Below are 118,896 nucleotides of genomic sequence, written 5' to 3'. Positions count from 1 at the left end.
TTACTAGCTTTGTGTTCAAGGCTGAACGTGTGAAAAGAAAGTACACTCAGACGCCAGGCTATGTAAAACCAGACAGGTGAAGGCAAGCAAGCAATGCATGGAATTTACCCCCAGGCTGCCCTTGGTGCGAGTGTTTTTGTTATTCCCACGCTACCTGAAAAAGCTTAGACAGAAAGTAGGGCTGTAATGGATCGAGCTCACTCCTTTCAAAGGGATCAGGAATCAATATGAGAAGGCATCGCTGATTTCACATAGTATTTAAGTCTAATAGGGGAATAACAAGCACTACAAACTGAGTAGAAGTGGGAGAAAATTTAAAGAGCTGCTCTATGAAGCAATATTTTCATTATAGAGTTTTGTTTTATACCTGCTTATAACAGAGAGAAGGTTTCATTTTAATTTTGAAAAGCAGCTCAGTGGTTCAAGCTCAAAGATAGCCAGAAAACCAGATAAAGTAGTACATCAGTTTCCCCGCTCTCAGGGTTTGCGTATTTGGTAACATCAGATGAGCTTAGGCTGAAGGTTGTGCTGCTCTTTGTGCTCTTACTGTTTTGCCTGCCAGAACAAAGTATGCTTTGTGAAGATTTTGAAATTGCACTTGTGAACACGAGGAGCACGACTAAGACACCAATGGAGCTACAAAGCGACATTTACATCCCCCATCCTCAAAATATTCAGCCTAGATAAAACTCTTGATTTAATGTGTCCATGATGTTAATTTGTGCCTATAGTAAAACAGAGGTGTGAAAAAAAACCCCAAGGAACCCCATCCGCTGTGCTTGCAGTGCCATCTAAGTGTAGTATACCCACAGTAGCCTTATACAGAGCAGTCTTAGTGACTCTGGTCAGCTTCATGAATGACTTATTTGTTCAGAATGGTTTCAGTGACTTTTTTCTTCCTTTTTTAAACAAAATACATAGTGTCTTCAAAGTGCAAACATTTTGCAAAGAAGTATTGGTTTCTGTGCAGTTTTGTTCGGATTAAGGGGGAACGGGAGCGGAGCAGACAGACCAGCTTTCCACTCGCAGAATCTTGCGGCTGGGTCGAAGGCGCTGGCTGCCCCTCAGTGACAGAAGCATGCTCCGAAGTCCCTCCTCTCCTTGCCCTCTCCGTCTTAGCCTCCAGCCTCACCTCTGCGCACTGACACTTCGGTGTCGTCTACCATCTCCTTTTAGCTGACACGGATAGCAAACACCCCATTATCTGGGGGTCATGCCTTCCACAGCACACGTGTTGTAATACAGAGATGCATGCACTTGAAAACTGACAAAGACAAGAAAACATATTTGAAAGCCATTCCTCTCTAAGGAAAACTTCCAGTGTTGATCACCCATTACTTCAGGATAAGAAAAATGTATGTTTCTCATTTAAATTCTTAAATACTATGGTGGTAGAGAAAACTGTTCAAAATTTTATTAGTCATCTTCTGTCTTTCCTCACCCCAGAATAACTATATTGTATCTCTTGCAACAATTTTGACTATCACACCCTTACGCAGCTGAGAATACACATACCCAGTTCACGTATTCACTAGGGTTGTGCTAGATGGATTTTTATCTGTTCCCAGGAGAACTCGTTTTGGAGCAGAGTAAAAATGGCAGCACGTTACCAGAGCAGTTTGTAATGATGCCATTTTCCTCGCGTATTTCCTTTAACCATAAAAAGTGCATTTAGTAGCAACGAAGGTGGACAATTCCTTTGCAACACGGCACAGTACTGAAATGCCAACATTTGGGGCTGCACGTTCAGCCATTTGCAGAGCCATATTTACATGCACAATTAGCTGCATTTTTTCCAAGCACGTACTTGTCAACTGATGCTTTTGAACAGTATTTATTGTATCCAACACTCCCGTCCCAGTGCACACGTCAGACTTCGCGTGTTTGTTTCACTTGTGGCGAACAAATAAGTTCTTCTTTTAAAGCCAGAAAAAAAGGAGATTATTTGACATTCAAGATGTCCAAAGGAAAGGGATATCCTGTATCTGTGACCTTCTTTTTGTGTGTTGCAAGTATCAATATTCAGATTCTGGTATTTTAGACAAACCAGCTGAACATCTGTTGTTTTATTTATAAATCTGAGTAGCCTTAAGGAAAGAGAATGTTTTCAAGTATTTCTCATACTTGCATATCCTGTATATTCATTGTTTACTTTTGTACTTGTAGCTTGGTATGTAATAACATTGCTAAAATATGGGCAATGTTCAGGTCACCTTAAGTATATGATGTATTATCATATTTGTGGATTAAAAATGTGTGGTTACTGCCCTTTTTGTTTCCTTTTGATTTCTCTTTTCTGCCATCCAATGTAAACTCAAGTTAAGCAATAAGATTACACAAATTGCCTCTTCTAAGTTTTTTCACCTGCAACTTTTGCAACCCTAATGCTCTTGGATGACCAGATTTTGTGAAGGCAGGAGGTAGGGAGATGGACAGCTTAAGGGTTTAAGACAAAACCGGGAATCCACATTTCTGTTGCATCGCGCGCGCACACACACACACACACACGACAAACGTGCATCGGCAGCAAACAAAATTTCTGTTTTTCCACAAAGTGCTCAAGCACCTGAGCCAACAAACGATGCTGGCTCGATGTGTTTAGCAGCGTGGTTCAGTCCGCAGGCTCAGAAACCCCCTCACAAGCCGTGCGGAGGGAACGGCACAAGCTGCTTGCCGTCAGGTACCAGCCTCTGCCCGGGCCCAGCCTCAGCAGTGCCTAGAATACACACAGGCAGCCGCTGCCGGGGCCGGAGCAGATGGAACATGCCAAGAGCTAGCTCGCTACCAAGCACCCTCTTGCAAGTTTTCCATGATTTATTTAGCTCAGTTTAGCTAGATGTGATTTATGTTAGACAGAAGACACACCCCTGACAGATTTCAAATCCCTGCCCTAAACATGGAGATGCTAGAACCCACCAGAATGTTTTAACAACAGCAAGCATATATTCTCCTATCCTTATTCCCAGAAAAGACAAACTGTTTGGGCTGAAAGAGCTCAGGATTTGCAAACAACTCACGTGGCAATTATACTGGAAGCAATTAAAGATTGGCACAAAGAGAAAACCACCAACTACCTTAAAATAAAAGTTTAAAGCAATCTTCTTAAGTGGTGTTTTGAGCCACACAGCTGATAAAACATTGCTGTCAGGTTAATTTTATGAATCATATCATGGCAGGACACAATATTCTTTGTTTCATCACTGCCAACTTTATTACATAAAGAGAAAAATGTTAATGCTCAAGAAACTCCCAAGGGAGTGACCACTTCTGGCGTCCTAATGAAACTGGCCGCGTACCACAGGACAGTACATCGCGCCCAACGTGTCGTCTTAAATATTTGTGTTAGAGAAACGTTCTCACAGAAAGGCATATAAATAGCTGACCCTGAAGAGAACCAAGAGGTAAAGCACCATTAACCCTTACCACAGCAACAGAAATGCAAAAGCAAGTCTCAACTGGATGACTTAAGCAGGTCTACTTCCATTTTTACATGCTATGATATATACCTCCATGCCAGAAAAAGACAACACACAGTCTTATCCACGCAGAAAAGATAATACAGCTTTTTATGCTGAAAAACTGCTGGTGGGACTCCATAGGAGATAACCACCTTTCCAATATTTAGAAACCATAAGGCAATGTCATGAGCTACTTGCAAGTACAGGAAAACCTCAAGATTATCCATCACACAAGTTTATTCTCTTGGGTCCTTACAGGATGAGAAGGGTTGGGAATACCTAGCAGAAAGTAATATAACACAATGGGAGATTTGATCTACGTTTAGGAAAACATACTGCAGCATACTGCCATGTTGCACTTCCACCAATTTTCCTACCGACTTATTTGTTTCATTAAAAATATCTGAAAATACTTGGGGTAAGGTGGGAGAACCTCACAAACCACTTGAAATATGGATCCAATACAGTCACTTACCTGTTGACTCCAAAATGTCCAGAACTCCAAGTTGCCCACGGCACAGAGCAGTAAAACGGTGGCACCTCCCGGTACCCAGGGTTTTGGTCCATAACGCTGTTAACCTGCCAGTTCCGAACGGTCGGTATATACTCTGACTGGCCTCTGGTTGCCTCTTGAAAGTAAACTTCTTCATGCTAAACTGAATTCTGCGCTCTCTTCCGTCTAGCCTACTTCTACGCACCTTATTTCCCTTTCCCTGAAAACAGGTTAATCCTTCAAGATCTAATAAGTCACAAAAAAAAGCAAGTGGGAACACCACAGGAGATGAAGACACTTGCTGAAGGACTTTCAATACAGACCTAGATGAAAGAACATTCCTTTAAGTACTTATGCACCTGTATTTCATTTGAGACACAACTGGGTGATGGATCAAGATCAGAGGGACTCCCAGCACCGACCTGCTGAGGTTCTCAAGGGCCTAAGCTCCCTCCCTGGGCCGTAACTGCCGTGTAGCGTGCACGCGGTTACGCACCGCAGCCGCACCGCACACAACAGCCTCACGATTTACAGCAGGGCTGCAGCCACCTTCAATTCAGCAGTTACATCAAACTTCCCAAACTCCCAACTCCTTCTCAAGACTATAGCAAATGGTTAAGTTAAGTTAGCATTGGACTTAAAAAAAATGCTATTGCTGCCAACTGTGAACAACAAGAGGCCCCGAAGTCTCCTGTGATGCCTAAAAACAAATCCCACGGTCTGGCAGTATTCTGAAGAGAGTATCGGATTATGTGAGCTGGCACGCAGAATGCCATTCAAGAGATGCAAAGGGTACTCTTTCACTCTTTTTATACCTCCAGCTGAGACACCGGACATTTAAATCACCAGTGGATACAAGACTTGTGCAATGTTACATTTTTCATCACTGTTCAGATGCAAAGAGAAACAATTAAAACAGAACCTAGTTCTTAATATGCAGAAACACTACTACATGTGGTAGCAAAGAATATTTAATGAGGATCAAGCTAATTTTTTTTAAATGAAACTGAATTTTATTAAACTACAAGAAATGCAAAGATGGTGATAGATTAAGAAAAATATCTGCTGGACAATCTAAAAATAAAGACTGACACAGGTACAACTCCCTGCAACCTCCTTGATGTGATGTTACCATAAAGCTCTTCTCATCTGCATATCGACAGCTTAACATACACTATTCATACGGTGAAAAAGGTTATAAAGAACATTACATGAACAACAGAAGGCATTATTGTCTTTTGCTGTTCTTTTTAAACTCTAGGACATTGAACATCTCATTGCCGAAATGGTTTAAATGCAGAGGCCAGAGACACGTACTTCTATTACAGTTCATGATTACAAAAGTCCAATTGCATAACACAAGTCTGATTTACCAGCAAGGAAATAGTTTGCTGGAAATTATTCCACTATAAATCAGTTGTCATTTATATAAACTATCTTGAAGTGCCAAGTAAACATTAAAGTATGCAGCACATTAAGTATATTTACAGGTTCAGTGCACTTTAAATTCCTCAGTAAGAGGGTACTGAAACAGCAATAAAAAAGGAGCTTTGCTTAAATGATTGTACTTGTGATAACACAAATGGCTTCACTTAAAAAAAAAAAACAACAACAAACAGAAAAAAGAAACTATCAGCACATTAACATTCTTACGATGGTTTCATGAACATTTACCAAAACATTAGCAAAGTAACGGAATATTTTGTTTTCCTTTACAACCAGTGCTTATCAGGTGAGAATCAGTAACACTGAAATATAACAAAGAATTTCCTTGTTCATATTAACACACAAAGGAGAGAATTCCGCTGTAGAATCCATTTATACCACATCTGAACCATGTGTACAATCTTTGATGTTTTTAAATAAAAACATGACCAGTTATAAATAATATTAAACAGTATTAAAGTTTTCATTTAGCATCTGAATAAATTAAGATTGCTGTATATTCAAGACTGTGAAGTTATTTCAGGAAGAAAAGGAGACAATCTAGACAGACACTTTTATCACATATGCTGCTCCGATTTAGATCTCTTACGCCTTTCTGCAGTTCCTAGCCCTGCACACACAATACAGCCACATCCGTGCAAGTCAAAGGTTTGCCGAGTCATACTGAGGCTATAAATAATTAGAAGTAAAAATAAACGAAAATTTCCTCCATATAAATTTTCACAGAGATATTGGCCTGATTAAATTTATAGGAGAGCAATGAACATGTCCACTAGCCAACTACCAACTAGTCAACAAGCCCACAGCCAACTACCCCCAGCTCGGTCACCTCAGGCTCGATCCCCATGAAACTTACCTTTAGACATGCACAAATACTCAGGGACTGTCACAGGCCCCGAAGGAAGGGGAACGCGACTGAAACGTGAGGCAGGAAGAACTGCAGACAGGCACTAACCTGAAGGGCCTTAGGTCATCCCCCATGAGGTGCTTCCATACAATTTCACATGCCTGCCTCCTATCAAAAACCTATTTAGACGTTACCATTTAAATGGTAACTACCAAAGATCATGGGAAGTGTGTTGCTCACTAAAATCTTTTAACTATTTTCAAAACATGCATTTGTTGCTACATAAGTTACTTTATCCAACCACCAATACGGGTCTTGTTGCCAGCAGTGCTTAAAAATAGCTTTAGAAAAATTATCAAAATAAAATTAGATGATCCTGACAACTGATCAAGTCTGACCTCATAATAGAGATATGCTTTCTTTAAAATCATATTTATGCAGTTGCTATGAGGAATAATTGTTGGCATATATAAAAGCTGCATAATAAAAATAAATACTTTCAGTCATTTACAACAAAATTAAGAAATATACATTTCACTTAAGCAGGTAACAATACTTTAATGGATTACTTGTTAGTCACTGTACAGTCCTGAGCGTGTGTTTGCAGGCGTAATTTAGATTATTCTTCCCCCACAAGTCCACATGACATATGCCAGCTGGAAGAAAACTTTTAATACTTCTGAGAAGCAGTACCTTAATTTAGCTTTGGTAGTTATCTGTGCAACTGTACAAATCTTTGATTTGCTTTTCACACACCAAATAGATTAAGGCAGGCACTGTTGTTATTAGGATTCCTCCATCACCTTTTGACACTGGTAAAGCAAACCATCTGGAAGAGCAGAAGAAGGTGATCTGAACCACAAAGCCAGCATCCCTGAGTGAGTACGACAGTGCAGCAGACAGGGCACAGATGGAAGTAGCTGGCATGCCAGTATTCCCTCATTACCTTAAAACAACAGAGGCCACAGAAAAAAAATGAAGTAACAATTAACAAGCAACAATAGCTATAGTATAGTTCACAAAAAATGTATCTTTCTCTCAAACTGTTCTCTTCTCCTCTTGCCCCTACTCCTCTAACATGTCACCAAAAATCATGCTTCCTGCATGTAATCCCACCATCGTATTTGTCATATAGCTCCATTCCCATTGTTTGTCCTGTCCAAAAGTCTTCACAGTGCAATAGTTTGCTCCCTTGTAAAATTCGCTGTTTGCTGTACACGTGTACCTTTACGTCAGTCTTCACATAGACCCCCGAGTAAGGCAAATAAAGTCCACAGGACAAAGCTCCTGTGCTTACTATGCTCCCAAACGTTCCCTGCCTTAAACTGTAAGATACCTGCTTCCGTGCACTTATTTTCCTGGGACAAATTATAGGTTGTAAGCAACCTTACAGTATACTTTCACTCACCTATAATATCAACTATATGGAGTTTCAGCTTCTGTTGCAGTGTATTGAGAGCTGCTGAAAGGGAATCTTGAGAAGACGACATTTTTATATTCTGTTTCACATCATTGGAAAGGGACAACCACAGCTTGCCGAAGTCTTCTGTAGTCATTTCCATTGGCCTAAAAATAAGTTCACCACAGGTCTCAGCAAAATAAGAAACTTTATTCAGAATATATTTGGTCTCCCAAAAAATCATATCCGGAGGCAAATGGACAATAGAGCAAGCAATAAGCAAATACACATCAGTTTAAACAAACCCCTCCTCTTCCCAGCTTAACATTTTGAAAAAGTTTCTATTCTTTGCTTTAGATTTCTAAATCAAAAAAAAAACAAAACAAAACAAAACAAAAAACATTATTCTATGTAAATGGAAGACCAAAGTGAATGGCCTTAAGATATTTACCCATTGAAAGAGGCGAAACAAGTTCAATGAGAGGTAGACTTTATTATAGAAAACAAGGTGGATTTCACTAAAAAACAGAAAAGTCTACTGGAAAAAGAACACTTGCTTTTTCTACTCCTAAAATAAATGCAGCGTTCAAAAATGAATAGAATGAGCTTTCTTCTTCCCCTGTAAAAGTTGTCAGCCTTTTCATATAATGTATGGGTCTCTGTACTCAAATCACTTACTTGTTTGACATGTTTATATTATGCCGTATTTTAAAACGGCATGCCCTTCTGTTCACTCGGTTCTGTTAGCTTCCTCAAAAACACATTCCGGAGTTCAAGACTATTCTAACCTGCAGCTACTGTCAATATTCTCACTGAATTTGTACTTCTTCCTGGAACTTTGGCCCTTTTTTCTAAGTGCATAAATAACCATTTACTATCTTTAAAAGTCATCTCAATTAGATTAAAATTAGCTGCTCAAGATGAAGCCTTATATTTTCATAATCAATACCCAAAATCATCCTGCTCTTGTCTAATACTTACTTGAGTACACGTGTTTTTATAAACTGCAGCTTATTTTACTTACCTGATGAAGTCCAACAATGATAAAGTTACTGAAAATTCAAGGCGAGATTCCATCTCTGACTGGTAATTAACAGAGCCAGAAAGAATTCCATGTGTACAGATTTTGTCCATCCACACACATTTCTGGCAATGTTCCACACTTTGAGCTTCAATTACAGGAAACTGGTAGGTGGCACTCTCCAAAATCTATATAATTTTTTAAAAGGAATACAGAATATAAGTCTTGCTGTCAAGTTGTGTAAGTGGCTAAGATACAGCTATAAAATTGCATAAGTGCCTTTTATTTCAATTGATTTTTCTTGGACTATTTGGCAAGTGAACAGAGCTACCATTTCTCCGCTCTCATCGAGGATAAATCAATCATTAACATCTACAAAAGCTCTATGAGAATTAAAACACTGGAGAAATTGATCTCTTTCTGCCAGTTGGCTTCCCCCACCCCAAAATGATCGCTCATCCAAGACCAAGAACTGATGACCAAGAACCTGAATTCTGTAGTTCAGTCCCAAAATAAACTAATATACAAGAGCAAGCAACATTGCAACATACTCCAAACTATATGCTAAAAGCAAGAAGTTGAGAAATCATCCCTAATAACAAGGATAATTTCAAGATTACTCAGCAGTCCCTGGCCTCTCCAAACAAACCAGTAACACAGATTCTATCTATGGTGGTGGTCTGTGTGGAAACTTAAGTGAATTACAAAGGAAAACTAGACATGAGATGCCCACTTTCTGTCAATGCCATGACAGGTTTGATTCAAGCCAGAACTGGGAAGGAAGGAGACTTCATATCCCACTAGCAGTTCCTGGATTAAGTAAATTCTAAAAGAAACATTCTGCTTAATTCTCTTTATCCAGTTATCACTTGCTGAGCGTCTCCAAGGTTTCATAATTCTGCGCTTCTTTCAGCAAAATCCATGGATAGTCATGCTAATAGGCAATTTCCAAATAGCCTTCCAATTATTTAAGTGAAGTTCCAATCAGACTATCACATGCTTTTACCAACCACAGTTAAATCCCAGATGTAGCCGATGTCAAAAAATAAACGGACCGACTCCTCTCCAACATCAACTGAATGCATGAGAACAAGAATGAAATATGAGTGATGTCTTGGGGGGGACGGGGGGGGGACGGGGACCAAACTTGAAGCAAGCTTACACAAATTTTACGTGAAGGTAGAAACTGCATCATGTCTCCCTATCAGATAAATACAAATGAACGCACAAGCCCGATAGTCACACCCAGACAAAAAAAGTTACACGGCAATTTCTTTGGCAACTCAAGTCACACCATTCTGCGTATGACTGGTTAGGTTTGCATTCGGTCTTAAAGACCAGGAAGAAGCCGAATTCAGAACTGAAAAGTCATACATATTTGTTATATGGAGGCAAGCAGTAGGAAACGAAATCAAGGTGAATTACAGTGAGATGCTAACTTCTATACCAAATGACACTAAGTTTAGTATTGAGATTTCTTTCATTATTCTTTAGGATATGTGTAATAGCCATACCACAGGTTTTAAGGAAATGCTTTGGGAAAAAGGTATGGCTATTAAACCAAATATTGCACACACAAATGCAAGCAAAAAGCAAGAAGTTCCAAGTGAATTTGAAATATAATGGAAACAGAGTTTCTTACCTGAAAATGTTCTGCTTCTTCAAACACTAAGTTCACAGCATTAAGTGCAGAAGTGGTTTTATTTGAAACAAAAACAGTGAGCAACAGAGAGTCATCTGTCCACACTTTACATAAATACAGAGCTAAGGCATCACTCTGACAAAGTTCCAGTACTTCAGAGTGAGTGAGCCCTTCTAGCTCTTCTGGTAAGGAAGGGACCAACGGTGTTTTACTGGCACTTTCAGACTGAGCACTTGGAGAAGGCTGAAAAATTTCAATATTACTATCAGCAAACAAAGATGACTGTGACAGCCTACTATCTGAAAGTCTGTCATCCAGCCCAGATTTTTTTAGGGACTGAGGTGTTTCAAACACTAAACTATCTTCTACAATATCTGAAGAACACAGAGAGGCTTTCCTTAACCTTGTGTGTTTATTTCCCTCACAGTCTTCCATGTTAATAGGTACTGTATCAAGTAAGGGACCAAAACCTGAGGCAGCACTGTTTTTTAAGTCTGACATCTCCTCACTCTTTTGAGTTTCATTTATCTTTGATTTTCTTTTGAACTTCTGAGTAGCTGTGTCCGCTTTCCCCATCTGAAAAGGAAAAAGGGGAAAAAAAAAGGGTGGGGAAGTTTCTAGCAACCAGCTGTGTTACTGTTAACAACATGACACAGAATGAGCAAGGACAAATAATGACCAAGGAATCAATTCAGATGACAAATACAAATAGATTCCAAACATTTTAATGGATCCAGTAATGGGTTTTTGTTGTATTTCTTACAGGGTATTGGATTAGCCTATAATGCAAGAATGACTAGGTTCTCTAAAACATAAACTAAAAGCTCCTATTAAAAAGCAAGCACAGGTAAACATTTTCAGGTTAAACCAATGATAAATGCTATGATTTGGGCTGGCTAATATGATAACGCCAGTCTTAAAAAGATTACCTAATGGTCAATTCTTTAATGTTCCGCATATTACCATACACAAATAAAAAACGGTCTTGACATAGGGCATCAAACTCTAGCCTTACTGCCAAACGAATGCCAACAGCTCTGCAAAGTTGGGTCAAGGAACAGTTGTTAAGAAAAACCGAGACTAAAACTTGAAGCGCAACATGTAAACAAGGAAGTTCTAGTTACTGAATCAGATCTGCTCCAGAGGTCGCTTCATCCAGTAATATCCAACCTGTTTCAGGTTCTTAACAAATCATCAGATTACAAAAGTAATTTTCAATAGTTTTCCAATGACCTGGGTTTTTTTGCCTGGTTTTACCGCAACGTTAATTTTATCTCTATTCGCCTGTAAGTATCTGTAATTGTAAATAAGGCAATATATAAACTTTAAACTGGTAAGTCTCAAAAGAACCACTTACCAGATTGACACCAGCATTTGATCCTAGCCCAATAAACAAAGTTGATGCTAACTGCTGCTTCTCTTTGTCTTCCTCAGAGAGGCTGGCAACTTGATCAGACCGGGATGCTGGAGGATCACCCACCTGTCCTGCTAATAAGCTGCCACAAGAAACAGTTTGTGGCTCGTTTTCTTGCCCTGCTTTGTTTTCTTTCTTTGGAAGATAGCCCTCTTTTCCCCATAGCTTGCGTACTCCCTCAGTTTTCAGAGTATTTGTCCTAAAAAGAAAAACAAAACAAAGCAGGATCAACCATATGAACACCACGTTCACAAAACCATGCCAACGCTCTGCTTAAACACCATTCACAACTTTGGTACTTTGATATACACAGTGAGTAGTGGAATATAAATGAACACTTTCACATCTGCATGAAGTTCTATGTCAGTAATGTCATTCATTACTTTTAAAACACCATGCAAATGCAAACTTGGACTAGGCTATAGAATCCTAAGTATAGACCTATGCTAAGTCAGCATTAGACACCTGCAGCTAGTAGTAGACTGTGTTTGCTAAATCCATCCAGAGTTTCAGATTACATTTATAAGGTATTTGAATAATTAAAAGTGAATACAAGCAACATGGTATCTATCTTTCTCCCCAGGAGAAAGATTCTGGGAATCTCTAAGTATATTTAAATAGCTCTATTGCTGATTCCTTAAAAAAATAATTTAAGTTAATGCAAGAGACTGAAAATTAGAAGAGACCTAGAAAGTATTTTTATTTCTTACAAAAAGTGTTCATGTTCTCAGACACCCTGAACTCTAGCAGAAATGAATTCAACAGACACAGGCTAAATGCTGCAAGTCCTACACCTAAAAGCCTTGCTCAAATTTTCTTACACAAACTGGTTAAAAAACATCTGAAAAAGCTTCCAAGGTTTCCAGCATACCAATTTACCAGAGTACAAATGAAGTTATTAATTTGTATGAAACTATGGATATGGAATTTATTTGTAGTGCTCTAAAACTTAAGGAGCATCTTACACTGCGAATCTTAGCCTCCCTTTTATCTAAAATAGTTTCCTTAAAAGGCGCGTTATTGTATACCCATAAAAACTAAGTGTAGCCTGTACGAAAAAGAAGGAAGCCAGAGAAAAAATACTTAATCATGTAATCATCAGGTAATCCTGTCCCAATTTTACTGTATTAACTATCACTTAATTTGTACCTTGTGAAGCAAGCAGAAAAACAGTCTAATTGCATTAGCTTTTTTTCTAGTTATTTCAAAGAAGATGCCATCCTGAGTTTCTTCTTACATGATAGAGGTTTCCAAGTTCAACTGTATTCTTTTTAGTTCCATGTAATGAAGAAGCAAAGACACATGATACTGCCAAGAACAGAAGCTTAAATGTACTTCATTTCAAACACAAATTAACTTACTCTTTATGCCCTGTCTCAGCACTATTACCAGATGTATCAGAACCAAAAGATAAACCAGTGGGAGACTGTCTGCCAGTGACACCAGATGAGGACACACTTGAAGCAAATGACAATCCATAAGGTTCAAAATTCAGAGCTGCAAGACAGACAGAATCTTAAAGTTACAATGAGGCAGAAAAAGGTGAGAAAGAAATCTATTTTCTGAAAATAGATAGGCTGTACTGCTACAGTTTTCAGCCTTCCCATTCAAGATCCTATCCTCATTAAAAATGGATGTTTCTGTTCTCAAATGAGTTTTTTAGACACACAGAAGATTTATCTAAAACATGTATTAATTTGGCATTTGTTTTAAATACTGAAATCAAACAGAAATAGTGACTTCACAGCATATCACTAAAATATCTGCCAATGCTTAGTATTTGTAGACAGCAGTACTGTATTGGATCTAAATAAGTAAGCTTTTCCATTTGTTCATGAGCCTAAATAACATTTTGAGTCCACAGCATTATGTCCATGTATCACTGTCTGCTTTGCAAACATACTTGACCTTGGGTGATCAATTATTTTCACTAAGACTTGCAAATCAGGATTCAGAACCAGCCACCTTAGCTATGCTTTACGCATCAAAATGTAGTTTGAATAGCTTCTAAAACTGTTTTGGACTATAACATAAAGAGTCACTGTTACATACAAAACAGACCGCAGACTCTCCTTTGCAGCCCTGGAACTACCAAGGGATACAGTCCCTTTCCCTCATCTGCACCCCAGCCTTACACTTTCTTCTTCCCAGCAAAGCGAAGCAGCAGGGCAAATCTGCTGTGCATCTGGGATAAGAGAAATCTCCTGATAAAGAAGGAGGCAGTGCTAAGGAAGTGTCCTTTCCCATAAAGCAGCAAGCAGGAACAAGATCCAAGGGGCTTTGTGATAAACATCATCCACAAAGATGTTCAAGCTCTATCAACCCATAAATTTAGTTATCTATAAACAAAGAATTTCAATACACTCAGTGGACTCCCCTTCTAGAATACTTCTGAATATCCTACCTCACCTATATCTTACCTCCTAGAATATCTATGAACCAGTGGAAGATGCTAGTCAGTACGTGTGACTACTGAGAAAAAGCAGCAGTTCATAATCCAGGTCCTACAATGGCTTCCTTGCAAAACTGTAAGAACACTGCAAACACCAGAGTGCTAAATGGATGTTCTTCAGCAGTAAAGACCATTAATTTTGTTCTCAACACCTCAGTACGAAGCACTGTTATGAGCTCAATCTGACATACAGTAGATTGTATCCCTCGTTGGGCTTTACATGCATGAAAAAAACAGTATAGAATATTCAGTTTCAATGTATTTGACCTCGTTCAACACTCCTCCAGCAAAATGTTGAATTTTCTAGGCTTAAAATGGAGGTTGTAGATTTAATACTCTCAATTTATAAACGTCTCCGAAAACTTCAATTCTGCCAAGCTACACATGCAAGCAAATGGACAATATTATTTATTGACGCATTAACCTGCACAGTCAAAATCATCTTTTAAAAATAATAATTTAATCATAGATAATGCAGTGTACAAGACTAATTTTTCTAATTCCTCAACAGTAAAGCAAAGCCAAGGAATGTTTTAGAAAAGCTTTCCAACCTCAAACCAAATCATTAAGAAGTGTCTAAAAGAAATCCTTATGTGACTGGCTATAATAAAGTCAATGAGTATTTCCATGGCAAAAAAGTAAAAATAAAAAAATACACTATAGGTAAAGTTTTGGGGTATTTTTAAATAAATAAAAGCACATACTGCTGTCTTATCTGTACCTACACTAGGTAAGAAATGTAAGTTTTGTGTTATAAAATAAGTTCACAATGGTTATTATTGCAAACTATAATTCCACAGTCAAGACTAAGTGCTCAGTATAGTAAAGTTAGGAATTCTTTGCTTTCACTTTAATAATCCCCATAAATTTCAAATCCCATAGACCAGCAGAGAAATGTTCTCACCTGCAGAACAGCAACCTATGATAAATGAACAGTTACATATACCAGCTAGACAGATGTGGAACTAAAATCTAAGTTGAACTTAGCTAAGTCTACAGACGAGATGTATTAAGATAATATTATTTCTTAAAGTAATGTTAACTGTACACTTAGATTGTTTGTTAATACTTATCAGGTAATTTACCAGCTATTTAATAAATGCAGTAAACTAACAGTCACCTTTTTCCTGAGAAAGTTTCTCCTCTTGTCTCTGGTGATGAGGCTTATATGGTGCTGCACCACGACCAAGTCCCTCAGCCACAAACCCATCCAGAAAAGATAAAGAGGCATCTACCTACACAGAATTTAGAAAAGTGAGAAAGCAATGAAAATACTTTCTATACACGAGCCTGATGTTACCAGAACAATATTGTGTCTTATCAGCAAATCGGGATCTTCTGTCTTACATCTCCCGTATCTACCAGTAAAGCTGCTGTATTAACAGAGATTGTTAAGCAAGTATGTTGAAACAGACTTTGAGCTAGAGATTTGTAACTTAACTCCTCTGCTATTGATATTTTGCTGTCTAAACAAGAAAAAAAAAAAAAGCAGAGTGGATTTTTCCCAAAATGGTTGATCCTACTGTTATATGAAAATACTGAATTCAGGAAAAAAAAAACCAACTCAAAAACCTCAGCAATATCAATACTATTTTCCATCATTTATTATGGACATTTCAGTGTCAAGATCAGTAGTTTATAAATAGGAGGCAAACTGTTTGAACTAAAAAGCAGTACCATATCACTAAAGCAGGCCTAACTTGTCTTTCAAAAAAAAAAAAAAGACAACAAAAAATAAATCAGCATATGAAATCGTAATTTTGTTAAAAGCTACTCCAGCTTACTATCTAAACACCATGGTTCTTTATCTTTCAGTATAGAACATTATGATTCATCACACATGCCTGAAAGAGTATGTTTCTGAAGACTCACTTTAAGCAGACTAAAGACTGGCACTAGTCAGAACTGTCATTTATAATTCATTTTGAAAACGTTTTTTACCAAAATATTCAACCCCCCCTAACTACAAAGAGGCTCATGAAGAGCACACATTGCAGCTGTCTTACCACCATGTCATTGCAACTAGCATCAAATGGAAGCAAGTTTTTCATCAGTGCTTTGTCTTCACACAGATGCTTCAATTCAAAGGCATATTGTCTCATGTAGGTGTCTAGAGAGTTGCTGAATTCTTGGATTAGTTTGTCAACTGTTTTCGAACAGGAGGTACGTGATGCTATCTTGGTGACCGCAGCCATTATCCACGCTTTAGTTTCAGAAGTAACAAAAGTCTTCTTCAGCAGGCTGTGTAGCTTTGTCAAAATAATTTCTGGATCAATATCTGTAACAAGGCTGGAATATTCCCCCAACACCTATTCACACAGAACAGACAAAATATGCATTTAGTCACACAGAGCAGTGCTTTCAGTTTTGAAATTAGAATGTAGCACTAAATAACAACACAATAAAATCCACCTCACATTCAAGAAACTATTACTTAAACATGTTCTAAATTATTTCTTTACCATTTTGTGTTTTAAACGTCAAAGGCTTGAAATGATCTTGTGTTTACCTCAGCAGACTTCAACTTTTAGCTTCTTAAAAATCAAACAGCTGTCTTGAAAAGAAAGCTAAACATAACAATTAGGCCCTTACAAAACATGATTTGCTCATACTGCAGCCTCTTCCTTGGGTGGAAGCTGAAGCTCACCCAAGTGCCAGACAACACTAGCATAGAACTTGTCCAGTCACCTGCAAAGCTAAAAATGCATTTCACAACCACATCTGACCTAATCCTGATGATGACAGAAAGGCTCTCAGCATGCAGTCTGATTCATGTGGCTGCTAAGCCATTCCAATAGTCACCTGCCTTAAAGGGAGCAAGTCAGCTTTTCCACAAACTATGACAAGCTAGATAGTCCTCAGCCACCAAAAGATGTCACTAAAATAGATTTCAGCGTATTATTTTGACTTCAAGTAACACCAGAATATTCATGACTAAAAATAAAAGTTAAAAATATTTATTAAAAACATCACCACCTTTGACAGTTTACTCATATCTGTGTATTCAATTTTGACCCTGTGTCTCCCTTACCCAACTCATAACTTGAAGGAATTTCTGCGGATACAATGCATCTTCCTCTGCAAGTAATGCTAAATAAGACTGTACTGCATACATCCGTAGCTGATGATCTTCTTTTCCATCATCAAATCCTAGATAGAAAACAATACATACTTGGCCTGAAATGCAAATAACACCCCCCATCAAATATTTCGAAGTGCATTTTAAGAAAAAAAGCCAGACGATTAAGGAACCCGTCTAATTCTTCAGAGCATTCAGGGAGTTATTCACCTTCAGCCAACAGCCTCAGAAAGTTGTTTGGGATATCAGGATGCACAACGTCACCTCCAACTGAAAACACGGCATTCATTGTTTGGATGAACCACTCATTGTCAGGGGCATATGTGTCCAGATGTTAAGGAACAAAGTGCTAAGGTGTAACTTTTTCTTTCTTTTTTAGTGCGTTTCCTAAGGAAACAAATTTTCCACAAATAAGCTACCCATCTTGCTCTCCCCAGTCAAGCTGGGGGCCTGAGAGGCAATCTAACCGAAGAGGAAATATTCCTGTATCTTTTATAAAGTGTTTCCTGTAAACTTCATGAAAACTGGCAGTCACGTAGAGAAGTCTTAAATTACTGCCCTGTTGAAAAAGCCTGCTCATAAACTTAACAGCTATCCATTATGTGCAATTTGCTGACTTGCCAATCAAGACATCTTAAGTTGCGCATGAGTAAAAGTTAGAGTAAAAAACAAGAGTTTAAGTAGACTTCACACAGTAGGAACAGTTACATGCTCAAACAAGGACTTAGCTCTGGAGACCTGTTCTGCTGTATTTTAAGTTCGCACTTGGTCCATGTTAGCTTTCCAGCATAATCTTCTCAGTTTTTTTTTTACCCAATGTCACTTACTCAATGATAGACTAGCTGTTCTTTTCAGCAGTGTTTTGCTGTTGATTTAGTGAAAAACAATAAACACTTTAAAGTACTCCACAGAAAGCAACATTGCTTTTTTTATATGTATTTAAAATTTGATCAGCCTTTGCTGACTTTGGAAGTTAGCTTCTGCCTTCCCTCAAATAAATCCTGAAAATGCACGCTTACTGAATAGAAGTTTTCAACAGTACAGAAACATTAATATTATTATCTTATTTTTGCATACTGCATGACAACACAGCTTTTTTTTGTACACTACTCTGTGTCAAGCAGTGTACAAACAGGATGGTAAGGGAGCTCTCTGTTAGAAAGTGCTTACAACTCAAATTATTAGAATACATACAGAAAATCTGGCAATGGCAAGTCTAACAGCAATGTCCACCATATGCCAAACACCTAATCATCACTTTTAATGTTTTTGGCATAGTTCAATAACATTTCCTTTACTTCTATGAAAATGTGTTATTCTTAAGATCCATACACCAATGAACAGTTCTCTCATAGGAAGATCATTCCCATAATTACAGAACAGCACCCAATGTAGCACTGAGACATCTCTCTCCGTGCAGTGGTGTAAGACTTTGAAGTTTTAATTTAAAAAGACAAGGTTTTAATGCCAAACTCCAAAGCCAAAATAAAGTACTTCAAGTGCCATTACTTTCTCTCAGTGAAATACAAGAAACACTGTGGTCATTTTTGTATGCATTTTCTTTTGCATATTTTTTTGGCATTTGAAAGGGTGGAAAGCACAGCTGTAACACTTCCTAATTCAAAAGATCATGAAAGATGCTTTGAAAGGAACAAATGCTACATTTGCCTGAGCTCTGACTCCAAAGCTTCAGAAAAATAAAAGGATATTTCTCAGCTAGTTCAGAAAAATGAAAGGATATTTCTCAGCTAGTTCTGCTATTTTGCCAACTAAGTTGATGATAGCATATTCTTCCTTGCTTTCTTTTAAGTAGTCAAGCATCTTCTGAACTATGACAATTACATTCTGTCCATTTGTAATTCTATAGAGAAGCTCTAAAGTCTGAAAGACAAAGCAAAAAATATATTTAATTGGCTCTGATGACTCAGAAAAGGAAATAAGCAAACAGAAATACTTTAGTATGATGCCAAATTGAGCAACTGTCTTTATTTGGCAAGTCTTAAATGAAATACACTGCTTATCTACACAGCTTGTCGCATTAATATTATTCATAACTGCTCTCTCACAATAAATGAGACATAATATGCCTTTTACACTACTCATTTTACAAAACTTATCACCCATCTTAAAAATTAACTTAATTTTTAATGTTTAAAAAATTCACTGACCTCCCTTTTAATAATGGGATCTGGATGGTCCAGACATTCAATTATTGTCATCTGGTGCTGAAGTGCCAGATTAGGATCCTGCTGGATAACATAGGTCAGAGCCTTTAAACCTAGAATATAAGTGATTGGAAATGATATAAGAGAATGTATGCCACTATGATCAAATTAAAAACATCTTAATGATATCATGTATCCTTACCTAAGTATTTCAAATTAATTTTGGGTGACAAAACAAATTTTCCAATGCACTTGGCAGCCTTTTCAAGTAGTTCAGATTTCGGATGAATTGTATAAATTGTTTGGACACATTCAAACAAGATGGCTGGGGGGGGAAGACACATAATTAATGTGCATTAAATACTTCTATAATGCAAAAATTTTTAACAAGCATCAAGCTCATTGACTGTATCAAGGAATTGCAGTGTTGTCCCACTCCCACTGAATCCAACTGCAGAGTACCTACCGACATAAGTGAAAACAGGATGAAAGACTATCTCCTTTAGTATATACGTATTTTTTTATTAGCCTTTACCATTGTGCATACAACTTTCTGTCCTTAAAGTTCTTCCAACCTTGAAGTCTCCTATAGTTGTTCAAGGGACTGGACTAGGATGGTTTTTAGGAAGCCAATGGGCAACAATAAAGCATTTGAGACAAAACATTTTTCAATAATTCATATCATTTCTTAGCTACTACTGACAGCCAAAGTCATCCCAAGAACATCCTTATTAAAAAATCTTTGCATAGTTGTTTGAGAAAAAGCTAGAAGTAAACTGAACAACACACAGAAAGTAAATAACCCTTTGTGGCAGCAATTTGGGCAAAGATTCAGACCAAGTTACTCTCCCCAAGTTAACCGGCATTTAAAATTATGATGTAGTTTTCAGTTGTTCTTGTAATTCAGTCTCTAACTGAACTGTCCAATAGACAACCACTTACTCTTCTTAAGCACTACAAAACTAAATCTGAAAACGAATAGCATATTAACAACTCAGTTGCCTACAAGAAACATGCAATAACCAAGAACTTTGTATAAGAAAGAGTAATCACTCAATTACATTTTTCTTTTGTCTGGGACCATCAACTAAAGTTTTTATAAAAAGCTTGAATGTGAACAAAAACTACATACCTACGTTCTATGTCCTTGTATAAATCATGCCCACTTTGGCCCCTTAAGTGCTTAAAATAAATTTACTGTTTAACTCTTAACAATTGCAAGTGCAAATTGTCTGTATTATACGGCAACACACCTCCCAATATCTTGTATGTTCTTGCCTAAAAGAATAGAAGCAATAAACTGAATACACTAAACGTCTGACAGATTCTTCCTCATGTATTATTTACTAAGAGAATACTTCCCCAAAGCTTCCCTTTTTAGTGGAAGTAAAGCTTACACAATGCTTTACAAAATATGTATCAAGTAGGCATTAGACATCTATAATTTTTGGCCATGTTCCTTCCCCCCCCCCCCGTGCTCTTTTTAAAAAAAGTCTCAATTTTCTTTCCATTCCATTAGCACACGTACTTTGGCAACATCTACAGGGCTTTACTTTAACAATAAAGTAATGGGGGATGAGTTTTTTTTAATAGTGAAACAGCTCTTAATGCAGGGTTCTAGAAGACAAGATCAGGGTGTTTGGGGAGGTATTAAGACCTGGGGAGGGGAAGGAGATAAAAAATCCAAATAAATTGCTCAGCTTTTTGTTAGAAAAACTTAAAAAGTGCAATTATTCCTTTTGCTTTGTTCCAGCAACAAATACCGCTTTCTCTGCTGAAAAGATAATGAAATCAACATAGTCTTCTACCATGTTCTAGAAGCTTTAAATTGAGATGCGTGCCAAAAACATCTTTTCACAGGCACCACTATCCCTGAACTCTCAAGGTGTAATTTTTAGCAACTGTGGCTAGAGGAAAAGCCCTACACAGTTGTAAAGAACTGACACTGTCACTCTTGCACACTTTTTATTGCCCTTCTCAGAGCAGTGAAAAGAAGATCTAAGCATTTCTAATAAACAGGGCTGTATTACTAGGATTCTTCTTTTATCATTTATTTCAACTTAAGCAATGTTCAATAAGAGCTTTCATGAAGAAGCTGACTTTCTGTATTTAAGGCCAAGGACAATGCAAACATAGGATAGAGGCTTTTCAGTCAAGATGAATTCCCAGTAAATAAAAATGTTTTACTTCAGTGATAAAAACCTGCACTTTACAGCAATGTATCACTTGTTTTACAATTTACTAGTCGGACGTTTAAGAATACAATTGTAGATTAAGAATATAATCAGATTTTTCAAAAGTACAGCATACGTATTTTTAGCATCATCAACTACTCACATTTTCAATCTTTCCAAATATTGATAATTACATAAAATAACCTCACCCACCATATGTAATATTATGATTTATCTCTGCTCTTCTTAAAGATTCATCTAGAACATCATACATCAATTCGCTTGTCCTGTTTAACAAGAAAAAAAAAATTAAAGTTATTTGCAGCTCTAAAAAGCATGTAGTCTTATTTTGCCAAACAGCTCAAACACTAACACGAAAATCTGTAATACAAATTATTCATATCCACAGATTCGCTTTAACAGGGAAGAGCTCTATAACATGTTTCTAAATGGCATCTAACAAGATGTTTGCAGCTTTCAAAAGAACCATTTACCATATCACAAGAATAAAAACACTTCACTCACTGCTTTTATCAAAGATAAAACAGGAAACAGATCACAGACAACTAGGTCCTCACAAAATGACACCACTTTTTAAAGTATCTTTACACTGCATTTTCACACAGTTGTTTGGTAACCTAGTAACAGAAGCCCAGCAAAAATACATTGCAAGCATATTCCACAATAATCAATTGTTTAGCGAATCCAGAAGCTAAGAAACTAATTTTGCAGTTTAAAACTTATCTGCTCACTGTATTGGTTAATAACAAATGTATAAGAAGTTCAACACTGAAATCCTCTTACTAAAAAAAAAAAAAACCAAAAAAAAAAAAAACCCACCAAAAACAAAACAAAACAGAAAGCTGTCTATGAGGTACAGGTCCTGACTGTATTCTTTGTACCTTCAAAATACTAATTACAGAGAAAGATCTGGTTACCTTGGATCATCTTTTCCTAACAGCCCCAATATTCTTAAAAGCTGAATTTGTAACCATGGTGCTGGCACACTGTGGTAGTTGAAGTCAATAGGGAGCTTTCCTCCCACTACCTGCTTTAGGATGGTTACAAAACTCCCAGTCAAGTCCTTGTATCCAGATGAGTTTTCCTACATAATGAAAAAGAAATACAATTCAATTATTTTGATACAGCACCTCAAAAGTAAAAATAATCCACAAATTGAGCAAGATCAAAATACCTACACTGATGGTTTAATTTCTTTAAATCAAACTTCTACTCTCATCCCCCAACACTTGTAAGCTTTTCACTTTAAACCTATGCTATTTTCTTACGCATTTGCAAAGGGAATGAATGTAACTTAAAGGCAATAGTAAAAAAAAAAATTTACAAGCAAATTTCAGCAAACCCTTTAACACACTGTAGAAGTTAGATCCTCTAGCTAAGGATGCCAATGATGCTGAGCATTTGAATCATGCAAGAAGTGCATCTGTCAAGCTAAATGGAGAGCTAGCACAAACAAACATAACACAGATATCCATGACCATATAAATTAACTTTTCTGACAATTACAAGTAAGTTTTTTTCTGCAAAACTTCTGTACAGTACACTGTGTATTTAAAATTTAAAAAAAATATATATAAATAGCTCCTAAGTTCAGTTGTGCTTCTAATTCTTTGCCTACCTTAATCATTTGAAGATAAATAGGCAAAGAAGCAGCCATGACTCCAGCATCTCTGTCACATAAGGCTTTCCGGAACTTATCATGAATATGCTGAACTTGGTTAGGAGCAATGAGATAGAATTTATATAAAGCTTGAACGGCTTTTCTTCGGATAATTTCCCTGAAGAGAAATGAGATTTATACAAAACAAAATGAAGCTCTTGTGTATTTTAAATACTTGACTTACCAAAACTACTTGCACTTGTTATTTCCACAGTAATGTAAAATTATGTGGCCATCCATCAGAATATCTTGATTTGGAGACAGAGGAGAACCCATGTTTTACATACTTGATAACAAATGACTTTGCAAATATCATTTACGTGAGGAAGTGACAAAGCAAACTTAAAAGCATAGTAGGGCTTGATGTCAGATTGACGATTCAAAAACATGGCCACCAAATAAACAATGAAATTGGCCACTGCTAATCTGTTGTGGTCACATATGCAGCTCCAAAAACCACCTGTCTAGAAGTTACTGAGTCGGTTCATTCTGCAGTTCCCTTTCTAATCAACACAACACTTATCTTATCCTCTGCGTATGGGATATTATAAATTAAGAATCAAACAATTCAAGGTTATTGATACCTACAGATACGCTTTTACCATCAAAGGTTATAGAAAGAGCTTTATAAAAAATAAAAATTATCAGTGAAGTACTTCAAGGATACTAATCTGTTTCTCCACTTACTCTACAAACGCTTCATCCACATATTTGTTAAAATGATTCCAGCTGATAACTTCAATTACATTTACCTATGAAAACTGGTTATGAAAAAAAACTAATAGCTATCCAATACTGAGTCAGGACTGCAAATAAACGACAAGAACCCAAGAGAAAAACTAGGACAGGAACAATTTCTGAAGGTAATGATTAGAAAGACCAACTCGGAGAAAAAAAGACTGGTTTACTAAAACCACCTACAAAATTAAGTCATTCAACCTTACAAGGCCACTTGAAATTCTGTAAATGAATACGTACTTGGAATGCTGAAGCTTGTCTTCTATTAGGGGAAGAACGGCTGGAATCATCTCCCGTGGAAAGATCTGGCTGACAACGGTTAATGCCATGCACACCTCTACTAGATTAGTGCTCTGTAAGTCCTTGAAATAAGACAGTCATTTTCCATTTAGACTTTTAAATTCTGCACAGACATACCCCAAATCTTCCACAAGCAGGCTGGATCTAGCCCACCTACGCAGCCCACCTACAGCAAGCATCCTGCTGCCAGCCATCCCGTTGTCTGCTCAGGTTTGAGAAGCATCAGATCTCACTGAGCTAATTGAGTTCTTTTCTTCTCTTATACAAGAAGAAGGAACATGTAGCTCCTCATATTCATGTTATAGAACTACATTCATATTTTAAACATATGCAAGAACACACAGAGCTACAATCAATGTTTATTTACTGAAATGGCCTGATGATTGCAAAACTATGCTGTGTCTCCAGTTGGATCAGTGGGATGAGTCACTTCTCACAGAATTCAACAGTATTCTCTCTAGTGCCTTTGATCTAGCCCAAAGAATTAAAAAAGAAAAGAAGAAGCAAGCTCAATAATACTGCCAATTACATATCTGTACAGTGAAATAAGACATTACCTACTCCCTAAGAAGAGAATGCAAATTACACGTAACATTCTACAAAAGAAAGAATAAAAATTCACAACCTGTCCTAAATACAATTAAAAATAGTAGATATAGCTCACTGTAACCTTAAACCAAAAAAGGACGGACGAATTAATGAAATACAAGACTAGAATTATTTTTCAAAACAAATAAAATGGGTAAGATTTCCAGCTCACATCATTATTTGTTTTGGCCATTTGTCCTAAATAGGTTTTAGTGCTCATTTTGGTTTAGTTCTTTGTGGACTCTCATTTTTACACTTCTTTCCATATCCTTACTAGTTTCAAGTCAGACTTTTAAAGATTATAAAACAGTTTTCAATCACAACAGCAAAATGAGCATCACTTTCAGTCTATAATTTATGTGACTTCGGCCTACTGTAATAGAAAAGTAATCATTACGCAGAAACAGTTGTTTTAAGTCACAATTACTCCATGTAAGAGGCAGTAATACAGAAGATCACACCTATGAAATATTGTTAAGTGATAAATTCTCAGTGTCAGTCCAAAGCATATTTCCATTTTCTATCAAAATCATCAAAAGAACTCAAGGAAGCCAACAGATACTTGCTGTCAGCTAAAAGCAAAAGTTTACACTGAAACACACATGCATGGCTCCTCCTGGAGTATAGAATTGCTACATTTTATTAAGGAAATTTTATGGTATGTCTCCTTTGAAAAAATTTAAAATTATAGCTTCAACAGCAGGAATGCCAAGATTAAATTAAAAAGCCAGGGAAAGCCATTTCAAATTTTCATTGCTAACCAAAGAAACAGCAACTTTAAAGAGAGCAAGACAAAATTAATGAATACATAGCTTAGATGTTGTGTGACACAAAACGGGAAGAATTGGTCCAAGTTTAGTTTACCTCCAGACCTCCAAAAACACTGTACCTTCACAACTGTGTTCACAAGTAGAAGTAGCAGTTCATGATTTTCATGGAGAAATAAAGAAACTGCCAAGTAACCTATAAAAGAAAGCAGCCTCCATTACTATTTTCAAGCAATAAGCAACTTCAGGATATAAAACTTAAGACTGTCTGTAATACAAGAAGAGTTAATTCAAACAATTAAAAAAACCAACAAAACACAAAAGCCACTGTTGGATGACAGTTGCTTGTGTGTTAAATATCAAGACTTTCTTTTATTTCCAGGCAAACCAGTTATATTTAAGTTGCAGTAAAGCTCAACAAGTAACAGCTAAGAATTCATAAGCTGTGAGAAATAAGAGATGTTACAATACTGTTATAGCTGAAGAGCAGCCAAGAACACCATGAGAAATCACCTCCTGGAAAACTAGTATCTTCTCTGCACTGACAAAAGTATATTCCTTCTAGACTGCACAACAAATGCACTTCTTTGTATTTGTTCCTCTTTCTTTCAAAAAAATAAAGTTCCATTTCAAATAAATTTTACATTCAGTTTACAATACAGCAGTCAGTTCACCATCCTATGCCAAAAACTCCTTTGTTATTTCTTAACAAGGACGAAACAATTCCAGAACCCAGAAAAGAAACCTGCCAGAAACCTTTTTCTTCAAGACCCCTCTTCATTTTAAACTAAGGTACTTGGGGGGGGGGAGGATGTGCCACAACTCATGACAATATTTGTATTACAGAGGTAGATCTTAAAAAAAGGTCTTGGTTCATTCATGGCTTAGGGATCAAAACGAACAACTTTAGATACAAATAACTGTCTTGTCTGGGCTATCAGATCAATCTATCTGGTTGTGAAACTGGACTTGATCAGCTTAGCACACCTGCAAGAATGTAGTTCACTCTCATCCACTGAGGCTCACATTGCGTAAAAGAGTAACCCATCTTGACTGGATCAACTGAAAACACTTCCTTAATACAGACTTTGATACACTGCACCAAGAACAGACAAGGTTGTCCTCATATACCATATATAACTGCAGAACAACAACGAAAAAACCCTAAAACCTACACACATGCTCTTGATAACATCCTTTTACCAGATCAAAGCTTAAGGGCGCTTTGTGTCCAGAGAATTTCAAGCACCTACATTTAAAAAAAAAAAAAATAATAATGCTGCTTCATGAAAGCCTCCTCAAAAAGAGTTCTGGTACGGAAAAGTCTCAAACTGATTAATAACAAGACACATTGGTTCTTGACACTTACAGAGGTCATAAAGTTTTCTTCAAAACAGGTTATCGCCTGCCCTCTCAGGTCTGGTGAAGACAGAATTTCTTAATCCCTACCAGAGCATCTGTGCACTGGCTTTCATTACTCAGAGATAAAGCAACTTTAAATCATCACTTGTAACGCATTCTCTCACAAACTCCAATACTTGAGTGGATGATCCAGATGAAATTCAAACAAAGGATATCAAACAAGCATATCCCGCAAGACATTGCCTTCCTTCTGTGTATGCAGACATAGTATTGCTTGGAGTTAAACCATTTTCTCTGCAAACAAGAAGAAATGTCTTCACTAGGCAGCTGAATCAGCAACTGCAAGGACATTCTCCAGACGAGACAGGCTGACAGCTATTTCAAACTAAATCTACTGGAAACAAGTTAATAGCCACACTGGCAGCAAGGAAATCACAACGGCATGAAATTTTAAAGAAATCTGAACCAGCCTTTCAGACTCCCTTAGGAATTTCTGCACCTATGCTATAAGCACCTCTCTATTTGCCTTGTTTCCTACAACTGTTTCTAAACTAAAAAAATTCTACAAGCACCAAAACAGAAAATATTTTAGGGCCACTTTGCTAACAGCAAGAAGCCCTTTATAAAAATTCTAAACACCTATCTCTAAGTTAAATACTGCGAAACCAACACTATGCTTGCGGAAATTGTCCGACACTAACATCTTTGTCTAATCTTGTACTTGAAAAAGAAATCAAATCCTGTAAGAAACTCTTTCTCAGCTTGATGTGTTTTTTAACAAAATTTCTCATGAATTACTTGTTTGTTGGTGCCACAATTCAAAACAATGAAAGAAAACCTGATGATTTAAAATAAATGAATTCCCCTGCCTGCTGTTCTAAAAGCAGATACAGAGCGGCTCACAAATTAGGAATTTCGTTATTTTCAAAGAGGAGTGAGAGACTATGAAAGAAGACCAAGAAACAGAAGAACATTTTAAGTAAGTTGTATTTTTACATGAATTATAAATGCTAAGAAAGTTTAAAAATACAGTTTATTTATTTATGTATTTATGTATTTAAAAATACAGAATATTATTAAGGCTACAGCTCCATGCACATACCAACTCTTTTCTCCAAAAGATTTCCTTGCTGTGCAAGCTTGATTGCATGGATATATCCAAAGGAAGACTCGTACCCCAGCATTTCACAATAAATGAGTCTCACCATACATTCTTTCATCAGTCTCTGAAATACCAAAAATAAATTATTGAGAATTTTGTGTCAGACATGTTTTATGCTCTTCTTCACTGCTCTAATGAAGTAGAGAAATTTATCTGATAGAAACATATGCACATCTGTTTTCTAAAATCAGGGTACTCATAATTTTTCCTTTGCTATGAACCTCTTCTGCGAATCAATACTAACTTTTGACCGTAAGAGCAGAACTCCCCATATATGACCCTTAAAGATGCTATCTTATTTTGATTAGCATGCATGTGATCAACACTAGATTAATTATGACTAACATAAAAAATACGAATTATCTGAAGCATTGGATGATCACACTGCTAATGCAAATTATTTTTTACGAATCACTACATTGACCTAGAATGGGTTTTCACTATGTGCGAGGTAAAACTTTATTTTTCCCTTCAAAAAGTCCCATTCATGGGACTGAAATACGCATTAACTAACTCAAACCAGAGTATATCAACTCCTGCAACTCAGACACGAGCAACAGCGCATACAACAAAGCACTGCTTCTTATATAGCACAAATTAACTGCAAGAACATCAGCCTGCAAAGAACACTATTTGATGGATGCAGTTGATCACCTAGCTTTTTTGCCTGATTTCAGAAACTACAGAATGACAGACTCTGGGTGCCATACTGTTACAGTTTATTTACATTAAACAGAATCACTGCGTCCTCACTATTTTAACCATGCTGCAAAACCACAGGCATTAGTACCTTTTAATGCTGATGATTAAATATCTAGAATGCAGATAACCTGTACACTCCACCTGGCAAAACAAGTGTGAATACTGTTTTTCTTCACCTTTAGTCTGCTGTTCCCACAGCCTGTAACCATTAACAGAACTTACAAGTGTTGTGGTGGGGGCAGAAACTGTTGCTTTCAAACTGGTTAATTCCTGCTGGATTAATTTTTCTTCTTCCTAGAAGAGATTAAACTTCTTATTTTAACCTCACATAGATTTTGGAGGCAAAATACGAAACAAAAGCCGAAGAAGACATGCTCATTTAACAGCATTCCACTGTCTTCTCAAAACCAGCGTAAACCTCATTTACGGTAGTGACACCCGACTGCTTGCTTCAAGCGCAGAAGGCAACACCGTGCGGCCGTGTTCTCCCACGCCACGGCCCCCGCACAACAGCAAAACGGACACGCACTGCAACGGGGCTTAGCGCCGGGCCCCGGAGCCCCGCAAGGCGCAGCCCCGGGGCTGAGGGGAGACGCCGGCGCCCCGCCACCGCGCACGGGCCCGCTCCGCAGCGCAGCTCTGCGCCGCTCAGCCTTGCCCGCCGCCCCACGGGACCGCGCCGGCCCCTCAGGGGGGCCGAGGGGCGGGAAGGGAGAGGAGCAAGGCCCGGCCCCCGCCCGCTTCGACGCGGCGGGAGGAGCGGGAGGCCCGGCCCGGCCCGCCCCGGGGCGCCGCCCGCAGCCCGTACATGCTTGGAGGTGAGCGCCGTGATGCTCCGGATGAGGCTCCCGAGCCGGGAGGTGGCCGAAGCCCTGCCAGGGCCGCCGGCGCCCCCCGGCCCGGCGCCCGGTTCGTGCTGCCCCAGCAGCCCGGGCAGGACGCTCAGCGTCCGCTCCACCACGTCGCTCATGGCGGCCGCGGCCCACGGCCCGCTCCCCGCCGCCGCCGCCCGGAAGGGAAGGGCCCGGCCGCCCCGCCGCCCCCACCGGCCTCGCCGCGCACTTCCGGGACCGCCCCGGCTGCGGGGCGCGCCCGCCGGGCGGCAGGGGGCGCTGCGCCGCCCGCTGGGGGCGGGGCGGGGCGGGGCGGGGCGGGCTCGCCCCCGTGAGGAGCCTGCCGCAGGGCGGGCGCGCAGGGAGCCGGGCCGGGGGCGCGGTGGGGGCGGGCGGCCGCGGCAGGGCGGGAGGCGCTCCCTCAGTCCCCAGCCTCGCCCGCCCGCCGCTGCCCGCCTCCCAAAGTGGGCAACGCGCCCTGCCGCGGCGGAGATGGCACCGGCTGCGCCGCCCGCTCACCGCTGGCGGCCGAGCCGGAAGGTGGAGCTGGAACACGGCGTTTAGAGCGGGTCAGCCCGGCGCGGGGTGACGGCAGCCCCTGCCCGGCCGCCGGCGGCTGCTGCCCGCCGTCTGGCCGTCGCAGATCGCATGGAGATACGAGTAGGTGCCCCCCTGAGGGGGCAGTGCCCGGGCGAGGGCTGCGGAGCAGGCGCGGCCTAGCCGCCCTCCCGCCCGCCGGAGCTTTTTTTGTGAGCATCACAAAGCAAAGACATTTAAAGGTGGGTCTCAAAAGACAGCAGTGGGATAATTTGCATAGGCTTATGGGAAATACTGTTCTTGGCCGAGAGGCTCCCAGAGGAGCTGTTTCTGAGGCGATTCCCGCTCCCCTGGCAGCAGGGGTTTGGGGTCTTGGGAAGGTCTTCACCACGTAGCTCCTGGGAACTACCTCTGCATTCACTGCTCTTGCAAATGAAACAAAGGATTCCTTACCCGTTAAAAGTAAGGTGAGAATTTTTAAGGTTAAAGATCACAGTGTTTTCTGACTCTTTGGGTACCATTTTTGTCATTTTGTAATACTGCCTGATCTGAATCTGAATTCTCTCAGTGCCAGGAGGCACACAAGGCGCGAACATCGTTCTTCCACTTCGATCGGTCTGCGGCTGCGTGCTCTGGAGTCCCAACGGCCACAGCGCAGTCTTCTGTTGGTTTTTTCCTCAAGACATGACCGATCCAGTTCCATCTCCTCCTCCTCACTTCATTACTGATTTTCTCCATCTCCGAGTTGATGCTCGCCATTTCTGCAACTTTTTTTTTTTTTTTTTTTTTCCCGGGAGGAGGTAGTTGGCCTCCTGCCCAACCCCCATGACTTGGAGGGCCAGTGGTTTTCTGTCAGGGTGGCCTTCCCTCAGGCTGCGTTGGTTCGCGGCACCTTCTTCAATTTTATCCGGTGCACCCTCCAGAGAGGGATCCCCTATCCACCACCCAGGGGACGCACCTTCCAGCCGTGCAGCCCCAGCTGAAGGTTTGTAATACTGTGCCTTTCAAATTATGGTTAGTTTTATGTCGCCATAGCTGAACAGGAGGAGTAGCAGATGGTAAATGAACTGAAGCCGTGTTAGTTTTGGTGATTTGGTACCCAGAGAAGTGATTTCAATTAATAGAAAAAGCTCCTCCTTTGTTTGTCAGACACAGGCCATATCCCAGCTGTGCTCAGAAACACCGCGACATGCCTTCTGGTCCACACGTGGCTGCTGCAGGACTGTGTGGCTGGGATGGAACTGGCCATTCACTGGGAAAGGAATGAAATAAACACATGAAAGAAGGGTGCCAGATAACTTCCATAGGTATTTCACAATACAAGGGGAAAAGTGCATCTAACCCAGTCATGTTTACCTGGTCTGTTAGGCTATGCCTTTCCAAACTTGTGTAATGAAATCTTCAGCCAATTGCAACAAGATATATTCAGATAGTCTTTACTGTACTTTTTAACAGAATTGGTTTTTTTCTCACTATTTTTCCTGTAAACAAGGAACAAACATTTTGCCACTTAAATGTGTGAGTCAATTGTCTCACTAAAGACAGCAGACAAATAATTCTGTATCTATGTAGCTTTGGATGTTTAATTCCATTTTAGAAACCCACGTATGCCTTTTTCAGTTACACATTTTTCTGAAACAATATTACTTGACATTTTCTGGTTTGTATTTCAATTCAAAGGTGATTTTTTTTTACTAGAAAGGGTGGGGAAGAAACTAAGTAATCATTTCTGAGCGATGTGTTTCCAAGGAAAAGGTATCCCTCCATCTCCCAACATACATCTGGTCAGAAAATCATGCTGAAGTTCAAAGCTATAAATTGATTTATTATCAGGAAAAAAGCCAAATAGGAACAAACTGAGGTCAGTAGTTTTAAAAGTATTTAAAAGTTGGCATTTCCTTGAGGCTAAGTTGGAAGATTTGTACTGGTATTTTTTAAAGTTCATTTTATGAAATGAATTGGTTAAGAACATCTCAGTTAAGAATTCCTCATGTAAAGGCATCATATTGTGTTGTAGAAGCTAGAAAAGCTTGTAAGCTGTGCAGACCAAAAATGTAAGTTGAATAAGCATAGGAAAAGCTGCTGGTAAAGCTGATGGAAATTTCATAAATGCTAAAATCTCAATAGCCTGACTTTTTAATTTATTTTTATTGTTTCTAGGGTCTTAAGTCTTTTTCTTCACCTTAGGTGGTGTACAAGTAAATGCTGAATGTAAAATGACTTGTAGAGTACAAACCCTCAGGCTTGTGCGTGATTAATTTCTCATACATTTGATGTTTGCACTGAAATCGAGAGGACTATTCATAGTGCACATGTGCAAAATACATGACTTATTGTCAGATGATTATGGATATATCTAATGCCTTGCATAAAGATCTCCAGGAATTCTTTCCCAAAATTTTTTTTCTTTTAAGCACTGGAATATTTAGTATATCATTTGGCGTAATATGAGATAAAGTAGGAAAAGCAAATCCACAAAAGTAAGGAATGTTTAGCATCTAGGCATAAACTTGGCAAAGTGGGTTGTTGGGTTGTTTGATTTTTTCCTGCTTTCATCTGCCTTCTGTTTTCATCAGCTAGATAAAAACCTTGAAGTGTGGTTATAAAACAACTGTAAAAATAGCCCTGAAAGACTGCATTTCAGTTATTTCTCTCGGCTCCATATCAACTGCACTCACCACAATGAAAAACATTCTAACTGCCATTCCTGTAAGTTCTCCTTGGCATCTGACAGGCAAGTGGTATTCTTTCTGGCTCATGAATCATCACTGGAAATAAATAGTTCTAGAATAGAAAATGGGTTGATTGTGGGTGAGCCAAAATAGAATCCAAAATAGAAGAGCTTATGCTCCTCACTGTATTGTCCCTCCGCTGGGAAGGGGAGTGTGTAGTAGTAGATGATGTAAATGATGCCAAATGAAAACAGAGATGTAGTGAGAAACAAAGGCAGCACTTTTATCCAGTCGTTTTCCTATGATGATTAAACACGTTTTGTGATAATTAGCAGAGATTATGTATTATCCATCACGTGTCACACAAGCTTCTCAGTGCACTAGCAAGGAGTACTGGCCCCAATGTGCCAAACCAGAGCATGGCACTGCAGGTGTGCTCTGCGCTTGCCAGTTACAGCAAGTGTCTGCGAGTGCGTGGCCTCTGCGTGAAGCCTTCATGAATGGGGAGATGGTTCGTGTCTGAAGTTTCAGGCTTGGTTTTCCTGGAGTGTTTTTTTGCTTACAATTTCAAGAACTACAGTGGCTACTGCAGTCATACTCTCTTTTGATGACAGCAGGTTCTGAATTCTTTTCTGTCCCCACCCTCAGTCTCAGCCCCGACAGAGTCCTTCTGCATCATTTCTTGTTAGAGAGGCTTGGCGAAGCAGGAGGTGATTTAGCACTAAGGAAATAACAAACCGTATAGAATTGGGAAATAGTATAGAAAAGATTTCACATAAATAGAAACACTCACAGAAACGGAGGCATATCGTGTAAAATAAACACATTTGAACACAATTAGACGTTATATACAAAAAGCCATATGTAGACATAGCACATAAATAGGTGTATTTTTAACCAGCAACTTCTTTGCACTATCGTCACCAATTAGAGTTCCTTTTCTGATCTCATTGCTTTACAGCTATCTTGATTTCAGCATGTTTAAACTACATCTGCTGCTTTTATATTGTATCGTGGCTTTTGTCTGAATGACTCAATGTGTAGGGTCCTATAAATGGATGCCTGTTTACAGTGCATTGCAGGAAATGTTCAAGTGGTATAGAAGTAAATATCGGGAAGGGTAAATGGCGAGAAAGTACACATTTTTTGAACACTGAGAACATTAGATAGGCAATGAACTGTTGAATTAATACAAAACTGGGATAGAACATCAAGCCACATTGAAGTAAGAGTTGGTCTTTTCATTTTTCTGTATCAGCAATATTCTGTAGTTATGAGATTCCTGCTTGTGTGTATATATACGCTAAAGATGGCAGGGGAAGAGGTTGCTTTACACTTTCTTGTGGAAGCTGCTTGTCTTCTGTGCTTCTAAAGTGAGGGAAGGTTCTGTTTAGTATGATAATTTTCCTTGTAGGTTACCAGGCAATGTGTAAATAAGGCTATTTTGTTCTTACATACAACTATGCTCAAAATATCCTGTAATTCCTAACTCTGGTACAGCTCCAAGAATAGGAGCCCGACTATAGGTAAGGATTCTGGGGTTATCAGTGTATTTCTGAAAGTTATTTTCATTCCTCTGGATCTGTGGATCGCAGGCAGATTAATTTATAGAATGGAGTCTGATGCAAACTCGAGCATCAGATTTTATCACTATTTCATCCAAATTATATGGAAAGGCTTGAATTTTAAACACAGTGGTTGCTAACAGGGAAAAAAAAGCAATTGCAATTTTTTTAGTGCTTGTGGTCCAATTAATTATCATTCTCCTACTTTTTGTGTTCTTCACAGCTTATACTATAATAATATTATACATTGATAAGAGATTGAACAGTTCCACTGTGTTCCTGGTTTTCAGTTGTAAAAGCACTGATCCTCTTCAAATAGAGTTTTTAGCCATTTTTTTTAGCAGTTAGCAAGTAGTGAGATTTCTAACGTTGAAGTGTTTTCAGCTGACCCCTGCGTGTATGCATTTATGACTACAAAATGATGAGGTGCTTTTTGAAGAAAAAACACTGTGATTTGCCTCCCATTTTGGAAGCAGATCCTATAGTTCTGAAAAGAGCTACTGCTGCAATCCTTTGTTCTGCTGTAAAACGGTGAAAATGTCTTCCCTGGGTCCCGGGGGATTTGTTGCTGCTCTGTGTCTGCCAGGGCTAAGTTTTAATTTATGAAAACGTTCAGAATTAGCTTACGTGCGTATTGTCATTTGTGCTACTGCTTTTTTTATTTTTAAAGAGCAAGATGTGCTATAATTAGACTTTTGATGTCCTCTCTTTGTAGTAAGAAGAGTCATTGATGACTATGCTGTTACTGTGTAATTCAGGCCCGTGGAAAGGGCTTAGCTAGATGTAAACGATCCGTAGGCCTCCTCTCCAGGGCCGAATTTCACTTCTGTAGCTCGAAAAGCGTGCGCGACCCAGCCCTTGGAGCTGACCCCAAACCACAGCCTGCCCCGCGGGCCTGCCGCCGCGGCGGCCGGGCCGGCCGGGTTCTCCCGTGCCCCCGTCTTCCCAGGGCGCGCCTCGCAGGGCAGCCGCGGGGTCGCCCCGTGGGCGGGGGGCAGGCCGCCCCACGCCGGCCCACGGCCCCCCCGGCCCCGCTCTCGCAGGCGGCGGGCCGGCAGCGCCGCGGAGGCGGCGGCCCCTCTCCCCCGGGCGCGGGAGGGAAGGGGCTGCGGCTGCCGGGGCCGCGGGAGCGGAGCGGGGCGCGCATGCTCCGCCGGCCGCGGCCCTCCCCCGTCTCCTCCCCCTGCCCGGGGCTGGCGGCGGGGACGGTCTCGACCATTTCTGCCGGCGCGGGGACGAGGGGCCGAGCCCGAGCGGCGGCGGCTTTCCCCAGCGCGGCGGCCGGCTCCGCTCGGCGGCTTCAGCACCGCGGCGCTGGACAGCGCCCGCCGGGCAGCGGCTCCGCGGCGCTGAGCGCCCGCCGCGGCCGGGGGCGCGCAGGGGCGGCGCAGGGCGGGAGCCCCGGCGGCGGCGGCCCCGGCCCCGGCCCTGGGCCAGGCTCGCCCTCCGGGGGGGCTGGGCAGCAGCAGGATGTTCCTCAAGCTGGCGGTCGTGGTGCAGGTGCTGTCGCTGCTGGCGAGCCGGGGGCATGGCTTCCCGAAACCCGGGGGCAAAGGTAGGCGCCTTCCTTAACACATTGTCTCCATTTTCTCCGGGATGGGGAAAGTTTTGCAGCGGATGGAAAGAGGAAAGTAAAAACTTTCCTTCCACTTGGCTAAAAGCAATTAGATCCTAAAGAAACAATATTCCCGGCGCAAGACGCCGGATCACTGAAGTTGCAATCTAATGCTAAAGTGAAGAGAGAGGTGCTGGTAGAGGGAAAGGCTCTGAATTTCTTCAGCCTTTTCCAAGCAATGTTTTCATCCGTTCTGCAGCAGCTTCTGCACAAGTCTCTCACCCCCTGTCTCCCCTGCTATTCTGGATGTAAGAGATTTTTAATCTCTTGCTTGTGCCAATCCGATTATTGCTATTTCGGTCAATCTCTTACAGCATTTTTTCCCCAATTTGTTTATGAGTTTTCTCAGCAGAAAGAGGTTACTGAGTCTACATCTGTATTTCTATTACATCTTTTGCCAAACCTCTCCCTCTGCCCCAAACAATCATGCTTTGTTTAAGTGTTTGATTTTCTTGCTGCATTTTCATTCTTCTAGGAACACTGAATTTTTTTAAAAGAACTAGCAGTTGGCATCATATTTAAGACACAATGTTTTATGGGAGAAAACTATAAATTAAGAAAAATTGTGCTGTCTCTTTGTGGTCGCGTGCATCATATAACTGAGTACATATGTGTGTATTTGTTTATTCTAGATAAAGCTATACACAACAGACAATTAAGTGTAGAAAGACCTTTGGAGGAACAGGTAAGTGAAATAAAAGATATTTACAGTGTCTTTTGGTTTTGGTATTCTCATAATATTTTAAGCCTTCAGGCACCAGATCCATGACTATCCTAATGGCTTAACAAATTAGTTACAAATAGATTTGTCAGTAAAGTAAATATTGACGGTGTTGGGTACAAAATAGAGTTTCAATAATTTTTAAGAATTGGCATATAGAGTTTTACTGTCCAGCATTCCAAAAGCAGGTCGTTAGCTCCAACAGCTCACAGGTGTGTAACCCCTTTGTATTGACATCCTACAGGAATGTAGCAGGAGCTTGGATTCAAGAAGGAAAATGTAACTGGCATTTATCTTAAAATGGAAAGTCTATTGCAGCTTCTCATAATGTCTGATTCTGATCAGAGGATACAGGGGTAGTGACAAAAAGTGCCAAGCGCTTAATCATGTTTTACTTATTAAGGCAAACTTCTTACTAAGAGTGAAGATCAGGCATTAAGGCTTCTGCTGATATTGATAAGTGAAGAGGTCCCACATTTTAGTGTATTTTTTCCTTCTGCCTGTTTGTTGTTTGTCCGTTTGTTTTATTTTTGCATATCAGATTGCTGAAGCTGAGGCAGACAAGAATAGGAAAATAGCTCCCACAGGTAAAACATCTTTCCTGGTTTTATAGCAATATTCGTAATGCTATTCAAAGAGGTCTAAGATTTTATGTCACGTGTGCATTGATATATTTTCCAGAAAATAAGCCAGAGTTCAGGAATTATTCCTTTGTTGATGACCTGAACCTGCTAAAATCGGTAGCAGAAAGAGAGAGGAATGAAAAGGAGAGGGAGTCAATTAGAAGCTCTTTGTATGAACAGCAACGGGCCATTGATGATGCAGACTCCACCAAGAACCGCAGGCTTGTGGATGACTATGACTCCACTAAAAGTGGACTGGATTATAAATTCCAAGGTATTCTATAATCATCTTTCAGTGACTTTTAGGTTAGACTTCTCTTGCAAACTGATTGTACTCATGAATGTTGTACTCACCACTAAACATGAGCTCTACTTGTCACTGGAGTGCAATTTCAATTATTTCCAGTTGTAGAAGCTTGTCGTATTACAATTAGATTTTGAAACACAATACAAAAGAATTGCTATTGATTTTTACAATCTTCTTCTGTAGAGGAAAATCCAACTGTGTAATTTGCATTGTGTTTTTTAGCAATTTAGATTTGATGAAAGGAAAATGGGACATATTTTTAAATGAAAATATATTTATTCTGGTTTGAAAGGAAGAAGCACTTTTATATAGAGCTAAATCATATATATTTGTTCCAAATGTAATGTGCAATGTTAGATAATTCTAAAGCTAAAAGAAGTTACCGAAGGCCAAAGAATACTTCCCTTTACTACAGGAGTAGTTAATTGACTTGTAGTTCAAGTGAGTCCTCTGAGAGTTGTGAGCAGCATTTAGCTCAGGATATTTTTAATTATATCAAAGTATGCTGATCACAGACCAAAGCTTACTCATCATATTCACTTTCCCATTGGTCATGATGATATTATTTGCCATAAGTAATGATTAGATAATTAAAACTTCATTTGCTGAAATCCAAACAAGAAGATAGTATGCTGTTTGTCATGATCTGTTTTGATCTAAGCGGCCATACCATGAAAGTAGATACCAGGAAGATGCATATAAGCAGATATGGGAGCAGTGTTCTCTCATTCTCACAAATTCTTCTACAAATAGGAGAGTATGCTCCTGACATTCATCTCTGCTCTTCCAAAAGAGCCAGTCAGAAAGACATATTTCAGATGTGGAAAATAGACACGAAGAACTTTTCATTGGGACTGATATAATGGATTGCAAAGTGTGTATCAAAGTATATCCCTAATGTGTCTAAAAAGTGCAGCTGTGTTCTGAAGAGAAAAAGACGTAGGCAGATTTTTTTTACAAGATGTCTAATCCAAATGAGTTAGGACAGTCAGCACACAGTTAAACTGTAATCCTTTTAGATGATCCAGATGGCCTCCATCAATTAGATGGCACTCCTTTGACTGCTGAAGACATTGTTCAAAAAATTGCTGCAAGAATTTATGAGGAAAATGACAGAGGAGTGTTTGACAAGATCGTTTCGAAACTTCTAAATCTGGGGCTAGTAAGTATCTTGTTAATACTTCATTCAGCTGTTTTGTGGATTGGTTTAATGCTTTTTTAAAAAACAATTTGGATAAACACTGTGTCCAGCTAATGCTGACTTGGGTGAAAATGAATGTAATTCAGGCTCTGGGCAAGCTTCTTGACTCATTTGGGCACATTGGTTTAGTTCTGCAATAACGTTGTTCCTGTGATGGCTTTGCAACAAACTAGGCTAAACTGCAGAATGTTTCTGATGTGGAAAAAACATTCACTGATTCCTTCCATGTCTGCTGCTGTTTTTCCTTTAATTTCTCTTCTGATTCTCATTGAGTTCTTTTGTATTATCAGTTTCTTTTGGATGTTTATGGAGAAAGGCCTGAGCTATCTACCTACTAACTATTGTCATCAGCGGACATATAATGATGCTGGCTAGTTGAGGATACATTTCTCATTGTTACTGATTTTTAGCAAGACTGGGTTTGTCTCTGACCTCTGGATGTCTCAATGGTTTTAGTCATTGAAATATGGGGTCCTTATATTTTAAAATACTAACCTTACCTTTTCTGCACTAGATTTTGCAATTAGCTTTTGAATGCTGAATCCCACTGATTACCAAGGGGGCTGTGGGACAGCTGCATGGTAGAGTTCTCGTTCAAGTGACAGCTGTTACGAAGCAAAGAGAAAATATTTTGATGATGGTGTAGAAAGCTATTTGCTTTTTCCCTTTCTGTGTTACTGTATTCTGTTGTAGTTATTCACTTGTGCATAGGTATGTTGCAGAACATATGTGTATATATATGTATATACACACACATGTATATATGTATAGGCATATACATATGTATTTATATAGGTATATACACACATATATACATATGTGTATATATATGTATATACACACACATGTATATATGTATAGGTATATACATATGTATTTATATATGTATATACACACATATATATGTATAGGTATATACATATGTATTTATATATGTATATACACACATATATATGTATAGGTATACCACACTTGCAGCTCCATCTTTCAAGCTGGACTCCATTGTGTTAAGCTCTATGTGGGTTTGTTTTCCTATTGGAGGATATATGTGTGGGTGGTGGGTTTTTTACTATATGTGTACATATGTACACACACACACACATCAGTGAAGGTATTACACCTAATTTGGCTGTGCTTAGCTTTGAAGCAAACATATTTGAAGCAACCTATTTGCAAAGCTCAGGTTTCATGTTGCCATTTAATCTAGGAAAAACACAATATTCTGTAAGTACTCTGCACAAATATTTTAACAGATCACAGAGAGTCAGGCCTACACCCTGGAAGATGAAGTGGCGGAGGTTTTACAACAGCTAATTGCAAATGAAGCAAAGGATCGTGAGAAGGAGTCTCAAGATTTTGATTACCCTCCAAGCAGAGCAGACAGTGATACAAAAGAAAAGCAACAGGAAAGAATGGTAATTTCTTAGCTAATCATTTTCACCCACTTGCCAAATGGTACAAGTAGACTAATACACTGCTTTGCTTTAGGGAATAATTAGTTCAATCTGGAAACTAAAGGTGTTCTTAAAGAAATTCCATCAGATGATAGAAAAACGAATCATCACTTACTTACTTTGAGGTTTAAGCCAGATGCCAAATTGAAATAACTTTAAGAAAATAGTGTAGTCTTCACCTCGTAATTAGAAAAGTGTTTGCCTAAGATTATGATGCTATTTATTGCTCTATTAACTCTATCCCCAAAAGCAATGTGCTTATAGATATTTTTTTTTTATGTCTTTTGTGGAGACACCAAGCAAAGCCAATCAGGATAGTTTCATGAATGGAGAAACTGATGATACACTGGATAACACATGGTCATCATCTAATATCTTGGAAAGAAGAAATGAGCTGCCTTCTGAAGATAATTTCGAAGACCTCCAATATTTTCCAAACTTTTATGCACTATTAAAAAGTCTTAGCTCAGGTGAGCTCATCACATGTTTACAGGAATATTTAGGAAAAAAATTAGAAAATTAAGATTCTCTCTCTTTTCTCCTACTCCTCTCCCTTCCCTTCCCTTCCCTTCCCTTCCCTTCCCTTCCCTTCCCTTCCCTTCCCTTCCCTTCCCCACAGCTCCCCTAGTTGCAAGAGACCATGTACTTTAAAAATGTTCTTTAAGATGCATAGCAGAGACTGATTTGATTAGTGAGTATGGCAAAACATTGAGAGGAAGAGCACTCAGAACTGCAAACTGTGTGACCTTCGTAGCCCTTTTGTATGATTCAGGAGTCCTGAATTCTTTTCATTCCCGTAAGGGCATGATGAAAAACTGGCAAGTTGTTTTCTCCAGAGATCTTTCCAGTAACATCTGTGTCTTCTAAGCCAACAGAGATACGAGTAAGCCACAGTAGAATCCTCACAGTGATGGTACCAGTAAATGAGTCTGAGCCTCCCAGCCTTTTCACAAACCACAGGTTTGCTGTTTATTGCAATGAAAGCTCTGCACGTCTCTTCCTATTCCGGTGCTAGACATCATTGCCTTCCAGTTATTGCAGGCAAGATTGTGGCATCTCGCCACAGCCCCTTTGTCAGCACGCTCTACCACACACCCACTCTCACTCTCTGCAGCCAGCATATCTTCTGCTCTCTCCAGCACAGTCAGCAACAATTTATTCTGTAGATTTCTTGTCCTGCTTGTCTTAATCATGCTTCAAACTGTCCCCATAAACACCTGAGTGGAGAGAGAATGAAAAACCTGAGGGCATATTTTGCTCAAGTCCAAAACTTCATATTCTTCTTCCTATTCTTTCCATTTTCCCATGGTAGTTTTACATGCTAGTTCTTTGCCTTTTTCTACTCACAAAGCAGAAAGGCATGTTGGGTTTAACAGATTATCAAGCAAATAGAACCAGGTCCCACTGGCTGCACATGTTTGCCTTGTCTCCTGCTTTATGCTGTTCACCTGCCAGCTTGTATCAAGCTGGGGAGAGGGGATTCAATTGCATCCTACAGATGTGTGTTAAATTGCAGGCAGCAATAAAAAACCTGTTCAGCAGCTCTCCAAAGGGGCTGGCCCTCTGCCGAGGCTGGGAGTATGTTTCTGACTGTCCCTGTCTGACAGTGCCCCTGGCTCTGTTGGGTCCTTCAGTGACAACCTGGGGTGCGGGAGGAGCTTGTGTAACTGTGTGATGGGGAAGCTGCATGCTGCTAATGCAGAAATAGCAGTAATATTGTTCAGCAGATAAACACAGTAGAAAAAGAAAGCTAAGAAGCAGTGATTGTGAAGATGGTCAGAGATACATATGGGCAAGAAAGACAGATTTTTATAATTGTTCGTATCCTATTCTGGAGGCATGATCCTCCCAACCATGTATTATTATGTTTTCCCAGTACCCGAGTCATGTTTGAGACGCTTTATATTTGAGACAGTCATTTGAGACACTTCATATTTTTGTCATTGAACCCATAGATCTTGTAGGAGAAAGGATGTCTGAGCTATCTTCCTCATACAGAGCCAGACTGGTCTACTAAGTAGTGCACAGACAAATAAAAGAAAAAGACAGAGGCTGTGGAAAACTCTGCCTATCTCTGCCCTCTGACCGGCAATTTGAACTCTGTCAAGTCACTTCATCAGTGTTCTTATCTGTAAAATGGAATTAATACCATTTGCCTTCCATAACATAGACCTACAAGACAAAAAGCTATAAAGGAGAACCAGACCCTGAAGATTTAAAGTATATTCAGCTGTACTTTGCAGGAGCAGTTTAAAGGGAAACATATATAGGAGTTCTCTTTGCTAATCCAGCACAGCATTTTCTTTTTAGTGAGTAGGTCATTTTTTATGCATTAAGTTTGTGCAGAATTTGCAGAACTGAGTTTTTCCGAGTTGCCTGAAGTCTTTGACTAGTTTTGCTTTATCCCTTCACACAGAGACGGAGGCAAAAGAGAAAGAGACTTTGATAACTATCATGAAAACCCTGATTGATTTTGTGAAGATGATGGTTAAATATGGAACAATCACACCAGAAGAAGGAGTTTCTTATCTGGGTGAGAGTACATACTTCATGCAACAGTGTTATTAATGCTATGTTCTTACTCTACCAACAGTGATAATTATATTCTCATCTTCCTTGCTCTTACAAGTCCTGTTTCAGACTTGTTCATTCAAAATGTTAAAGCTGTACTTCTAAATGACTGATCATTCATTATAGCAATGTTGAATTCCATACCACTGTCATATTTCCATCTAATGAAGGAAAGGTTATTTGTCAGATATGTATTCAGAGGATTATTGCACTTTCACCCCTGTGAAGCACTCTTGATTGCGATGGCTTTATATAAGTCAGGGGAAAATTAGTGTTTTGCTCAGTTATATTGAGGTGAATCAGGTACCTGCATTTTCCAAAAAGAATCCAGCACTTCAGCACCTTTAATCTCTCATCTCTAAGTAGCTAGAGTAGACAGGACCCAATGCTGTGGTCTTCTACCAAGTAAAACTCCTTTCGTTTATGGAAGGTGTTACATCTTGGCACACGAGTGGTTTTTGAAGCACTCTTTCCTGGATCCATTTTAGAGTCTATGGCTATGCAGATTTTGTAAAATTGTTATAATTTCCTGAAGAGGGATTTTGGAAGAGCTGGTTTGGTGTTTTGTTTTGTTTTGTTTTGTTTTGTTTTGTTTTGTTTTGTTTTCTCACACACCTCTCCTGGCTTTTACAAACTCTTTTATATTAACTCTTGATTGCCTTTCTAGTTAAACAAGCAGAGCTACAGCAGAAGGGCTTATCTGCATAAGCTCTGCACAACTCTCTCATTTTTCTGAAGTATTCCTCGTCTGGGTTAGCCTGAAAAGTTTTTGTTTACATCAGTGCAATTTCTCAGCTTAATAAACCAGCCTGTCACAGAGATAGGACTGGCAATGATCTCTCATTACTTCTGCTGGCTTGTTTGATATGGGCTGTTGCAGGTACACGATTGATTGATGCAACTGTAACTGTATGGATTGATTATCAATTACTTGGCTACAAAAAATCCAGTGGATCATGATTCATATTCAGTGCATGATTGCACCTCCTCTCTAAAGAATTCATTATATCTCTGACCAAGATTATCCTTTTATTTTATGTGAGAAGTCCTTGAATTTTGGAATATTTGGACAACTTATGCTACAGTTCAGCTCTTTATTTCTCTGGCTGCCTGTGCATTTAAAGAAAGATGCATGTAAAGAAGTGGTTGCACAGTGGTTTCAGTGTCATTCTACAAGTGAAGATAATATGGCTTGAGCAGATATTGCCCTCACTGATAGTGTTGTGCCAAAACTTAATAGGCTAAATTCATCCCTGACGCAAGACCACTCAGATAATGGAATTACACTAGGGATGCATTTTTCCTGCTAAAATTCAGGGCAGTTGTTCACATTGGCTTTACTTTGAGTAAATAAATACTGTAACCCTGGAAACAAATAGCCACGATGACATAGTACAGAGGGCAGGGATTAGGTTAAGAGTTTCAGAGGTCTGATTTAGTCTGGATTTAAAGTAAGACTATCAACTGATGTACCCAGACTCTGCCTTGCAAATGAGTGATTTATGCAGAGATGGATTTTGTAGTCCATCAAAGCAACTTGCTGTAGTGGAAAAAGCTTCCTCATAGGTCTCAAGTTGCTTCTGTGGTATTCTTTTTTTAGACTTGCTGTTGAGAAATGACTTTAAAGCTGACCTTCGTTTATTGAGCTAATATTCTCAAATATTCAAGAACAGCAAGCACAGGAGAATCTTAGCTTCTTGCAGTATCCATAAGCAAGGCAGCAGTTTTATTGCCACCCTTCTTCAACTAAAAGTTACAACATAATATACTCAGTAATACTTGTATAGGTACTGTTTCTTGGTGCAGTTTGGGTTAGGGGATTGATGCCCAGCTGTATTTATTTATAGCAGATAAAGGAATTATTATGAATGTGTCAGAAAGAAGAAACAATTTAAAAAATTTGCAGCTTTTAGTTGTTCCCTCAGTCCAAAATCATGAGCAGATCCCATGCTAGTTGGTGGAAAATACCTGCTGGGTCTGTGCAGATGGATTATATCCTTTCTCTGTTTTATTACAGTAGGAAACTGCCTAAATTGCTTTTCCCCACTCTGTGGCTGAAGCCATGCGTAAGCTATGTCCCTGAATTATACATTCAAAATAATAAATCATTTACTGAATCAAGTCACAAGCTTTTGTGCCTCTCACATGGATGCAGAGACAGTGAATTTGAATGCATATACCAGTAACAGCTGGTTTGGGATTTGGAAACCACAGCATTATGTCATCATCATTGTATCCTACTCTAGGGGAAAGTATCTTGCTGCTGCAGTGAATGATGTTATTAGGTTTAGCTTTTAAGTTAGAAAGGATCTAGCTGCAGTGTAGTGCAAGAAAAACACACATGCACACACATACAAATGCAAGAGGAAGTTCGTGTTTTAATACACGTATTCAATATTATGTAATACATATTTAAAAGCTTTCCATATGCTAAATATAATCTGTAACACAGAACCCAGAAAGCCAAAACCAACATATTCATATATATGAAAGAGGAGAAAGAGTACTGCCTACCTTTTACAGTATGTATTCAGAAAGTATAGCTCTGGAAGCATTAAAGAGAGGCTGTAACAAACGGATATAAAATTCAGCTGAAAGGCATCATATTTGGTAATTGCTCTGCAGGTGGCAAAATGCCACTATCTTCTTTCACTCTATACTTTCTGAACTGTGAGTGCTGTATTATGATGTATTGGGACCAAATTCTTCTGTGGAGTGGAAGCCTCATGATATGTCTCTAGCCTGTTCAAAGGCTTTCAGAAACCTTTCTAGAAAGCCTGTCTGCCCTCTGAAGATTGAAAGCTGCTTTAAAATCATTTTTGCAATTAAAAGAATGGACAAACGTTGTTGGTACAAAAAGCATAAGGTAATTAATCCTATGACACAGGATCGCAGTTATGCAGGTGGCTTGTGAATCAGATCCAACTGTGGTATCAATTTATTCACCTGTGGGTTGGTTGTCAGCATCCAGCAAATGCTGTCCAAGCAGCTGAGCTCTCCTTGCTTGCCCCAAACTGCTAGAGGCACAGGCCTCTAGTTTGGGAGGGACTTAGGACAGTTCTTGAAACAATGATTGCTGTTGGCAAGGGTGCAGTGACAGAGTGGAATGAAAGAGTTGGAATCTCTCCACATAATGACCAGCGGAAAGCAGCAAGAAGCTTTCAGAGAAGTTAGGACTGATTCAGCATAAAATATTTCATTATTCATGGCTTTCATACTGTTTCTGTGGCATAAATAGCTGATACTGAATTTTCCATGCAGAACTGAAAGGACTATATCCTTCATGGTGCTGGGTGCTTCAAGGAAAACAGTGCTGTTCGAGCCAATAGCAAAACTCACTTTGATTTCAGCAGAGCAGTATAAGGAATGCATTGCATAGATACTTGTACCGTTTGAATATTAGTTTGTGAATAATATCATACTTTCCTTCATTTTCCTTCTGTCTGTTGAGTACTGTCATGGTGATTTACTCTGATAGCTTTGCTATCGGAGCCATCTATCACAGACCAGATAAATATTAAGGAAAAGCTTCATCTACACCACACAAAGAAGAGGAATTTTTTGTGTGCTGACTTTTCCTGCTTATGCCAGGCTATCTAGCTAATTTTAAAATGAAAGCAGTCAGTCCACTCCATCCTGGTAAAAGCTCTATTTATAATAATTATGTGAAGTAAACTATAGGTTTGTAATACATTTATTTTAATAATATTGTTGTCAGCTTAGAAGTAGGACCAAATGGTTTCTGCCAGTTTGTTCGGATACATTTGTAAATCATCTCCCACTAATGAGACCAAAATAATGAGTGAACCATTCTAGGAAATATTTGTAATTAGAGCCTAGTGGACCATAACAAAAATAGAGCTTTCACAGATGATAGACAAATTCTTAAGAGGCATCAGTGTGTATGTATGAATTCTTTTTACACAGTACATTGATAATATTCTCCTGCTGTACACTGCTTACAAGAGTAAATTTGTAGCAAATTTATTCATTGCCACCCCAAGCAAATGAAAGTCGTGTTATCTAATGAACTATTACCCTAGAAATGTAAATTAGTTATGTGCACATCGTATTCTTGTGGGGAGTTCTCATTTGTTGACTCGTACATGTAGGACAAACTTCTGGCATCAGTACTTCTCTATCTCACAGATATATAGAAGCTTCACCATGATACTGCATTTGATGTGCATTTTATCACATCTTATGATTGAGGTTGGTCATTTTGTTTTCAGTTTCTAAATCGGGGCTTCTGTATCTTCCACAACTGAACAACATTGGAGAAGAGAAAGAGACAAAGGAGTGGGAAGAAAATTAAGTTTAAACACTCTGTAGCTTTGCTCTTTCTGAGGGACATCCCACTTTTCACCCCCTTGTAGTAGAGCATTTAGCTTACTGGAGCCACAGTGTACAACACACAGCCCACAGCAGACTGGTTGGGGAGCAGACCCCCCTTTAATTAGGAGGGAAATAGAGAAATTGCTCCAGCTCATCAGTATGCAGTGTTTGAGTCACAGCTGCCTCCTTCCATAGACCAAACCAAAGCCACCTCTCACACCGCCTCCCTTTGGCTCTGACTCACTGTCAGAATCCACGCTCTCCCCCGTGACTGTGTAGGAGACTGTGTTGGTTAGAAATGGGCATGAACAGATGTCTCTGTTTACCTCTTCTACCCCTTCATCGTTTGTTCTCCATGGACAATTGGAAAGAAGACCAAACTGCAAGACACACTAGCAATAGGGAGATGGACGGTTCATTGGTAAGCTATTGCCGAGGTATACGTATGCTCGTTAGCTTGGTGCTTTCTAAAGTTACCGTTGGGATATTGTTTTACTATTATATTCTTTTTCAGCCAGACTGAAGATGCATGCAAAAAATCCAGGGGAAACAGAAGAGGTAGAAAGTCCCCTATGCTGATTTTTAGCATGCCCCTGCCTCTCCACACTAAGGAATACGGAATAGCTGTTCTGCCTCTCGCGTTCATGCTTGGTACTCTCAAGGTGTACCAAGCAAGGCAGAGCTGTGCAATTTACCCAGCGTAGGCCAGTGCATAGTAGACACAATCTGTCCTTTTCTTGGGAGAGGGGGACTTGTTTGAATACTGTGACTAATCCCTGAAGCTCTCATCAGCACAGATGCTGCAGGCCAAAGGTCTGATCCTGATATTTGTTTAGTTAGGCAGGAACAGGCACAGAGCCAAGAGAGTGAGGCAAAGAGCAGATCACAGCACAGACTGGCATCATCTTTCCCCTACTCACTGTCTCCAGAAGCAGATGCTCCCTGATGCAGACTGTGTGATTTGAAAGGGGTGAGGGAAGGTGTGGCTAAACCAGTGCCAGAGCCTGCAAGTGATAAATGGACAGTGTCGTGTGGACCTTTTGTTCTTTCCTTCATTTGACCTAGGAGATGAAGGGCACTGACAGTATTTCATTCAAGGAACTGTTCATGTATACTACCTTCTTTTTCTTTTTTAACGTCCTTTTTTCCAAAGGGCTCTTTGTTGCTACTGTAGGTTTTCTTCATAGGCATTATAATCTTTAATTGATTTTCCCTATCTGAATTTCCCTTTGGTCATTTTCCTCGCCAAGTATTACTTTATTATATGACTGATGCATACAGCTGCCAGTGGGAGTTATTTAATTTCAGGCAGCTCTCTTTTCTCTGCTATTTATTTTGTACCTGATGAACTAAGGTGACACAGGTGCCAGTATACTGTACTGTTCTTAGGAAGATCAAGGACTCTCACATTTCTGAAAAGCAGAAATCAAGGGCACCTCAGATGGGGGCAGTGGGCTGAATACTGAGGAGCCACAGTGATGGTGTGAAGTATATGTTAAACCCAAGATGAATTTGCTTGGAGGTAAGATAAAAGGATGTGGGGACAGAGAGCGTGCAAAGGTCCCAGGCAAGACTGGAATCTGGGAAGTATGTTGATTGCAGAGCCCACTGCAACTTTATAGCTTTTCTTTGTGTAGCCTCATCCCATGCCTCATCCACATCTGTCCCATGCTACTTCTGCATTTGCACAAACACATGAATGGTTTTTTGCCCCCACTGCATAGATCTTATCTCCTATTTTCCCCCATTCAGACTCTCACTGCATAGAAAAAACATGGGCAGCTATGCTGTGAAAAGGCTATGACAGCTAATCTCACAGTTCTTAAAAAACAGAACCACTACACACTACAGTAAAATGGGCATCACCTGAGGGTGACAATATGTGTGAGGGCATAGTGTTTCCAGTATCTGTAGGATCTAAATTTTCTCAGATATCTTTTTGGGAGAGATCCAGTGGGTTTAGTATTACTAATTCTTTTTCCCACCACATTACATGACTATCAAATCATGTGTACAAGAACCAGAACAGATACATTACAGTTCATTCCTTTGCTTATCACTATCTACCCTTTAAATTTGCAGCTATTTCTTCAAATATATTGCCTCTTCTTCCATTTCCCTTCACTGCCTCCTCTATGCTTTCCCAGCTGGATACTTTGTAAGAAATCTCCATCTTCTCGTAGTGTCTCTTTTGACAAGTATATTGCTTAGTTCCTGAAAATCTAGGTTTTGCATCCTACCAAGTGGTTTTTGTTTCTAAAGAAAGGAGGGCAATGCATTTATTTTTTTTCTCACTGTATTTAATAGCTGTATAAAAAACGCTTGCTTTCTGAATTCAGTGTCTCTCTGTTGACAGCTGAGCACTGAGACCATAAGTTATGATTTGAGGTGGTTATGTGGGTGCATGGTAAAGAGGGTGTCACTGAACTTTCAAAACTAAGCTCCATCCCACTCCTGCAGTAGAGGCGGCTGTGTGCTGCTTCAGTCCCAAACTGTCGTGCTTATAAAGTGCGTGCTCTCAAAATACTTAAAATGTGTGCACAGGCCACGTAGCAGCCTCAGGATGGGAAAGGATTAGGAAAGGACTGCACCACACAGCTCTGGGAGACTTGGAGTAATGCAGAGGAAATGCCTGTGGAATATTGAAAGGATAAATCTGAGAAATAGTCCATGAGGTAGTGAACTTAATAAGGACAATAAAGGACACTCGGTCAGAGCTTTGTTCACCTCAAAACACATCTATTTAATTGTGTTTTACTTTTTGAGTTGCTTTTAATCTGATTGCCAAGCGATACTGCTGCTGTTTTATTTCACATCACTCTGAGCATCTTGCCTGTAATCCATTTACAAGTGATGCTGCTACCTGGGGTTTGTCACCTGAGATGTCATTCCTCATGGCAGCATTAGGCTTCAGACACACCATCATGACAAATCTGTCAAACAGGACGTTTCAAAAAGAAAATGCACATCTTGACGTGTAAGGCAGGGAGCTGGAAAGGAACAGGATGTTTGCAAGGCTGAGACCCATCTGTAATTCCACAATGGAGGGAGTTCTCTTGTTCATCACAGTTTAAGCAGTTTATGATGTGGCATATGCATGATACATATACGAGCTGACTAAAGGTCAAACTCTGCTTTTGGCTACATTGGTGAAAATCCAGTGGATATTGACAGTTCTTGGATATGCACTCATGTACGCTACAAGGAGGATTTGGCCAAAGAATTAATCAGGTACGCTATTCCCCACAGAATAGTCACAAGCAAATGCTGAGATGTCCTGAGTTTTGTCACAGATGGAAAAAGGCCTTGAAAGCTCTTAAGGCTCATCTGCTGCAGGAGACAGAAGAGCCTTGGGAGAACTGTGCTTTTTTAATACCTGAAATATGTGCATCTCAAAAAAGCAGTCATCAGCACAAAGCTTTCTGGCTGAAGCTGCTGTAGTGTATGAACTCATTAAGTAAACTCATTTTTTAGCTATCGTTAAGATTGATTTCAGGTACCATGATCATCCCTTTTTCTCCTTTAATAAACACAGCCTTTCTATGCTGTGTGAAAACAGAACAGCAAAGCAGGTCTTTCTGCGGAAGTTTAATGACATGAAATCTCAGCTTCAGTCAACTTGATGAGGATAGGATGTGAAACTGCCTCCTGGGTGCAAGAAATTATGCAGATGAAATAACCCTTTGCAGGAGAATTTGCAACACTGAATCTGTCTATCTGTAGAGAAGGTTCCATTTCAGGCTTCCATTACCAATTCCGTTAAATACTAGGAGGGGTATGTTAGTTTCTGCCTCTCTAATAAGAACAAAGTAATTTAATTTGTAAAATTTTTTCACATAGTATCTTTTTGCATGGATGTAAAGGGTGTTACCACAGTACATTCTCCCAGAGTAAAGATAAGCATTCTGTGATTTTATGCGATTCAGATTTTTGAATGCCCAACTCGAAGGACTTCAGAGTTTCAAAAGTGCTGGGAATTTGCATTTTCAGATGCAATTAATAGGATCTGTCGATGTATAGTGCCTGTAGAAACTGGGCCTAGGACATCTCAGAATGCCTACTCAAAATAGGAGCCCTCCTGCAGCATGAATGCTTTCGTGAGTCATCCCAGATCAAAGAGCAAGTTAGAAAGCGAGGCAAGGCAGAAACCAGATCTTCTGACTGCTGGCGTCTGGTTCGAGTGATGAGATTATACTGCTCCGCGGAAAGCCGTCCGCCAGAGGAGTGACCTATTTTACCGACGTAGGTCACTTCCATTAGCTCAGTAGTTATTGTTCTGTTGTTTTAATTAGTGCCATTTCAAATAAGTGGCTGGCTCTGTGGAAAGGTCAGTACCTTTCTGAACTCTTCCTCTGTAAAAATTACGTTGCTAGGGAAACGATACTGGAAAAGTAATTCTTGTTAGACCTCCGACTACGACATGCAGTTGCTTAGCTGCTGGCCAGGCACATCTCGGTTGAGAAGATGACTCACTCCATCAGTGTAACTCAGAGCAAACATTGTTCAGCCCTGGCCTAGCCGCGTATGACAAGTACAAACATGTTTTGAAACAACACCAGCTGTTAAAGACATTAATTCTGCAGAGGAAAAAAGGGCAATAAATCCTGTTCAAGAATTGGTATTCTTTCATAACATTCTCTTTATGATATATACGTAGGTACACCAGATAATCCCCATAAACATGAACAGGCTTACGTAGTTAACTCCTCTCTGTCACGCAGAAAATACAGCTGCTTATGAAATCTTGAGATTCATGTTGATGTCCCATCCAGCTAGCAAGACAGCTTCAATATTTCTCCTGTAAAATGTAGTCCCTATTAAAAGGCCTGCCGTATAAACTCGTCCATATCTTTACTGACAAAATAAAGCTTTGAAAATGGAATATAGTTGTTATCATATTCAGTCTGGCTTTAGCGGCAAAGCTTGGATCATTAGTGGTCAACATTGCCATATTATACTTCATATACAGATGTAGCTGTTCAATATACGGCTGGAGGACGATGTTACTGCACTTGACAAAGTAGCAATAAATATTGTTTATTACTGATATATTGAACTCAAATGAAATTGTTAGCCAAATCAAAAGACTCAGAGAAACTGTAGAATTCCTAATGGGATTTATAGAAGTAACTGAATAATGGAGGAGCATAAATCCTATTGCTTTCAGTAGCACATGCTGTTTGTGGATATGTGTACAACTTTTAAAATCTACAGTCTATCAACATAACAAAAACATTTGGAAATAGTATCAGTATGCAGACATTTAAATCTAAAGATGTCTAAGTAAGTGGGTTATTTTTGTTTTCTGCTAATACAAGCTTACTGCAGCAGTGCCTAAATGCAGACACTTTTAAGGCAGAACATGAAAGGCACTTATGAATCAATGCACTTATATATGTGTGGCATTTTAAACATTTAAATACTCCTGTTTATCTTAAAATACTATGTTTACACTTAAAATTAAGCCTAATTTAATAGATTTTGCTGGATCAAGGTCTAAAATCAGTGACATTTTTGCATTTGCATGAATTATTGAAGGAGAATAATTCATTCACTTGAATTTACAGTGTTTTTAAGTTCTTAGCTGTAAAATCTTATTCTAAAAACTGTGCCTCTTGTAACAGAGAAATCCTTATATTCCTGCTAGAATACTAGTATGGTACTGATTCAGGATAAAAAATAGTATCTTAAGCTCAGCTGAAACGAATGTTTACAGTCCTTTCAATAAGCTTTGGATCAAGTGATTAGTGAGGCATCAATACCACCACTATAATTCTAGCTTGCTTTTTTCTTCATCAGTATGTCTGATCCAGCTTGTAACCCAGCCCAGACCTGTTGAGTGTAGGGCATATGGCAAGGTCAGAAATCACATTAAAAGGATATGTACCAAATGAAAATAGTTTTCACAAAGAAAACCTAATGTGATGTAGAATTGACAGGGTGCAATCAGGCAGGGTGCCAACAAAAACTGCTTACATTTTAATTTTATGTAAATAACAAAAAATAGAGGACTCAGGCAGACAGGATTATGTGATTTCTCATCAGAAGGCAGGCAGAATGCTTATGGTGATCCTCCATGAAGAGAAATGTGCTTGCTAAAAACCTAATCTTTAGATTTCAGTGCTGAGTATCCTTCTGATGGAAAAAGATGCTCCCGGCTGATGGATAAAACATTGGCCTTACACAGAAGATATGATCTAAAATATTTGCTATCCCTATAATATCTATTCTGCCACAATTACCACATCTCATACTGAATATTTCAGCTGTTTACATAAAGGGAATATTGACAATTCAAAACGAAATCTCTCAAAAATACGCCACCAACTAGCTGACATCTATCAAATTTTGGGTCCGTGTTTAACTGAACCTTTAAAAAAAGCTGATAAAGGGAAAGAAAATTCTACACCATGTCCATGATATGACTGAGGAAATATGGTAGATTGTATGATGATCTGTTATTTGTGAATATCTATTAAATGTTGGGTTTTTTCCCACATAAGCTTACAATGTTTATATCTGAAAAGTCCATCTTGATGAAGAGGTGCTTTTACTTTCAAATTAGATGAGTTCAGCCCTGAAATTTGCATAGAAAAACATTTTCTAGACTTCTAGGGCTGTATACATGGCCACGGCTGTCTACTGGGTTTTCAGACAAATGCTTGACCTCAGCAACTTTAAAAAGTATTTGTTTTAATCAGTTCAATTTACATATTTATTTCATCTAAACATAATTTAAAACTTTTTATTAGACTTCTTTTCCAATGAAACCATATAAAATCCAGACAAATAAGCAGTTTGGGATAATATTTTCCCACCAGGATGAAGCACATATTTCATAGTCCTGTACACTTTGTGAAGTTAATTAAACCCTTTCATTGCTTTCATCAGAATAAATTGCTAGAGATAGTTGTCTGTATTTTGTGACTTACGTGACTTAATTAGAAAATATATGCACACCTTTACTGTCTTTATGAATATTGGCTCTATTATTTGGTACACCTATTGTCATGATATAGTTGTTCTTTTCTTTTTTATAATGTTGATCAAAGTTCCGTATAGCTATTTGTTTATTCTTTTAGTGTTGGCTTTGCATTAATTCTTCAGAGGCAAGGATGAAGACTATTCTTTTAGATTTCTACTTACCGTTCCAACTGGTGTTGCAGAGAATATAGTATAGATTCTGCATCGTATCTGTTGAAGAATAACTGGGGTTTGGTTTTGTTTTGCCTTGATTTCTAGAAAACTTAGATACAATGATAGCTGAGCAGACAAAGAAGAAGCTTGAGAACCCTTCCACTAAAACCAGAACAAAGCTACCAGCAGGTACTTATTCTACAATTTTCTTTCCTGGAATAACACATCTTTTAACCTATTCAGTTACAGGAATGCTAATTGCTTTAGAAGCCACACTGCTAGTTAAAGATACAGTCCGTCAAGGATCTGTAGCCACAGCTTGGATGTCTAAATGCACAACAAGAGAGGAATTTTTATTTAATTGTGTGATCTTTGAGAAGTATATTCACTGTTCTTTTCTTAAGTGGAGTCCAGACATTACACATGTATAAAAGCAAGCTGTATCATCAATGCTTTTTAAGACTTTTAAATAATAAGAAAACCATTCTTTGTCAACTTTGGATCTAGTGAATGCAAATTTCCTATAATTTTTCTCTGCACAAAGGAATGTGCCTTTATGAATTACATATTATTGCATTTTAGTCACCTGTGTTCAGCTACTGTTTCTAAGAGCAGAAACAGGCGTTCCTGTTTCCGGAGGTCTGAGGTAGAGAGGACCTTTAGAAACCACTTTGAGCCAACTCTGGTGAGGTTCTTCCTCAATCATCAGTCAAAATGTTTTATTTCCCAAAGATCATATTGATGTGATTTAGAAGTGCTTTTGGTACATTTGATACAAAATTGCTTGTATTGTTATTTCTTTAGACAAGAGTAGTGAAGAAGCGGACAGTACGAAGGAAGAAGCAGCTAAAATGGAAAAGGAATACGAAATCTCAAAGGATTCTACAAAAAATGAAGAACAAAATGCAGCAGGGAACAGTGAAGAGCCCAGAGGTACAAAAAAGCCATTGTTTTTGCTACATATGTACACTCCTTTCCTACCTTTGGTATTGTTTTTCCAGTGTGTTAGCATAAATATCTTCAGTTTATAGTTACTGGGAGTCAGCACATAACAGCTTGATTTGGAAGTGTACTTATTTGCTTACTTTTAAATATAAGAAACTATATCCCTCGCTGAGTAAGGCCATAATCTTTCACAGAATTCATAGCCCCTTTTGAGAGCAATATGAAATGCATTTTGACACAGTAGGGCAGAGAGATTTTGCTTCTTTGCGTCTGTGTCTTTTCAGTGAAATAAGATCATCAGGATATTCAATATTCTGAGTGAGCCCATTGATTTCTCTAGTTTGTGTTAGAACAAGCTGGTACTGAAAGGTACTGAAAAGTTCTGCAAAGTGAAACAATTTGCATGACTCACTGCCAGAGGTTAAGGGTCATCAGCAATTAACCTGTTTTACATAACTTTGAAAACCTATTACAGTAAGTTAGTGTCTCAATAAGCAAACCTAGCACAGTAGTACTTCCTAGTTGCCTCAGCATGACACATAATGCCACATGCCATGTTACATTAGACTGCACCAGCTGAAGTCACTCTGTCCGTGGGGTGCAAATCAGCTGCTATATCTCAAAACAAATCTGCAGAGGACAGTGTGCCTCCTTACACTATACTTCAGAGCCTGTGTCCCAAAGTCCAAAGACAAGCACTGCTATACTTTTAGCTAGTCTTGTATAACCAAGCATTTCTGTGGTGTTCAGCAAAGCTCTCAAATATTTAAATACAACTTTTTGTCTCTCTCAGCTTGTACTAGAAGTAAATCTTAGAAGTGGTTGGTGTGTAAACTTGTAAGACAAGAGTGGGTTCCTTCTAGGTCTGTATGTGGATGAAGAACTTACTGAGGGGAAGGCAAGTTGGAGAAACTAGTTTGGCAAGTGATGGTTACAGTATAGTGCTTCAGGCTCAGCCATGTCTTTTGATAGAGTGAGTTCTCTAGTCTAGCTGCATCTGCAGAGTAAGTTCTCCCTCCTGCACACAAAAAACTCCTTCTTCATCAGCAATTTATTGACTAGACTTGATGGACTTTCTTAGGAAGAGATGTATAGACAGGAGATTTGTCAGGTAATGAATGCTGAACTTTTGAAGGAGGGTGTTGGGGCAGAAACCTCTCAGTGAGTTCTCACTGCTAAGGATTCAGCATAAGCATCTATGTTTTGTAGTCAGTTGGTTTAAAAAAATGGCTTATAATCTAATTTGCACTGATGCTGCTTTATGCTTGTACTTTTTTGGATGCATGTGTTTTCACTGCAAAATGCTTGGTAACGAATTACAGTAGTCAAGGCTACAGTAGATTGTAGTTCATTGGTCACCTGGTTCAGTCCTGTGGGCAGTGGAGGCATAGAAACTATTAGCCACTCACAGACAGAAGGTGGCATTTTTTCCAGCAGTGGTTATTTGAGCATAGAAGAGAAAAATAGCTCAAGATGGCTGTCTAACTTCACAGTAAAGAAAAATCATCTCAGTACTCGTGAGAAGTGATAAATAACATATTTTGTTTGTCTGTTGAAGATTTGTCTGTTCAGTTTGGCTCAGGTTATTTTCCTTTACCTTCAGAAAAACGTTCAGCTTTTTAGAAATTTAAATTGGATCAGTATTTAGTTCTTTGTCTCATCATGCAATGCCCTTTGCTCTTTCACAGAGTAACTTGCTATAAAGCTAACTCTGCACTCCCAGCTCAAAAATTACAGTATATCTAATACTGTATCCACTTACTAATGGGACCTGACATGCATAGTTGGCAGTAGTAGCCTTCTACATGCTAATCACACTAGAGGTTTTTTTTCCTGACAAATGTAAGAACATTACATCAATAAAGCTCCAGCCAAGTTAAGAATTCAAAATCCATTAGCTGGAATATTTCCTTAGGGGCCTTATTAGGTAATCCTTGAACTAATTCTGTCCTGTGTGCTTTCTGGTCCAAAAATAGCCATCAGTTTAAAATTTCAGCTATAACAAGGAGTTATCATGGTAATTTTAATACATCCTTTTTCTCAGTGAAGGTAAATAGCTGTATTTCAGCTTGTCCTTCCAAAATATCACAATCTTAGATTTGCTATATGTTGTTAGTACCACTGAGTGGAGGAGTTTTCTGACACTTTGTATATGAGATACTCAAAGCTCTCAGTCTTACTTAAGTCATTCCTTGCTGTCTTAACAGCTTCATCTTTGCTGAACAATTATTATCATCAAAAAGCTACAGGTTGCCTTTAATCCACATAGGCAGTAACTGTGTATACCACTAAAAGTTATGTATACAGATCAAAAAAGCCATGATCCTAAGTTTGTGGATGACTAATCTTGCACAGACAAAACCTGCTAGCCATCTCTGGGAATTTTGCCTGACTAAAGTTGACAGGACTCAGCTTTCAAACAGAAACTAAGAATAGTTTTAATCTGCCTTCGCTGTGACCAACTTCACTCAGTTAAGCAAGCTGCATCAATCATTGATGTAAATGCCTGATTTCTCTCTCATCCTTTCCTCTAGGGAAAGCTGAGGCATATTTGGAAGCAATCAGGAAGAACATAGAATGGCTAAAAAAACACAACAAACAAGGTAACAAAGAAGGTATGAAGTAAAAAGCCTTGACATTGGGGTGGGCACCATATATATTACAAAGCATGTAATTTAAATTGTGTTGTATAACTCAGCATTATGTTGTAAGTTAAATAATAGTAATGTGAAACTGTGCTTGTCTAGATTATAGTGATAATTAGTGATGTTAGAGTTAAATAATACAGGTCATGTAAAAGTTAAATCAATGAATGAAAATAGTAAACTAAGGCAAATTCGTGTAAATGGGCTCAAACAGCCGTTGGCCACAAAATACACAGTGACTAACCAGCTAGAAGCTAGTCATGTGCTGTCCAGATAGTCACGGTGGTCTGCGTGTCACCAGGTAACAGTATGTCAGTTTTCTCTAGTGCTTCCTTTCTTAGTTCAACGTATCTTTTAATTATGATTTTATACATGAGGTAAATGTCTTTTAAATGTCTGCATGTGTCTAGAAAAGCTCAGTGCATCTGGCTAGCACTGTGCATGCCATCACAAATAGCAATGAGTTTTGTTTCATAACCATAAATAGTTAAGATACGAACTTATGTGACTAGCATTGTAATATATTGGATTACAGCCCAAATCAACTCTAATGACTTGTAGCTCTCACACACAAAGCTGTGCAGAAGGGGAGCAGTGACTGAAGCAGCTGCACAGGGTATGCTCACCGGCTGCCCCGACTCTTCCTCAGAGGCAGGGCTGTATGAGAGCTGGAGGGAGAGAGCTAACAGCAGCAGGATTTCTAGCTTATTTTTCACAGATCTTTTTTTATACACATCATGTTTGCCCTCAAGATCTTACATAAAACCAGCCTCCTGTCCCTTCTCTGCGCCATTGCTGGGTCTTCTGCCGTCACCCGCTCTGTACATGAAGGTTCCTAGCCGAGGGGTCCGCCCCTGGGGTATGACTGCTGCCTGGCAAGAAGGAACCTTCTTGCACCAGCCAAGCAGAGGGGAATCTGAGATGAGATTAGCCCTGGGTAATCTAGCCACTCTCTCTGTGAGCTGAAGTGTGTATGAATTACATTTCAGAGATGAGTGCATGCCTATAGCCCAACACGTTCATTTTCCTATATAGAGACTCCGTAATAGGAAGAACTTTTTTTTTACATTTTTTCCCTCTTAAAATTGTTTCCACACAATGGCAGCGATGGCAGTTAGCAACAGACATACATATTTGCTCAAGAGTTTCCCTGCCAATTCTAATAAATGTTTCTGTTTATCGATGTCCTCATTATAGTAATTAGATCTCGATCATGTGTGGTTATTTCTCTGTATCACACATACTGAGTTGGCAGCCCCTCACTCCCCTTCATAGTAACCTTTCCTCTGCACTACTGCAGTCTGAAAATGGCTGTGACTGCAGATCAATAGCATTTTATCTGCCTGGGAATGTATTAAGATGTACACTTTCTGCGTAGATGGATTTTCATTTGCACTGAAATATCTTTAATGTCCTCTGGCAATGGAAATGAGCCTCAAAGTGAGTGTAAGTTAGGACAAAATTAGTGTTCTTAGTCTTCTGATACATTATCTTTATTGTGCCTTTCCATACTTTTTATTTTTGTAAAATGCTAATTCAGTTCTCCTGGGATGATGTTAAAGGAAGTGCAGTCAGGGTAAGCTTATCTAACCGTGAATGCATTGCGCTGTGTTTCTTCAGTACAAGATTAGGTGTTATTGATGTGCTCATCAATCATTTCTCCACTTCCAGCTAGCACCTGGAGCTAGCGGAAAAGTGATTCACAAAGTAATTTGTGTATTAAAATGGCCGGTCTTTTCCACCCTTATTCATGGACTTTTTTACTCACTCAATATACTTGAAGAGGTTTAAGTTTTCTTCAGGCAAATGTTTGTAGATCCTTAACTTTGTACGAATTTCAGTAGAAATTATTATTCATTCAATGACTAATGACCCTGGAAATGTTAATTTGCATTTTCCCAGTTTAAAAATATCAATTGCCTATTAAGGAGGCAAGTAAACTTGAGTGGTCTGGATGGTTTAAAGAGAAACATGTCAAAAGCCTAGATTTTGGGCTGATGATTGGCTTTTGTGTCCAAAGTTTGTTTTGCATATATACAATATATAGGTTCTGTGGGCCTATCTTTAGTATCTCCCAGACCTGGTTTGATCTTTGAAACCGATGCTCTCTAAGACCAGCTCCTCTCCTGTGCAAATTACCGATGCTCCCACCAGTAGATGTCGGCTGCTGGTTATTCTGTTGCGTTGAGTCTCCAGAGAACATAACCGTGAGTCGTTTAACTAATACATGCAAATAGCATGTTCGGATTTTTCACAAAATACTTAGGTAGTTTATAGTTTCATAATGCTAACAGTAGCCATTTAGGAATGAAAGTAAATTCTATAATTAATTGCAATGGCAAGTGGCTTGATTTGAATATGCAAATGAGACCTCACTTCATTTACTGTAGCAGTTTCACAGCTCAATGTAATACTGCAGCTGTTGTGGTGAATATAAACCAAAGCTGATTTTTCTAATTACTTGCCCAAATTAATAGGTTGTAAATAAGTACTAGAAATTAACGGTTATCAATTTCTAGGAAAAAATCAAATTAAATTGCCATGAGATATACAAATTAGCCAGAATTGGATAGTATCTTAATGGTTGTAATCTCATACAGAATGTTTAGTAAGTAAACCTTCACATCTCCACATAATGATCTTAGAGTTGTAAATACTATTCTACAAGAAAAATAAGCTTGGAAATTTTAATGTGAATAATGTGGATATTGTATTAATTTAGTATTTGTAGTTCCATTCATTTCCATTCCATATTTTTCACTGGAGACTCTCATTCTGTCAGCATGAATGAAATCTCACAATCTTATCATTAAATTGCTAGGTACTGTTTGTCCCTGTTACTCAGACAGGAGGGAGAGACAAACAGGTTACATTCTCTTAAGTAATGCTGGTAACAGAGCAGACGTGAAATCCTGGCCTCAGTACAGCAAACAGAAAAATTCCTATTAACTCAGATATGGAGAGGACACCTCTGCAGGAGTGGGGAGTTTTGAATATCAATTTTCTGTATTACTCACTTGAAATTGCCTTGTACTGTTACAAAAATGATCGCAAGCATTAATTTGCTTCTTAATGTCTTTCTATTTCTGTCCAATTTTGGTCACTCAACCATAAAAAGACAGAAAGTCATTATTGTCTGTTTTGTTAAGAACGTACAGTTTGAAAGAAGGTCCTTCCACCTACTCCTGCATGGTGATCTACAATGGACTACATTACAAAATCAGTGTTAATATATTCTGAAGGTTCTGTCTGTGGAATAAGTAATTTATACTGAAAAATTCAGGATGTATCTGTTTTTGTGAAAGATATTAATCCGTTTAACTTAGTATGAACCCTTAAGACATTGATGTTTTCCAGACTACTAACTTGTGATTCTAACAAATGAAGCTTTACATTTTATGCAGTAAATTACGTAACTGAAACTTGTATTGTGTTTATGTGTGAATACACTGGATCTGTTGCCAGAGTTACAACTACACAATAGGTTACCGTCTTATGTTATTTGAAAGTAGAATTCTTTTCATGGAAAATAGTGATGTTTTCCAGCATAGGAAAAGTCTGTTTAATGTATACGGTGTGAGTCATGCTGCATAGGTGGAACCGTCTATCAGAAAAGGAGAAATGGTCTTTCAGTACTGTATTGCAGCTTGACATACAAAGATCGTCAAAGACTGCTTTGACATTAACACTGTCCTAAAGAATACTCACTGCAATATTTTTCATGTCAGAATATTATGTATGTTCTGTGTCAAGGTAAGTAATTGTATTATTTTGATTTATTTTCAGGAAGTTGCTTTCTTGAATTTTCACTGCAGGTGTTTGTAGTAATTTTACTGGGATTTAAATAGGAAACAGTCAATTTAATACTTTCTTTTGCCTCCATGAGTATTTTCTGCACCAGAAAATAATCTTACTTTAGCCTTTGCCAGCAAGCAATCAAGAGCAAGAGATGATTATTCCTCTTGAACAGTAAAAGCACCGTGACACGTAAAAAGACTTTGTGCAGGTGTTTGGGTTTTTTTACATTGTTTTTGCAGGTTGCACTTGTAGTGAATTCCCTTCATGTTGGATAAATTGCATTTGTTGGATAAACTTTACAATGACATTGTTTCTTGGGAAGCAGTATAATGTCAATGACTCATGCAAATGAATTCTTATTTTTCAGACTATGATCTTTCAAAGCTGAGAGATTTCATTGATCAGCAAGCTGATGCTTATGTGGACAAGGGCATCCTGGACAAGGAAGAGGCTGATGTAATTAAACGCATATATGGCAGCCTGTAAAAAGCTAGTGGCTGCCAAACATGTAGAAAACTAGTATAGCTTTCCCCACTCCCGGCTCAATGACTTATGATCTGTTATTTTGAGGATATCATTAGAAATGCTCTGTTTACATTGTACTAACAACTTTCTAGACAGAAATGAAGAGCTGTAGTGCTCCGTACACTGACTGCATACTGTATTTTCCTACACTCGCAAATCAACCCTGAACGCCAAATTCTGACACTGAATCTCTATTTGACAGGGTAAATATTTATGTAATGTTCTCTTTGATTTATTATTTGTATTTGGTTTACTTTTGTAGATAAACCAATCATTTCTGATGGAAAGTTCTTTTAATGCTACATCTTTTTGCTCTCACTCCACTAGCTTTCTATAGAGGCAACTATGTAAAGGGCATTATTAGAACATAGTTGATAGTTCTCTAAATAAAATATTTGAAAATAATTTACCTATTAAAGTTTTCATTAATCTTAATGTGATTTTATATCCAGAAATCTTGTTTTTAAATCCTAATACCTTTTTTTTTTCCTTCAGCCTTTTTTATTTCTTTATGTAGCAGTCTATAACTTGGACCATAGTGTCCTTAGCTAACTGATACATCTTTGACACTACAACTGCCTTTCACATGACAGAGCTGTATTCTCCCCATTGTTGCTTCATTCAGCATGTATAAACCTTCTCTTTGGTGCACCATTTGATGATTGTGCATGCATAATTAGTTGAATTCCTGATGTGAGTAGCCTGATAACAAGTGTAAATAGCCATTACTTTCTTTAAAGGAAAAAAAAAAAGGAAAGCAATTCAAGTCATTTTGCATGGGACGGGGAGTTTGCGACCAGAGATGATTTTATGAATATGGGCCCCACTTTTCGGAAAGACTTAACTTAAAGAACTTATCATATCTTAGCGTCTCTGAATATCATGGCTGTGGTGTGTTTACTGACTTCTAATCTGTGTTGAGCAGTATGATTTTGGAAAACTATTTTTGGGGCATATATATGCTATCATTAGCCAAGAATTTGGTACCTCCTAAAAAATGAAAAAGGAAAACAAAAATGTCGCCCTCATTCTTCCTCGTCAACTTACAGAGTTTTTGAAGAATGGTTTATGAGATCTTTTATATTTAAGTGAATGGATAATTTTATGTATGAAGAACTCATGAAGCAAAGAAGTTTTTAGAAAAGTAAATTTTAAACTGAGTTGCAGAAGATGTAAGTCCTGACACTTATCCCCTGCAGCAGTCATTTGTCTAAATGAACTCCAGGAAAGCCCTGTTCTCTTTACTTACAGGTTCTTCATTGATAATTGAGGTTATCCCTGCTCTGATTTTTTTTTAAAAACTCATGATACTTCTGAGATTGATACAGTCAAAAAATGTTAGCTGATGCAGAGGTCGGTATCTGCCTGCCAGTGAAGGGAGATGCTGACTTACAGCGCTGCCTGCACAGCACAAAGTTCTGTAAATGTTAAATGGGCAGATCGTTTCCTTCCTTATTTTCTCAGCATAGTTGGAGATTAAGGAGGAGGAGGAGATTTGAGCGGTGTTTCTTAGCCAACTGAAGTAAACTTTGGAATCCCTGTGAAACAGAAATTGTCAACTGAACATTATCAACAGAATATTATTGGTAACAAATATTAAATGAATGTGATAGCAATGAGGCGTAACAGCACATCTGTTTGAAAACTGATGATACACAAGCCAATGAATGCTTTCTAGTGTACAAAAAGTACATCACTGCCTGCTCATAGACATCCTGATATGGATCATTGAATTGCAGTATCAGTCACTAATGGTGGTATTTATTTTAAGATTAAAAACTGTATCCAGACATCTAGTCAATGTAACCTTCCTGTTCGAAAAATAGTCCCTTAGAAACACTGCAGAAAATAATTAGGAAAAAAGAATTCCTGTTATATTGAATCAGCATATTTGTTCTCATCTAAACCCTCTAATCTTTTTTATTATTGTTATTTGCTAATGTTCCCAAAGAACAGAATTTCTTCTTGTCCCTATAGACCTCAGTTGTTTTCTGCAACAGCTTGTGACTTACTTTCTTATGTGACTATGACACTGAAAAAGTGTACTTTGGGATTTATGAAAGAAATCGGGAGAGAGAACTAACCATAGACCTTTACAGTTGGGGAAGTGGTAGTGATCTGGGATCTGCACTTTAAAAACCAAAAAGGACAAAATTTCCTTCTCCAATGGCTACTTTAAAAAAAAAAAGCAAACTGTCTTCTGTCGATACAATGAGTAGTATAATAATATTTTTAATTTTACTTTGGCCTCTCAGGAGTCTGTGCAGGAGTCTGGTACTAATGGCAAGATGTCAGCAGCTAGCGACCTGTGATTATGAACAGTTTGTGTCCACGAAAAGGCTAGTACAATATTTTTTACCCTCTCAGTTTTGCAAATTTTATAACTTCAACAAAGCATAGATGACATAATTTAGAAAAAAGAAATCCAAACTGGGTATGACCTGATTCTAGTTCGGAGTATGCATGTTCTTGGACCTGTTCTGTGCTTACTCTGCTGCTGTGCATCACTTGGGGTACATACGTAGACCAATTAGACCAACCTGATGACTAGCTGAGAACAGAGCAAGCCCTCTGATGGATAGATGAGCAATCTCAGCTACGTTCCTCAAACTAGATTCACTTCCCATCCTGCCCAAGCACATTAAACTTGTTATTTGAATGCTTCAAATACTGGTTTCATTGCTGGTACATCAAATGAACATCTATCGGTAAATCATACCTTTCAGAACTAGAGAGTGAAAACACAGCCAGCCTGATGAATCACCCTGCATTTCTAAAAGGATATCGCTTATACTAAATAAAATCACACTGAGTGACGTGAGTTTCAGCCTGCATCACAGCTCAGTCCTTATTTTGAAGCGAACCCTTGGAGCATATTAGCACTGGACACCTGCTGCTGGCGTATTTAGTACGTACTTAGTAAATCGTATTCTATCAGTGCTTTCCTTTTTCCTGGTGAGAAAGGTATTTTCAACACCTGCACATCTCTGGTTCTAAATTGACAAAAATCAGTTTCTATGTTGTTTGTATATCTCTGTTGGATCCTTCCGAAATCCTTCACTCCCTAAAATATCACTGAAAATGTAACAAGTACAATATATATGGTATTTACCTTCTCAGCTTTTCTATTAGACTATTGTTTCTGACACTGTACTTTATTAAACACTTTACTACAAGCTACAGTAGTACAAGGCTGCTTTTGTGTGTTAAAGAGAACGCATCTTTTCTGTTCACTGCCCAGCTTTTTGAGGACGTCCTGCACCACGGAGCAATAGGAGTTCATCCGGATGGCTGCAGGAAGGGGGATGCCCCTCTGAGAACGTTAGGTGCAACTACGGCACCTGATGGCTGAGTTAGCTGGATTTACAGGGGTTTAGTAGCCTCCGGACACATTGAAATGAGTCCCAAATTAAAATTTCTTATTGGATAAGTCCTGCATTTCAGTTAAAAAGATCCTAGTCCAAGCCTGCCCAGGTTTTGACTTTTCAAGCTTTGACTGAAGAAATATGTAAAAACAAAACTACAAATGTGCAGGTTTCCCACTACAGAATAGCTGCAAACGATGGAATTTTACCTGCACTGAAGTGTGCTTCACTTCTGCCTGAAATTGCCCCATTCCAACCCTAAACCACACCTTCCAGGACTGGTATAAATACATAAAGAATGAAGTTACAAGTGTAGGAAGAATAAAGGCAGAGTGAGAAGCAAAATATACAGGATAATGTATAAACAATAGATAAAATACACAGGACAAACTGTCATTTTATTGAGTAATAATATGGCAATGTGGATTAAGGTATTAAAACAATAGTTATTTCAGAGTCTTAAGAAACCCCTTTTTACAGAGCAGGAAAACTCCATCTTGAATCACTCTGTAATAGTACCGATGATAGACTATTTCCAGGCCCCATTTTCTCTCATCTGCTCCGTTTTCCCTGGGGCTGGGCAGAGCTGCGGTATGCGTGTGCCTGCCGGGAGCGCGTGCGACCCGCCGCCCCGCGCAGGACCTCACGCCAGCGAAGGGGTGCGAGACACTTGCAGCGGCGCAGTAGAGCAATGTCTAAAAATACTTTACCTATACATAAAAATTGGGCATTCGGTCCCTCTATTTGCCCTAGGGATTATGAAACACCACATCTGTCAACCTGAAAACCAGGAACAGGCATTAATTAAACACAACAAAATGTAACTTTGCACCCACATTGCAGTAGGCTGCCGGGACAAAGAGAATGCCACTCAATTAGCTCTCGGGCAAAAGCCAGGGTGCCCACAGCTGCCGCCCCGCTGAGGAGACCCAGCCGCCCCGGGGCTGTGTCAGGCCCAGCTGGGCCCGGGGCTCGTCAGGCCCGCAGCCGCTGGGAGGCCCTGCGCCCATAAAGAGCAACCTCCCCCAGGGCAGGGGGAGAGCGGCTGCTGCAGGTGTTAGTAAATAGGACTGGAAGAGCCAAGGAAGATGGAGTGGAAGCAAACGCTAAGGCCCTCTCTGGCCTGGCGCCGAGAAGCGTGCCCTTGCGGCACTGTGAGGAGTGTCTGCGCAGCGGGCAAGGAGCGGAGACCTGCTCTGGGGAGGCCGCCAGCAAGGTAGGGCCTCTCGCAGGCAGCCTTTGTTGTGGTTAATGGCTGTGTTGAAATCCTCCTTGTGGGAAGGTGCTTGTGTGCAACAGCCGGGTCAGGTGTCTCTGCTGGTTATGCTAATGGTTTTGCAAGGGGTGCCATGTTGAGTGCCGGAGCGGTGGGGTTTCCAGAGATGCTGTGGGTCGATCGGGGTGCTGCAGGCCCGAGCTGAAATCTGCCTGCGCCTGAGGGGAAGGGCGCGCGGTGGCAGGTCTCTGCCCAACCATGCCCGCGGGCTGGCACAGCCGCTTCTTCCCTTCTGCATGGCTTCCTCAGTCAGGAAAAGCTGATGTAAATGGTGTCCCTGATCTTCTGCTGCTTGTTCTGAAGGTCCTCCAGCCCACGAGCACAGCAGGGCTCCTGGGAAGGCTGGAGTGAAATGTGGCTCTGTCAGGAGCTCGGTCAGCCTCCTGCAGCTGCCAGAGGCGTGCTTGCTGTGCGAGGAAAGCCGTGCTGCCGACCTGCTCAGCGAAGCACCCTGCTCCTGCCTGTGCGGGATAGGTGAGGGTATTACAATAGCAGGTCTTTGGTAGAAAAGGATTATGTTTTTCTGTAGGACTATAAAATATAACTGGGCTTGAAGGCAGGGTCGCCTTTGGAGAAGTAGTTTGTTCTGGCTCTAGCAACGTCCTACTGAAACTAACTGACAACCATAGAAATTACTATCCTGTAAGGAAGAGATACAAATCTCAATTTAAGAAAGATCCAAGACCTAAAACTAATTCACCAGCCTCTTCAAGAACAATCCATGCTTAATTTTATCCACTCTAAGCTTTCCCTGTTCTTGTTAATTTGTGTGCTGCTGCAGACCTCCTCTTGGACCAGAGCTAGAGATGATTTGAATGAGCCTGCCTGGTCTGAGTTCCTGCAGTCTCTAAGGAAATACCAATTCCTGTCTAGCTTTGAATTTTTATTTCTAGTTTTAGTAAATTAATGTAACTTTCTGTATTGCTTCCGTCTTAACATATTGCAGAAAGTCTTTGCTTTGAGGGAGCAACGAACTATATAAATGAGCTGATATACAGGAAACAGCATCTTATCGAATACTTGAGGAAAACTTGTAGGATGCGTAACAAGAATTTGCTAATACATTACCTTCAGGGCAAACAGTGAATGCAGTCCGCGCTCTGCCTTCCTGAGCTTCAGGTGGGGTCCGCTTGCAGTCTTGAATACTGCCACCTCTTCTCAAAACAGTGAAGGCTTACCAGTGTGGCTCTTATTGATCTTAATATAGGGTTTTTTGACTGCACAACTAGATCAAATAGTCCTTACAGGTCTCATTTAGGAGGGTGAGCTATATGGTAAAGGTATAGGACATTATTTGCCCTGAAATCAGCATCTAATAGTTGATGTAAATAGACAAACCATTCTTCAGAAAAAACAGACTAGAACCAAGCTGACTTCATTATGAACAGACACATTGGTATTTTTGTATTTATTAAATTAAAACCACACAAAATATAACTGCACATAAGAACACATATCTGATATTCCAATGTCATATCTCACAAAGAAAAATCTCCTGCTGTAACTCTTCCCTTCTATTAGCAGAAATCCAATTTACAAACAGTTGTTTAACCATAAAGGCTTTAACTAATCAAAACAAGTTGAATTCCCCTTTCTAGGAATACATCATAACCGCACACAGACACACACACAGAGTTCAGAGGCAAGTTCTGCAGCCCTGAAGTAGACAAAACTTTCACAGCAAACTTGCCTGTGTTTGCAGAATAAGTAAATTTCTATTATTTTCATAGTTTGTCATTGACAAGCAAACTTATTTAATATTTTTAAATACTTAAAACAAATTTCACTTTAACAAGTATTTACAAAATCTTTACTAAAGATCAACATTCTGCATAAAGGTGACCTCAAGGATATATTCTTGCTACCATGCTACAGTTTGCACAGAAGGGGTATAAAGGCCATTGCTAGTTTTGGAAGGCTTAAACCCTTTGTTGATATAGCATAAGGACATTAACCTATGGAAGGCAGACGAGGTCATAATTTCAGTGCAATTACCCATTCATGACTTGGTTTAAGTACATCAAGACGATGAGTCCAAAAGACTTGGGTTTTGAATTATTGACCAGTTAGTTCTTTAAGAACTGATTTCATGGAAAGTTTTCAGGCCATCACATCTGTCTTCTACTGGTGATACGAAGAAGTTGCATAGGGACCTTCCTCATTCTCCTCCTCTCTAAAAAGAAAATTATCATCATCATCAGATCAGGAACATACCATGTCTCAACAGTAAAACTGTAATGCAAATGCAGATAACCGGTTTTCCTAATAGATCAAAATAGAGAAGACTGGCATTGCCTAACAGGAATACTACCTGCAGTATACTACTGTTCTTTATACGTCTCTGGAGTTCTCGCTATGTTGTTTCAAGAACAGAATGCTGAAAACAAGTAAAGCTGTTTAAGTTCAACAACATCAGAATGTATTTAGAATTTAATGAATTATTCTTGACTCTACAGTGCCAAATCAATACGAAATACTGTAAAGGATAAACAAGTGGAGAGCATGCTGGAGTTCCAGCACTGTTGCTTTCAATTTCTTTTTTTAAAAAAGCAAGTTTAGTTGTAGGTTTGTTTCAGCCTTTAGAATGGCAGGGGGTGCAGATGGACCAAATGAGGCAAGAACAGGAGCCGTCCATCATAGCTGTAGCTGGATCTGTGTCTTGATGCTGCCAGGATATTCCTTCAGTGGGCTCCCTGATGTATACTTCCTGTGCATCAATCAATACTGAGACTGATCACTTGGATTTTCTTAGGAGAAAATAACTGCCCACAAGTGCTATTGTTAATACAATGACTGGATAAGCCAAAGGAGTGTTGCTGTTAAAGATCCTCAGGAAAAATCAGTCTGCCTACTGTTTACTTGACAATATTGCCTTTAAGAGAAAAAAAAAAAAGTGGTTATGTAAACCTATTGCAGTGCAGCATCCAGGACTAAATCAAGCATGTTAAGTTCTCCAAAGATCACTGTTTTCTACTACTGTAGCTTCAAAATTATGTTCCTGAGAGCCTATTCTTAAAGGTGATGCCAATTTTAGTGTTCTGGTGAGAACAGAAAGACTTAACAGTTGTTACACTGTGGGCTTCAAAGGATTTCCAGTTACTTGTAATACTGTATGTGCCTCCATACAAAGGTACAGTTATTCAAACAGTCTAATAATGGTATAAGGTAAAAACTATGTATTTCAATAGTATTCCAAACCCCAATCATGCAGACTTTTCCCTACTAACTGCTAAACATGATTACTTATCTACAATTTCAATTTCATATAATTCCCCCCCCCCCAAAAAAAAAAAAAATAGAATCGGAGGAAAGAACCCTACAAACTAACCATGCAGCGGAGTAACTTGCACTCATTTTCCCAGCCCTTCCCTGTTCCTGGGTAGTCAAGAAAAATTATCTTCTTAAACTAAAGATATGATATTGCTTTTGCCTTCAAACAATCTTATTCAAAAAATGAAACATCAAAAAAACAGGTTGGGATGAAACTGGTAATTATTGCAGGGATGTGTGGCTACAGTAGTACTGAAAACAAATTTTAGCCTTTCTTAAAAATACTACACCTATTTACATTGGCGATGCTATAGACCCAGTACCAAGCATGATTCTTAAGATACAGATGATCTGTGTATATGTAAGTAGTATCTTTCCTTATATCATCAGTTCTGCATTGCAAAACTGCCATGGAATACTATAATTTGCAGATGCTGTTCATAATACCTGGCATGACAGTAAAGTAAGGAAGCAAACAATTCATGCTTAGTTGAATAAGCACTAAAGCACTTTTGATCTACAATTGTCTCAAGACAACGCAGTTTGAAACTTTTTCAGAATTGAAACCTATCAACATACCAACCGTGTAAGACTGGACTGCAGAACTGTAAAATTCAACCATAACTACTTGACTGAAGCGAAATATTTCAACAAGTATATTCTGAAGCTCTGATATATGCCCTTCTGGGGCAATGAGTTTCTAGCCACACGTGCCCAGAATATAGCTGCAAATAGCAATCTCCTGCTAGTTTGTGAGGATGAAGGAGAACTCTTGTATCTTCAGAGCTTAGACTGCCCAGTAGGGGAGAAGCTTACTTTCAATGCTGTACACTGAAAATTACTTTGTACTTCTTAGTTTTGTTATGTTTCCCCTTTTAGGAGACTAAAATGTGGCAGAGTTACAGCAAAAAGACCTTCCTTCTCATCAGAGACTGTCAGAATTGGCCTTTCAGTCTTTATTCTTGAAAGCCTTGATATAGGAATAACATCCATCATGACCTGGCGACAGCCAAACACTGGACTGAAATTAGCTGCAGTTGATTACGGTGGATAGTAGGGGTGAACATGGAGAACTAAAGAGTTGAAATAGTGATGTTATATTAGCAGGTCTTTCAGACATCAAAGTAACAAAACAGCTAGTCTAAGCTGTTCATCTCCACTTCCCTTGTGAACTATGCACTTGGACTATGGAGTCTTACTTGGCCATTGTCAGTAGAGGGCAGAAGACTGGCACTTGAGCCACAGCCAGCTTTGAGGGGTTTCTGTATGTGGTAGGGACATAAGAACCACATAGTAGGTCATTATGCTTGAACCTAAGCAGAGCAGTGACTGGCTGTAATGTGCAAAATATATTTCTGACCAAGGCTCAGGCACGCTGTAGCGGCCAGTAAGGGTTGGTGAGAACAGCTTCTAACATTCTATCCCAGGCTGCAGTACTAGGCTGTGATGAGGTTTGCAACACGTTACTCCAAAGCAAGGTAATGGTCAGAAATTATTACTAATGTAGATCTTCAGAACATAGCAAGTACAAGTCTGTTCTGATGGCTTAAAAACAAGCCAAGCTTTATATGAAATAAAATTACACAGCAGTAGCTCCAGCCCATGGCCCACAAGCAACAACACGGCAGTGTGTATATGTTTAATGACCAAACAATTTTCTTCACTTTTAAGATGCTTAAAATAGCAAAGTGGTAAGTCACTGCAACGTCTTCCCTCAGGCAAAGGGAAAGGAACAGCACAGCATCACAATGCTTCATAGTGCTGTCTCTCCCTGTTTGCTGTTGCCACTTTGCCCAGCAGGTTACAGGAGCTGAAAGACATCCACTGCAAGTATTGTATGCATCAGGCCACAATAAAAAATGCTAATAACCACTTCTGTAAGACCGAGTGCAGCTGAGTGTGAACAAGTAAACTCAAATCCAATGCTTGGATGCTTCTAGAATCCACAATTAAACACGGCAGCAATCTGAGTTTGTGAGTTAATAGCTTTTGGAAGTCTGAAAGCAGGCTTCTCCACAGGCATCCTCCTTTATTGAGGTATCTGTTTTCTCAGCTGACAGCCAATGATGATGAACAATTATTGGGCAAATTAGCTCAGTTATTGGTTTCAAATGCTTCAACACCCTACTCTTTCCTAGGTTCAGGTCAAGGCAAGTAAGCAGATGACAATATATGGCTTAGTGGTGGACTTGGCAGTGTTAGGTTTACAGTTGGACTTGATGTTCTTAAAAGTCTTTTCCAACCTAAATGATTCTATGGTTCTGTTTCAGTGCTGCACACCAGTTAATTATATTGGCTTGTATAAGCAGTAATGATTAGAGAGGCTCTAGTCAATTACAAGGTTTTCAAAATCAGTCACTAAAAGGCAAATGCAGAAGGACGTGACCTGTCCCAGAAGCACGGTGTATGGCCCTAGTGTTCTAGCCTACCACAGTCCCACCCTAAAATATTAAGGACTCTAAAGGCCTTGCATTAGACCTCTGGTGTTCAACTGCCTGATAGAAAAAGCATCACTAAACTTAATTTCAGTTTCAGCATCCTGAAACATGCATAACAGCATTTTGGGCAAGATGAAGCACTACTGTATTTTCTCAAACTATTACAAGTTGCTTTTCTTTCCTGTGTGGATAAAACCAATAATGGGTATTCTTCCCTAATATGCAAATATGTGAGTTAGCGACATATGCTACAAACAACTATATTAATACTTTTGCATTTCTTTTGGCCTATTATAAAAAATATTGCTCAAAACAAAAACAGGTTTTATTGCCTTAAGCTGCTCACCTAGAGCTGCATCTTGGGTAAATATGCCTGATTGGGGGATTCATTAACCAATGATTTCTTGCTCAATGGAAGTCTCTAGTAAATGTAGTATTACATGCAGATCTAGCCATATACTTACATAAACTCTAATAGTGAAAGGCAGCTGGCACAAACCGAGCGGATCACATTCTGTCATCTTTAATGCTTGTCTACTTGCATGCCTATTGAAGTTTAATATCTAGTCTAAATCTGCACCTATGCGCTCCTCAATTTTTCTACCTAACAGCAAGAGGCTTTAGCCGGAAAGAAGCTGACTTTAGAGATTAATATACTTTATTCCTTTGAGTGCACTTAAAGGGGTGACTTCAAGAGTTATGACTAAACAATGTAATTCACCTTAAGCTGTCTTTGTAGCACAAGGAAGTTTCTGACTATGAAACTATACAGTCTGGTCAGAATCAGTGCATGCCTATGCATGCATTCTTGGCAACTTTAAGGGAGACTAAAGTAAAGAGCGATTTAAGAGATGTCGTGATTCTCTCCATCTGTCAAATCAGGCTCACAGGTATGGTGAGAAGTTATGACTCTTCAAGTTCTGGAACTGACAGTCTGCTTCTGCTTGCAGTTTTCTTAGTTCCCATGTCCCTTTTGGTGGCAGCAGATGTAACTCTAGGTATTCTTTCTTACTCTCAAACAGGCACTTAGGTAAACTGCAGTGTTGGTGCAGAAGGCCAGAGTAGCTGGAAACAACACTCTTCATTTCATAAATGGCTTTCTTTCTAAAATTTAAAATTTGCATATTCATAAGGCTGGTTTACTATCATGATGGCTGTCCAATTTTCAAGGCCTCCTGCTCCAAGCAAGGGACAAGAAAGGTATAGGCAGGAGGGAGAACAGGTGCGTCCTGGGGAGCTGCTGGAGCAGAGTAAGGAATGTTGCCACCTTCCAGTGTGGGCCCAGAAGTATCACTGATGGAACATAGTTGCGAAGTATCCCCAGGGCTTTTGGCAACGGTCTCCCTCTACTCCTGCTCTCTGCAAGGAGTAAACATTCCCTTTGGTGCTTTGGCACTTCCTGCCAGACTGGAAAGGGGTGAACACAGTTGGAGAAGATAAGGCAAGGATGGCTTTTGTGAGCCATGATGGAAAACCAGAGGTGGTGGGGTGGAAGGTGACATTATGAGGACTTTATCGGACATAGGGGAAGCTGTTCTCTTCACAAGCTTTGGATAACGTCCTGCTCAGCAGATAGTCCGCAGGTCTGTACTTCATGCTTCCTCTAGCATCATGACCAATAAAAATCTGTGCTCTATGCATAATTAACGAAATTACCTGCTAAATCTGAACAGGAGGTGGGACAGTAACTCATCTTCTGTATCCATTATGCCTTGACAGGAAACTTGGTACCAGTCCCTCATTTCCCAAGTTGTAACTTAAGCAATATAGGAAACAGTGTATCAGTAGCAGTGTACTATTTGTGCAGTGTCACTCTCACTGTATTGGCTCCGCTCATGGTGCAGCAAGGTCTAAGTGAATTTCCTTCTGTAAATGAACATGTTGTTTTGTTGAAGGGATGTTAAAAATAATTGCCTTCCTCTGGCAGGGACTGTGGTTTCCTGTCACATAGCTTAACTCCTAGGTCAACACCTACTCTAATCTGTGTCAGATACATGTGTCTCATGATCTGAGAGTCAGCAATGGCACATTTTGATAATACTCTACATGGTTGCAATGTAACAATGAAAGTGAATGGGTTTGAATAGAGAAGGATCTGAGTTCCCACAGCTATTTCTCCTCTTTCATGTAATCAAGTCAAAAGAAAATAATTTATAAGTGTGTTAAGATGTGAAAGCGTTCCAGCCTTCCCTGAGACTGTAACTCTAAACCACTGTCCTTCTGGCAATGGAGAATTTTATGTGGCGTGCAACAGGTAATGAATTACCTTAAGCTGTCTTATGGGATATTCCTCCAAACAATGCTTGTCCAATTGCTAAATGCAATACACTGCTCTCCTCAAACTTTTGTCTATTGAACAAAGTTTAAGTTGCTGAAATAATCCCTTAACTTATTGAAGAAATGATGGGATTCTAGGCTCAATAGATCTGATCCTGAAAGGTTACTTTCTTCTTAACATGAAAAGCATGTTGCTTGCACCCAAAAGCAGAGTATGTGAAGTGAACCAGGATGATGGAAGAAGTTTTGCATTAAACAAATTTGCAAAAGCAAACTACATACTGCAGGCATAACCTCTCTCTGGTAAGAGAGGTGATACCAGTCCCCTGCAGCCATACCTTTTATTGTCATGAGAAAGGGCACCTTGGCATCACCCACTGAGGCAATTTCTGCAGAGAATAAACAGGCCAGACAAGCAGCCCAAGAGACTGCTTGTAAACAAGCTGAGGAAGCTTGTCCCAAGGACATGGGAAAATAAACACTACTGAAGTGCATTCTTGCTCTAAGTCTTTCTGTACTCTCCATGGGATGCCTGCCTATGTGAGGGGATAATCACTGTGGCAGAGAGGTCAAAAGGCACTGCTTTTTCTGAGTAAAGTGTGTGGGAGCTCCTGGCTGTAGAAGAAAATACTGAAGAAAAGATAGAAATCTACATAGGTGGATCCGCAAAGGGAGGGACTGCACAGGGAAAGGAGATAGGATAGCTTAACTGAAACTGCAACATGGAGAATATATACACAATTATGAGGCAATTTGGGGCAGAAGAAAAATGCAATCATGCCTTGCTGTACACAATCAGCTTCCACATAGGCCTTGGCTTAATACTCTACTGAAAACTATGGGTTTGCTTCAGTAGTTGTCCGCTTACATAGCAAGACATCTTGGAGAATACTGGCCTTTGAGCTTTCATGGAATATTATTGCTATTCTATAAACAATATATTATGACGCAGCCTTTATAACTGTCATATCAAGGCATCTGCTAATGGTGTGCTCTGAATGTAACTGGTGCATGATAATAGCATAGACTTACTGTTGGCAAATTAAAACTACAGATGCTGTCTGAGATAACCCACAAAGAGGGTTCATCTTAGACTAAAAAGCCTTCAGGATGAGATTAAGACGCTTAATACTAAAAGCGGCATTTACCTGACATTGTCATCTTTTAGTTTTCTGGCTGCTTGTTTGGATAACTTAATCTGCAAGTCCAATCTCTGTAGGAAATCTTTGGCAGATAGTTCTTCTGGTGCAGTGGGCTGATTGTCAGGCTCTTGAGGACTGGGAGAAGAACTACTTTCCTCCTGAACTGTCACTAGTCCTTCATCACAAGAAGGAGAGCTGTCAACAGTTTCATTCTCGGGAGACTCCAGGGAATTAAGTCCATTGAACAGTAATGGTTTCTCTGATATAACAGGAATATTCAGGGTTTTCCTCAGAAATATACAGTCATTAGTGAACAGTTTATTTGCCCTCTTTATTTGTTCCATCTGAAAAAGATAGGAAAAATGTAAGTTATTAGGTTTTGGCAAAGTATAAAGTACTAACTTTCTGAAGTAGCACAGTAACCTTTAGTTACAATAAATCTATACTTCCTTTGCAGCAGCAATGACTTCAGGAAAGGATTTTTTTCATTCAAAGTGATTTCAGAGTGTATGTTCTGTCTTAGCCTTGTTAACTCAACACCCTAGCTTCTTCCTTCTATGTAGACCTGACTCCATAATATTGGTCTTTCTAAGTCTTGCACTACCTAAAGATGCTTTTCTTGAACAGTCTTCCAATCTCTATACAGGCGCACACGAACGACTTGCAAAGAATAAAAATTCTATTGCAAAAGTGCTGCTGATTTGGATTTATATTAGAGTAAGGCTCAGAACTGCTAGCAGCTGCTGTGGCTGAACTGTCTGGTAAAAAGCATGCATAATACAAACAAGGGGCAATACAGTTACCTTGAGCATTCTAGGACATGCTAGTTATAAACAGTGAGCACCACAAGTCTTAGAAGAGCAGTATATGCCTCATCCATAGTATTTTTCCTGCCTAGCTGATGTAACAAATTCAGACTTCAGATGAAGCCCTGATTTTCAGTGAGAAGTCAGGCACTGAAAGGAATGGGGGACTCTTAAACACTTCATAACGCAGCTGCATAGACTAGTGGCTGCATTTGTCCAGCAAACTGAATATACAGCTTGATCAACAGCAACCTCATGTATATAATAATGCCTAGTAACAACCATGTAACTGTTAAATACTTTTTATTCAACTTCTACCCAAAGTACTTCTTACTGATGATGAATACATCTGTGCTTATCAGTACAGATGACTTCCTGACAGAGGCAAGAAGACCCCATCTTTCTCAGCATACTAATGCATAAAGCCCCACTTGTTCTATACTTAACCTGAGAAGCTATTATAAATTCCATTGCTTTACAGGCGAAGAAAAACTCCCAGTAAATGTTTATACTATCTCCCTACTAAGAATGTTGTTTAAGTTCTTATTCATCAAAATTTCCCTTCCAAGTCAATAACAGTTAAACTAGCTTTCTATTTCTCAATTGCAAGTTTTAAAAGAGCACAGAAATCGGTATCCATGATTATGACTTTAAGCTTTAGTTACAACCTGAACTCATGATTTCGTTAGGAAAAGTCCTAAGTGAAAGAGAGAAAAATGAACCATTCTGGTTCCCTGGTGACTGCAATAAGCAGAAATCCCTAATCACTACAGTACTGCAATGATAAATGCACTCTAAATAAAACCTGCTTGAAAACAGGTATAACAGGAACTGAAAATACCTCTTGCCTGCATTAGAAGTGTTATTAATTTTTATTAAACTAAATGGAACTAAACTGAGTAAGAATAAAGACTAAGTCTCATAATAACAGGAGTCTTGCTGCCAGTATAATAGCTCAGAAAAAGCTGAGCACTCTAAGCACTAGCCACTCACTACTGAAGTATCTTCAGTTCAGCACTCAGATGCTGAAAAAATTGCTCTATCATCTTACGCTTGTCAGTCTTAAACTCTTTAAACTTTGCTCTGACATTACCTGGAGTCCTTCCCAATTGCAAAAGAAAAGACCATTGTTAACAGATAACTGGGTTAACATGCCTGTGCATTTCTTACACTGAACATACTAGCAGGGGAAGCTGTCTAAAACCAAGGGAAAACAGTAGAGATGTTAGTCTTTCTTCTCTGTGCAGATGTGAGACTGTGGCCACTTGCAGGACTGGAATAAACTCCTGCATGTAATGTAGACCTGTACTGTGTGGTAAGAGTATCTGCTGCAGTGCCATTATAGATCTGGTGTCATATATGGATGTGTTTGCTTGAGTCCTGGAAGCTTGATGAAATCTTTCTCTGTAAAAATAAATAGGAGAGATTCTCTCTAGAAAGGCTAGGTGTCTGGGAGAGTGAAAGTAGTGAAAATGGTGCCATAAAGTTCAGCAGTAAGTTATTTCTACCCATTAAATATACCAAAATGGTGTTCTCTACTTAGACAACCCCAACGTGTTGCTGCAGATGGCTAAGATGATGGAATGATTAGATTTAATAATCACTTTCAAAAGCTGAATAACTAATATCCAGTGTCAAATAGTAAGCTACTACTTCAAGTAAGAGAAGCTCATTACTCTTCCAGTTCCTGAACCCTGGAAACTACTTTTAGTTAGCCTTACACAGTATACGGTGTATGTCTAAGTTCTCTCCCAAGCTGAGTACCATCTGAAGGGCATAAAGGAGGCTTCACCTGACCTACTAACGAGACCCATAATGGCCACCAGATGCTCGTTTAAATGTCAATTGTCAAAATGTCTAAAAGTGGTCTGTCTTGATGGGTATCAAAACATGTTTAAAATGCTAGCTGGAGCTTTTCTCTAAAAATACAATACAAAAGCTGAAAACCGAGATCTCTGCTACAGGGGAGTTGGAAGGTGATGCTTCAACAGCTGATAAATAATGCACTGTACTGCTGTTCTCTATCGTACTTCACTGTAACTCTACCTCTGGTTATTTCTTCCTAAAATACCTTTTAAGTATCATTTTGTGGCATTTGGAAGACTGTGTACCTCTGCACTGGGTAACAATGAAATGGGAAATACTTGGTTCTAAAAAGAACATCCCTCAGCCTTGTGCAGGTTACTTGATACGTGTACTATATGCTGCTCCTTCTACAACTCAGTATGACTCCATATGCTTATATGTGTATGGAGAGCAGGATTTAACATAGTTTTCTTAGTACTAGGAAAGCTGAACTAATTTCTCTTAGCTACAGAAAAGCACGTGCTAAAGCCTTTGCTCTTTATACTTTAACTGAAGCTGCACTACTGCATTAACTGGTGCTGAACTAAACCATCAAAACTGCTTCTACTGGCAATGAAACGAATAGTCCTCTTCCTTCTCCCCTCAAAAGGGATACCTTTGTGTGATGGAAAACAGCACTCCAACCGAACCATAAATATGATACTAAACATTAATTCCGAGTGTTAATTTACCCAACAGTGTTCAAACAAGATCTAATGAATACAAGCCATACAAGATTAATAGACAGTTATCTGGGGGAGAGGGGTGAAGGCAGAGGATGAGGCCAAACAAAGCACACTGATCTCTCTCTGCCCCAACATTTTCATCTACCTTGAACTGCCTATGCTATGTCATGCCATGGCAGGCACTGGACAGGATGTCTCTTGCTGCAGAGTAACTCCCAGTGAGGAAAACCACAGGGGGAAACTTCTAAAAACAGTAATACTGGAGGCACTGGCAGCCAAAGATAATTCTGGTGTTCCTATTACAGCAACTCCCACTTCCAGCCAAGTATACAGACTGCAGGAAGCAAATGTAACAACTCTTTAGAGGAAGTCAGTCCTTGTCATTGTGTGAACACGTAAGATTCTTCATTTTCGCTAAAAGTAAACATGTTTGCATACATTCCTACTCTGGGCTGAAACGCATTAAAGCAGAAACACAATGGCTGATTTCAGCCAAGCTGGCATTGCTCTTAGGGGCTTTTCATATCAGTTTAACCTTTCTCAATTGAAGTCTATAATGATGCAGCTCTGGTTTCTCAAGTAGAATGCTAGCAACGTGAAATCAAATAACAAATGAGATGTTTAAAAAACCCAGTACTTATACTTTAAATGCATCAATAGCACAGCAAAAGCTCATTAAACTCCTACTACGAACAAAGTTCATGATTCATAAATTAAACCTATTTTTTCAGACTGTACAGGTTTGAGCCACAACTTCCCTTTAGCTGAAAGGGAGCTGTAAAGTGTTTAGAAATGTCTTTTTTTCTAGAAAACTACTATTTTAGTAATCTGTTTATTTTTCACTTATTGCAGTGAGCAAATACACTTCTGAATGAAGAACAACATACCTAAATCATTTAGGCCACAGACTTTATCCATTATGGAAAGCACTCTCAAAAATAAGAATTTGCATCCAATGAGCAGCTAGGTCACTTTGCCCCCGTAGTGAGCAAAACTTTGTTTTAATGTGGACCAATGTAAATTCAAAACATTTGTCCTGTTGTCAACAAGATTTGGTAAAAAGTGGCTTAATCTTTCTTTCTTAAGGGAAGAGAAATAGGCTTTTAACCCTTTTCACAACAAAGGCTGAATGCTGTTGAAGTTGCTGGGAAGCTTTAGTAGACCTTTCAGAACCAGAGAAGGAAAGGAAACCCATTCGAGTCAGAACCTAATAATTTGGGAGTGCATTTTACCTCTTCTAGAAAGAGCCCAACTGGAAGGTGCTCTTTGCAGCTGATGTGAAAGTGACACTGACTGTATGCTAATACCATGCTGTCAGCTATGCTCATCAGGTGCTTAGCCCCAAGCAATTTTGCAAGTTGGGACTACCGAAGCTGCACATAGATGTCAGCTGGTAGCTCACTGCGCCCCAAATAAGCTGGAATGAAGGTAGGGTAGGCGAGCTCTGCTCTGTGGGGAATGGCAGTGTGTTAGGGCCTGCTGGTAGGCCCTGCCGGACTCTGCATGTCTTAGGCTGGTGTAAGCCTTTCACCATTATTCACAGAAGTAAACTTTCTTCTCTGTAGGAAGAGAGCAGAAAAACAGCAACACTTTCAAATCAGCTATAAATCACTTCTAGGCTGGTAGAATTTTTAGCCCTGAAACTACTGGAAGAAACTCTTTCTTCTTGTCACAGCCTATGTGTCAACCTCAAAATAATGATTCTTCTCAAGGTAAGTTTAATTACATTGGGTTTTTTATTAATCTGAAGTGAGTGTGGTGTGAATCGTCACGTGAGCACAGGTTCACCCTGCGGGCCTAAGAGGCCCCGCAAAACCCGCGCCTGTCGCTGTCAGGCCGGTGCTGCAAAGGCCCCCTGCCCTGCCTCGGGCAGCGTGAGCTTCAGCCCTTTACCACCGGAGCCGGGTGCTCCCCCCCAAGCAGGCCACCAGAGTCAGGCCCCAGCATTTTAAACACCAAGACTAGCACGGTACCCGCGGTAAGAACTGACCCGTCTGCCCCCTACGGGTAGGAAACGCCCTAGGGCACAACCTCGCCCTGCAGCCCCTCGGCTGTTTTTCCTCCCGGCGCATCTTCCCCTTTTGGCTCCGTTACCTTCCGGGCCTAACAACTGCGCGCCGCTGTTCCGGGAGCCAATCGCCGCCATCGGCCCTGCAGCCCCCGGGGCTGAGCCCCTCCCCGCCGCCCCTCCGGCTCCCCGCCCCGCCAGGCCGCCCCGGCGGCGCTCGCCTTACCGTGACGCCGTACTTGAGGGCGATGCCCTGCAGCGTGTCCCCGGCGCTGAGCCGGTGCTCCACGTAGCGCTCGGCCAGCGGCGCCGCCACGCTCGCCGTGCTGCCGTACGAGCGGGCCTTGGTGCGGGCCAGCCGCTGCGACAGCTCGGCCTCCGACTCCGGCCCGCCCGGCGGCTCCTCCCGCAGCGACTCGGCCATGCTCCCGCCGCGCCTCAGCGACCGCGGCTCCGCGCCGGCTCCGCCGCCGCCCCGCCGGGCATGGCGCCCCGCCCCCGCCCCCTCAGGCGCCGCCCGGCAGCGGCGGCGACGGCAACGGCAAGGGCGGGCTGGCGCTCGGGCTCGGCGCGCGGCAGGCCCGCCGCGCACGCGCCGCTGGCGGCAGCGGGAGAGGCCGCATGCGCGGCGGCCGCGCGCGTGCCCACCGGCGGCATGAGGCCGCGCCCGCGCAGTGGTGGGGCTGCGAGGGGGCGGGGCGGGCGCGCGCGGGCGTCTGGCGGCTGGGGCCGGTGCTGGGGCCGGTGCTGGGGCCGGTGCTGGGGCCGGTGCTGGGGCCGGTGCTGGGGCCGGTGGGAGTTCACGTTCCCGGAGAAAAAGTTAGGGAGCGAAGGAGCGCTCTCTTTCCGCGCACCCCGCTCTGCGGGGGCCTCGCTGCGGGCCCTCGGCCTCTGCCCTGCGCTTCCCCGGGAGCGCCCCCGCCGCGGCCGTGCGCCCGGCGGCCCGAGGCCCTCACGGGAGGCCTGGGAGTGCGGAGCGGGGGGAGAGCCTGAGCACCGGAGTCTTATCTGTCCATGGGGATTTCGTAGTCACTTGCCGAGAAGAAGGGATACGCTTGTGCTGGGTCCCACAGCCTGTGTCGCTCCAGTAGAGACTGGCATGTCCCACCAGTTGCAAAGGAGCAAGCACAGAGTACTGGTGGCTGTTGAGGCTTCAGCCCATTTGTCAGCCGGGAGTCTTGGCAAGGCACGCGTCGTCATTGAGACTGAGAAGAAAAGAGCTAAAAAAAAAAAGATCGTGTGTAAATGCACAAATATAAAAGTGTAGCAATTATGCTAGATTTATTCGAGTAACAGAAGTGGGAAAATTCCTTTGAGGAAAAAGTCACAGATTTCATGACTAATAACTCAGGGTTCAGAATATCCATGTTATTTTAAAATGAACGTAATAAGTGTTTTAAGTGAGTACTTGCTAAAAAACCCGTGTATAGGCCTCCTTTGAAAACTGAACCGTTACTACGTAACTGGGGCTTTGTAACAAAACCTGTTACATATATATGGTGCACACATGTACATCCTGCACAGGCACAATATGTACCAAAATACGAAGCAGTGTCCCGGGCAGCCTGCTCTATGTGACTGTGCTTGAGCAGGGGTATTGGACAAGATGCCCTTCTGAGGTCACTTCCAACCTCAACCATGCTGTGATTCTGGGAAGGGGGTGTGTGTGTGTGTAACAAACACCTAGTTTGGTATTTTTTTTTTTTTTTTCTGAGAAGTCCTAGAAAGATAGACCTCTGGCTTAAACTTAAGCAAGAAAGACATGCAAGAGCTCTTAATTGGTTTATGGGATAACCTCAGCTTTCCTCAGCCCATATTCACTAATTATTTGGAAAAACAAAATGCATCAACTGACATAATATCTAGTTGTGGGTTTTAGATTAATTATGTTCAGTGGGTGGATCATGGAGTCTCTCCAAGGAATACAATACAAAAATCAAGGCGGATATGTCAAAGGTTGCTAATTTGACTACAAGTTTTCAGGCATAAGTTAGGAAAATGTGAAAGCTGCCCTACAAGATGCACGAGTTACTGATAAGGAATGACACATCAGCACCCCATCATCACATGAGAGAAGCCGATGTGACAATCCTAGAATGTCCGAACAGAGGAACTGTAGTCAGTGAGTAGAGAGATCAGAACAGTACAAGAGATTATATAAATTGATGGTAAGAAAAGATTCACTTTCATTTTTCTGGAGTTCTACACTGTATTTGGGAAGCTGCAGGCTCCCCTGGGGATGTTCAGCTGAGGTTGTGCCAGCTGTAGAAAGAGAGCACCAAATTGTGACGTCTCTGTGCTTTCAGTTCCTTGTGAAACTCCTCGATCTGCTGGGCTGCAACAGCAATTCAGCCGTGACCCACCTAGCAAAAGAGCTGAACTGCAGGTCAGCATTTATTAAAAATGTCTACTGTGTGTGCAGTGTGGAGTCATGGCTCAGCTTCAGCCTCTTAATGCTGATTAGTGGAAATTACGAACATCTGGATGCCTGCCTAGAGCTGGAATTACTCAGACCAGTTACTTCAGCTAAAGTGGCTTTTAGTAAAGGGGAGCTGCAGTTCAATAAAATGGAAGCATTGTTTAATGTTACTGATATGATGAGCTGAACATGCAGTATCAATTAGTTTGAAAATGTGTTTGACAGGTGCACTAATATTAGACAGTATTATTCCTTCTGACGTTATCTTAAACTCTATTTATATGCGAAGTGTGTGCAATACACTTTAAATCAGCTGTCACAACTCTGAGAACGGCAGCAGCATCCTTTGCATTAGTATAAAGATACCACAGATATTTTAATGTTGAAAGCTTTATTTTAATAATAAATCTTTTCAAGGATATGTATGAGGTTTTTTTCTTCTGGAGTTGCTGGCTTGTCTTTTCTTTGCATCAGCAATTTGTGGAGATGTTTGTTTGTTACCCAAAATCCATATTATAGCCAGAGGAACACTTGGATCTGGGATGTTGCCAAGATACTTGATGTGATTAGCTGTCTACCTTTTTTGTATATAAAGTGAATACCCTCTAAACCAAAAACTGAGTTAAAAATTTGAGTGAGAGCTTAAATTAGGTAACCCATTTTTACCTGTATTTTTAATATGCATTCAAAATGAGTTACGGAAGAAACTAGAAGTGTCTTGCTAATGAGACTTCATTTTTAAGGAAGAAAATTGTGTTAGTGAGAATGTGGTGTCCATGCTACTGAAATATCTTCATGGGATGGTCTATGATCTTGTGAAACCTAAGGGAAATCCTAGCTTGCCTAGGGTTTCTTGGTTTTAAGTTTAAGACGAGAGGCTCTGAGAAGTTGTTAGTTGTCAGACCCCTGTCTGACCTTGATAGAAGTAGGAGCTCACTTGCTTCAGAATGCCATACTAACTGGGGCTTGAGTCGGCACTGTAGTGCGAATTGGCACTGTGCCTGCACTGCCTGCTTGTTGGGTGGCCCTGTGTCTGACGCCTGACAAGCTGCTCTGGCAGGCTGCAGGTAGGAACGGTTTGCGCTGGTTACCCGCCCCTCCAGCTGCTAGCATGCAACGTAGGGGCATCAAACTTGCCACATTAGAAAGAGTCCCTGCTATAGCTTTGGGATTCTCGCTTCCTCATAGCAACATTCTCCCTCCTGATCTCTGAATCAGCAGCTTATTGACATACGTGGATGTTTCCTGAAGGGCAGGGGCTCTATGGCAATTAGTTTTAATTTATTGGTTTATTGCCTGATCATGACGTTCCCTGTGCAGCAAGGGAGCCTCTTGGCACTGCTGACTCCACTTCCTTCCTCCCTCTTCTCTTCCGTCCTTCCTGTTTCCCTGTTACTGCTTCTGTGATTTCTTTCCCCACAGTAGCTTCCAGTTCCAAGAAGCTGTACTTGCCCAAACCTGTTTCTTGCATTAAAATCAGTAATTCTTTAGGTAATGCTAGCATTGAAGTCATGTAACTGGGGATTGGACTTGACACTCTTATCAGACTTACACGGGACGGAGAGCAGCTCACTCCTCTGAGTCATTGTTCCAAAGCCGGCTGCAAACGTTGTTACATCTATTACTCATTTCACGTTTGGGAGGTTACTGATGCACTTGTAGCTGCTAGAAACATACTTCTAAAAATGAAAGCTTTCATTTCAGAGACCTCAGCTAAGCATTGTGGCATGCCTGCCTGACCTGAGGGTTCCTTAGAGCTGAGTCTGAAGAAGGGAAAACCCCTTTCTGCATTTTTTTCTCAGGGACATGTTCAGACCTAGATAATACTATTTTTGCATTCTTATGTAAAACCCTTGTACAGGAATTGGGTAAGGACAGAAAAGATGTATGGGAGCTACTATTACAATATTTACTCATGAAGCAGTAGTTAAAGGTAATTCTAATGAATACTTCAGTTTAGGAACTCTCACTGCCTCTTCTGTCTTTCTGAATTTGTTCTGAGGATAGGAGTTTTCTTTTCAATAGAACTTCAAGATTAATTTTCTAAATAACCAACAGTATTTAAATGTATGCAGTCCATTATCTTCCAGTTAGTATTGGATACTTAGCTGGCATTTTATCATTGAAAATCATCCATATCTAGATCAGTAAGTTTCACAGTGGTCTTGATTTATTTTCAATGTTATATAGGTCAACAGACTACAGTCAGCAATCTTCTAAAATAGAGATCAGTATCAACTGAGTCTAGTTAAGGCGGCCCATATGATTTAATGTCAAAGTAGAGAAGAGAATGCCTTCTAGCTAGGTAATTATTCTGTTAATGATCAGATATTCATCAGTCACTTTGTCAGTAAAGAAACCCGAATTTGCTTATTAAAGGGTTAAATGAAACAGCGAGCACTTCCTAATTTTGATGTTTATGATGCAAACCAGGGACATCATTATGATTATAACAGTTGTACTGATGTAGGACAGGGATGTTTTAATTTCAGGAACAATAAAAAAAACTCTCCTTGTGGGCTATATGTGTGGGCAGATTCGCAGTAATTAGGACAGAATAGACAGAAAGCAAGCTGCCCCTGGTAATGAGTGGTGTATCAAGCTATGCTGTCCACCTCTGCTCATGCCGCAACCTCTGATGAAAAAAAAGTAATGTAGGACAAAGATCAGAGGCAAATCCTGCCTTTTAAGAATAATAGCCCTGGGTTCTGCAATTAATTGCAGCAAGGAGAGGGGGTCCTGCATGAATTTCAAAAGGAAAGTAAGTTTGTTTGAACTGATGCACATTACTTAAGCTGTGCACATATTCCTCACCAAAATAAGCCCATTATGTAGCAGGAGCAGCTGTGAGCAATTATTAATATTTAACGCTCTTAGCAGGGGTTACCATGGGTTTCTGTAACAAGGTTACAAGACAGTGTTGCAATATCATGTGCTGGGGCTTTGCATTCTCAGAGCTTTTTTGGCTTTGTATTAAGTGCCAGTGAAGTTTTATTTATTCCCCTTCCCTACTATTTGCAGAGGCTGCATATCTTTGTAAGCTGCATTGTAGTGCATGATTATCCATTCTTCATTGCTTCTAGCCTTACTTGTACATCACCTGCTGCGTAGTAAAGTGAGTGTTGCAAGTCCCACGCTGGTAGGAGCAATCTTGCACAGGAAAGGATGCAAGTGGTTGGGTCCCATGGCGAGGGCTGGCTTGTGTTATCACAGATGTGTTCTGTTTCCTCCAGCCGTGTGGCGTTTGGTGCGAGCTGCTGGAGAATGATGACGCCAGTCAGCCTTGTCTTCCTAACTACGTCTTTTGACTGATACTTGTTTTCTACCCTTGCATGCTGAAAGGGCAGGCAGTTCTTGGGCAATTCATAGTTGTTTCCACTGAAAATAGGCGGGGCGAACATGCAAGATGGAATCACCATGTTTTGCACATCTGCATCTGAGAGGGGACCATCCATGGCTGTATTAGACCTTGGGTCATGGGGCCAGCAGGCAGTTCCCAGCACAGCACTGGGGACTTGGCAGGCAGGGAGTTGTTGCTGATGCTGCTTTGGAGGAACGTGGGACAAGCTGTCCAGTGGCTCTTCAGGGACAGCCTCTGGCCTTCAGGCACTCTTTTTCCTTAGGTCTTTTTTTTTTAGCCTTTTTATTGTATGTTAACTTCTTCTTTAAGTCATAAAATCCTTGAAATCAAACTGTTTACAGCTCTGGTTAATAAGTTATCAGGCAGTGAAGTCAATGGTACAGAAGGAGGAAACATCTGGAGCAGCAGCATGTATAGCCATTAACATCATAAACTACATAAAATGCTGCTCTACACTAAGAAGCAGTTGTTAGGAAGGTGTCCTGGGACAGTATGTGCTGTCCTTCCACAACTTCTGGGTTAAATGTGTTCAATTTACAACTAAAATGTCAGGCTATAGTCTTCCTTAAATTCACGCCTTGCTGATGATGTATGCAACCGTGAATTATGTGTAGCAGATGGATACATGTTTGCTAATTTCATAATGTGTCAATAGCATGGTCCCTAACTGACTGGTTAGTCAGTGTATTAGTGATGGGAGATACTGGCAACATACCTTTTACCTCCCAGGATGGCTTGTAGATTTTCAGGTGGTGTTGCCTTGTGTTGCGTATCTGTTGTTGTCCACGTAAACCCTGCTGCAAGACAACGGCAGCACACCATGCTTGATTTGGAAAGGGAGGAGTGGAGAGGGACACCAAAAATAGTGCTGAAATAATGGAGGTAGAAACATGTGAAGAGCAGACAACTTTTTGAGTGACTCCTGGACAGCTGACTGTTTCATTGGACCTCATGACACCATATTTGATTTCAATTTCCAAAGCGAATTTAATGTGACAATCAGTTCTTGCATATTGCATTAGAATATGCATCATTGCAGAATACTTCTGAGTTTAAACGTGTTTGTAATTTAGCTTCTGTATGTTTCTATTCACACTGCCTCACCTGTCCATGCTAACTGCTGCTCCCCATAAGCTGCTTCTGTTCACATGCACCTGCACCCCAGCTAAGGCCTCTACATGCAGGATCCTCACCACTATCCCACTCTGCCATCGCTGCTGAGCCTCCTGGTGCCAAGTTAGCAATAATGTCTTCCTTTCCCTGCTGGATTCCAATTCAGTGCAATTAACCCCTGCTTTAGCCTCTTTTAATTAAAAAGCAATGCATACAATAAATCTGGATGTAATATGATAGTTAATGGCACCTCCACTGATGTGTAAACGCAACAAGGAACGTAAGAAAGACAGCTCTGTCATGTGGGAGAGCTGTGCAAAATAGCCAGAGGGATGGTAATAAGGAAGTGTCTTGGCTTCACCCCATGACTTCTCTGTGAGTGGCTTTTTCACTCTCAACTTTTTCGGTGGGAGAATATTTTACTAGAAAATCGGTAAACAGGTGATTCACCACTCAAAATGGTTTATTCATACACATACTTAAAAAAAACCCACTTCAATATTCATTTGTCAATGGGTGTTTTTTCTTTAAAGTGTCATTATGCACCTTCCTTTGCCAAAGTAGTTCCAGTCACAGCTCTGCCTAGAGCCAAAGGGAACTTTCTTAATTAAAAGTGAAGAACCACAGAGGAAAAGGCTGCTTTATTATATATGTTATTACAATTCCTTTTTTAAGGCTTATTTTTACCAATAGTTTTGTATAACGTGTTCTAACAGGTCAAGAATAACTTGTGTATTTTATATATGCTTTTAGATTTGGTTTAGCTCAGGAAGACTTACAAATCAAACAGCCCTTTTAACCCTTCCCTCAATCTTAGGGTTCAGTACAACAGCAATCAACGAGTGATTTCAAAGAGGTCTGTCCTTTATCAAAGTGTACCTCAAACTGCTTCATTGGGGAATCCAAAGAAGCTGTCCAGAAATTCCCCAAGAACATGAATGAAGTCAGCAGACATGCAAAAATCCAGATCAGAACATCAAGCTTTTCATCTCTGTGTGCTACCTACTAAACTATACTTATTCTTCCTTATATCTGCTCATTGGCCCTATTTCTCTTAACTGCCCAACCTCATCCTACTTTTCCATCTTTTTGTTGCCCTTTCTCCTCCTTCAGGTTGGATCTGGCTTCAGCTATGGAATTGAAGTAGTCTAAGACAGAATCTGAACTGCCAGTAGACTTGGTCTGTCCTCTAGTCTCCAGTTTGCTTCAATCTGTGGAGACACTTAGGTGATCAAGAGTGTAACTTTGAAATTCAAGCTGTAAATCTTCAGCTGCATGCAGATATCCCAACAGTCCCCTGCCCACTTGAAAGAAGAGCTAGGAGAAGCACACAGATGCTTGCTCTCGCGATGTATGTTTGCAGGGTATATGTGTGTCTGGAGGAAAAAGAGCTTAGAAAGAGCAGCAGTTGAAAATAAGGGGTAGGGGGGTCTGTTTGTGAATATTTTCCTTCAAGGAAAAACAAAGTTTAACTCTTGCCTTGGAAAGAGCAACTCAAATTAGGTTTTTGCCATGAGTCACTTCTGAAATTACCTGTCTTCACTGAGTTCAGAGGATGCCTCAGATTACAGCTTCCCTGGGCCTGACGGTGGGCCTTGTGGTGCTCCGCTGAGAGCAGCCTGTCACTGGTAAGACGGAAAGCTACTCTTTGAATAAGAAGACAAAACAGTGACAAGGGTGCATTGAAGCTGCGTAGCAAGTTTCTATTCCAAGAGCTCTCTTTGCCTTCCAGGATGTTTACTACTGTATATTTTCTTCCTGTGGGAATATTTTAATTTGGCCTAATTGGCCTTGTAGCTCATGTTGTCATTCAGCGTCCAAAACTGGAGTATGTTTTTGGCCTGTGCCTATTTTGAGCTGGTGTGAATAGGGCACCAAACCAGCAGCGTTCATGCTTTTTATTACAGGCTTCTCACTTTGGGCACTGAGGAGTTGGCCTTAGCAGTATTATAATGGCATTACTGGAAGTGAGAACATTGATGATGGACCAAGTGGGTCATTGTTTTGTATCCTGACAGTTTCTGGGTGCTGTTCCTTAGCTTTTAAAGTCACAATTGCGCAATGATTTTCTGTGATCTGGTAGAAGACACTTGGCTGATCTGAGGGAAAACTAACTTTTTTGTCCCCCTCAGGTAAATTGCTTCCAGTGGGGAGGAGGGTGGGAGACTAGGGTGTGGGTGCATCTGCCTTTCCTTCTGGTAGCCAAGACATACGCAAACTGAAGTGGCCATACAGTCTCTGCTCTTATTTATCTGGTATTGACCTCTTATTCCTTCACTGCTTACACTTGAGTACTCTGCTTATATTGCCACCCTGTTTATATAGATACGGAAAGCTTTGAGATCAACCTGCAAACCCAATCTTCACGGTGAGCTAAAACAGGCCAGCGGTTCGGTGTCCTTCATTTTTATTCCCGTGGTTTTTTACTGAAATGCTGCCCTCGAGTGGCGACCAGCTGATTGATGCCAACTGGAGTCCTGGGGGCTGTCACTCCTGCCTGGCCGGCGTGCCCCGTTGCGGGTAGATGTTCCCGCTGCCCCGGTAGCCGCCCGAGCGCCGCGAGGCTCGGGGGCCGGCGTCCAGCTGAAGCCGGGCGGTCAGCCCGCCCCGCGCGCCCACCGGTGCGGAGGCTCCAAGGGGTGTTGCAGTACGGCAGCTTGAACTGCCTGGCAGCAACGCTGTCCTCAGCTTTTGCAAGAAAATGGAGAACTGTGATTCTGAAGGAAATGTAATGATTCGAGATGCCACTCTGACCAGAAGCCCTCTAAGTTTAATTTATATGAATGCTTCTTCCAGTAATTCTGTCCATTGTGCTGTTTCTGGACTATAGTTCATGTTTTTAATGTAGAAACTAACTTTGTAGAAGAGTGTTTTTCTGTGACGGGATAAAGATCGCTGAGCTTGTCTAAGCGGTACTTCCACTGTGCTCTCTGGGTCCCCACAGTATTTTATCACTGCCTTTCTGTTAAACTCTGAGCGGGCTCGAGTTAGTCTCTGACAACGTGACACTTCTGGAAGAAATGTCATGGAACAAAGGTCCTGTATGAAGGTAGCCTCTGAACGAGCTCCAGAGCACCCTGATGGTTTATTAAGTCTGAATACAAGATGAAGAGTTAAAAAGGGATAAAGGTGGCTTGTGGGAAAGCAACTTGAGGCATTACTGCTTTCAGTTTTATACTATGCCTCTCTGCCAGAGGTTACAGTCTTTGCTAGAAGCATAAGGACGCTGGCTCCTCAGTCAGTAAGTCATAGCTTAGTGTACTGCTTTAACTCAGAGATGCTTGTTTTTCTGGGCCACTGAAAAGTGTGTCAGTATGTGACTTGTTCTGCCTGCAAATTAAAAAGCAAAAACAAAAATGAGAAAGGGTTTTTATGTGAAGGGAGTTATGTCTTTTGAGAGGATGTTGTTTTTAGCATTCCCAGGGTATTGGAAGAATACTCCATGTTTCCGTGCTTCATTGTAGACTGGTTGTCCAAAGGGATATATAATCCTACCTGGATGTTATTAACTCTTCTGGCAAGTACCAAGTGCATCCTATTGGGACCATTCTCATGTTCTCATCTTTTCCTAAAGACAGAGGATAGTGCTTTTCTTATGTACTGCAAACTTCTGTCATCCTGCATAATGTGCAAATACCATATTTTCTTTCTGCATTAACACATCTAATTAGGGATAGGCTTATTTGTTCAAGCATCAGTATGGTTTGTGGAGTCAGATATAAGTGAGTATATAAGGTTATTGTAATTAGAATAGCTTCTTCCTCAAAGAATTTTAGCTGCTAAGTCCCTTCTAGGGAGTCCTTCAGGACTGGTCGTTTAAGTGCCTGCGTCTTCCCTACTTCCCTATTCCTCCTGAATCTCTTTAGGTACCAGTTTGATTCCCCCCCCCAGCTAGCTTCCCCCCTCACTGCTCAGCCCTCATCCTGTAAATGACCAGCTAATTCTTGCTCACCGTCCTTTGGGTGATTAGGCTTTGCAATAGTCGCACCTATGTGCGTATGTATATATGGCATGTACGAGTATATGAAGGCCTCTGAAAGCTTCTGTGTGAAATATCTATATTAAATAATGCCAGTAAAATAATCTCCTTGATGATTTGGCTCAGCTGAAGACTGCCTGTACTGAAGAGCTCTCTCAGAAATGATTTACATCTCTATTTCTAGTTGCTGAAAGCTCCTTAATTACGACTCTGGTACTGGCCATAAAATGTGATTATTTTTTTTTTATTTTTTTTTTCCTTTTTTTTCTTTTTTTCAACTGATCGTATTGGCACTTCATGTGCTTTTACCCAGCACTATCTGAAGTCCCATCTGAAAAGAGTAAAGTATGGGAAGACTGTCTGGGGCATTATTACTGCAGGCATGAATATAAAAGGAAATGCCCAGAATATTACTGCAGTAAACCAGGTACACACTAGTTCATGCTCTGAATTTGCAAACATGAATGCCAGACTTGCAAGCAGATGTTACAGACAGCTAATTCTAGAGGCAAAGTTAGTAAGTTGGAGTGCTTGAAGCAGCGGTTATCTCTAATATTAAACCAGTGATAGGTCAGATGCTAAATGTCAGTGACTAGGCTGTATGTATACAGAGGTTTGGACAATGGTGGTTCCTGGAAGCAGTTAATTTTCCCTGGACTTGCAACTGAAAGTGCTTAGCTGGCCAGAGCTGCAAGGAGAGAGGCAGATTCTCTCTTTCAGCTAGACTGTATTAGTTACATTGGATTTCACATTTATGTATAATAAATGTGAATAAATCTTGATACATTTAATCCATTACTTAAATTTAATTTGATGCATTTAATTTCAATACATTAACAATTTACAATAAATGTGAATGAATTAAATGTATGAAAATGGAAAGCCAATGTATGAAACAAAAAAAAAAATAAAGAAAATAATTTGCTATCAGTATGTGAAAATGAAAAGAACCCCTGCTTGTTTCTATCAGGAGCTGTACTAGTATACTATCACCCTACAGCTTTGTTATATCTGCTCACAAATGTGTTTTGGTGGGCAGGTAATCTATATGACTCCATGATAACCTTACAGTATAACAATGCTGGATTTATGCCCAAACACCCATGAGTATATCCAATTGGGTTTTTTACACTGAAACAATGGGTGCACATAAGCAGTAAAATATACAGTGGCACAGAGTAATAAATAGGAACAATAGATCAATATGATCAGTCAGAAAGAAATAGGTGATCAGTAGTTTCATTGTTAGGATTCACATTTAAATCACCTGGTTCTTCTGTAAAAGAAATGAGATCAAAGAAAATTAAATGTTTTGCTTGGTGAGTGGGGTGAATTGGGGATTTTTGTATGAAAGCTTTCTGTAGTGATTATTCTTTTCTACAGAGTTTAGATGCAGTATGGTGGCAGATTACGTGAGATGTTGAAACCTGAATTGGAATAGGGACCTGGTGATTTGCTTGCTGCTTACATCAAATAATCTTTGCTTCCCTTGAGTTTCAAATTTGGTCGTGCATAGCATCATCTATGCTAGTGTCTTCTGTCCTTAAAAAGATAACTTGAAAAGAAATGGAGCAAAATGGAGAACATTAATAAAATAGGAACGCTTGGTCCCTGCAATTCAATGCAGAAAAGCATTTTTCCTTCCCTTTCCTGGCTGAAATCCTCAACATACTTTTGGCTTTAGTTTCTAAGCTCAGTCCAGCATCCATTTGTTACTGCGCAGCGAATCTGTGCATGATACTAACTAGACATGGCAGCTCTTTTCTAAAATAGACTGTTCCGATCTGTCACTTTATTCTTTGGCACCAGGGATTTTCATTTTCCTGAGATGAACTCCATTGCTGGCCATCCAGCCTGATGGAGTGAAAGAATTGCAGAACAAACTGCTGCCATCAGCTAATTCACCTGAACAGAGCAGTCTGTGAGCCCTACCTCGTCCTGCGAGTGTCCTGTCATTCGCAGCAGCTGAACAAATATTTTCAAGATAGCAAGTAAGCCAGTGGGAGCAATTACCTGAAAAAGCCCAAACATTTTATGCAAACACCTGTGTTGTTCGTAGTCATACAAGTTTGCTGGAACTTGCCTCACATCTTCTTTCCTGTTAAGCAATTTTTTCAAGCTGCTCTGAATCGTTTCCTAACTCCATGTCACATGAAGAGCCTGAAAAGCTATCTTCAGTTTCTGAGAATCAGTCTTCTGCTCTTCCCTGGTCAGCATGCCTGGCAGGTTTGTTTCATTAGGAAGTAATCATGGAATTAATTAGCATTTAGTATCAAGGTTGACTTTCATGTAAAACTTTATAAAACCCTTGAGGCCTACCTGTTTGTTACACTGGTTATGCCTGCCAGGATGCTTTTCTCCATCAAGAAGTGCAGCTTGATCAGGAACATAGCACCACTAAGTGATGCCTTTGTTCACTATATGTGTTGTTTGGTATCTTGCTTCTAGAAGAGCAGGCCACATAAAAAAAGGAAAGAGAAGCCGAAGGAGGTGGAGAGCCGGTAAAGGAATCCATCAGAAGAGCAAAGTGGTCAGGAGCTGTGTGTTGACCTTGCATATACAAAACATGAAGCTTAACTCTGCAGCTCCATAGCTGGGAACAAAAGCTCAAAGGCTTCAAGCGTGTCAGGAGTAGAGTCAGAGCAGCCCTCTGGAGCCAGAGTCTCTGTAAAGCTGTGTCTGTGCTTCTCCAACGACTTTGTGTACGGGGAAAAAATTTTAAAAATGGTCATTGTCATGATTTGGTCCTTGTCTCGCATGGATCCTGAGTGATTAGAATGGCATTGTGGGATGGGTATTCAGACCCTTTTGTTGCCTCCGTCCTCTTCTGCAGCATAACGTGAGATAATGTGACTCTGCAAAAAGAGCCGACTAGACTTTTTTCTCCTCGTCCCACTTCCATGTATTTAGTCATATAGATTAAACTCGGTGAGCTGACTGCCAATATTTAATGCATGAATTGAGAAACAAGAAGTACTGAATATATTAATCTCTTAAGTGTTGTGACCTAGTTGCCATCTGCTCTCATTAATTACTGTTTTAATTGTCTGTCAGGGTAAGAGGTTAATTTTCCTTCATTAAAAGTAACATTTCATACTATCGGTATATTTCTGCTCACTCATATGACTGATTGGTATGAAATGTAAATTGAGTACAAAATATGCAAGAAAAAACTTTTTAAAAAGTAGAATATTACATATTAATTGCTCTTCTGGTTGAGGGAGAGGTCTGTTCATGTAATCAGTCCAAGTTAATGCGGAGAAGTATATGAAATCTAAGAAAAATCAAGAGAAGTCTGCTAAAAATCATGTTTCTCACAGAAAGATATGCCTGTGGATATCAGGTGGCTCCAAGGGCCTAATTTTTGTGAAGTTCCAGGGTTTTTCACCTCCTGTCAAGTGCACTTACTCATCTCAGTGAATATTTGTACCAATGGCTCTAACAGCATGGGAACTCTTATAGTAAACAATTATATGCCTCCTAGGGCAATAACGAGTGCCCTAAAATTAGCAGGCAGAAGGATAATGTTCAGCAGTAGTTCTGAGATGCTGGCTCTGACTCAGATACTAAAATTGGAATCTTATTTCACAGCTTTGAATAGGAAAAAGCTGGGTTTGAAAAAGAACTAGGTTTTTTGTTATAACTGGCAAAATTAAATTCCTTGAAGGAAAAGGTGTTGTGAACTGTGCTTCAGCTAGCTTGGTTATACAAAGGTTCTTCAGCCTGTTTTACCGAAGTAAAATTAATAGACATGTTTAATCATCCTGTGAATTGAGATCATTATTTTAGTATAGTCATAACTACAAAGGAAAATGTTAATCACTGAGATTGGATTATGCAGTGACCTTTTAAATCCATGGTGTTTGCAGTTATTAGACTTGCTTCAAAGTAGGAGTCGGAAAGCACTTTCAGTAGTGGACCTTTTGGAAATAGTTTAAATGTTTCTGTCCAAAAAATAACAATCAAATTAAAGAAATGCTACTTTCCAGTTACTGACTTTTGAATTCTTTATATAATCCACGCCATGAATACACATGATGTTCTCGAGTGCCTCAGTGTCCTGAAAAAAGAGCAGTTTTCAGCCTTTGTTTATAAACTTGTAAACTACCTTTCCTTTTTTTTTTTTATTTTTTTAATTTTTTTTTTTTATTAAAAGGACTTGATGGTTTGGTATTTACATTAAATCTGAAAGTGGAAACAAGAAACCCAAGTTCTTTCAGGCAGATCTTTCACCCCAGTAGGACTGCAGCTGCTTATGAGTTCAGTGGCTGTGATGGTACTGGTCACCTGTATGGGCTTTCTGCGGGGAAGGCACCTGCAAACAAAGAAGGGTTTCTGTGGAGAGCAGTGGGCGAGGAGTCCTTGCTCTGCTGCGGAGGCCGCGTGAGGTCCCTGGGCAGTCAGTCATGCCTGGGCCGCTCCCGTCTGCCTGCAGGTGCTTCGAGAGGTACCTGGGCCTGAGGTCACCGGAGAGAGCAGAATATATGAAGATAAATGCAGCTGGGCTCCTATACATTAGGTGCAACGGAGCCAGACATGTGTTTGTAATTTTGAACTCTAAAGTCGAAAATAATAAAACTGCTGTTTTAGTTTCTAATCTCTTTGCAATGGTAACTATGCTTTTGCTAGATATTTGGGCTCTGCATGGCACAGTGGGGCCTCCCATTCAGCTGAGGCTCCTAGGCTCTGTAAAATATAAAAAGCTCTTACAAATGCACATGCAATCTTTAGAGCTACTTTTATGGCTTTTAATTGACCCAAGTGATTATCTAAGCTACAGTGAGAGCGCTACCTGAGCTGTTCCAGTGCAGGGCTTAGACTCATCTTCTTAAAAGCCTCTTTATGAATCATAACTCTTTCTGTCCTTGAATAACTTAAAATCTAACAGCATTGCAAATCTTCAGATTAACAGTCCAAACCTTTTAATGATAGTTGGTTTTGACGCCCATCCGAAGAAGTAGGTACCATTACTCATCCTCACTTGGACTATATCCCTAGGTCCATTTTGTAACATCCTGTAGTTCTGTTTCTTCATCACCAGCTCCTGACCTGGCTCTGCAAACAGGCAGGCTTCTGTTGTTGAACGTTAAATCTGGCAAACGAGTAAATCAAGTAGAATATGTCTTCAGAGCTGACATTTCAAAGGTGAAGCCTGTGAGGATTATACTAGGATTGAATTTATTTTTCCAAAAGTGATTACACTAAAACATACTTCTCTGCAGTGGACAACATTGTGCCATACTGGTAATTCAGTTGCTTTTCTAATTACATTCACTAATCAGGAATTCTCTTAGCAAATGTTTTTGTTTGCAAGGATTTCTGCTTATCTCTGTTGCCAACATATCATCTGTGCACAAAATCTACCTTCGCTTTACTTACAGCCTGTGAAGTTTCATTTTAAGGTATCAGCTATTACGTTAGTATATCCATGTTGGTCTTCCGTGCTGTCTGTATTCTCTCAGGCTCTCTAGCCCTTCTCGTAAGCCCAGCTCTTGGCAGCATTTCCTTACAGTGACCTCTGTCTCCCTCAGTCTTCCCTGCCTGTGGCTTTGTTTTGGGTGGTTACATCTGGTTTGGGGATGAAGCTGCTGTTGTTTCAGCTGTGCCATTACACAGAGCAGCTTAGTTGCTCCTCGTAGCTGGATGGCAGTTACTGTTTATGCTGAATTTCAGGAGACTCGGACCAGTCTATCACCAGGAATGGCATCAGTTTCTACCTATTTTTATATTTTGTCTCCTAACAAGAGCATGAACTCTGATTAGTCTGTGGTGTGACATATAACAAATCTTTCAAGTCAGCCTGAACTGGGCTTAAATTAAAATAATGATTCTTCTCCCAATTTGCATATGTAAATGGATGAGATCAAAACAGCAAAAGCTCAATGTTCTTTATTACAACTGGACTGGTCATTTTGAAAAATATGTTTGATCTTCCCTGTGTCATCCTGGCAACAATACCTGTAAATAGGTTAGTTCTACCTTGTTAACATCAAACCCCACTGTGTCTCAGGTATGAAGTGCAGGACAAGAAAATGTCCTCTCATTGGAGAGAACATTTTGTTAGTCATGTCTTTCATCTGCACCCAGACAGGTTTTTCTCTATAACCCTGATTCAAGAGAAAGTGATGTTCTGGAGAAAGAATGCATCCCCGCTCCTCCCTGAGCCACAATATGTCCTCAGCTCTTTAGGCTATCCTCAGGAATTTCTTCTGGGTAGTTCAGTCATTTGGCCCTAGTAAGTCAAGTTCAGCAGGAGCCCTGAACCTTGGGCGAGTGTTTTCTGGGAGACAGAGTCAACGGCATCCGAGGAGTGGGGCAGAGGGGGAAGTCCAGATGCTGATTTACATCACTCAGTGCTGAGATTAAAATAGGGAGTGCTTCACAAGCCAGAGCTTTTAGCTAAAGGCTTGGCTGTATCTGGAGAAGTCTTTTGTGCTATCTACGTTAAGGGAAAAACACTTCAGACTTTGAACCTTGAAGTCAAATTGTAAAGTCTTGAAAGAACAGAGCTGTGGTTGTATCCCCCACACTGCAGATCCTTTTTTGCTATGGACATCAGGCAATTAGGGGGACAATGCTGGTCTCATTCTCCTGCTTCCTATTGCATAGCTTGTATGTATTAGCAGAATCATTTATTTTTAAATCTATTTTATATGTGTAAAGCAGCGATCAACTTGAGGGCTTTTAGTTAAAGGGAAAATGGAGATTCTCAAAGCAGTGCCTTTTACTGCTGCTAGTAGATCTGCAGCCCTTTCCTTACCAGCATTAAAATGGTTGGGAGCAGCAGGGTATTACCTGGAAAGGTAGTGCAAAGAGTTAGTAAAGAGATCGGAGCTCTGTAATATGACTAGAGACTTCTTTTGGTGATGTATCTGAAGGTGGGATGAGCATAAGTGACCATATGCATATAGTTGTGGTACATGTAATGACCTTGTGACTAAGAACAGATGAATCCATCTTTCAACTGTTGGAAATAGTCATCACTGAGGAGCCAGTCCTAAAAACCTGTAATGGTAACTGTGCAAAGGCCACGTACTCAGGGAATGGTGGTGTCGCTCCATTCAGCTCTACTGGAAGAACAGGGTACAGCTGAACAGTTCTGGATACTTACAATGGGTATGTGTATTCTGGCTGTGCAGTGATTTAAGGATGAGTTTAAAAATGCTTAAATCAGGCCTGTGAGAATGCAGGTTTTCACATCTGAAAAAGAAAATTGCTTCATGTTTTAATTCTGTTTTTTTCTGAGTATTTTCTTGTCTTCCTTGCACACTTATTTAGTCTATAGAACTCAGAGGCTGGTCTGTTACTCCAGGCTGTAAATTTCAGTTCCTCATCATTAAAAGTGGATCTTTACAGTACCTGTTGTATATCTTGTCCCACGTTAATTTTTTTTAATTAAAAAATTACTTTTAGCACCACTCCAAATTCATGTCTTCCCATAGTGCATGCTGTGACTGGAATTCCCTTTGTTGTAAAGCGTTTCAAAAGTGTCATTGCTAAAAATTACAAGCATGTAGAGGGTTAGCCTTTCTTGTTGTCTTTGATTTTACATCTCTTTCCTGAATGATTGCTTGTATAGACTTTCACCTAATACTGAAACAGAAAAAAAATCCCAACATTTCCAACTGTGTCTTCGGTTTTGAACCCTGTACTAGTGGTGATTTCTAGCCTATGATCTTTGGATTCCTGAAGTGGCCTACTGTCCATCTACCAGAAGATGTAAACTTATTTGTGGTAGGTCTCAGTCCTCCCCCTGGGAGGAGAGTGGACAAACCCTGACCTTTTCCTCCCGTGATCACTGATACAACTGAGGGCATGCTTGGGAGCTTCTGATTCCAAGTATATCTTTTCCTTCCTTGCTCTGATGCTGAAGGGACTTTCTGAATGTTAGAGGCAGACAGGTGCTGGCAGTGAATCTCAGGTCTCTTAGTGATGAGCACACAGGCTCTAGGCAGATCTGCTCGGTGTCCATCACCTTGGTACTGCCCTTCCTTGGGGCAGTGGTCACGCCAGCAGCTGTACCCAGCCCCGCTTCATCAATGCTCCTTGAAGTGCAGGGCTTTTTCCCATATGCTATTTGGACCAGCTGTAGTCTCTGCTGTTTGCTGTCTGTTTGAAGTCTTTCAGTGGCTTGCCTAGGGAGTGCAGTAAATATTACGACTGTGGGAGAAAGGAAGGAGTGAGAGAGAATCAAGCCATTAATTAAAGGCTGCCTAGTCTGAGTAATCCAATGGTTAAAGCACAGTTGCCATGGCAGCACTGCCCCTGGATGCTCCAGCCTGAGTCACACTCCTCCTGCCTCCTGCTCCCCTCCGCTCTGCCGGGCTGCCCGGCCTCGTGCATGCAGAGAGGGTGACGCTGCTCGCGCTCCTACCCAGACCGTGAGCAAGGGCTCAGTGACTCACAGCAGAGATCAGAGGGGAAGGAAAAGTATTACTGCAGCCCCAGTGAGCTCCACTGGAAAACAAATGCATGACTGGTAGATAAATCTTCATTGACAGGGTAGTGCGTCAGGCTCTGTAGGAGCTGCTGCAGGAAACGTCAAGGAGACTTCTATTTTTAACATTTTGTTGGGTGAATGGGAAAAAAGTATTGAATGTATCTGTGCCTCAGTTTCCATCTCTGTAGCGTGTTAAGGATGCGTACAGTACTTGCTGTTTGAGTACTTTTAAATGTTTGCACCAAAACTGTTTGGCAAAATGCAGCAAACTATAATTTATTAATTATTTGAAGATGGTCCAAAAATTGAAATGTCACCTGTACCAGTCAAAGGGGGAGTGCAATTGATAGCCACCCCTTCTAAAGCAGGCTTGTTTTCTAACTGTAAAGTTGACATTGGAGGGAATGTTCTGAGGATCAGTAACCTGAGGCAGCCATTAATGCCCAGTTTAGAGAAATGTGTAAAGATGCATCACCCCAAAAGTATTTATTTATGAGCTTTATGTATTCCTCAGCTTTGTGAAAATCTCAGTGCATTTACAGTGAGGGCCACACATTCAGCCCAAATCAGTCCTGCCCCCCCTCCCTCTTCAGTTGACCATAAGTAACTGCTTTGTCGTCCCATGACTTGTTACTGGAGGCAAACCTGCTGTACTCTCTGTCCCTGGCAAAGCAGGCGCCAGTACTAACCTACCCAAAGCCACAGTGGAGAGTGGGGAGCTGTACCGTGCCGGGCACCCCACTGAATGCCAGCACTTGTTTCAGAGCTTGCTTTCTCATTCCTGCTGCTTGTAAAACTTGCTGAGGGTAATGTCGTCATTTGCCTTTGCCATAAGTTGATGTTAATTAATAGTAGGTGACTGGCGTTTCCAACAGACTACCTGTGTGTTCCCTGTTAAAACCCAGTGAACTGAACCCTGTTTTGTGACAATGAGCAGGCAAGGATGAGCAGTAACTTGCTGCTTGCTTGGGCTTTCCTTCACAGTGTAGGAACACTGTTCATGTCCTGTGCAGCAGATAAGAGAGGATTTCCAAATATAGCTCAGCCTAGCAGCAGCGTTTATTCCAAACTCCTACAAGGTAGATGCAGTCGGCTTAGGCACCATCAGCCCCCTGGTGATTACTGCAGGTGCTGGGCATGGTCTGAGTGAAAGCAGTTAAAAGGTGCTTGCTGACTTGGATGGTGATGAGGTTAAACTCTAGTTGTGCAGTGCTGGATTCCTCAGAGCTGGGATGAGAGTTTTACTGTACGTACCCTTTGTGGTATCTAAATTCTTTTCAGGGTAAATTTCTCTAAGTTTAGAGCAGCTTTATTCAGGGGAGGAGATTCAAAGGGTCATCCAGAGGGCTGATTAGCTTGGCACTGGTTTAAACATTTTCAAGTAAATTAGCCTGCTGAAGTCGTCTTTGTTAAGTTCCAAGCAGAGCGGATGATTGGGCTCAATGTGAACATCCGGAAAAGCATCCAGATGGTTGGTGCCAATGCTTTTTTAGTATCTCTGGCAGAGCTTGTGTGCCAAACTGCTGATGTGTCCAGAGGTAAACTTAATCACCAGCTCTGTGCTGATATCCCTCCACCCCAGCTGAGCTGACAGAGACCTTAGGCTTTTCACTCGCTCTGTAGCAGGTGGATTTTACTTTCAGCGCATGGAAATATCTGCATATGTCGTACCTCATTCATTTTTGCCATTGCATCGCTTATTCTCTGGAACACAGTTCTGGTGTCAACCTTCTTCTTTTATTCTGAATGATGCAAGTATTTGGCCTGATTAAATTATAGGCTGGGTAGTGGCATGCAATTTAAGGATATCCGATACACAAGCAGCCAGACTAGGTGGCCCCATAGTCCCTCTTATGGAAAAATGAGACCCGACAGGATCATTATTATAAAGCAACAAGCAGTTTCAAAGCAGCAGGAGCTGGCAGTAACTCATGGGCAAAGCCGTGACCTGTACCACCAGGGTGATCGAGTACACACGTGGCCTTTGCGATAGCTTAGCAGACACTGATATGAGTGGCATAGCTGGACGCTACAGTGACTGTGTGCATCAGTGGAAAAACAATAAGCAAAACCTTTTGCAAGTCTCCTCCTCAGCACCCAGATCTCCTCCTTGGATATTCTTGCAGTGATTCATTCTGATTCCAAGCTAGCAAGACAGGCCAGTGAGTCCCTCCCAGGACCAGCAGGTACTTCAGCCGGTGTCCCTGGGGATTGCTGCTCTTCTCGGCACTGGCTGTGTGCAGGTTTGAGTCCTGGCTGAGTTCAGGGCATGCAGGATCATGCCCCTTCTCCTTGGAAACAGTGTGGTTTCCATTGTACATATATTAAAAATAACTTGTTCTAACTTGTTAATTTAATTATGGAGTCAGCTTGAAAGCTTCAGAAGAGTGAAGGGAGATCATATTTTTAATTGGATTTTCTCATTGGTACAAAAATAGAATAGGAAATAACTAGAAGATATTAAGTACAACTGTCTCATTTTAATGAAAAATGTATACCAAATGGAAGCAGATGCGTTTTTATTTAAATGTCATCACAGATCTTTGTTTAAACCTTTGGTCTGTCTCATCATGGAAATGATCTTTCAACCTCTATGAATCTCTAATGCTGGAAGGGACTCCAGCTCTTGGCAGGTGGCATAACTGCCTATGTCCCTGCTGGCTGGGTTTGTCGCAGCTGCTGAGCCCTTCTGGCTGCTTATGACCATCAAACTTCCATTTCCCTTCTGTCAGGTTTTTCTCCACAAATGCATACATGAGATCAGTACTCTGCAAAAGCATGGTAAGGGGAGCAACTTAAATGTGAGGTAACCAGGTCCAGCTTCCTAAGAAGTGCTCTTGACCTTATTCCAGGCTCAGAAGAGATGCCAGAAACTTCCCTGGGGTGCATTTAAGATGTCACAGTAGTTAACCTGGATCAGCCAGTGCATTTGGAGTGTAAAGGTGGGGAGAGCTTAACTGCAGCTTTAATCAGCTGCCACAGAACAATCAGTTCTGAAGACCAAAATTTAAAGGAGATTATTTTGAGGGGATATCCTTACTTTCTAGTGAGCTTGACACATTTAATGACACTTCCCCCCCCCCCAGCAGTCTAAAAGCATGCAGGAAAAAATACAGGAATGGGATAGAGTGCCTGTGCCGCCTAGCGGGGCCAGGCAGCCGCGGGGGGGAGGCGGTGGGGGAGGCCTCGCTAGCAGCTCCTGCCAATGGCTTTATTTTTTCTGTTCCTGAATGCAGAATTAAGTGAACTGTTATAATGACAAGAAAACAGATTCGACCTCTAAGCAACCTAGTTAATGTGAATGACGAACACCAGTATGTGCAGTGTGCCAACACTGCTGGAGAACGAACCAACCAAGAATGCCAACACCCCGGTTCACCAGACACTTGTATGTAGTGGCCTCTTTCTCTCCCATCATCATCTGAAAGCTCTTCATGCTGATTTAGACATATGAGTATATAACCTTTTTATGGACAAGTGGCAGAATTAATGCAAGATTCTCAGGTTTGGGGAGTTCTTTCTATGTAGCGTTCACCAACATAGATTGTGTCCAGGCAGCTTTTAGGTGACCTGCACCTGTGGTGACAGCTGGGGAACAAGGAGTTTGCAAGTATGAAATGTTGCTTCCAGATTCTGTTCCATATATTATCAATGCAGTCATAATCAGAAAAGATCGAGAGTGAAACAATACGTGCAATTGCTTTATCTGACAGCCTTGTTTTCTCTTCCCTTGCTCATTGAACGAGTCTACCTAATGTCAGGCTCAATAAAGTCAGGCAGCTGCCTATACAAAACAAACAGACCCTCATTAAGGGAGGCCCCTCATGCTGCTTTTGTTTGTGCTCATCTGCTTTACTGGAATGGACAAGAAAAGCATGAATATTTAAAGCACTTTGCTGTGGCTGGGCACCAGCTGAACACAATTCTGCTCTTCCTCCCCCCCCTCTTCCTCAAAAAGGAAACCTCAAAAGCCATTGACCATTCTGCTCCATTCAGACATAGATGAACATTTGCTATAGCTGAAACAGATTAGAATGACCGAGATTCCTTGGTGGTTGTTGGTTTTAATGTGCAAATGCTGTCCTCTGTCAAAATAGCTAAAAAGTTGATTTGAGAGCTGCATGGTTTAGTGGTTGCTGTCCAACATCCTCACACCCAGCAGACTGCTCGCCCTGCGGTTACTCTCTCCAGCAGTCCGTGCTCTCCACGAGCTGCATTTGGATGCCAGCCTTCTGCAGGTTTGGCAGCAGATTGACACTGGGCACAGAGCGCAGAGCTCCTGGCTGCGGCTAGAGAAACACACAAACAGGCAGGTCAGAGCTACTGCAATATGGCAGAAGATTTAGTCCGCTTGCACCTCCTTCTCTGATGTATTAAAACTCCCTAGAGTCTCTGTATCAGTCAAAATTGAGAAGGTTTTACTTTGGGGTGGATGCATCAAAAGAACACAAGCAAGGGACCTTCTGCATGGCAGCAGCAGGAGATGGATGGGCAGCGGTAAATGCAGCTTGCTGCAGTTCAGACTGTTGCTCTGTGTCACATTCATGGGGAGACTGACCCGGCATTCTTTGTAGAAAATGAAGCGCCTGGGGTTTGCCCTGCTGTTGCTCAGGGTTGAGAGAGGAGTAAACAGATGGAACAGGAAAGAACTGAAGATGCATGCTCAGAGACTGCAAGAATAGTATCGACTCTCTTTTTGTAAATCAGTTATTTTCCAACTGTTTGTACATGAAATTTTCATTCTGAAAAGAAATGGGTGCAAGGGAAGAAGCTGATTCCTAAAATCAAGGTTCAGAGTGAGAAGGTGGGATACAGTATCTGTGTTCCTTGGCATATATTGCATTCATAGTCAAAATCGCAAGGGATTTCAACACAACCCCCGAAATGAAAGGGATGCAGTACCAAAACCAGCCTTTTTGCAAAAGCTATGAGGTATGTAGAAATAAAACCCTATGTTGGAGATAGATAGGAAATGGAGTGTGTGACCTCCTGAGCTTCTCTGCAGCTGTACTCTCTGAGTCCCTTACAACTGAGATCTGGGAATTGTGCTGCATAGCTCCCATGAGCACTCCCTCTGTTAGGCTCTGCAGATCCCAGCAGAACCACATACTGGACGCAGATGCTTCCTCTTCTTTCACTGATATTTCCTTGTTTTCTTGAAAAGTCTCATCCATTTTTTGGCATGCAAGAGAGGAAAAGTAGAAAGGCAGTCGTTAAATGGGTAGGGAAGATTTTTTTTTTTTTCTCTATGGGTAAACTGTGAACTTCCCTGGGACTGCAGAGAGCACGTTGTCTGTGGGGAGATGTTCTGAGGTTTCTTTTTTAACTGTCCTTATGCATGTGTAGTTATGTGTATTTTGCAGGGTGTTTTAACATACAGCATAGTTTCCAAGGGTCAACTTAACCATTTCATTAACCCTGTCTATGCCTTTAGGCAGTCTACAATGCGCTTGATTCCCTTGAAGCTTAGAGCTGTGTATACCCTGCAATAAATCATGATATGTTCTCGGTGTCAAATTCTAATGAGGTGCCATATGGAAAATTGCTGAGACACTGTGTGGAGAAGAGAGGGCGGGAAATACGCCTCTCCCTACCTGATGCTCACAGAAAGCCCATTTTGCAGGCTTTCTGAGTAGAAGCTAGCTGAGGAGGGATAATTTGATATAGTGCTTCTGCTATGTTTTGGATGCAAGATCCTGAGGCAATAGTGATTTTATGCATACAACTGTGCCCAGCTGAATTGGATTCTAAATTTCGCAGAACAGTGAAATCTCTCTTCCCTGAGTTAGTGATGAAGATAACATGAAATCTAGTCTTTGCAGCTCCAATGGCAGCAGCCCTTTATAAATTGCACTCATTTTTTACTTCAGAAAAGAACAGCAGCCTGCAGAGATCTATTATTGCTTTGTCACATAATTTCAGACCTGTAAAAATTGAAACCAGAGTTAAAGCAAATATTAAGCATTGTAGACTAAGGGTCCTGCTTTTCAGTTGTCTTTGTTTTTCACTATGTATTTGTTTTTAGAGCCATGGCATATATTTTAAAAAAAAAAAAAAAAAAAAAGAATGCTAGTAATACAATCTAGTCTTGGGATATGGGGCATAATTTTCAAAAGCATGTAAATTCCCAAAAGGGGGTTGGGCACCTGGGCCAGATTCTGATGGTATGTGGCTGTCTAAGGACAGGAACCAGTATTTTACGTATCTAAACTTACATTGCAGCTGGTGAGAGCTGGTACCTAGTCACTCCTGAAAATACCATGGGTTTTCATGTGCAGCTTTAGATGTCTAGATGCATCACAGAAATCTGATCCAAAGTATCTCAGATAGTGGCACATTCTGAAAATGGGAGTTTTTAATTTCCCATTTATTTCCTTTAGATAAAAGTGCATCTCTTCCTGCGTCTTCCTCTGAGAAGCTCAGAGTTTCACAAGCATTCACTGAGTTGGGAGGCAGGAAAGTATTAGATTGATGTTAGAGTACGCAAGCTGAGGCACGGACAGGTATGATGAACTTGCTTTAAATCTGGGAGGCCTATTAAGCCTAGGAAGAAAACCCAGGTTTCTCTGCTCCCAATCCTGGTTCTGAACAGCCAACCGTCATTCACAAAGCTCCAGCCCAGTGCATGTAACGTGGGGGGAGAAGAAGGTGAAACCTGGCAGATAATCCAGATGAGTGAAAGCTGCAAGAGCCACAGTGGAGAAAGCTGCTTAATCTGATCTCAGAGCATCAAGGGAGGCTTGATTCAAGGCACAAAACCATGAGAAATTGCAAAAGCCAAATCCTTTATGAAGATTTATTTAGAAAAACCACAATGCTGGGGAGTCACTGTTACATAGCGTGGTAATTCCCTTCCTCTTGAGTAATATGCACCACATTGCGCATGCAATTACTTTTGTTCCAGAGATAACATCTTCATCTAGAGTTATACATGTACACATACAGTCCTTAGTGCACGCTACGATTCACATATATGTTAGGACACGCACAAAGTTGAGCTTTTCCATGAAAAAACTGTATAAAAAATACAAACGAAACTGAAGCTGTCAACACGAGAAGCAATGTGCAAAAATAGACAGTTACTCCTGAATGTTTGCTTAAGAAAAAAGGACTCTTCTGTCCCTGTTCCCCATTCAGCATCGAGTATGCCAGATGTTGCTTGAAAGTAGAATTAAAAATAACTAGTCACATCCTGACCCACTTCATGTTAGTTGCAGAGATTTTTAACCAGCTAAATAATCCTATATTAATATGAAAATCTGCCTCCAAGCATCACCATCGTGTGCTGCTGTTGTATCAAACAGATCTTTATATTGTTGCAATGTTTGATTCGTGATGCTCAAGGCCAGGTGACAACCAAGCGCTTGTGCGGAGCACACAGAAGAGGCAGGACAGAGATGTCCCTGGTCACCGAGCCCCCCGTCAGGGGCTGGCAGCAGCTGCCTGGAGAAAATGGCCAGGGATTAGGAGTTCTCCTCACGCATGCTGGAAGGAGCCAGACCTCCCAGGTCCCTGCCATGGGGTGCACAGCTCCAGGCACTGTCTGCTAGTGCACAGTGGGGCTGGTGTTTGAGATGATACTCTCGAGTGCCTGAGGAATCCTCCCTTCAGAAACATGCCTGTGCAAAGAGCATGGCAGATGAAGGGACGGAGAGCCCACAGGGCCTTCCCCAGCCAGCTACCTTGCTCCATGATGCAAACCGTAGCTGACATGGATGGAGCCACCTGACTGTATAACCACTTGTGAGGCTCTGAGCAAAGCTATATAGGATGACATGCTGCAGGCATCATGAAGCAGCCAGGCCAATCCATCCTTGTAAAACTGCTGCATGCAAATACCAACACTTTAAATGGCAATTAAGAGTAAAAATGGATTGCACTTATTTCCCTTAAACACATATTCGTACCACCCTTTAACAAAAAAAGTAACCAATAAAAAAAACCAAACTTCAAAATGCATTAAAAAAAATGATTAATAGTTGGGATTCTGTTGGTTGGATCAAAAGAAAAGAAGAAAATAGGGGCAGCGTGATTCTAATCAGTGGAGTTTGTCAGCAACCACAACCTTTTGGTTTTGGGGATGAGGATTCTGCCAGCCCATGAGACGTGATGTTGCAAAGCCCAGTATCCCCCTGGTAACCTGCATCTTTTTTAAGGACTGTTTATTTAAGCCCATGCAGAGTTATGACTGTGTTACAGAACTTGTCTTTTTTTTTTTTTTTTTTTTTTAATGGGATATCAAAGTTTTTCACAGCAAATCTTGCATGGATCCAGGGAAAATCTCAGCAACACTCCGCTGTGTGTTTTTTACTTGCAAAGCAAAGGTTTCAGCCTTATTCTGAGGAAGGGAAGGAGAGGTGGAAATTGTAAAGACTGGGAGCTCTCCAGGGAAGTAAACTGTGGATACTGCGCTTTAGGTCCCAGCTCAGCAGACCACTTTAGCTTTGAAGTGGGATTTAAGTGTACGTTATGCAGTTTGGATACTGGTCTTCATACTGGGGTCCAACAGGAAGAGTGTTGCCTTGGACCTACTCGTTTCCATTACAAAAGGCACAGAGGGAGGGTTCATCCTGTTAGCTTGCCCTCCAGCTCTGGTCACAAAAACATCACTCAGGGAAGTATGTCAAACATGTACTGACTGCTCCCGGGGCTCCCCGGTTTCCAGTCCCTGGATGCCCAGCTGCAGAGTGGCTGACAGCTCTCCCCCAGGTCAGGAGTATGCTGGAGTGACCGTGACCTCCAGCACTGTCCCCTCACCCGGGTGAAGGAAGCAGTGCTTCATCCCCGTTGTCCCACAGGAGCTCTCGGAGGAGAGGCTAGTGTTTCCCGGGTAGCACCGCTAGCCCCAGGTGCATTTCTGCAGCTTTTTTGAAAGCGTTGGTATGTGTGACACACCTAACCAGTCTCCCTTAGCTCTTACAGCATGCGTACGTGTAACCAAAATGAACCTCTGGCTGTTTGTCAGAGATGACTGTTGGCAGTGATAAAACAGTGGTAGAGAATAGTTTTAGACTGTAAAATAGACAGAATGAACCATCAGGCTGAATTCTTACTAAAACTTTGATGCTGTTGAGCATTGGGGTTAGCTGCTGCTTCACGAGTGTTTTCCACTGGGTTAAGATTATGCACAGCATCTGAGTTAAGGCCCTGATTTAGCAAAGCATTTGTGCATATGCTTAAGTCTGCCCTTATTCAGCTAAGCACTGACGCGAATACCTAAGTGCCTTGTGATACACAGACAAACCTGAACTGGAGCCTATAAATGTAAGTTTTGTAATTGGTACAACTACTCTCTTAATGTTTTTTCCTGGTAGCACAGCTGCTCTCCTGGGTTAACTATTTAATTAATCTTCATCTAAAAAGGTCCTGAGAACAGTTCTATAATACTAACAAATGTACATAAATACCAGAACTAAAAAAAAAGTCAAACACATGGCTCAAAGCAAAACAAATATTGCTCAGAATACTTGTTTAGATTAAGATTAATAGCTGTAAACTGTGCATTCTAGTAGCAAATAAAAACCTGTTAGCCTAGAAAAAAAAACCCAAAACATTCAAAGTATATAGGATTGGCAGCACTAATAATACTTTACAATGTGGAGTAAGGGTAACAAATATCAGTGTAACATTGCGAAATGATCCGCCTAACCTAAGCTTATGTAAACAAGTAGGCTTTGACAATGTTTATACACCTAGGCGTGATCCTGCACTTGGACCTGGATGGGTGGAGACCCGAGAAGGTAGAAGGGTGCTGTTCCAACACGGTTCCAGCTGCAGGAGAGAGGCTCAAGGGTGTGATCCTGCAAACCTGTACTGGCATAACTACTTCTACACCTGGGAGCATCCCATTGCAGGATTCAGTTCGGCAGGACTATAGACGTATAAGTAAGGATTATTCACAAACATAAGGCATTGCAGGACTTGGCCCTAAAATTTCTATATTTTCGGCAGAGAATTGCTTTATCCCTACACAAGTTCACATTTTAACATATCAAAAAATGTCTAAAATAAGGGTCAGTGTCACTACGTTATGCTCAGTAACACAGTTAAGATTCTGCGTATTGGCTTCAGATACTGCAAAACATTTTTTTCATTAAAATCAAACCAACTATGAATCTTTCTCATAAAAATTAAATTAACTGAAAGTTAAAAATGAACAGGCTGCATTTTCAAGGTTAAAAGGAGACATTAACAGAAACTAGCAACTCCCATTGTAATGGTTTTCCAGTGCCTTCCCTTCTGACCAGTGAATGCTCTGAGATGGCAGTTGTTGGCAGCCTCCAATCTTGCCTTGCATCCTCTATGGCGTGGCTACTGCCGCTCTCCTTCCACCCGCTTTTTACGAACTAGACCAATAAAACAAGAAAAGAGCAGTCAGTATTGCTTTCCTGAGAACCTAAGGACTTTTCTCCCTGACACACTCCCTTCTCAGTAACATGAATAAGAAGGAAGGAGCTTCTAAAAGATACTCATCAGGATTATGTCCATAAATGCCATAATTAATGGATCTTAATGCTAAACAAAACAATTGTATCTAAACGGTGCTTTTATATATCACAGACTGTAGAATTTCACCAAATGTTCGTATCAATACATTTTCTCTAAAAATCAAATTCTGAGCTAAAGATTTTAGATGATGGAGAATTCACCACTTCCAGTGCCTCCTCCCAATGGCTCCATTTAAATTTTTGTTATAGTTTTACTGTTCTTTTAAAAGGCACTGTGTTCCAACTAAGTTGATGCTGGTCTGCTCTAGTCTGCATGGCAGTGCTCTGGATTATTTAAGCATTAGGCAACAAAAATTAATAACTTTTCTAATTGCACAAGTGTCGACTATCGGTAAGCAACAATCATATCCTCTTAGAAAATAATTTTAAGTACTCGTAAGTACTGATATCAGTAAGTACTGGCAACAAGGAAAACATCATATTGGACCTTTCAATATCTGTTTAAACTTCACATGCTCTGATCACATCAGCCATCAGATAGTACATTAATTCTGGATTCTCACTAGAAACAAAATAGGTTGAAGCTGCCATTTAGCAAAGCAGAGAGTGATAAGCTTTGTGTCATGGGCAGGATTATTTTGACAAGCAGTCCCATGTGAATTTTTACAGCACTTAGGATACATTACAGCTGGTATACAGCAGGTCTAGTTGGGCAGCATTTGCTACTCCATACCATAAAAAAATATATTGAGTCTTCTCTGACTTTGCCAGATAAGATTAGTGAGGTTCTCCTGTTCGTGTGATATAAAATTTGGTGTTACATCGAACTGTCATGTCCTGTTTCTGATACTGAACTGCTGAAGTACAGAACAAAAGCAGTAAAACTAGATAAATGAATGCTTTTCACTACAGAAAGTCAATAACAACAATATATTACTACAAACATCCTGTTACTTTACTATCAGGAGGTTTATTTCATAGTGCTTTCTTGGCAAACAGACTGCATTATTCCAAAGCCTACAGTGTACTATCAGTCACTTGTGTCTGCTTTCAGTGTTTTGTTGCTTCATTTATTTTGTTTTGTTGAATTTTTTAGGTATTCTGCCCTACTAAATCTTGAACAAAACCATACAATACGAAACCAGGAAAATGAAGATTAGGTACAGGTTATATGTCTAATGGCAACAGGTTAAATAGTGGACAAAAAGCTCCTTCTCTCTTTGGTAGTGGATGTTTTAAACACCATTCCAGGGCACTAATAGTTTCAGGAACAATGTATATCACGGGAATACTTAGGTACTGCTAAAAATTAAAACTAAAAAAAAAAATTAAAAGTATGCATGAAAGAAGTAGGTTCTAGCTCAACTTTTATCTTAGTTCTCACAGAGAGAAACCCAAGCTGAAGCCAGAAAAGGCATCATGCTTTGACACCCAACTTTGAAGTAGAATTGATTAATAACAGAGTTTATTTTTTAATTTTTTTATTCTTATTGTAAACTATTCCTGCCTAGTCATCTCCTCCCTATTCTGTGTACTGAGCCCACAGGGCAGAGCATGTCACACTCAGGTAAAACTTGCAAAGCTTTATTGTATTTGCCTGTACTTGGTCATGCAGGCAGAAAAGTCTTTTTTTGTTCCCTTGGTTGGGCAGGCTTGGTCTGTCATGGGCAGGGCAAAGAAGTGAGGACTTCTGTGTTCATTGAACAAACAGGATGGGCTTGGCTCTCTACTTACTGGCCAAAACAGCTGACAGGGCAGCTGGAAATCCAGGGTGCTCCATGGAAAAGGCCGAAGTAACACCTCTTCCCAGAATAAGTGGGAGAAGAAGAATAGTGGCACCTAATCACAGTAAGATCTTTGCTGTTGTCTACTCTAGGGTCCATGGAACTATGCATCACCCCTCGTATATAGCAGATTGAATGTTGTAGAGTTAAAATTCAATCTTATGTACAGACAGGAAGAGTTGTGTCTAGGAAGGTCAGGGCTTGACTCACATAAACAAATGATGAGTAGATTTAGTAACATCTTACCCAGATCGTTGTTTTTAGTGATAGCTGCTGCTACCCTGGTTCTTGGACCTTGCTTTGTGAACTGGTATCCAAACTTGAGAATCCTGGAGTTCTCCTCCAGCATCTTGGCAATCTCCATCTCTACAGCTGTCCCCAGCTGCTGCCTCTGTTGATGATGTGGTGAAATGTCCCCAAAAGAAAAGAAAATATTTGTTTTCATATGAGAGAGAAATAAGTGGTTATATTTCAGTACTGTGCTGCAAACTACAAAGAGAATCCTGTCCCTGGAGATTTTGCTCTGGGTTTTATATTTGGCTTTGACCAGTTTTATTTAGAAGTTTCCCACTGTTTGGTTGCATAGGTATGGGACATGAGCTGCAGAACGACTGAGCCACAGAGGCTGCCTTGACTTTGCCAGAGCCCTCTAGAAGAACCCTCTGGGAATCCATATAGAAGGGAAACAAAAGTGGACTCACTCAATGGTGTCTCTTTACCTGGTTGTCAATTTTAATCTCTGTCAGGGATTCATTCTCTTTCAGTGCATCAATTAGTGCCAAAATACCCGTCCCAGTGATGAAGTTGGATTCTACATTCAGGCTCTTCAGTGTTTTGTTCACTTTCAACATATCTGCAAATGCCTGAGGGGTCAGAAAGAGGGAATATGAGATAACGTCTTGAGAGTTTCAGGGAATAACGGAGAATCTGCAAAACATGGCTTAGTACCTACAAAGAAATAAAACATAAATAGGCTTAGAAGAACATAGAGGTAGATCAGAAGAGATTACACTTCTGCTTTGCATAGTCACAGGGAAATTCTGCAAGGGAAAATGAAGAATGCATCCTAAAGCAGACACAGACGTACTTTAAAATTGTTGTAATTTTTTTCCAAACAGTGTTTAAACTTACAATAGCTACAGGGTCATTACTTCGAGTAGCTGCAAGGCTGAATGTCTTCACGTGCGTGTTGCTTTCCAAAGCTTTTGCAAATTCTTTCAGTGTTGGAATAGGAATATTCTGCATTAAGAAGGTAAATCCAGTAATTAGGAAAGTCAGTCACATCGCTGGACACTGATTTTAATTATTATCAAACTGATTGATTAATAGCCACAGTCTATGCAATTTAAACATCCCTGATGCTTTTAAGAGTATCTCAGAATGGACAAAGCATCCTCTGCTTATAGTGGCCTTCAGAGACCGTGGAGGCCTGCGCTCGGGTGCGATGACAGCACTGCCTTTAACTGGCTCAGGCCAGCGCAGGCACGTGACAAATCTCTGAGCTACTTTCCTATTTTGCTGCTGGTCGTTCAGTCTCTGCATGCCAGCTCCTCCTCCATTTGCATGTGTGGGCTAATTGAATTTGGCCGGTGATGATTATATAGTGCCCATGAGATACCTTGCTTTACAATCTGCTAAAGAAAGGCAGCCAGAGGGAGTCATCCCTTGGGCTTTTAATTGGCATCTAATTCAGTATCAGGCATTGGTGACCTTGGAGCCTCTACAACAGTTCCCTCCACATCCCTTTCTTGTGTGTCCTGCTTTTCTTGAACAGTAGAGAGAGACAAAATTTGAAGATAAAAGGCAACAGCTTTGGAAATATTTGAATAAACCCTCCTATGATGACATAAATGAAACCACAGCATCTACCTTTATGTTGTTGAGATTAATTTCTAGGAGACTAGGATCATTTGCTTTTATCCTTTGTAAACTTGCTTCCACGTTGGTCGGATTAGGTGGTTCCTCAAAGATGGGCTTGACCTTTTCACCTTTCACCACATCTGCAACACAAGATCTCATGAAATGTGATGTGAGGAACAGGATCGTCAGTAACAGTCTGGCTTTTCAATTCCCATTTAGGTTTGTACTGTAGCATTCAAGAAAGGGTCTATATGAACCACAAATCTTGGAAACGGAAGAATTAGCCCCGTTATCCCTGCCATGCCCTTTGCACCTTCTGTGCACCCAGAAGCATGTCACTGGAGCCTGCAGTCACAGCAGCTGGGCAGTTTCCTCACAGGCAAATTCCTCCTTTCTGTACAGAAGTCCCAGTACAATTAATTTAAGCCAAAGCAGCTTTAAAGACTATTGTATAAGATGTAATATACTGCAAGGGCTGCTTTGTTCTTTGTCTAACACCTGTAAAGGAAGGTGTGCTCAGAACTTGCCCATTACATTAGTGAGAAAATGTCCCTGCACCTATGTATAGACTTTGCGAACATAAAGGAACATGATCAGGAGGCCCCCCAGTTTCCTTCTTTAGGCTGATGCTATCAGCCTTACCATAAATTCAATTAGCTCTTGTAAAATTGCAGCATCTGCACTTTCTAAATAATAAAGCTATCAAAGCATGAAAAGCAAGTCCGTCTGCCAGCACCAAGATTTATGAAGTCTTTGAGTATTCATGCTCCAAAGAGATACAGTTTTTAATGTTGGCAGCTATGAGCTATAAATATTCTTAGAGATGCATAAAAATCATAGCTTAGAACACAATTAGTGTTTCTAATTCCCATGCATATAGTTGTAGAGGTAATTTATGAGCCCTGACCACCCAAGCCACTAGAGGCAAGAAAGGAATATGTTACTGACCACAAGTATGTTTAAACCCTTTTATTTCATGTTGCAGACAGTGAGTTATTTTGAAGACTCGTGCTCAAGTCTCAATGTACTACACATTTCTGTTCAGTGCAATGGGTAGAGTTCATGCTATATCATGGGCCAAAAGAAAAATAATTTTTAGAACTCATACTTTTAGTAGAGGTGAAGTCATACACAAACCTTGAGCTGGTTTTCACTCTGCTCCCTTTTACCCTGAACTTCTTTTTTTGCTAATTCCCTGAGAGACCTCACATACGCCTGAATAACACTCCAGCCTTCCTAGGGAGTAGGAAATTGAAACTACTGGTAAAATGCATATAGAGAATTCACCCTACCTTGAAGGCAAGGATGGAAAGTAAACAAAAAAGAGCAAAGCATTTTTTATGCTTGTGGCAAAACCCTGCCAAGCTGGGAGCTAGGGAGAGACTTGCACCCTGTCCTTAGGTTAGACATCACAGTATACTCAGTCTAGAGTTAGCAGTATTTTTCACTTTCTACTTCTTGTTGCTTCCCATGAGTTTTATCTTGTTTCTTTAATATTGGTGCTGTTTTGCCACATTGATGGGCAACTTTTGAGATGTCACTGTCTTTTACTGAAGTATTCAACTTGGCTAAGGAGAGGTATTGCTTTTGGACCAAAGAATAAAGTGATATGATGGTGATTTTCTGGTTCTTCAGTCTGTGATTGGAGCATAGTTCAGCTGACTCACATAGCTGACATTTTGACTCAGTACAACAAAAATAATCTGAAATCTATGTGGATTAGTAATGCATGCAGTTGCCTGTTACAAGACAGATGGCAGCTTGCACAGGGCCCCACTGGGGAGGCTTGCAGAGCAGTCTTAATCCTGAGAAAAATGAAGTGACACAGTGTCCTGTCTACTTTCCCACCTCCCCTTTAGTAAAGAAGGATGGAAATGAAAGTCCTTGGTAAAGATAGCTGCTGTTCTCATGGCCTCACAAGAAGAAAACATTTTTTGAGTACTGCTTCCCTAGAAAAGAGCATTCCACAATTTTGTCTTAAAAAGCAGAGTTTAGCCCACTTGATATCCCAGAACTTGGAGGTGATGAGCTCTGGATCGAGGCTTGGCAGCTCTCAAGAAAAACTTGGAATTCAGACATACCCATTTCTCCCCCCATCCAGCCTCCTGTCAGTCGTTGAGCTAAGATCTGATTCACCAAAGGTCTGTTTATTTAGTGCAAACATTTCTGGATTTGTTTCTAGTAACTACAGCTGTTTCTGCTGGGGGATTTCCTGAACGATTACACTTCCCATGTACCTAAGGAGCCGTGTAACAGCCAACGTTTAAACGTGCTGCCACAGGACTAACACGGAGGCAGCAGGTCAGAGAGAGCAGCCGGGGCAGGAGCACATCCACGCGGTCTTTGCCCCGCTGTGAATGCAGCTTGACGTGCCTCTGGTCAGAGACGTGACCCTGCAGGGGATTCTGCCACGTCTGAGGCCTGTGGTTACAAGTTGTTCTTCAGTTGCGTAAATGTCGGTACTCAAGGCAAGATGGCCTGACCTGGGATGTGGCCACCTTTTAGCTACAGCTCGCTATGTTTTTTGTCCGCTGCCTAAACTGAAGTGGAATAAAAATGTATATGTCTTTGTTTCTTAAATAGGCCCATCCTTTCAACCACGTCTGCAGAGCCCGATGTTGCTCTCTAGGAAAACAGAGCTCCTTAGGAATGATTTATTTGCATAGCACTACTGTCATTATAGATAATGAAGGTTAAGATTATATTTACTTTAAAGAGCTCCCCCTCATGATTAATTAGATCAATCAAGGTAAGGCCCAGTTACATTACACTAAATTAGACCAATACCGCCAACCTATAGATGCACAAGTCCGTAAAGATGACACATAGCCCACAAAAGAAATCTGCTTGCTTACTTCTCACAATTCCTTTTCCATCTTTACTGCGGGCTCCTCCTTCATCAAATTTTGGGTTGTTGACCATGTTGTGCACTCCAAGAACAGCTACAACATGTAAATACCAGAAACAGGATACAATGTTAATAGCAGGAACAAAGACTGCAGAAAAATATCTGCTACAAATTCTAGTTTAGTTCCCCAAACAAAAAAAACCGTTATAAAATGTTAACTCTGAGTCAAGCTTGCTTGTAGGGAGAGTCTTTAGGGGTCTAAATACTGGAGATACAAACATTTTTAACACAGGTTTTTGAACATCTGAATCAATGTAGTATGCATATCACAGAAATGCCAGCTGGAAGGAACCGCTGCAGGTCACCTTGTCCAGCCTCCCCCTCAAGCAGGAGTGTTGCCAGCATTAACCAGGTCAGCCGTGGCTTTGTCTCGCTGAATCCTGAGAACATCCAGGGATGGAAATCCCACAATCTCTTTGGGTAACTTGTTTCAGTGCTACACTTCTAATCATTTTTTTCCTTTAATATACAACCTGAACCTCTTATTGCTCTTTGTTGTATTGTTTGGCATATCTGAGAAGAATTTGACTGTACATGTGGTTAGCTTAATAAATTGGCATTCACACTGGGGTTTCTTACAGAAAACATGGATGCTAATGTGCATCTTACATGGATGCTAATGTGCTTGGAAAAAAATAATATATTCCAGGACTTTAAATAGTGAGGATATAAATTATTATGAGAGAAATTACAAGAAAAACGAAAACTCCATACAAGAAGCTGCAAAGTTATCTTTTGTGCAAATGAACTTCCATAGTGTCAGGGAATAAATTGTGCTGTGTTTGCTGATACTTCTCTCATAAATTATCTAATTGCACTTTATTCTATAGCATCATGCATTAATTAAAAGTTATTAACTTGATGTAGATTTTTACTCTTATCATCAGTTTTTTCTTATGGAAAATACTCTGTTCTGTAAGCAAATGACTCTTTAGTTGCCGTTACAGACTATTTGCAGAACTCTGGGCAGCAGGTGTGCTACTTTTTTTTTTTAATTAGACTTTGATACCTTCGATACATTCTGTCATGAATGACCAGAGCTGAGCAAAACTTGGAACTTCGTGCCATGAGCTTCAGACTTCCTGAGAAGTGCCAGC

General features: G+C 40.5%; 4 protein-coding genes across 17 annotated transcripts in view; 1 reads left to right on the top strand and 3 right to left on the bottom strand.

Moving 5' to 3' along the window:
* Positions 1–4,994: 4,994 nt before the first annotated feature.
* Positions 4,995–29,886, bottom strand: AP4E1 (adaptor related protein complex 4 subunit epsilon 1). 9 transcript variants are annotated; one of them, XM_082322326.1, is made up of 21 exons: positions 29,699–29,886; positions 29,113–29,184; positions 28,129–28,252; positions 25,787–25,860; positions 24,250–24,371; positions 23,230–23,389; positions 22,529–22,695; positions 21,804–21,877; positions 19,619–19,741; positions 19,420–19,529; positions 18,993–19,132; positions 17,462–17,574; positions 17,204–17,349; positions 16,179–16,481; positions 15,293–15,407; positions 13,082–13,217; positions 11,664–11,919; positions 10,307–10,882; positions 8,668–8,852; positions 7,653–7,810; positions 4,995–7,190 (listed from the first exon to the last, which is right to left on the bottom strand). In XM_082322326.1, the coding sequence occupies exons 1-21, from the start codon at positions 29,858–29,860 to the stop codon at positions 7,030–7,032; spliced, it is 3,477 nt and encodes a 1,158-aa protein (XP_082178452.1). In that variant the 5' UTR covers positions 29,861–29,886; the 3' UTR covers positions 4,995–7,029. The 9 variants fall into 9 exon arrangements, with proteins under 9 accessions (XP_082178452.1, XP_082178453.1, XP_082178457.1 ...); XM_082322327.1 differs by having other exon boundaries at positions 17,204–17,322; XM_082322331.1 differs by lacking the exons at positions 29,113–29,184; positions 29,699–29,886 and adding exons at positions 24,480–24,780; positions 27,034–27,320 and having other exon boundaries at positions 25,762–25,860; positions 28,129–28,232.
* A 6,066-nt stretch (positions 29,887–35,952) lies between these two features.
* SCG3 (secretogranin III) lies at positions 35,953–62,335 on the top strand (the record flags this gene model as incomplete). Of its 2 annotated transcripts, none has more annotated exons than XM_082322586.1 (12): positions 35,953–36,052; positions 36,745–36,797; positions 37,375–37,420; positions 37,515–37,730; positions 38,783–38,925; positions 40,218–40,379; positions 40,711–40,888; positions 42,835–42,951; positions 54,567–54,650; positions 55,266–55,394; positions 57,941–58,021; positions 62,217–62,335. In XM_082322586.1, the coding sequence occupies 12 exons, from the start codon at positions 35,968–35,970 to the stop codon at positions 62,333–62,335; spliced, it is 1,413 nt and encodes a 470-aa protein (XP_082178712.1). The 2 variants fall into 2 exon arrangements, with proteins under 2 accessions (XP_082178712.1, XP_082178713.1); XM_082322587.1 differs by having other exon boundaries at positions 35,968–36,052; positions 57,941–58,009.
* A 6,060-nt stretch (positions 62,336–68,395) lies between these two features.
* LYSMD2 (LysM domain containing 2) lies at positions 68,396–82,005 on the bottom strand. 5 transcript variants are annotated; one of them, XM_082321445.1, is made up of 3 exons: positions 81,714–81,994; positions 76,149–76,486; positions 68,396–69,184 (listed from the first exon to the last, which is right to left on the bottom strand). In XM_082321445.1, exons 1-3 carry the CDS (start codon positions 81,909–81,911, stop codon positions 69,124–69,126), a joined length of 597 nt encoding a protein of 198 aa, XP_082177571.1. In that variant the 5' UTR covers positions 81,912–81,994; the 3' UTR covers positions 68,396–69,123. The 5 variants fall into 5 exon arrangements, with proteins under 5 accessions (XP_082177571.1, XP_082177567.1, XP_082177568.1 ...); XM_082321441.1 differs by having other exon boundaries at positions 68,396–69,188; positions 81,714–81,988; XM_082321442.1 differs by lacking the exon at positions 81,714–81,994 and adding an exon at positions 80,712–80,989 and having other exon boundaries at positions 68,396–69,188.
* A 29,105-nt stretch (positions 82,006–111,110) lies between these two features.
* Positions 111,111–118,896, bottom strand: part of LOC309595117 (tropomodulin-2) — a gene marked incomplete at both ends in the record, with an annotated part of 22,805 nt that continues 15,019 nt past the window's right edge. Inside the window, 6 exons of the mRNA XM_082321663.1 lie at positions 111,111–111,145; positions 113,278–113,422; positions 113,751–113,894; positions 114,163–114,270; positions 114,901–115,031; positions 117,747–117,833. Of these exons, the coding sequence (XP_082177789.1) occupies positions 111,111–111,145; positions 113,278–113,422; positions 113,751–113,894; positions 114,163–114,270; positions 114,901–115,031; positions 117,747–117,833 (650 nt within the window). The remainder of the gene's footprint in view (positions 111,146–113,277; positions 113,423–113,750; positions 113,895–114,162; positions 114,271–114,900; positions 115,032–117,746; positions 117,834–118,896) is intronic.

This window comes from Platalea leucorodia, assembly GCF_965183815.1.
Source record: "Platalea leucorodia genome assembly, chromosome: 9".
NCBI classification, from domain to species: domain Eukaryota; kingdom Metazoa; phylum Chordata; class Aves; order Pelecaniformes; family Threskiornithidae; genus Platalea; species Platalea leucorodia.
Note: the sequence above shows the minus strand (reverse complement) of the source record. Positions and strands in the feature narration are given on the sequence as shown.

Coding starts and splice junctions, on each gene's coding strand:
- LYSMD2 (XM_082321445.1), bottom strand. CDS start 81,911: ATGGCCGAGTCGCTGCGGGAGGAGCCGCCGGGCGGGCCGGAGTCGGAG. Junction 76,487..81,713: donor CCCTCAAGTACGGCGTCACG/GTAAGGCGAGCG, acceptor TATCTTTTTCAG/ATGGAACAAATAAAGAGGGC. Junction 69,185..76,148: donor CTAAAAGATGACAATGTCAG/GTAAATGCCGCT, acceptor CTTTTTAGAGAG/GAGGAGAATGAGGAAGGTCC.
- AP4E1 (XM_082322326.1), bottom strand. CDS start 29,860: ATGAGCGACGTGGTGGAGCGGACGCTGAGCGTCCTGCCCGGGCTGCTG. Junction 29,185..29,698: donor CGGCGCTCACCTCCAAGCAT/GTACGGGCTGCG, acceptor AATCTCTTCTAG/GAAGAAGAAAAATTAATCCA. Junction 8,853..10,306: donor AAGAAGCAGAACATTTTCAG/GTAAGAAACTCT, acceptor AAAATTATATAG/ATTTTGGAGAGTGCCACCTA.